The 143,457-nt window shown below is 46.2% G+C and overlaps 1 protein-coding gene and 1 long non-coding RNA gene across 2 annotated transcripts; one reads left to right on the forward strand and one right to left on the reverse strand.

The window, feature by feature from the left end:
• Positions 1–1,151: 1,151 nt before the first annotated feature.
• Positions 1,152–16,297, forward strand: LOC138848432 (uncharacterized). Its single transcript, XR_011386195.1, has 2 exons — positions 1,152–1,793; positions 3,179–16,297. It is a non-coding gene; the product is annotated as an uncharacterized lncRNA (long non-coding RNA).
• On the reverse strand, positions 15,397–84,300 carry TAPT1 (transmembrane anterior posterior transformation 1). The gene is made up of 14 exons (XM_051830318.2): positions 83,342–84,300; positions 67,895–68,025; positions 52,764–52,882; positions 40,271–40,433; positions 37,834–37,969; positions 36,292–36,389; positions 35,704–35,773; positions 29,987–30,067; positions 27,169–27,278; positions 25,393–25,452; positions 24,951–25,019; positions 22,571–22,647; positions 19,760–19,920; positions 15,397–17,541 (listed from the first exon to the last, which is right to left on the reverse strand). The coding sequence occupies exons 1-14, from the start codon at positions 84,186–84,188 to the stop codon at positions 17,312–17,314; spliced, it is 2,352 nt and encodes a 783-aa protein (XP_051686278.2). The 5' UTR covers positions 84,189–84,300; the 3' UTR covers positions 15,397–17,311.
• Between the last annotated feature and the right edge of the window lie 59,157 nt (positions 84,301–143,457).

Raw genomic sequence — 143,457 nt, forward strand, 5'->3', positions numbered from 1 at the left:
CACCCTAAACCTGCACCTGAGTGTTTATAACAACTTTATTCATGATGGCCAAAACCTAGGAGCAACCAAGATATCGTTCAGTAGCTGAACGGGCAAATAAACTGTGGTGCCTCCAGAATATGGAATATTGTTCAGTGCTAATAAAGTAAGCTACCAAGCTACGAAAAGACAGGGAGGAACCTTAAATGCATATTACTGCGGGAAAGAAGCCTGTTTGAAAAGGCTGCATATGCTACAAGTCCAACTTTGAAAAGGCTGCAACTCTACAATTCTCAAAAGGAAAAACTTTACAGTGACAATTAAAAGGTCAGTGATTGCCAGGAATGAGTGACAAGAGAGGAATGACTGTGTGAAGCACACACGATTCTTAGGGCAGTGAAACTAGTCCATGTGGTACTATATTGGTGGGTGCACATCTTTACGCATTTGTCAAAACCCAAAGGTTGTACAACACCAAAGTGATCATAATATAAACTATGGACTTGGGGTGATGGCAGCGTTTTCAATGTAGCTTCGTCAAGAGTAATATATAAGATAATGGGGGCAGGCTGTGCACGCATGGTTGCAGGGGGTGGATGGAACTTTCCAGACTTTATACTCAATGATGACATGAGCCTAAAAATGGCCTACAAGATAAAACCTAGTTTTAAGTAGATCACAAAAATTAAAAAAAAAATCACTTGGAATCTGACCATGCACACACATACATGATCACTCAATGTGACCAGTGTTCCTGGATCTTTGTAAGCACCTGAGTCCGGTCTTCCCTAAGGAAACGTGTTCCATCTGTCATGTGTCTTGGACTTGACCCTTGAGGAATGAAACCCTGGGCAGGCTGAGGCTTCCCCGTGGAGTTGTGGCTCTGCTCTGACTCCTCCAGCCACAGCGAGAGCTGACCACGGCGCTTCTCCCTCATCCTGCCCCAACCTGGAGTTTCTTTTTTCTGGTCCTGATGCTGCCGCCCTGCAGTCTACCACAGGGGAGCAGTCTTCGGCATCCTGTAAGCGGGCTTCAGGGTCACCTCTACTATGTGCTGTGGGATGTGAGGGCTTCATGTGGCCTTCCCGGACCTCAGAGCCCTCGGTGATGAACCTGAGACAAGACTCTTGTCCCTGTGAGGATTAGGACAGTAGACGGCAAGTACTCAGTGTGGGCCACGCGTAGACATGGTGCCCACACCATGTGGAGGGGCCTTTGGACAGGACATTTGTGACCCCCCACTTCTCCACTGCTCTTTTCTGTTTTGGGGAGCAGACTGTGATCCAACTGGTCAACATGGCTCTTGACACTGTGGGAAGGCTGCAGAGGGAGCAGACGGGAGCAGATTGCTTGGGTTTGACTCCTGCCTCTCTACTTACCATGTTACTGTGAACGTGCCGCTTCCGTGTAAGTTCAGAGTCTCGTCTATGAAGAGCTGGGTATTATGATTGTGCCTAGGCCAAAAGGTCTATGTGCAGGGTGCCTGACCTAAGGCACCTACAGTACATTAGTCAAATCAGAACACGGAAAAAACAGACCATGAACACAAACTAGCTTTGTCTGTTTTAACCTCACAGGCTGACCTGAACACCCAATGAGATCATAGAAGCGCAAGGACTTGGTGAGCCAGAAGTGGCTATTTAAAAACAGAAGTCTGCTGTTGTCAACAGAGGGACAGCGTCCCCTGGAGGAAGAAACCAGCTTCGGGAGCTGCCTTTGTGAGGCTTAGCTGAGTTCATGGATACTTAGAAGACTCTGATCCCCACTGGGTCACTACTTCCGAGATGAGACACCGCCTCCGTGTTTCAAATGGGGTCAGCGACTTAGGAGGATTATTTTTGTGACCTAATTCAATAGTTGACTGTAATAGGATTTTTTGCGAAGTAGAGGAATGACAGAGATGATTACTGCTATTTCAACTTACAGCAGCAGTAAGGTGCTAACCCAGGGGGTATGGTAGCATGAACTCGAAGCAGTAGCTTGGAGACCTGTACCCGGAGGAATCTTAGGAGTGTGTGAAATGTGACCTAGGGCAAGATCTTGCCAAGTCTGGTTCTGGAAAATGAAGCTAATTAAATTTATTTTATCTGTTAAATAAGAGAATCAGTGAGAACAGATTCCAGAGAGGATTTGGCCCTACCACACTGCAAGGGTCTATCATCCTATCTTGGTCATTTCTCTCAGCTCTCAGCAGTCTAGGGGAGCCCTACCTTACCAGAGAATGGAGGTCTTGTTCCGTTGCTCATTAGTTATCTACCACTGTTTTCCAACAAGGATCCTAGGTAACATGCAAGAATGTAGGTTATACCACATCATTGCAATACCCACCTCAAGGAGTTGAAAATGGTGGCACAAGGCAGCATCAGTGAACCCCTGGGGTCCTCCCAACCTTGTGTGCTGAGCCAATGAATGGAAGATAACAAGTGGGGGTTTTCTTTAACTAAGAACTCCTTCAGGCCTTAAAGAGTACAGACTTTCACAGCATCCAGATAACTTGTTAGACAATCCCTCCCTTGCAAGCACAGTCAAGTCAACAAGGGGCTCTGATCTCTTTTTATCACTAACCACCCCTTTGTGACAAAGGACGCTCATACCAATCTGGCAGGTGCCAGTGCTAGGACTTTCATTAAAATAATCCTCAGGATGTGACTTGATCAAAGATTTGGGGCAGTCTGCCTCCAAGGCACTAGAAGATAACCACTGCTAATGAAAAAGATGGCTAATTTCTGAACCCAAGAGAGATTGAGAAAGTCCTCTTTGGTGGGGATGGGGGTGGGGGGGTGGGGAGAGTGGTGGCTTATGTGTCCAACTTTGGCAGGATGGAGAGCATCTACACCCAGTTGCTGTGTCCTCAGCCTATTGGGGCCACAGGGGTGGAGGGAAATGAGAAAATGCTTCTTGCTGTTTCCCAGAGCTTGAGTTCAATTTGGTGTATGGTGTTATGGCTTGGATAATAGCTTGGATGTTTCCTAAAGACCCACGGGTTAAAGGATTGGTCTCTAAAGTCTTATGTCAATGGATAATGGATTGTCAATGGTTGATGAATTAAGCATGAAGGCTAGACCCAATTATGACACCTGGGAGGTGAGCCCCGAGGCAGGTCCTTAGGTCATTGAGGGCATGCCCTCACAAATTAGCTCACACTAGAACGTTGATTATATAAGCTGAGTTGGGCCTGGTTACTCTCTCTTCTTCCTAGTCTACCTCATGTTCAAAATTCTGTTAACACTCCATCACCAACAGCCTCTACTCTCATAAGACGTCAGACTCATTGTGTCATCCAGCCTTGGACTGTGAACCTCCAAAATTGGGAGCCAAAATAAACTTTCTTGCATAAGTAGTTTCTTCAGGTATTTTATTTGTAGTTATGAAAAGTTGAACAATGCAAAAAATTTGGGTTGTTAACTATATCTGAAAGTTTATAGGAGCTTTTGGAATTGGGAATGGGGAAAGGTTCAGAGAACCAGGCTACAGACCGGACTGTTATAAACAGAACACTATTCTGTTCTGTTCTGTTCTATTCTATTCTGGTGATTGGTGAAGGCTTAGAAGACCAGAATGTTGACAGGATGGTAAACAGTGAAGACCTATGATGATGAGGTTGATTAAAATGAGGGTCCTGTTGGGAGCTTAACTAAAGACCACACTTGATAAGCCATTGTGAAGGGCTTGGATGTATTGGGTTCATGTTCTGAGACTTTGTGGAAGGCTGAACTTGAAGATGGTGGGCCAGCTTGTTTGCCAAGAGACATCAAGGCAACAAAGCATTCAAGCTACCAGATGGGAGTTATGGGTTGGATATGAGCCTTTGGAAATCAGGATAGGTTTTTATGGTTTGGATAATAATTCAGGTGTCCCCCAAGGTCTTATGTGTTAAAGGCTTGATCCCCAGAGTCTTACGTTAATTGATATTTATTAATGCTTATGGATAATGGATTAATGTTACTGGTTGGTGGGTTAAGGTGGAAACTCAAACCAATTACGATGTCTAGGAGGGGAGCCCAGAGGGAGGTCTTTAGGTCATTGGAGACTTGCCCTTGGAATGTAGTTCTCACAAGAAGGTTGGTTCTATATAAGCTGAGTGGGGCCTAGCTTCCCTCTCCTTCCTGGCTGACCTCCACACACTCCATCATTGCCAACACCCCCCCCCCATCAGAGCCAGATGGATGGGGCTGCCCAATCTGCGACTGTGAACCTCCAAAACTGTAAGCTGAAACAAACTGCTGACCTTCCTCAGTAGCTTCTCTCGGGTATTTGTTTAAGTAATGAAAAGCTGGTAAATACAAATGTGCTATACGCTGGCTCGCATGATGTGGGTTGCACCGAAAATGACTCATGGTGTGCATGACACAGTTGTCTGAAGTCATTTGAGGAAACATCTGGGTTTTGAGTTGGGACAGAGCCTTGGGGGTCACTGGCGATGATCATGTTCTTGAAAAGACATTAGGAAGTTTATCCAGCAGGAGAAGGCAAAGTGCTGAAAAACAGAACTATGCAAGGGCCTGATGAAGAGTCTGTGATGCAACAGCCTGTGGTGAGAGAAAGGAGCCCCGGGAAGAAGGGGTGCAGAGGTCCTGAGATCTTCTGTCCCGGGCTAACTCTCCCCGAAGGGGTCGCTTGCAGCCCAGCAGCAGGCAGTGCCCAGCAGTGTTTCTAGCCCCTCCTCCTTCCAGATGCCCAGAGCCGGGCTGAACCGGCCCTGGGTGCTCAGACACTTGCCCATTTCACTCTCACTGCTCCCCTGTACACAAACTGCCCATCTTTAAAGGTCTGATGTTGGCGCCACTCTGTGCCTATTCAACGCCCACCTCCCTTAGATTGTCTGCTCAGGGCCAGGAAGCCACAGGCAGGCAACTCACCAGGCTCAGTCTAAGTCAACATTTCTCAAACTATAGGACACAACTCATCACCAGGATGTCAAAGGGATTTAGTGTGGTCTCAGCAAATTTTAAAAAGACAAACCGAAAAATATTCAAATAAATCAGAGTAAAGTTTAGTATTGCTTTGTCAAAATTCACTTTTTGGTTAAATATGTGTGGGTACAAATATGGGTACAGTGGGTTTCAGTGTAAAATGTACTTCTTGCTCTGGGTTGTAGTCAACAACCTTGAACCACGTTAACCTTGGTCAGTCAGGGGCTCTTTTGTCCTCATTTTGCAGCCCTGCGGACAGCTGGGTGTGGCCACAGGACCTACTTCCAGCCTCTGCGGCCAATGCTTCTGGCTGTGGGTAAAAGGGGCCTGGGAAGATTTTCCCTCTTTGATTAAAGAGCAGACATGGCAGGCACAGGTCATCTGCTTCTTGCCTGCTTTCTCTCTTTAACATAGTTTGTGATGCTTGGAGTGCAGTTGCCACTTTGGGGCCAAAGGGAAAAATGGACTTGACCATATCCCAACACTAACCAGTGCTGTCCAATGACCACCTCCTGGCTCTTGCTATGTGAGATGGACAGACAGCCACTCTCACAGCTGCTGCAGTTGGGTTTCCTGTCACTGTGGCTGAATCTTGTCTAGCCAGGGGAAGTGCAGTTCAAATATTTTCTTTTCCACAAAGCTTAGCATAGGCTCCCCTCATCTCACACTTGCTAGCACTGTTCTCTGTATGCCCAGTGGTTCCTAGTATTCTTATTCTGTACTAGTGGTCTTTAGAAAGCTCATGGAAACGCACATTAAGAAGCAAGGCATGGTTCTCAAAATTTTTTGCAGCATAATAAGTTATTTAAACGTTATCTTTTAAATTTGTTTTCTTGGTTATTTATTGCATTTGAGAGACAGAGAGAGCTAGAGACAAAGAGTCCCATCCAGTGTTCACTCACCTAAATGCCTGCAACAGCTGGGGCTGGGCCAGCTTGAAGCCTGGAGCCTGGAACTCAGTCTAAGTCTCCCACACAGGTAGTAGAGACCCAACCGCTTGAGACATCACTTGCTGCCTCCAGGGTGTGTATTAGCAGCAATCTGGAATCCGAATAGAACTGGAATTCAAACCCAGACACCTGAAATGGGCTGAGCTCATCACAGAGGAATCAAATGCCCACCCCTAAACTTATGTTTTAATTCCACTTTTCCATGAGTTTTTTATTTATTTATTTATTTGAAAGGCAGAGAGATAGAGGGAGAGCTTTTCTACCTGCTGGATCACTCCCCAAATGGGACAGGCTGAAGCCAGCAGCCTGGAACTCCATCTGGTTCTCCCATGTGGGTGGCAGGGACCCAAGCACTTGGGCCATCTTCCACTGCTTTCCCAGGCACTTTAGCAGGGAGCTGGATTGGAAGAAGAGCAGCTGTACTCAAAATGACGCCCACAGGGATGCTGGCATTGCAGGTAGCAGCTTAACTTCCTTTGCCATAACGCTGGCTGGTCCCAAAGAGCTTTTTTTTTTTTTTTTTTTTTTTTTTTTTAAAGAAAGCTTTATTTTCATTTTTTTGAAAAGGTGACAGGGAGAGGGGGAGTGCTTCTATCTGCTGGTTCACTTTCCAAATGCCTGCAACAGCTGGGCCAAACCAAAGCCAGGACCCCAGGACTTCATCTTGGTCTCTCCTGTGAGTGGCAGAAACCCAAGTTTGTGGGCCATCATCCCCCCAGGGTGTGCATTAGCAGGAAGCTGAATCAGAAGTGGAGGCAGAGGACTGGTGCTGTGATGTGCTGGGTAAGGCTACCTACCACCTGCGGCACTGGCATCCTGCATTGGCACCAGTTCAAGTCCTGGCTGCTCCACTTCCAATCCAGTTCCCTGCTAATGCACCTGGGAAAGCAGTGGCAGATGGCCCAAGTGCTTGGGCCCTTGCCCCCATGTGAGAGACCTGGAAAAAGCTTCTGGCTCCTGGCTTTGGTCTGACTCAGCCCCAACCCTTGTGGCTATTTGGGGAGTGAATCAGGGGATGGAAGATGTCTCTCTCCCTCTAACTCTGCCTTTCAAATAAAATAAACAATCCTTAAAAAAAAAAAAGACATGGAGGCAGGACTTGATCCCAGGCACTCTGATATGGAATGCAGGCGTCCCAAGTGGCAACTTTACTCACTTTGCCACACGGCCACGCTCTGTGAGCTTTTGTAGTACCCCCAGGGACACACTTGATTCACCTACATCACTGCCCTTGGTAATGCAGGTAAATGCTGGGTAAATTTGACAAAATGGCCAAAACTTGTGGCCAGTTACTCCCTGACCTGGGAAGTGGGAAGAAAGGCAGCCTCTCTCGCTGACATGCTGCACACCCGTCCTCTCCCTCCCACATGCAGCCACCTGCCACGGCTCTATCACACTGGAGGCTGAGAGAGCCCCAGGGGCTGGATCATCTGGCCTTGGGGGAGACAGGATGCCTCTTCTCAGACCCAGGTCTTCCTGACTCCAAAGCCCACATTCACTGCCCTCTGCCAGGAAAAGAGGCTGTTTTTGAGATAAGGATACTGAGCTTCCCACCATCTGGGCTGCTCCTTAGAAAACAGATGTCTGAAATCTCTGCATGGAACATGAATTACAGGACAAAGTCCCTCAGCTCCGCACACTCAGCGTCTCTCGGGAAGAGAGTCCGAGGATGGTCCACAGGACCCTCGGGGTAGAAGGCACCAGGGGGTCAGCTAACCTTTGTGTTCAGGGAAGCTACAATGCCATTTCTTACTGCACCTCTTCTAAAACATCTGCCCACAGAAAGTCTTGCTTCTTTGCGTTTTTTGGCCTGACTCCTAAGACAGAAGAATGCAGGAGATGCCTCAAAGGCCCCGAGTCTAGCACTTCTGCAACTGGCCAGAGAGCTTATTAAATGGAAGAGCAAGGAAAGAGCAAGGAGGGTGTATGCTACCCTAGAATGCCGGCATGGGGCGCCTCGAGGTGAACTGATTTGTGAATGTGTCCAAGCATCTTCTCTTTGTAGAAGCAGACACAGCAGAAGGGGAGGCTTCCAACACATCACAGAGGGGCTGCTCTGGGATCCAATTCTTCCGAGTCCCAACCCAGAGCCCTTGTGTGTGATTTGCTATGTTTCTATCCCTGGCAGCCTTGTCACATAGCTATGCCACATCAGTGATGTTTCACGAATCTCCTTTTGGGCTGCTTACCAAAGGCCTGCACGTGTTGAACGTGCCAGCGTTTCCTCTCGTCCCTCCTGTTGCTGTTTGCGAATCCCAAGAGGGAAAATTGATTTCCGAGTCCTTCTAAGGGCTTTCCCTAATTTGGGTGGGGTGAGGAATTCTAACCTCTTTTTACAGATTCATTTGGATCACCTAAAAGACTGATTGAAGCTTGATTCACTAATTTTTTTAAATCATCAGGAAAAATATTGAAATTAAGAGAAAAATGAATATAAGCATGTCACTCAAAAAATATCTAATATATTAAAATATTTAATCATACTCCTAAAACTAGGTACCCTTTTTTTTTTAAAAAATTACTTATTTATTTGAAAAGCAGTGACAGAGATAGAGGGAGAGAAACAGAAAGAGAGAGACCAACCATCCAGTGGTTCATGCCCCAAATAGCCACAACAACCAGGTCTGGGCCAGGCCGAAGTCAGCGAGCAGCTAGCAATTCCATCTGGATCTCCCACAGGAGTGTCAGGGGCCCAGCTGTTTGGGCCATCCTCCACTGCTTTCCTAGGTGCATCAGCAAGGAGCTAGATTTGAAGTGGAGCATCATACTGGCATTCCACTATGGGATGCCAGTGTCTGCGGCAAGTGGTGGCTTAACCGCTGTGCCACATCGCTGGCCTCTGGTAACCTTTTATAAACTCCTGTAAGGTAACCAGAACTGGAGGACCCTCATCCCATCCAGGGCAGATGGGGGCATGGGGTTCTGGGCACACTCAGACATCGGGGGCCCCTGGAAGACTTTGGCCAGGAAATGCCAGTTGTAGAACTGCATGTAAAGTACATAACCAGACCAATGCCCACCATAGAGGAGCTGAGCAGAGATGTCGTGTTGTGGCCATACATGGGAGTCTACGTTGCCAGTGAAAATAGTTCAGATTATTGACGTGGAAAAATGCTCACTTCACGTACAGGAGCTGCTAGAAGCCAGCGTGCATGGTAGTCTTATTGAAACACGCTTACATGTGGGTTCCAATATCTTCATACGTATTCTCAGAAACACTAGTAGCAGCTTTTTAAATGTCTGGTATTTGCCATTGTTTGAGCTGGGACAGAGTCACTCGCCCGTGATGCATGAGGACACAGCACGAGGCACATTCTGCTTCTCAACTGGATATGCCGACCTATATTATACACGAACACTTGGAAAACCAGGGTCTTGGTTTTGTGGTTGGCACCTGGATGCCACCACCCCGACCGTGCCAACCCTTCAGGGTTGATCAGAAGTCAAGGGGAGATTATTTGAAAAGTGCCAGGTGTCACATAAATCCACACTGTTGTGCTCCAACACTGTCACGGTGCTTCAGGGAGAAAAACAGTGACTCAGCACTATACGCAGGGTAACCAGAACAATCCATTCTAATCCTGTTCTACAAATAGCACGCGGCAAAGGCAGTCCATGGAGAATTAGACTCCTTTGAAATTCTGGAAAATGTGAGCCCAAAAGAAGGCAGAAGCAATGGAAAAGCTATTAACTGTGCTTGCTGTTGTTAAAACAATTTAAGAAAAGTCATGTCGCTGTTGCTAAGAGCTCTGTGCAGGTGTGCAGACTGCACAGCGGTTACGGACGCACGCTCTGGGCTCAGATGGACCAGGGCTGAAATTCTGACCTTGTCACGCCCCAGCTGAGTGACTCTGTTGGGAAAAGAGCCTCCCGAGCCTCGGTTTCCACATCTGTAAAATGGGGACTTTGCTTATGGAACGTGTGGGTCTCCTGAGCGGGGTTCTCCTCCAAGGGCAGGTCAGGTTCAGAGGGCGTCTCGACCACCGTTTCAGGGAAGCACCAGGTCCTTACTACACTGCTGATTACCTCTTAGCACAGCCCAGGCTCGGAAATACCCCGCCGTTCACACCTCTGTCATCCATGTTCTCTCCATGGGAGTGTCGGCGTCCAGACGGGCCCTGCCTGCTTCTATTCCTAGTCCTGGAGTGGAGAATGCTCAGGGAAGAGAGAGCGATTGCCCCACCTGCTGAATTGGTGTGAAATCGCATCCCTCAGTGGACAGAGTGCACTTTCCCTTCCTCTGCTCTTGGGCGACCAAAGCTCTCAGTATCTGATTTCTGCACAGCTCATCTGAAAGGCCCTCCCGCCAGGGGATGGGGATTGAGTCCTGACGGGCAGCAGAGGCAGCAGCAGGGTTTGAGGAAGAACTAGACCCTGATCCTGGGGCCACCTGCAATGCCGGCATCCCATATGGGCACCAAGTCTGCTCCACTTCTGACCCAGCGCCCTGCAAATGCACCTGGAGACACAGCAGAGGATGGCCCAAGTACTTGGATCCCTGCCTCCCATGTGGGAGTCCTGAAGCTCCAAAGCCCTGCTTTGGCCTGGCCCGGCCCTGACATCACCACTTGGGTGGGGATTGAACCAGCAAATGGAAGATCTCTCTGTCTCCCTCCCCTGCCCCGGTCACTTTGCCTTTCAAATAAAATAAATCTTTAAGAAAAATGTATAAATAGAAGCCCCTGGTCCTAACCTGCTCTGCCTCTGTGGAGCTGCTTGGCCTTGAGCGAGTGACAGCAATGAAATGTAGATTTTAGAGGACAAGTAGGCATCTGATACAGAACTTCTGGTCCCCCAATCCAAGCTTAGTCTCACTGATCTTTGCCTTGGGTAGCGAAGACAGCGTCAAGTGCTTGGACTCACCCAGATCCCTAAGGGAGGACTCCAGGCCAGGGTTCTCATCTTGACCAGGCACCAGACTCACCTACAGCCCTGTTCTGAGAAACAGGTGGGCCCCCTGCTGACAGGTTGACTCCGCAGGTGTGGCCAGGGCCCGGGAATCTGCACTTCTAACCTGTCTCCAGGAGGTGTGATGCGGCTCTTCTGGATACCACGCTGAAGACCACGGCTGCGCGCGGAGGCAGCAGGCAGGGACACACTGCACTTGTCACTCACACGCTGACCTGGGAGGCTCGGCTGCCACGCTGAGGGCGTCTCTGACCTGGGAGGCTCGGCTGCCACGCTGAGGGCGTCTCTGACCGCTTTACACTGTCGGCGGTCCTTGCTGGGCTTCTCCCCGCCCAGCTTACCAACGTCTTCTCTGCAAGGTCAGCACCAGCAGGGTCTGCGTTCCATGCCCAGCCTCAGCTCCCGACTCCGGCTGTGACGGCTCTGGTAATTGGGCTCCTCCTACCTCCTGCAGGAGGTCTGGATTGAATGCCTGGCTCCCAGCTCGGGCTCTGGCCCCAGCCCTGGCTGCTGCAGCCTTCTAAGATGCAAACCAGCTGATGTGAACTTTCTCTTTCTCCAGTTAAGACAGCTTTTCTGCTTATAAACAGGAACTACTACTTCTGCTACTTCAGAAATAGGTTAGATGTGAGAACATGGGGCACGAGTTTTGCACAGTGCTTTCACACTAAAACAACCACAGCCATGAGCTAATAATCCTAAGGCCCCTGGTCTGACTTCTGGAATACTGATCTGATCATAGCACTTGAGAGCTTGCAAAGCAGCTTTTTCCATGTACCTGCTTCGACAGTTACACCAAGCCAACTCACAATTCCACTCCAGCCCCTGCCTCCCCTGCAAGACCCAGTCCAGGACTCCTGCTTGGCAAGGTGGTACAGCTCTCGGAACTCCAGCCCTGCCTCTGCCTGCAGTTTCCAACGGACGCTCCCCTCCTATTCTCTGCATGATGCTTGCACTTAATTGGCACCAGTACACACTTGGGACTTTGTGCTGCAACCACACTACATACATAGTCTTTCCTCCCGGTTCACACCTGCCTTTCCCTTCTTACTCATTTAAATCCTACCTTTTCCCCAGGCATCCCAAGTGCACACCCTCCACTATGGTTTCCATGTTTTATTTGCCCAATGAGTCTTTCATTTTTTAAAGATTTTTTAAATTAGTATTCCCGGCACCTTGGCATAGTGGGTAAAGCTGCTGCTTGCAGCCCTGGCATCTCATAAGGATGTCAGTTCGAGGTCCAGCTGCTCCACTTCCAATTCAGTTTCCTGCTGATGGGCCTGGGAAAGTGGCAGATGATGGTCCAAGTGCTTGGATCCTGGCACCCATGTGGGAGACACAGAAGCAGCTCCTAGCTCTTGGCTTCTGATCTGCCCAGCTCCGGCTGTTGCGGCCATTTGGGGAGTGAACCAGTGGATGGAAGATGATCTCTGTCTGTTTCTCCCTCTCTGTAACTCTGCCTTTCAAATAAGTGAATGAATCTGTTAAAAAAAAGATTCATTTACTTATTTTAAAAGCAGTTATAGAGAGAGGTAGACAGAGAGATATTCTAGCCTCTGGTCCACTCCCCAGGTGACTACAATGGCCAGGGCTGGGCCAGGTCGAAGCCAGGATCCAGGAGTGCCTTCCGGGTCTCCCCCATGAGTGGCAGGGGCCAAAATACTTGGGCCATCTTCTGCTGCTTTCCCAAGCACATCAGCAGGGAGCTAGATTGGAAGTGGAGCAGCCGGGACACAAACCGGCACTCACATGGGGTGCTGGCGTCACAGGTGGTGGTTTCATCTACTAAGCCACAGCACCAAGCCGCCAATAAATCCCGATTGGCCACCTCCACGTGCCAGGAAGTGTACAAGGTTTGAGGGCTGTAGCAGCGAGAGTGGCAGAACCTGGGTATGTTCTGCGCCACCAGTGCCCATGCCGATGGTGGCACGCACCACACCCGGCTGTGCGCAGCGACTGCCGTTACTGTTAAATCACGTCTCATAGCGTATTTCTACATTTTCCTTTTTGCTCATCTCACTTGCCTGGCTAAGCCTGACACTGTATGAGCAGCTACTTATGTTCTTATGTCAAATGTATCTAAAATGAAAGAACATGCTTATTGAAAATAACTGGTGTTTCCAAGCTAAATACCCACTTTGACAGCTGCTCACCCTGCAAGAGCTTATGTGTTCAGCAGTTCTTGAACTAATCCCTTAAACAGATTCTCCTTGATTTCCCCACAGGCCGAAAGCAGTCGCAGGTGAAGAGCTAACTATGGGGGTTCTTCACAAAGTTCGTGGGGAATGGAGTTAGGAGGGAAGCTTGCTTTGGTACAGAAAAGAGTTTTTCTCACAATGGGCATTTTCCATGAACTGCTGACACCCACCCTTCTTTTTCATTATTTTTTAATTTATTTTTTTGACAGGCAGAGTGGACAGTGAGAGAAAGAGAGAGAAAGGACTTCCTTTTTTGCCGTTGGTTCACCCTCCAATGGCCACTGCAGCTGGCGCACCGCGCTGATCTGAAGCCAGGAGCCAGGTGCTTATCCTGGTCTCCCATGCGGGTGCAGGGCCCAAGGACTTGGGCCATCCTCCACTGTCTTCCCTGGCCAGAGCAGAGAGCTGGCCTGGAAGAGGGGCAACCAGGACAGAATCCGGTGCCCCGACCGGGACTAGAATCCGGTGTGCCGGCGCCGCAAGGCGGAGGATTAGCCTATTGAGCCATGGCGCCAGCCTCATTACTTTAAATATCAAACAACCTCCAATACAACTCTACTGTCTTACGTGAAAATGTGTCTTTTGCCAACTTGCCAAGGTTTGCTCTCCCCTTGGTGAAATTTCAAACAGCAGAATCTGGTTTTGCTCAGCAACTTTCAGATAACTCAACCCCATCAGAGTGCTAACTTCTTAGTAATGTCCCCTCTCCATGTTCCCCATTCCTCCCTCATCACAGGAAACCAGTGCCAAGGCTGCCGGCACTCCCTGAACTCTTACCCAGGGACGGTCCCATCCCCTGCACGGCACCTTGGACTCACACGTTCTTACTACTCTCAATTAACTCCTTTTGCTGCCACTCCTCCTCACTCTCCCACTGCACACACTTTCCCCAGAGATAAGGCCCAGGAGACATCTGTTTGACAAAGTATGTGAACAAATAAGGCGTGGCCATTGATAAGCTGGTTTAAAGTCTAAGGTCGGCCCAGGGCGCGGGGAGTCCTCTTCAAAGAGGGAGCAGAGTAACTAACCTTTATCTTTCCTTACAAACCACGGTAGATAGCAGCTATGAGCATCCAAAGACAGCGGCTTCAGAAGCGCTTGTTTTAGAGCTGGGCCTCAGCCCTCGCTCGCGCCACGCATGTCAGGATCTCTCACCAGCCCCTTTCAGACTCCCTCGTGGGCTTACCGGCATCACCTTCCAGAGTCGGTGGCTCAGAGCAAAGGCATTTCATGGGTTTATTTCCCGCCCAGGTTCAGTCTAGGCTGCTTTCCAAGTTCACTGGTGACTCTGCTCTGTAGAGGTACGTGGGGACCTGGGTTCCATCTCTTCAGGCGCTCTGTGCCTCTCTCTATGACTGTGCCAAGGTCACCACCTGGGCTGGCTTCCAGCTGGTGGGAAGCGAACAGACAAGGTGAATGCCATCTACCACCTGTCTTGGGCGTCTTGATACAATTATGGGGAACACCCCTTTGATTTCTATGTAACAAACAGTAAGAGGGCCTGGGCAAGGCAGTCCCTGTGCAGTGGTTCCACACCCAGCTACAGCCCTTGGCTCCCAGGACACCACAGCATTGCATGAATAGCCTAGTACAAATCTTATTTCCGTTTTCTAGAGGTGCTGTAAAACTGCTCTCAATTACTCCAATCGAAACCAGTCCAATAGGACAAAAAATCAGATTTACATACAAATGTTAAAGAACTATGCCTGTACTTATTTTAAAATGGAAACAAACCTGGGCGGTCAGTGGGTCCCCGGGAACTTGTGGTCAGCAGACGTGAGGCACGGCCTTGTCACCTCAGCCTTCCAGGAAGGGCAGGGGCTTGGACTGCAGCTTGGCTGAGCCTCCAGCAGAGCGGTTCCTGACACAAGTCTTTGTTGAAAAGTAAACGGAATGGAGGCACTTCTAAACATGGCGCCTTCCAACTGTTTTATGAATTCCTCTCTTGCTCTGCTGCATTACCCGGAGTGGAGGGTAAAGTCTAAGGAGCTAATGAGAGCAAGTGTGACCTGCGGCAATGAATGCGCCGAAACCCTAGTCCTGGTCCACAGGCAGTGTGGACAAGCTCAAATGACACGGGGAATGCACACCTTGATTCCAAAGGGAAGGAAGAGGGTCTAACAGGCACCGGGGCGTGCCTTGGATTTTTTCTTTTTAAACCACAACACTGCCTTGTACTTCACCCCCAGACGTGAAAAGCACACTGTATGACATTCAAAACACCTGCAAAATGCAACCACCTTCATTTGCTGATGTTAAGTGATCTATGACCAAGGCCCAGCCTATATGTTTCAAAGAGATAATTAAGCATTCACCACCATCTAGGACAAAGGGAAAATTCAAGTGAGAGGGTCTATCGGCTGTAAACGAGATGTAAACTCACCAGAGAGTGCGAAATGCATTCCACCAAGTACAGCACTAGGCACTGTTCAAATAAATTCAATGACCTTTTTAAAAAAGATTACAAAATTGAATTTATTGAGTTTCACACAAGATGCACTTATAAAATTAGTACTGAATGCCATTATAACAGAAGTGAACATCATCCCGATCTCCCAACAGCATTTGCAAAGGAAAGGGAACCCTCCCCAATGACCGCACGCTAACGGCATCACTCGGGGCTGGAAGTGGCCCGGACACTGTGCTCCTGCCCTCACCAGCCGCCTCGTCTGGCAGAGCTTTCCCCAACCACTCCCACTCACCACGGACTGCTCTGGTGAAAGGCAGATGGAGAACAGAACAATAATTTACGAATGGGGCCCCCCGGAAACATAGGCAAAGCAATTAAAGTTTCCATTTTTAACTTAAAAAATACTTTGTGGCTTCACAAAGGCATGTCGGTACGATTTCCTCAATGCCAATCTTCAGGTCTCTTGATTAATGAAACGCTAAACTCGCTTTTCTAGGTCAAATGAACAAGCCAAACATGGAAGCTTGCTTTCACAGGAAGTGGTGAAACCCCTATAGTTTGCCTCCCGTGCCTGGACACCAGTGCGAGAACTGAACTTCAACATGGCAAAGGAAGTGACAGTTACGAGAACCATCTTCTGAACAGCTGGAATTATAAGATGTTTATACAAACATGGGAAGGACGGTCAAGGTAGAGCGGGGTGCAGAGTAACCCTTCCTGCGATGCCTGCGAGGCGAGCCACAGGCAGGTAACCGGGCGGAAATGGACACCTGGATCTTGCACAAAACCAAAAAGCACCTTTGGTTGCTGTTCCCAACATCCACACACAAACGGCTCCGCACGTCCTGCCAGCCAGCCACATGCCCCAAACAGCTCATCTCCGTGCACACAGCTGCTCCCCGACACGGGCCTCCCGGCCCAGCCCAGGCAGGCCTAGCACTCACAGCCCATCTCGGAGCCTGGCCAGGGGCACCCACAGGGCACCCAGACAGGACGGGTGCCTTTTGAAAGCCCGGTAGAGAGGCTGTTGCCCATCGCACTTGGGAGATTTGTTTTACAACTCTGAGAAAAATCCAGTTAAAATCGACAGCTTTGAATTTTGCACACCAACAAATTTTTAACCTATCCAACACCAGATTCCTGCAGGTGTAATCATTTCTGAAACAAGCGGTTTTAAAATGAAACCAGTTAACTGCACCACAAAGTTAACAAGGCTCTGCACTCTCAGTACAAAAAGTGCTTCTGTCGTCAGGAAATCTCTGTCCCATCCACTCAGTTACACGACACACATCTCCTATTTAGTCTGAAAGAATAAACTGAAAAAGTATGGAACAATTCCTTACTAAGGCATAACCTTCATTTTCATTTTTTTCTTTTAAATAAATGAACTGCCTTAGGGTTCATTTTTGTTTTCTATAAAATGCTACTATGTCTTATTTAAGGTAGCCTTTTATTCTGATTAATTCAGATATGTCTTCGAGGATTATTCTGGTGGTAAGAACGTGTATCTTATGTTTAATAATTTTTTTAATGCTTTGGCAGATGAAGTACAGTTTGGAAACTGTTTGTGAAAACAGTGAGACTGGAAAGGTAAAAGCTTCACAGTTTCCAGGTTTTTCGTTATACTGGAGAGGCCTGGAGGCAAAATGCAACATTCTGGAAGGTCAGACTGACAAAGCCAAAGAGCCTGCGACGCTGCTTCGGCCTCTCGGGCCCAGAAGTGCTGCTGCGTGGCCGAGCAGGCTGGGTCTCCTGGAGCGCAGGCCAGGTGCGCCGCGGCTCCCTGATCCGGCCCGCGGCCAGACCACGTCACCGGAGGAGACTAAGATCTGCTTGCCAGCAATAACTTAAGTTTTTAAATAAATATTTAAGTGCCGTCTCAGCCTGTGTCCGAGCCGGCGGCTCAGCGTCCGCGGCCCCGGGCCCGGCACCGTGAGCACAGGCAGCCGCAGTTCAGTCGATGCGGTTTCCACAGATCGTGAACCTGTCGATCTCTAGCAGATCTTTCTTTGAGGATCTGTGTTTCAACTCGGAATTGTCCTGCGTTATGTCCTTCTCATCACCGTCCGGCGTTGTCAGAAACTGATCGGAACTGCTGGTCACTAGCAGTGGTATGATGTCTTCCTTCGGCCGCGCAGGCTGGCTGCTGACCGAGGCAGTCAGGTTCTCCTCCGTGGAAAGGCCTGTGGGAAACAGATGCACCGCGTTAGAAGATGGTCCCGGTCCTCACTGACTGGGATGCCGGAGAAAGGGTCCCCTGTCCTCTCTTACATAGCCCAAACAGCAACCAAACAGAATGCGTACACGTAGCCACGACTGGCAGGGAGCCTTCAGGGCTCCACCTCTCCGCTGGTTCAGCCACAGCGGCACCACACTCAGTTTTGGAAAGCCCGGGACTCGTATGTTACGGCCTCTGCCTACACAACCTAGTCCTCCCATGCCTGTTGTCAGACCTGAAAGACCGACCTCGGCTCCTCCACTCAAGTCCGTGGGCAGCCTGCTCCGGGACATCCCACCTCTTACGTGCAGTCACATTAGCATCATCCCTCCAGGAGAAGAAATTGGAGGTGAAAACCAACCAGCTCTCCGAAGTTTCTTTCAGGACACAGGGATCCTGGACCGGGCCCTGGGAACAGCCAGGCTGAGGCCTGGAGCTACAACCTCAGTGAATACATTCACTCCTGGAAGAACAGCTACCCTGATGCAAAGTGATGTCCTGTAAACTGTACTTGTTCAGAATCTGACGCACCAGATGCTGCCCTGAGAGTCCACTCCTCTATTCACCTCACTGTAATCCTCGCATGGTCTCCTGGCCTGCGAGATGTCCTCCGCAGACACTGGTCATGAAGGCTCTGTCACATGACCTGTGATTTGACGGCCATGGACTGCAGAATGTGTGTTAAGGGGTTGTGCTCTCATGAGTGGGGGCCCTCCCAACCCGTCACTAATTTCTTAGCAATCTTAATTTTTTGAAAGAACAGAGAACATACAGACCCACCATGAGCCAGTCAGTTTGCCTGACCACGTGCAATCTGCATACCACCAGCAGTGCTTACACACTGCTCCTCATGATGAAAAAGTCACTTTCAAGTGACTACACGCGCTATTTTACTTTAGCCCCTTGTAAGGCACATGTGAGGGGCACGGCCCTCCCGTCAGACCAGACTCTGCTGTGGCCGAGGCTCCTGCGTGCCCCTCTCCCCTGCAAGCCCTGCACTCACAGCGACACCGAGCTGCCGCAGCTCCGGCCAGCCCCGTCCCCGGAGGGTCCCTCCAATGCTCTTCACCGGCCTTCCTTCTCCTCCTCCAAAGTTGCATTTAGGCACGGTCACGTACAGGAGCGGTGCTCTGCTGCCCCTCACAGACCCTGCGCTGGCTCCCCTGTTGGTGTGCAAGGCCCTGAAGGGCATCACTGGTACTGCCTGGCACACAGCTGTTCTGTTAATTTAAAAACAGACCACTTCAACTAGAAGGAACTGCCATCTCACGGCAAAAATTAAGTCAGTGGCTCAGTTCCTCCTCCAAACCGTCCACGCAACCATCCTTAACTCCTCTACCTAACGCGCTCCTCAGTAAGCCCTCCAGTCAGATCTTCTAGATCTCCCCCTGCCTGCCTCGCCACTGCCCCGTGCCCTGAGCAGGCAGCCTCCTGGCCCGTGCCTCTGGACTCACTCTTCTGGAATTTTCCACCAAGCTGGGGAGCGATACTTAGCTGTGTCCACAACTGGTCTGTTGCAGCCACGCAGCAGTCAGGTCCCCCGGGCAGCTGCAGGCCCTGGTGCGCAGGAGCCCCCCAAGGCCCACAGAGCCCTGTCCAACCCTTTCCCCGGGACTGGGTCACCTCAGCCACAGCTGTTGCTGCTCTCCACCCAACAAACTGCTTCCTGCCTTGGGGTCTCTGCCTGGGGCGCTTGTCCAGAGGTTGGCCTCCTGGGAAGGCTGGCCACCCTGCGCCCTCAGGCCCTTTGCCAGCATCCCTTCAGAGCGAGGTGTGTGTGTGTGTGTGTGTGTGTGTGTCCCCACTCCCCCAACTCGCTCTCCTAGCCTCCCGCAAGCCCGCCGTGGTTTCTCTAGTGCTCACAGCCACTGACCCAGGCATGCGTATTTCTCTTCCCTGCTCCCCGGAGCAGGCACGCTGCCTTCACCCTCTGTGGGATCTCCTGGCCCTGCTGTGTGACAGGTGCGCAGCATCCACTGAACAAGCACTGGACGCCATGTCATGTGCATCTGTGGTGAGATCTAAAAGTAGAACCACTACAGAACTCAGACAACCAAGTACAGCGAAACCAAACCTCCAAAGCACTCTAAATGCTGACTGAACAGGGATGTGCACTTGGCAGAGCTGAGACAATGCAGTCTTTCAACGTGATTCAGGGAAGTCGTGGAAAGAGCCGGACCTACCTGGGGAAGCTCTGCGTTTGCTCTGAGATTTGCTGGCCGGGTGGCTGGGCGTGCTGGCCGGGGGGCGGTTAAACAGCTTCTCTTCCATCCGGGCCTCCTTGACGTACTGGCACGCCTTCCCCAGGAGCACGATGCTGTTCAGGACTTTCAGGGATACCAGCCTAAAGCCAGAGACAGACAAGTAACTGGGTGGAATTCATCTTAACCACTGAGGGCCACCTACTGCCCTGGCTACGGCGCCGGAGGGGCAGGGTGGGAAGGGGCGGGCCAGGAGTCAGAGGGTCCAGGTTGGAGGTGTGTACAGTTGCCAGAGCTTCGGGACTTTCACCACAAGGCACAACTTCTGCTAAATCCCTTACTTCTCTTGAGAAAGAATTACAGCAGCTAGAAACTTTTCCTACTACTGAATAATTCAGCATTTATGCTTCCTACAAAGCAAACACACTCAGTATATACAGATGAACTAAAAGTAAAATAAAATAGCACAGAGGCACTGTGGCATCTAGTAGCTTTATCTTATCTCTTAGTCATCTGCATCTACTCTCACTTCTTCTCTACATAGAAATAAGGTCTACTTAGAGGGCAGAGAGGACTGGTAGGGGTAGGGGTAGGGGACAAGGCACAGACTCTGGGGTCCAGTGTCTACAGAGGCCTGTGTGGACCTGGGCAAGCCACTCAACCAGCGAGTCCAGGACGGAGGCCAGCAGGGCAAGGTGCTTTGGATGCTGCAGAGAGTGGAGCCAATCTGTGATTTTTACTGTCTTCATTCATGTAACAATATATCACACTAAATCACACTATATCACAGGTATTTCTCAAGCCAGTTAAAGTCACTCAGTGAAATTACTTTCAAAGATCTTAAGATATAAGAAGTCCTTTTGACTAGATTTTGACGGCCTCCTCACTGGACTGACCGCAGCTTCTCCAGCCTCCCCACGGCTGCAGCCCTGTGCAGCGTCCCCCAGCACGCGCTCAGAGAGCTGCTGGGCAGCGGCTGCTCCTCCGGGCAGCCCTTCTGCTGGCCTTTCTGCCCAGCGCCATCTCCTCACACCACCACGTTGTCCCTGACACAGAACACCACTGCTCACCCTGGAGCTGGCTGTCCATCTGTCCGCCACACAGGCACTTGTTCTCGTCAGCTTTTCAGCTGAGCCAGCAGCTGCTCTCTGAGGAGTGCTGACCAGACCAGGAAGCACAGCAGCCAGTGAGACTCCCATCCCAGCGGGACAGATGCACAGCATTCGATGCTAGGAGATCCAAGGGGTTCTATCTGTTCTTGGATGGGAGACCATCCGGGCTGGGTGGAGTCTGTGATAAAAGAGGCTTCCTGGGCACAGCGGTTTTCAGAATTCTAGGAGAGGACGACCTGAGTGTAACCCTGCCATGGGGAGTTAGAAAGATCAGCAGAGTGGGCCATGGACGGCTGGGGGGGACCGCCCAGTTGGAGAAGTAGTGCCTGAACGGTAACTGATACAGACGCACAGCCCCTTGGGTGAGTCACGCACAAGCAACTACAGCCACACAAGACGTCCAGGTGTAGTAGTTCTGCTTGCTGATTCATGTCAACAGCAGAACACTAGGATGATCAGCTTGTTACCACCGGAACAACCACAGCAGTATCAGCTGGTAAGTGTGGCTCCATGTCAGCATTTCAAGGGGTGAGAAGGGAATTTGTACTGGAAAAGGAGGGTCTTGTGTTTTCCCAACGTCAAAAGCCTGAAGAGTGACCTTACTCTAGTAAAGCACTTATGTTTCCTCAAATGGAAAACGGGAACTGGCCGCGAGCTGATGGGGATTCTGGCCTGCTGCGGGTGTCACTGCATGGCCGCATCACCGAAGCACAGCCTGCAGGGGAGGGCCCGGGCTGAGCATGCCAGAGCGGAGGGCGGAGAGTCGCTGTCTCCTCACCGCTGATGAGGGGCTGCGCCACAGCTGCTGGGGCACAAGCTTGCTGAGCACCGGCCACGTCGGGGCCACGTGGGGGCCACGTGTTGGGCTCCGAGCAGAAAACACACTCAACACACGAGCTGCAGAATCACAGGTGTCTCTGGAAACCAGGCCTCGTGCAGGTGACTGCACTGCGACGTGATTACTGCGAAGCCTGTTCTCGCCCCACTGCTGCCTCTGGAGGAGATCTGACCCCTCTGCTACACGCCTCACACCCTGCGTCAGTCAGATCCTCTACGGCCAGGCTGGGCTACGTCCCCCTGCATCCACGAGCTGAAGAAGCCAGCAACGGCAGCCCCACCTCCCACTGCTGCTTTCTTCACACCACTTAGTCCCAGGCCCGACTGCTTTGGCTGTGTTTACTGTGGCCTCCCGCAGCCAGAGCGTAAGCTGCATGAGGCCGACACGGCTGCAGGTAAGGGCCGCCAGCCACTGGCAGAGAAACTCCACTTCTGCATTGGCTTTCGGCTGACATGACGTAGGCCCAGAGTGCATGAAGTAATTCAACGTGGCAAACAAACTAGAAGATCAAAACGTTTTTAATCCTGGAAAAATGGCCGACTGCAATGGCAGTCTTGTCTTCACAAAAGAAAGTATGACTAAAACCTGGTTTTTAACAAAAAAAGAGAGGGCTTTACAAAAGCCTTAAGAGAGTAAAATAAGAGCTAAAGTACTATTACTACCAGTACCACCAAAAAGCAGTGTATCTAACTACGATACGATTACACTCAGAAGCACACACTGGGAAGGCAACGCCAGCACTGAGTGGGAGTCGTACGATTTGGGTGCTATTAGCTTCCCTTATACCGTGCATTTATACTTTACTGGATAAACAAAAGTATACTCAAGAATGGTTCACCTTACCCAAAATAGAAGAGTATGACACAGGCATAAGACAGGATTCCTTGCACTTTAACTGAGCTCGTGACAACTCTGATGAGCTGGCCAGAAACAAACCAAAACACACAACCACAATTATTAGTTAATATTTAAATAAAAGACTTCACCATACTAATGTTAACACTTCAGGCACCCATCTATGGGCTGTCTAAATATGAGACAGCAGTTCTAGTCTTACTGATTCCTGTCAAAATCTGCCCACTGCTGACACTTGTGTGGGAGCTTTGGGTTTGTTGGGGACAAATCCAGGAAGCCTGTGGTTAATACAACAGGTCAACTGTTGCTGATTCTGATGTCAAACTCTGTATTTAGTACATGAATGACACATCTACTTGTACCTAATACATATGTAAATTAGCTAATGTTTAAAATGAAAAATTATTGTAGAAAGCACAAATGAATTAATCCTAACATTTTAAAGGACCCCCAATACCTTGTAGGAAGCACAGAAAAAAAGAAAACTTTAAGAGGTTTATACTAGGAACTGGCATTGTGGCATAGTAGCCTAAGCCTCCGCCTGCAGCACCAGCATCCCATTTGGGCGCCGCTTCATGTCCTGGCTGCTCCTCTTCCAATCCAGCTCTCTGCTATGGCCTGGGAAAGCAGTGGAGGATGGCCCAAGTCTTCGGGCCCCTGCATCCATGTGGGACACTGGGAGGAAGCTCCTGGTTCTTGGCTTTGGATCAGCCAAGCTCTGGCCATTGCAGCCATTTGGGGAGTGAACCAGTGGATGGAAGACCTTTCTCTCTGTCTCTTTCTCTCTCTCTGTAACTCTGCCTCTCAAATAAATAAAAACTTTTTTTTTTAAAGAGGCTTATACTCTTTAGAAAAACTGAACACTACTGAAAAACTAATTACTTAAAGGTCAGAAAACCCCTGTCTCCTCTGCATAGTTATGGTTAAGAGATCTTTTTTTAAACTTATCTCACAGAAGTGTAGGAGTAGCAGCTGTATACTTGGAAGTCTGCTAAAGGCACCAGTGAGATCGGCCGAGGGAAAACGTTTGCCCGCTGCAGGTGCAGCTATGCTCACAGCCTGGGGTCACGAGGGACAGCCAGGAGGCAACGAAGCTGCAGGACGAGACTGGCCGTGGCTAGTAACATCGAGCTATCAGCTGAAGAGTCTATCAAAGCGTCTTGTGAGAGACTTTAAAAGACATTTTGGGAGGAAGCAAGCTAATATACAGTGGCAAGGCCAACAACTTCTTTATGTTTTTCTCAGCTGATCTGCACAAGACTGCTCTTATGGGAGAACATTTTTGGCAAAAAGATAGCTGCATTTGTTCTAATATGAGAATAGGTAGTGAAGAAGGAACCTGTCAAATACAGGTGCAGCCAGTAAATCTGAATTAACAATATTACATCTGATGTGGCCAGGAGCTATCTGCAAGGCTGCTCTGAGAAGTTCATTAAAATATTCAAAGTTGATAATTTTTCTTTTGGTTCATTTAATTTTTTTTTATAATTTATTTTTGAACGGCATAGATCTTCCATTTATTGGCTCATTCCCCAAATGGCTGGGCCAGGCAAAAGCCGGGAAGTCCATCTGACCTCCCACGTGGGTGACAGGGACACATGTAGTTGTGCTGCCGTCTGCCACCTTCCCAGGCACATTGGCAGGAAGCTGGATGGGAAGCAGAGCAGCTGGGACTCGAGTCTGCACTCTGAAACCGGCTGCAGGCACGGCAAGTGGCAGATTAGCCTGCTGTACTATAATGCTGGTCCCCAGTGCTGTTTTTATTTTTAAAAAATACATGATATTCTGTAAGGATAATAGAATTTTTCACTGTAAAAACTTTCTGAAAAGTAGTAATTGCAGTTTACAGACTATGTCTCTATTGGGGCAATCATAATTTATTAAACCTATTTAAAGTTTTTCCACATTTCTGCTACTGTAACTGCCACTGCAATGCTTAGCCTTGCCCGTAGGATCCCCTTAGGACAAATTCCTGTAACTGGAATTACTGCAGTACAGCAGCAGTAACAGTGCTGTCAGACAGCCCTCTGGAAATGCTGAATCGCCTTCCCTGCCAGCACTGTTTGTTACAGTGGCTATGCCGGTGCCCACCACCAGCTATGGCCATGAGAAAACAATCTTTGCCAAATGAATAAGCCAAGGAAGTATGCTCATTATCATGACAACCACGTACACAGTTCCTTAATGTCATGTGTCCACGGGATGGCTTGAAATTCAAAAGAATCATGCTACAATCAGAAAACAAAATTTCTCCTATTAATTTTATATCAAGTCCTGTTGTAATAAATTCACTGACAATCCATTTAATAATATTCTATAACCTTGGCTATCTCATTATAAAAAAAAAAAGAATAAAGATTGGACTTACCAAGACAGCCAGAGGGAGAGGAATAAAGCCCATCCTCCGTGCTACCGAGTCGCTGTAGTCAGTGTACGCCTGGAAGAGAGGAGAGGAGAGGAATCAGACTCCTGGGACATCACCCTGCATTTAACAGATACTGTTACTCAGCCCCAGCAAATGTTCTAAACTGGTGAGGCTGAGTGAAAAGTAGAAAACATGACTTCCATTATGTAATTTAGTTAAACAATGCGGAAGTCTGTTTATGAGAATTTTTATATACAAGGTTGCTTAATTTCTAATGCTACAAAAAAAACACACTATTTAATGTATTATTATTCGTAGCTTGTAAACATGTGGTGTTGAGAATCCAGATAAGCAGAAGTCCACGTAGTTTTCCATAACCACTATTCCTTGCTAAACCAACCACTGTTCAGGTAATTTCAGACCACGCCTTTAATAATACGCTCACATTTTTCTGTCGGCTGCTAACAAGGTCAAACGCAAGGCTGGCTCTATATTCACTGTAGACCTACAGGCAGAGAACAAAGAAACATTGAGTTACACAGTGCAGAAAGTGTGGAAAGACGGACTCCACAGATATCTAACAACTAACGTTTGAACATTAACCACGGACAAGTGTTAGCAATCAAGCAGAAATCTGGATGCGGCTTCTTTATTGTTCTCCTGCAGTAAGGGCGGAACACAGCCTCGGTTTCCCTGAACTGTTCTATCAATAGACTTTTTAAAGGTTTCTCTTCAAAGAGGAATAAACATTCAAGGATTATGAGCCCAAGAGTTTAGAATCTGGGGAGGGCTGGCTATTTTACAGGGCTAGTTTGAAAAGCTAATGGAACAACGTAATTAAGAGACAACGTGCACTTTCCATGCCATTTCTGAAGTCCTCTCATATACAATCACTCTGATATTCAAAAGTAAATGAACAGTTTAAAAATTACAATTATTACTGCATACTTAACCATCTTAGAAACATGAATGCTAATAAATAAGATATAAACTGATCTAAGGAACATAGTTACAAGGACACTTAAAATTGCCATTTTCTCTAACAACTGCACTGAATACCTGAATCAAGGCTATTAATTATCACTTCAGATGTTGTAAAACAATCCCCCACAAATGAAATCATTCTGTATTGAGGAAACTGAGAGAGAAAATGATGAAATTACTTTGTCAATGCTTTATCATCAAGCTGTCACAGCTGGAACTGTATTCCATTTTAAATCTTTGTTTTTTAAAATAAAATAATGTGCACCAGAGTAATCCGTTTACTAAACTCACAGCCCAGTAATATAGAAACCTGTTGACTACCAGTCATCTTGGGACTGACAGAAATTAGGAACGCACCAGGAAATTCCTGTTTTACAGACGCTCCTTGATCTAGGAGGGCCCGTGGTTAGCTGAAAATATCTCCAGTTCAAAATGCACTTCCTAGCCCCAATCTATCAAACATCCTAGTTAGCACACAGCACAGGGCAGAGTGTGGCTCCCTCCTATTGTGACGGCGGGGCTGGCTGGCGGCTGCAGCTCAGACACTGCCCAGCTCCATGAGGGGACTGCACTGTCCAAGAAAAACTCAAAATTCCAAGTTCAAAGTATAGTTTCTACTGAATGCCTATCACCCTCATACCACTGGAAAACCAACAACCATCCATCTGCATATACACTGAGCCATAGCTACATGTTTCTGGACATTCTATGGAATATGTAGTGACATTATAAAACAAATCACCCAAAGTTTCATTAACATTTTTGCCAGAAAAATGTGACTCTTAACTTCTAGAACTTATCAGAAAACTATTTATAATCACAGAAAAGAAAATCAATGTTTAAATATAAAATATCTTAAAACTGAGCCAGAGAGAAAAGTACTGATGTTCTCAGTTTTTAAATATCATATAGAAACAACACAATGCAAGACACTTTAGGTGAACAGATTATGATAGAATTAGCAGTTTACAATGATTTTTGAGTTAGTGACACTCTGAGCTCAAGTACTAGCCAATGTATATTTTCATTCTGAAGCATGGAACTAGGGCTTTTTAATACTCAGTAAGTATTTTCAGTAGTGCAAAAATTTTCAGAAACTTAAAATGACAATTCTAACTTTAAAGTAGCAGTAATCTTGTATTATCTTCATAAAGGCAGTAAACCCAAACTTAACATTCTACAACTTTATAACATTAAGGTGAACTCTAAGCATTGAATTGTTTATTGAAATACATACATCTGCAGTAATGTCATTGAACTTGGTGATAAAGGCATGTTTTACAATATCCACAGCAATTTCTGATGCAATCACCATACAAACATCTGGAAATAACACCCAGAGATGATCTATAAAGAATGGGGGAAAAAAAGGAGATAGTTAGATCTTTTAATATGAACAGAGCCTGTATCACAGAAATCTTAAAATCTCCACAGGACAAAACTCTTAGTATTCCGTAAACAATGAAAGAGGCAGAACTAGCAATGAATTAACAATAACTTCAGTAAAAAAGTCACTCAAACTAAAGGATAATTCATCCACAAGTATCTTCCCAGCACTTCCAAAGTGTCAAGTGCAACTTTACACGTGGGCCACAGTGGTGGCCACGGCCCGTTTCCCTGGCATCTCGTCAGTGGAGGGGGCAGGTCAAGCAGTCCCTTAGGAAAGCTTTCTCGTTCCACGGCTGCACAGGTGACAGTAAGTAGTGAGATCAACTAAGCACCCCTTTCCCCCTTTTATCACTACAGCATAAAGATATTGATTCACCATCCATTTCCCTATCACACAGGTGCAAAATAATCAGTAACCGTGCTCACCCTCACAATATTGATTAAAATGGCAATTCAGTACCAAGTACCTGAGATATCCCCAGAGACAATCTCCTAAGACCGTGAAGAAGGTGCAGGAGGGGAACAGAAAAGAAAAACATGACCAGAAATGCTGACAAGGACCTCTGGCAACTCAGGCTTCCACTCCTGGGGAGAGCGGGACAACACAGCTGGCACTGTGAGTCCTTCTGTGAGTTAGCCTCAGGTTGAGGTTTTGGACATCATGGGACCCCTTTCAGCAGTAACCCTGCCATTAACTGCCATGTGACCTTGGGCTAGTTCCTCCTCCATGGAAATAAGGGTGATAAGCACGGCTATACTCTGAGGATCAGATGCCGTAATGGTCATAGCAATGTGCCTGCAATACTAAATGGCTCGTATTAATGATCCTGAGAACTTGGGGCAAGTTTCCATAAATGGCATTTGGTTTTTTAAAACAGGAAATTGAAAAAAACTACAAAAAGTGAAAAAATGATGATTTCAACAAAGCAAGCTTCTTTTGCCACATGGTCTACCATAGTAGTGATAAAAGAGCCTTCAAATAGTTTGTTGAAAGTCACAGTACAAACAAGAATGTGACTTCAGACACCCAGTTGTCAGGAGGCTTAGGGTTGATTGCAATTTGGTGTAGCAGCCCTGCTGTGGGACTGCTGACTCCATGTGAACTCTGTGGGAACTGGTCACACATGCCCACTTCACTGTACATGGACATCCTGTTAGCTGACTTAGTTCTAAACAAAGGTATCCCTGTGGATCAACAGAATCCAGGCGTGCGTGTGGAGAGAGGCGCTTTCCTGCCACGAGTCAGGGGGCCTTGGGATCTATTCAGATGGGAACTCAAGCCACAGTAAATATGCTAAACTTGATCTCATGGTTTCTGTACTAAACTAACTTCTAGAAATTTATTTCCAAGATCATATGTCTTATTTTATATTTGTTTCTGATTTTTCATAGATATCTGAAAACAAGCAATGAATTAAAAAAATTAAAAGTAAATTATTATATGCCTATATGATATTGGGGGTATTAAAATGCAAAACACATTTTGTCCAAGGTTGTATAAAAATGTCAGACGTGGGGCAGTGCAGAGCAGTAAAGCTATCACTCGGGGCATCTGCAGTCCAAGTCTGAGTGCCTGGGTTCACAGCTTGCCTCTGCTTCCAACACAGCCTCCGCTATTGTGCATTGTGTATCCTGGGAAGCAGCAGCTGACGGCTCAAGGACCCAAGTTCTGCCACCCATGTGGGAGACATGGATGGAGTTCCAAGCTCCTGATCTATCTTTCTCTCTGCCTTTAAAATGAAGAAAAATAAACACACAAAACTTTTTATTTAAAAAATATAATTACTTTCAATTCAAAACAAGCCAGACATGAAGAAAAAAACCCTTGAAATTATTTAATGTGTCTGACCAGGCGATCACTTCCCACCAGGTCACTGCAGCGTTGTAACTGCTCATTTCTCCTATTAACCTGAGTCCTACACACGCCTTAGCTCTTTTGCATTTGCCACAGTGTGAAGCCTCGTTCCCGGCACAGGGAGCATGCTGACTGTCCGCTAAATGGATGATGAAATTTCAGCCTTGACACCTTCATCAGTCTGGACTCAGAGATGCATGTAAGGAATACACTGTAATGCTTCACTCTGTATTCCTTAATTTATCCCTATTCAAATACTAATTCACAGTGAAAAGGCAAAGATAAATGCTAGGGAAGATACACTAGGAGGGGCAAATATTCTAGTCACCGTCTACAGTGAGAACCATGTGACTGGACTCAGGTTGTCACAGCGCACTGCTCTGTAAAACACGCAGAGGGCTGGGCGGCAGTGCGCTCACCACCACGCGGGCAGCTCCAGACACTCTGAGCCTCATGGGAAATGACAGGAAACACATGAGGGACTTCAAAACGGTCACGGGAAATGCAACTGAAAGTGAAGTTATTTTGGTGCAAAAAAAAACCTGAAAGTCATGCATACAGAATCTTCAAAAGTTGGTTATAAAAGAAATGGACCTATTGATTTTTTTGGCCTCAAAATACATCTACTTTTTATTTCCATTTTTTCTTGGACACTGCATGTTAATGCTCAATCCATTCCACTCACTCAGCTATTTCCAATACTGAACAGTGGGGCAGCTAGGGTCTTCCTAAGACTTCTGCAATACTCATTTTATCCCATATGAAATAATGACTTAGCTTGAGTACAACTGCAAGATACTGTATTTGTTACCTGGATTCCAAGAAAACTGTTCCATGTTTCTTAAACACACTATTAGCAAAAGCACATAATTTGTGAATCGTTCCTTAATATCTGAAAAAAAAATTCCACATGTAAGTATCACAGTGCCTCAGTAATGTGATAACAGTGCATATCTAGTTCTTTCAGTCAGAACATGGTGACATTATTTGTATATATGAATAAACGTCTGTGAAATGCGGTGTGCCTTTGTACCAGGGGGCTGGCTGGTTGCAGGACGCTCTGAGGAAACCAAAACCCAGATGTTCAAGTGCTTATACAAAAGGGCATAGTGGTTACAGATAACCTGTGCACAATCTACTATATGCCTTACATGATCTCCACATTACTTGCAATAACTAATACAGAGTAAACTATTTAAATCATTGTTAGATTGTATTGCTTTGAAAAGTCACTCTAGGGGCTGGCGCTGTAGCACAGTGGGTTAGGGCTGCCACTTGCAGTGCTGACATCCCATGTAGGTGCCAGCTTGAGTCCTGGCTGCTCTACTTCCGATCCAGCTCTTTGCTGTGGCCCAAGAAAGCAGCAGAAGATGGCCCAAGTCCTTGGACCCCTGAACCCGCGAGGGAGAAGTCTCCTGGCTCTGGATCGGCTCATCTCTGGCCATTGTGGCCATCTGGTGACTGAACCAGTGGATGGAAGACCTCTCTCTCTCTCTCTCTCTGCCTTCCAAATAAATAAATAATTTTTTTTTAAAAAAGGTCACTCTAATGTCCAGTCTTCCATAGTCACCCACTACGAGGTACTGAACCTCATGCTCTGTATTTGGCAGCTCAACTTCTGTGGGATGAGCATTAAGAGAAGCTTAATATAACTATAATATAATATAATTATAAGCTTATAACGGATGCATGAGCACCCTGCAGACTGCTCTTTGTAGCACAGCTGCTACAGAAGCCACGGGAGGCAACAGGCTCACATTCGCGCCCACAGCAGCTCCAGGAGCTAAGTACCAGCTGCCGTATTACAAGATAGCCTGGGATAGCTGTTTTTCTTACTTGAGAAAAGTTTTAAAAGCCACCTTAGTTTAATCTCTTATAAAACTTAGAGGGTACAATGCAAATCATCTTATACTATAATATGAACTATTTTACCTACAACAAAAAGTAAAAAAAAAAAAAACCTGTTGATTACTAACCATTTTGTGTCAAAATAAAATCCTCAATTTCTTGTGACACATACCTAATCAATATGCATCTTTTTGTTTTCTTTTTTTTTTTAGATTTATTTATTTATATGAAAGGCACAGTGGCAGACAGGGAGAGGGAGAGAGAGAGATGACAGATTGATATTCCATCTGTTGGCTCATTTCCTAAATGCCTACAACAGCTGGGTCTGAGCCAGGCCAAAGCCAGGAGCAAGAAACAAGAACTCTATCCTGGTCTCCCACTTGGGTGGCAGAGGCCCAGGCACTCAGGCCAACTCCTGCTGCCTTCCCAGGCACATTAGCGGAAAGCTGGATGGGACACAGATGCAGACCGTAGCAGACTTAAACCAGCACTCTGTATTGGATGCTGGTTTCACAGTGGCCTGTTTAACCTGCTGCACCATACACTGTCTGCGGAGTATTCTTAAAACTCACATATTGAATCCCTAATATTTCTAAAAAGAGGGTGTAATCTGGAGGACCTGTATATAAAATGAAAAAAATGGAAATTAATTATATTCACCTTGCTGGTTATAAGGTCAAAAACCTCTCTCTTCCTTACAATTTTAAGGTTCTTGTTACTCAAGCAGAAAGCCCTTAAAACCCAAGCTCTCCACGTGTAGCTTAAAGCTCCAGAAGAGCACCTATTCCAGGGCAGGTTGTTAATGTAAATCAGCAACAAAACAATGCTTTCTCGAACACATGAAATTCTTACAGTTGAGTCAGTATGTTCTATGGTTAACTAATGAAGCTGACAAAACTCCACAATTTGGCCTCTTCCTTCCCCTTCTCTCGTATTTCAAATTCACAGTGCTTGGAAGGAAACATTAACACGCTGAGACCAGAAGAACTGCCTCTTGGAGCTTGGGGATCTAAAGGGAATCACCAGCCCACAGAGTTGTCCAGACTTCACTGTTGAAACTTTTCGTTTGTTCCTTTTGATCCTTGTCTAGGTTTCAAATTCCCTATGGCTATGAACATTTGCTTGTTTTAATATATGCATATGCCATTATTCTTTCCTGTCTATCACAGAGACAAAACAGAGTGGATTAAGTACAGTTTGATGAGCTGTGATGCATGACCCATGTCACCACTTCCCTAAATACAATGTGGAAGAGCTTCATCACCCAGCAAGATCCTCAATCTCCACACCCAACAAGCAGCCACTCTTCTTTCTGTCAACATAAATTAATTCTGTCAGATCAGAATCATCTGTTCTAGCTTTTTTTTTGTTCAACATAACACTTTTGAGATCTACATGTTGGAATATATCAGTAACGTTTATGAGGGTTCTTCAAAAAATCCATAAAGATATTTATTATGAAAAGGTTATGCACGAATTTGCAGAAGTTTCTGCATAAAAACAAGCTTGCTTTTTAATTCCATTTTCCAACAACTTTTTGAAGTACCCTTGTATAAATTCTCAGGGCTGAGCTACAGGGTAGGTGAATATTTAACCATAGCTGGTTGCCAGTTTTTCAGAGCAATTTTCACACTCTGTAAGGCACTCATTTTGTGCCTGCACTAGTGCCAGGTCCTCACTAACAAATCTAGCACTGTTAGGTTACAGGAGCAGCCCTACGGTGAGTGGGCAGTAGTCTCACGTGGACATTTCCTCGAATGATGCTGAACACTTTTTGGGGTTATTGGCCATTTATCTATCTTCTTTTCTAAAATATCTGTTCAAGTTCTTTTCCTATTTTAACACTAGATTGTCTTTTCATTAATGATGGATGGAATTGCTTATGTGTAATATAAATCTAAAAATACTTTATCAGATAAATGCATTAAGTCTTTTCTCTTAGGATTGTGGCTTACCTGTTCATTTTCCTTAATTTTTTAAATGAACATGTTTTTAGTTTTTAATTTTGAAGAAATAAATTTTTCTTTATGGTTAGTGCTTTTCATGTGGTCCCTGAAAATGTCTGCCTAGACCAAGATTGTGAATATATTCTCCTACATTTGGTTCTAGAAGTTTTATCATCAAAGCATTTATATTTAACACTATGGGCCACTTAGAATTATTATTTTGGCAGGGAAGGGGAGGTCAAAGTTCTATATTAAAAACAAAAAACAAAAAACCCTTATCCAGATGTTCAAGCACTATTTGCTGAAGTCTCCTCATTGAATATTAATGTTTTAGAAAACACAATTGCTGGGGGATGGTGCTGTGGCACAGTAGGCTAAACCCCAGCTTGTGGCACTGGTAGCCCATATGGGTGCTGGTTCTAGTCCTGGCTGCTCCTCTTCTGATCCAGCTCTCTGCTTTTGGCCTGGGAAAGCAGTGGAGGATGGCCTAAGGCTTGGGCTCCTTTATCCACGGGGAAGACCGAAGAAGCTCCTAGCTCCTAGCTCCTGGCTCCTCGCTTCATATCGGCTCAGCTCCAGCCACTGGGCAGTGAACCAGTGGATGGAAGACCTTTCTCCCTGTCTCCCCCTCTCTTTGTAACTCTACCTCTCAAATAAAATCTTAAAAAAAAGCAAATACAATTGCTTTTGATAAATATATATTATAACTAATTGTTCAAAAAACTTCCTTTAACTTTATGTAGCGAACTGTGATAGATATAAGCTGCATCATGTGCTTCGGCATCATGATAAATTTTAAGAGTATAAAAGGGCCCCAGACTCTGAAGTGGGACAAGTGTTTGAGAGAGCTGCATGTGCTCTTTTTTTTTTTTTTTTTTTTTTTTTTGGACAGGCAGAGTGGACAGTGAGAGAGAGAGACAGAGAGAAAGGTCTTCCTTTGCCGTTGGTTCACCCTCCAATGGCCGCCGCGGCTGGCGCGCTGCGGCCGGCGCACCGCGCTGATCCGATGGCAGGAGCCAGGAGCCAGGTGCTTTTCCTGGTCTCCCATGGGGTGCAGGGCCCAAGCACCTGGGCCATCCTCCACTGCACTCCCTGGCCACAGCAGAGGGCTGGCCTGGAAGAGGGGCAACCGGGACAGAATCCGGCGCCCCGACCGGGACTAGAACCCGGTGTGCCGGCGCCGCTAGGCGGAGGATGCATGTGCTCTTAACTGAGCTCAACTCCTACTGCCTGTCCAGGACCCCTCACAACCCACCCACTCCAGGACATTGTTAAGTCAGGTTCCCTCAAAAGTCCCCTCTGTCCCACATCTGCCTGAATCGCCTTTTTCATTAGTTCAGTATCAACACAGTGGAAAAGACAGATCATGTCTCCGTCTTTTGATAACAGTTCTGTATCTGAGGACTCCCTGGAAGGGGCTCAAAGCCCCTCTTGTGAGCTCTGTGGATCCCACTCTGAGAGTCCCCTCTGCTGTACTGCTGTGATTCTCTTACTAGGTAAGACAAAGACGGCTCCAGGGATAAATGCTGCGCCTTCACACGTCTTTGGACTGGAAGGCAGGCCGGAGGTATAAAGAAAACATCCTGTGTGCTTTGGTCTGGAACATGGTTTGTGAGTCCCACACATGGCTTTGATTCTCAGAGTCTTTGTCAATGGATTTAGCAGGGAACTGAACGCAGTTAGGGGTCGGAAGGTGGGGACTTAGTGATTACAGGCTGTTGGTGGTCTTCTCAGTGATGGCAGCTTGGTTGCTTTGTAAGAAGAGAAAACACCTGGTGGAGGGTACACTAGCTTCCTGGCTTGGTAAGTGCTCCTTGCTCTGCACATACCCAACATTCACAACCCCTATCAGACACCAGACTAACAACACTGCCAAATCTTGGACTGTGAACCTCCAAACCTGTGAGTCCCAATGAAGTCCTTCCTTCCTAAATAGCTCCTCTTGGGTATTTGTTATGCAGTAATCAAAAGCTGAGTGATTCTAAGGTCGACAGTCATATTTCTCCTCTTAGCAGCTATGAGAGTGACTGCAGGACCATCAGATTACTTTCTGGGTTTCAGATTCTACTTCTATAAAATGCAGAGAAATATCTGGATTCTGCTTTAGAGAAATATCTGGATTAGTGAAAAGCTTCTAAAACTACAGTATAGTAAGACACATTTAAGGCCGGCGCTGTGGCTCACTAGGCTAATCCTCCGCCTTGCGGCGCCAGCACACCGGGTTCTAGTCTCGGTCGGGGCGCCGGATTCTGTCCCGGTTGCCCCTCTTCCAGGCCAGCTCTCTGCTGTGGCCCGGGAGTGCAGTGGAGGATGGCCCAGGTACTTGGGCCCTGCACCCCATGGGAGACCAGGATAAGTACCTGGCTCCTGCCATCGGATCAGCGCGGTGCGCCGGCCGCAGCGCGCCAGCCGCGGCGGCCATTGGAGGGTGAACCAACAGCAAAGGAAGACCTTTCTCTCTGTCTCTCTCTCTCACTGTCCACTCTGCCTGTCCAAAAAAAAAAAAAAAAAAAAAAAAAAAGACACATTTAAACTTTCATTTTATTATCTTAACCATTCTGAAATTATAACAACCAAAGATAACAAGGGAACCTCACAAAGATGTTGATAGTGTTAAAGAAAGCACAGCTAAAGTCAAAAAAACTATGGCACACAGGAAATGTGAATGAGCATTTCAGAATGCACCGTAAAATAATACTACAAAGAACTACAAGTAGAATCTAATTGTACATACCACTATTTGACATCTGGAAGAGATTGTTCTTTTCAAACTTCTTGAAAACACTTCCTTTAATTTCAACAAACTGAAAGGATAAATAGAAATACCATCTTTACTACTATATCAATGCTATATCAGTTTTTTAACATTTATTTATTTATTTGAAAAGAATAGTGGCATACAGAAAGCGAGACTTCAAGCCACTGGGTCACTCCCCAAAAAGTTACAATGACCAGGGCTGTTCCATGCCAAAACCATGAGCCCAAAACTCCACCTAGGTCTCCTGCATGGATGGCAGGGGCCCAAGCACTTGGGCCATCTTCTGCAGCTTTCCTGGGTGCATAGGCAGGGAGCTGTATTGGAAGTAGAGCAGCTAGGACCCAAATCCGTGCCCTGATATGGGATGCCAGCATTGCAGGTGCCAGCCTAGCTCACTGTGCCAAAATATCAGCCCCCATGGTATCAGTTTAGAAAATGGACTTGCTACATACAAAACTTTCTGGATAACAAATAACACATAGAATGAATAACTGCATCTCATCCAAAATATTGCTGCTAAAATATCTGTACAAATTAAAATATAAAATAAAATCTCATACTTACATTATTAGACATCATGATGGTAAGCAGGGACTTGTTGTGTGAGTTAAAAGCGACATTGAGAGTTGTTGCTTGAACCATTATGAGAATTGCATGCAAAACTAACAGCATGTCAAGGAAAAAACTTGTTTTTACATTAACAGAAAATTCCATAAAGTTCTGAAAGTCAATATGGAGAAAAAAGAACCACAGTTCCTAAACAAAGTCTTAGTAAACATTTTATTATCAGCAAAATTTCCCTATAAGTGTTAACTGATGTTTGACAAACTGAAACAAACAAAAGTAGAAATGAACCTCTGTGTATCCATTTACTTAGACCCTGAGTCCCTAGGAACAGGTCAGCTTGCTGTTTCTGTATCTCTGGCTCTAGGCACAGTGCTTGGTAAACAGGCTCCCTGCAAAAGTTTATTAAATAAATGGAATAAATTATGGTTAACACTGAAGGAAGAGGCTTAGAAATATATGATTTTCTCTGGTTTTTCAGGAGATGTGGGACGTTAAGACAACAAGAAATGTTTGGTGATCAAGGTTCTTCATAGGTCATGCAGAATTATATACAGAGGACATACGGAATAGTTAATCCATATTTTAGAATGGTAACTGTTTTACTCCATTAAAACTGGACTGAGTTTACTCTGATAGATACCTTCTCATTTAGTGCCTTAACTTCCCAAGTATTAAACACAATTTGTTTCAAGTGTCCCTCTTTGAGGCAGTATGAGAAAAATACAGAAAATTCCTTCACTATGACACATTCCAATGAATGAGTCCTGACTCCACATGGATTTGTGTGTAAATACCAAGGGACTTCATTAAGTTAATTTTGGTAAAAAAGTTGAAATCCATATGTATTTTTTCATAGTACACATTTTCCATGAACTTTTTAAAAAGATTCCATGTATACATGTATGGTATACAGACATATGTCCACACTGTTTATACAGTAAAGTATCTACTCTCCAAAAGAAAAGCGTTTAAGCCAAGGTCATAGACATAGACACAGACACATAGACACACACACACACACACACACACACACACACACACAGCTCCCACCCTCCCTCCAGCCCTCTGGTCAAGTTCTCCTAACCAAACTCAGATCTTGAAACTTTGAGATGAATTCTATACATTTTAACTCCAAGATTATAACAAACAATTCATAGATTTAAAGATAATTTCAAGAAAAAAATCTAATATAAGTACGAAAACCTTGTATGTAACTACAAACGGACCTACCTAGTTACCTAGCTCTCTATAAGGGTTATATAGACCTATAAATGTCAACTATGCATAAATACACTATCTTTTCATTATAAAATCCTTCCATACAATCACTTTCTAACAGTTCAAAGGGTTGTGCAATAGTTCAAATAGTTCTATTTTCCAATAGTTCAAAGGGTTGCACACACACGAGGTTCTTTAATTTGCAATTACTATTACAGTCAATTTCACAACAGAAAACGTATTTCACATTAATCTTTAGGACTAAGTACAATAAAGACCACACCCTGCGTGCTAGAATTCCCAGTAAGTCTGAAAGGATACAGACATAGAGAACGGCCATGAAAAAGTGAGGAATCACCCCAATATGGGCTCTTTTCCTTTCTTTGGGCTCTGTCGCTGTCCAGTAGAGAGCATCTAATATGTCTTGTCCGAATGATGAAAACAGGCGATCAGCCACCTAAAAGACAGACATTACCGGAAGGTGCTCCTCAGTCTCAGCACCCCACTTCAGTGTTAGTGAGATTCCAGACGCACCTCAGCGTCGTCTGATTTTCAAATCCTAGCAGAAGGTCAGCGGGAGGAGAGCGGGGGCCTTGGTTTACTTAGTCACTCACACTGCTTTCTTGTCCGGCACACAGTGAATGTTCAAGTACTTGCGGAATCTGAACCAGACGCTGTCTAATCAGCTATGCTTGTGACAGGGACAGTGTTGTGCTGGGGGCAGAAACAGCAGGGGGCAGGCACATAAATACTGTGGGTCCCGTGGTTCCAGCTATTTGTGTTTAAGCTCAGAACTCAAATCCAAGATCCTCAGGAGAAATTCGTCATCGGGCCCACTCTCCTCACCGTCATCTTTCTAAGCAACTGCTGCACTCTGTCTACGGTTTAATATGGAGTACAGCAAGCAGAGCGACTTCCTGAAGACACGTTCAGTGAGCAGATAAAGAGGCGTATGACAGAGACAAGCAGGGCACCGCATCCCTCAGGAGTCACTGACGTGGAACGCCGCACCCCAGGACTTCCCCAGCCCAGCTCGGCTCCTGTGGCTCCCAGGGTCCACGACTGCATCACTGCGCTTTTCCATCAGTGTTTATACTTCCTACCATCTCCCTGTTGATTGTCTCTCACGTGTAGACCACACACTCCGTGAGAACAGGCTTGCTGCCCTCTGAATCTTCAGGGTCTGCGGCAGGGCTTGGCAGGCAGGAAGTACAATTCAGTATTTGCTGAATGAGTAACAACTAGCATTTGGGGAGCTCTGACCTACCACATGGCCGCCCCGTGTTAATAACCCTTCTGTGTACTGTCTCATGTCCTCCTCACATCTGCCCCACACCTTACAATGAGAAATTGAGACTCAGAGATACTCAGCAAGCAGTGAGCATGTCCGGAATAGCCAGGTCATGACAGAAGAAGCCAGGATTGGATCAGTGGTAGTTTGTTTTAGACTGGAGTTGGGACACTCTCGGCTACTATGCTTACCCCCACACTATCAATCAGTCTACAAAGTGAAGCAGTCTTTACACCACTTTAATCAGCTGTTCATGGACCCTTTTCCTTGGCCACTCAGGAGGCACACACATGAAGAGGGCAGAGACGCCTTGTCCCCTAAGAGAGAAAGGCAGTAAAAGAGACTGGCAGGGCACTGGCATAAGCAACCCTACCAACTGCAGGAGCCGAGAGGGGACAAGGTCTCAGCTCATCCTCCTCTGGGAGGGGGCACACAGCAGGCTGCCTTGCTTCACAAGCTTCATTCCCATCAGCCCTTGGCAACCCACTTGGCAGAGCAAACCAGGTGCAAGGGTGGCGAGTACATGTGGGAGGCTGGGTGTGGATCTTGATTTTAGGCATAACCAGAATGGCCAGAGCTCTGTGGCTTCTCCAAGAGATGGAAAGGCCTCATCTCCCACGGCAGCACAGCCTCAGCATCCAGGCCTGCAGTCCCCACCTCACCCCAATCTGCTTACTGTCTAGCAAATCTCTGCAGAAGATTTTCTGCAGCAAAGCCAAGACAGAGCTTGCGTGTGTTCCTAGAAAACAGTACAGGGAAACATAATTTGAATTTCCTAGTTTACTAAATAACTTAGAGTAGCTTACTATTTAAGAAAGTTATTAAGATTCTGCCTGTAAAGCAAAAACACTTCCTGGTAAAGTGAATGGGTAACTGCTCAATTTATTTTTTGTATAAATGCCGGCTTTCCTATGCTGACTGCTTTAAAGTGAGATATACTGTAATAAAATTAAGCACTTAAAGAAATTGGAAAACTTTATGTAAAAATTTCAAAGCAATCTAAAATGAATATCAGTTATAGCAAACATAACATTTACTTCATAATCTTTACAGTTCCTGTAAGAAAAGTACAAATGGGTTCCCAATAAATTTACAAAACGTGTTTCCTAAGCATCTGGCAGCTTACGTCTGCAAAGCTGCCAGGGCAGCAGCCATGTTTCCTGAATACTTGAGGAGCACTGGGCCCTGAGGACCTGCCGGCCCTAGGGTGTCCCAGGATCCTGGCAGCCCAGGCCCAGTAGGGGGTAGACTCTTCAGCTCCACTCCGATCCACTAAATCAGAATCTGCACTGTGACAGGAGTCTCAAGTGACTGCACACATGAAAGTTCAGAAGCCCCATCCCTCGCCAGTCGACCAACATTCTCGACTCTAGGTACCTTCCGTGTCAGAAGACTTGAAGCCACAAGCCGTGGCCGACACAAGCAGTGGGCTGGACTGGTCACGTGGGTGCTGGTGCCCCTCCTTACCTCAAGCATGTTGTAGATGATGTAGAGCTTGATGACAGACTGGCCTCTTATCAGGTGGTACATCATGGAGTAGTCAACATAGTGCATCATGAAATAGCACAGTACCAGAATGACACCCTTCAAAATGTCACAGACTTGGGCAGGCTGGAGCAAACGTCTGTCCCTAAAATATACAAGAAGTGATAAATCTAAGTTTCACACTACATGATCTCAAAATAAACAATCTTTACTGACCATACTTTGGCCTACAAGAATCAGGCTGGCCTTTTAAAAACTTCAAACTAAGGGGGTCAGACACCCACCTCTCTGAGTGCCTGGGCTCAAGTCTGGCTCTGCTCCTGATCCCAGCTTCCTGCTAACGTGTACCCTGGAAGGAAGCAGGTGATGGCTCAAGTAGTTGGGTCCCTGCCACCCACATGAGAGACCCTAGAGTCCCTGCTTTTGGCTTTGGGAGGGCCTAGCCCTGGTTGTTTTGGTCATGTGGGGAGTGAACCAGCAGATGGGAGACCTCCATCTTTTTCTCTCTGCCTTTCAAATAAATAAAAAAACCTAAACTCTGACTTGGCTACTGTCTATTAAGATTATTCATTAAAAATAAATTAACTTAAAAAACCAAACTACAATCTAGGAAAGTTACACTAAATGACTACTCAACAGTGTAAAATACTCTGCCCAAATATAGTAAAGACATCAAATCAGAATTTTCATTAGAAGTTAGCAATCTTTCTTTTTTTGTTTTTGTTTTTGTTTTTTTTTTTTTTTTTGACAGGCAGAGTGGACAGTGAGAGAGAGAGACAGAGAGAAAGGTCTTCCTTTGCCGTTGGTTCACCCTCCAATGGCCGCCGCGGCTGGCGCGCTGCGGCCGGCGCACCGCGCTGATCCGATGGCAGGAGCCAGGAGCCAGGTGCTTTTCCTGGTCTCCCATGGGGTGCAGGGCCCAAGCACCTGGGCCATCCTCCACTGCACTCCCTGGCCACAGCAGAGAGCTGGCCTGGAAGAGGGGCAACCAGGACAGAATCCGGCGCCCCGACTGGGACTAGAACCCGGTGTGCCGGCGCCGCTAGGCGGAGGATTAGCCTAGTGAGCCGCGGCGCCGGCCCAATCTTTTTTTTTTTTTAAGGATTTATTTATTTGAAAGACTGAGTAACAGAAGGAGGGAGGGAGATCTTCTATCTGTTCGTTCACCCCCCAAAATGGCAACAACATTTTGTTGTCCCAGGTCTGGGACTAGCCAAAGCCAGAGCCAGGAACTCCATTCCTGGTCTCCCAAATGGGTGACAGGGCCCAAGTATTCAGATCATCTTCTGCTGTCTTCCCAGGTGCATCAGCAGGAAGCTGGATGGGAAGTGGAACAGCTGGACCCACGGATGCTGATGCGGGATGCCAGCGTTAGGAGCCACACTGGTCTCCACAGAAGCTGGCAACCTTCACAAGCAAGGGCACAGCGCAGGCATCTGCTGACCACGGAGCTCCAGGAGCAGCTTCCAGGCGCACGACACAAGCTGTAACTTAATCACAAAGCCCTTTCCACATGTTAGTATTTAGTATCCACGCACATCATTCTGCACCTTCTACTTCTTACTTAACAGTGTAAGTGATCTGTCCACACTGGTTATTATAAGGAGCCCATACTATGCCAGGGTAGTGTGTCACCACGTGGACATGCCACGATTTATTTAACACACCGTCCACAGACTTCCAGTCTTCGTAGCTGACAACCAGGGTGTAATGCACACATCACCTCTCCAATCTGGATGAGCATCTGTGGGGTAAATTCCTAAAACTAGAGTTTCCTAAAACTGTAAATTTCCTAAAATTATATTTGCCTGGCATTTGGATAGAAATGCCGACGTGTCCACTGCAGGGATTTTATTCCCATATTTGCAACATTGTGAGAAAACCTGTAGCCCATATGCATCAAAACAATGTTTGATCGACGTTCAAGTCTTTGCCAATCTCACGGCATCTAGTGTCATTTAAATGTTCATTTCTCTTTAGGAGATGGCACACCTTTTTAAAAATATACTTTAGAGTTATTTGTATTTCCTGTGAATTCTCTCCTCATATCTCTTTTGTTCAGGTTTGCAGAACAGCTTTTATATTATAGAAGTTAGTCCTCTGTGACATGAATTGAGGTAATTTTTGATAATTAATAAGAGAGGAATGATCATTTCTTACATCTGAGGTCAGAGCGTAACAGGTTAAACCTAATTGTGAAAAGAAACAAAATTTAATAAGACAACAAAAGAACACATTGGAAATTCATGGTTTTGCTCACTGTATGTAAAATTACAGTGAACAGGGAAGGTCGAGGCTAACTCCTCAACACAGAACGCTCAGACCCCTCTTCTGGCAGCTTTGATGTGTAACGCAATGAATAAAAGGCCTGAGGGTTTCCTTTAATAGCTGCAGCTTTCTGTGTCTCCACTAACCGGGAAATATCCCGAGCATCAGTCTAAGGGCAGGCTCACCTGCTCACTGGCCACTGGCTTCCTGGACCATCTCATTTGTCTTCCTCGCCTACCAATCTGCGGAGCTCTGTCCTAAGCCTTGCCCATGTTCAGATAAGGGGCTCTTTCCTGCCAACAAGGAATCCGTAAGTCTGTCATCTGACACTTTATGAGATGACCAAAGCCAATTCTGCAAGCAGCTGTTATGGAACCTCGCTCTTGTTTTCTACAATGCAAACCAGAGTTAGGTATGGATTTAGCTGATCTGTTTATGGACAGAACATGGGATACTGCAAAAGTCCTGAAGAGCAAATCCTATGAGGTCCGTGCCCAGGACAGGCTGGAAGCAGATGGGGAGACAAAGGGCTGGACCAAGAGATCCAAGTGGGAGGCAGGTCAGAAAAGGGCCAGGTCTTGAGATGGGAACAGAGAACCGAATGCATGAAGTCAGGACTTTGGGCAAAAGAGCAAGGCAAATGGATCAACTCTGCTGTTGACTCTGTGACCTGACTTCTCCAGTGCTGTTTCTTGCTCCACGGACTTGGTTCTCTTCTGGTGGAACCCAGAGCACTCTGTCTACCACACGCCACCCCAGATCACGGATGTCTGCCAAAGGCTACTGATCAGCAAGGTAATTTCTTTTTTTGTTGTTTGTTTTTTTTTTTTTAAAGATGGATTTACTTTACTTGAAAGGCAGACATATGGAGAGAGAGAGAGAAAGAGAGAGAGAGAGAGAGAGAGATCTCCTATCCACTGGTTCACTCCCCAAATGAGTAAGGAGCTGGATCAGAAGCAGAGCAGCCAGGACTTGAACCGGTGTCCAAACAGGATGCTGGCACTGCAGGTAGAGGCTTAACCTTCTATGCCACAACACTGGGCCCTGTCAAAGTAATTTCTGTCCCTCATGTCATCTGTCAAGCATTGGATCTTGATCTTTTAAACACAATTCTAATTCAAACATCAAGAAGAGTATGTACTTTGAATGTTCTTGAGCTCCTGGCTTGCGTGTGGACATCTCTGCTGGGATGGTGGGAAGCAACTGTGGGGCTTCGGCAAGGAGTCTGAACAATGTCGCCTGCAGGCCCTGCACCGTTCAGCTGTGCTGAAAACCACCCACCCCTAGGCACTGGCCTTTATGCCCATACTTAAGAATTGAAGATCACAGCCGGTGCCGCGGCTCACTAGGCTAATCCTCCGCCTTGCGGCGCTGGCACACCAGGTTCTAGTCCCGGTCGGGGCGCCAGATTCTGTCCCGGTTGCCCCTCTTCCAGGCCAGCTCTCTGCTGTGGCCAGGGAGTGCAGTGGAGGATGGCCCAAGTGCTTGGGCCCTGCACCCCATGGGAGACCAGGATAAGTACCTGGCTCCTGCCATCGGATCAGCGCGGTACGCCGGCCGCGGCAGCCATTGGAGGGTGAACCAACAGCAAAGGAAGACCTTTCTCTCTGTCTCTCTCTGTCTCTCTCTCTCACTGTCCACTCTGCCTGTCAAAAAATAAATAAATAAATAAAGAACTGAAGATCACGTTCTATGAAAATGCTAAGGACTAAAAGTAGGGTAGTATTAACCTGCATTAATTACAAAATGATTTTGACAACTAATTATAGTAGAAAACTATATATAAAGCCTTTGGTATTAGATTGCCGTTTACTTAGTTCAATAATCATAATCAAAGTAATTTTAGTTAAGAGAAAAGGACTCTTTTGGTTAGTGTCCAATTACACTTCTCTATAAACATATTCACAACAAAGGAATGATGTGTTGGCATATGTATGGAACATTATATTTAATCTAGGAATCATTAGAAACTAGATCTACCAAACATTAGAAATGTAGATCAATATATACCATATAATATATAATACCATACTATTTGAACTAAGGTTAAAACAGAAAAATTAAGAGTTAAAGATTTAGGGCTGGTGTTATGGCACAGCAGGTAGAGCTGCTGCCTGTGATGCCAGCATCCCACATGGGTGCTGGTTCATGTCCCTGCTACTCTACTTCCAACCCATTAACCCTGCTATTGGCCTGGGAAAGGTAACAGAAGATGGTCCAAGTGTTTGGGCCCCTATTACCCACTTGGGAGACCCAGATGAAGCTCCTGCTTTCAGCTTGGCCCAGCACTAGCCATTGTGGCCATCATGGGAGTGAACCATTGGATGGAAGATCTCTGTCTCTCCCTCTGTAACTCTTTCAAACAAGCATCTTTAAAAAAAGAGTTCATGATTTAATTTAGTTTTATTTTAGCTAGAATTACAACAGGTTGTAAAAACAAAGAAAAACTGTAAAAGTACCTTAGGTGGGTAAAAGTACCTAGCATTGTGATGTAGCGGGTTAAGCCGCTGCCTACAACACAGGCATCCCATATGGGTACCAGTTTGAACCCCAGCTGCTCCACTTCCAATCCAGCTCCCTGATAATATGCCTGGGAAAGCAGTGGAAGATGGCCCAAGTCCTTGGGCTCTTATATCCATTCAGGAAACCTGCATGAAGCTCCTGGCTTCTGCTCGGCCCAGTCCTGGCCATTGCAGCCATTTAGGGAGTGAACCAGCAGACGGAAAATCTCACTCTGTGTCTCCTCTCTGTAATTCTGCCCTTCAAATAAATGAATAAGCTATAAAAAATGCCTTATTGTTAAAACGCAGTTACTTTGTGCAGCCACTCTCCTAGGCACTTCTATATGATTCACTTTGGTGCTCACTAATCCTTGAGGGATGTCCCATCACCCCTCAGTTCCACAGATTTGGCAGGAAGTAGTCAAGTGCACGCCTGAGGCTGCACAGTGAGTTTGTTACTCCATGGGGGAGCTGGGAGCAGAAGGTCACACCCTTACGGCCGCCTACATTCTAAACTGGGGTGGGCATTTGAAGCAGCTGTGAAGATGGTGCTTGGGCCACCTACATCCCACACAGGAGTTCAAGGCCAGGCTCTGCTCTCCTTCCCAGCTTCCTGCTAATGCACACCCTGGGAGGCAGCAGGTGACAGCTCAACCACAGAGATCCCTTCGACCCATGGGGAGACCTGGATTGAGTTCCTGGCTCCTGGCTTTGGCCTGACCCAGCCCAAGCTGTTAGAGCATTTGGGGAGTGACCTAGTGGATAGGAGATTTGTGCCTGTTTTTCTCTTTGATTCTCTTTCAAATAAATAATAATAAAAATTTTTTTAAACTTCTAAACTTACAAACTTCTAAATGTTGTACCTTTTATCTTTCAGTAAAATTTAACACTTTATAATTTATCACTTGGAAAATTATTGTGCTACAAAACAAATGTTCCTTCCACTTGATTCTTTTATTTCTAAACAGCAGGCAAAAAATGCAGGCCTCTATGTGCCCTGCTGGACCCATGGTGCCTGGACACTCCCTGTTCTGGTGAAATCCCCACTGAAAATATCCCTACTACAGAGTGCTCCTATACAGGGTGATGCTCCTACCGAGATGAATGCAAATCTTAAAAATCAAGGAATGTTACTAAAATAAAGACAAGACTCTTGTTTTCAAATAAATGTTCCTGGTAATAGAAATGCATGGTTGTAATAAAATATGGTTTCCCAGGTGGTATCTTACAAGACATCTGTACATATTATTTATAGTTTACGAGAAGATCTAACCTCACAAATTAGTTTACTTGGTTATAACAACTTGGACCAATCACAGTACTTGTTCTTTCTCGCCAGGGTATTTTTAGATGACGATCTGATAAGCATTTCAAATTACTTAAGAAGCTTATCCATGATCCTGCCAATCAGCCTTGAATTGGCTTTTGAGCAATACTTTTAGGCTGAGTTCTTTGCTGTAAATGACTGTGAAGTGGCAGTCACTGGCAATTCATTTTGCAAATGCTGCCAATCCCCTATGTAAGCACATAAACAAGTGAACCATGCTGTGTGTCATCACAAGGCTAACATATTAAAAAAGATACTCAACAGAACTTGAGCATTTTCAGTTAAGACATTCAACAGAATTTGCATTTTTTTAGCATAAGTCATTCTCATAGAAACCAAATTCTACATCTTTCTAAACTTTATCTTTAATTCTTATAACTGCTTCCATTGTATTTTTACCAACTGTAAACTTAGATCACACAATTTACCAACATGTCTCCAGTTGTTTGGAAGGGCTTATATGGATTTATAGGAACAGAATTACAATGCAAAGATGATCCAGTAGGCATTTTCTTCCTCTTCTTTAGCAGAAGATAATATGAATATTATTAAAGTAAAAACTGGGAATAGAAAGGAAGACCAAGAAGGAAGAAGCAGCAGTAAAAAGAACAAGAGAAATGGAAGAATCACTGCATAATTAATTTCAAATCAGTGTTGACACATGCCAAGGTATCACCATGAGTTATTACACTATAAGAATCATAGACTGAGTCTTTCTGTCTCTCAACATGTTAGTAACTGTGGTATAATTCAAAGAGAAGAAATATAATCACTACTGACACTCCACATTTAAAAGTGTGAAATACTTCAGGGGTGGGTGTTTGGCACAGTGGTCAAGATGCTACTTGGGACCCCTGCCTCAGCTTCAGTCCAGGCTCTTGATCCTGTTTCCAGCTTCCCAGTGATGGCACCTTGGAAGGCAGCAGGTGCCAGCTCAAGCATTTGGGTCCCTGGAGCCCACCTGGGAGCGTTATTGGCTCCTGGCTTTTGCCTGGCCCAACCTTGGCCATCACAGGCATTTGGGGAGTGAACTAGTAGATGGGAGATCTCTTCTGTCTGTATCTCTCCCTGTGTGTGTCTCTCTACTTTTCAAATACATTTTTAAAAATTTAAGCAAAATATTTAATATGGTCCATATTTTCAAAAGAGAAGTTTCTTTACAATTTAAAGTAAATTAGAATAAAGTAGTGAGATCAATATTTTCCTTAATCTTACGTGTGACTGACATACAGTAGAAAAAAAATAACTCTTAAACTGAATGGTTAAAATACTTCTTTGAAACTACACTATGAAAAATGCAACTAGCTTTATAAAACTATGTTCAGTCTTTGGAAAAAGTGCAAGATAAAAACTACTCATATGGAAGCCTCCAAACTCAGCCAACTGCTGTCGTACTGGGGATATGGAGTACAATGTCAATCAAGTCTGCACCAACACGAGCAATTAAAGATCATTCAATAGAGTGATTTCCACGTTAGGTGATGTCATGGTCAAACCCCTTACAAATAAACGCGGACAAGGCTTTAAGATTAATAAGGGCATTATTAAGAAAAAAGACAGGGAAGCACATGTTCTCCAGTGTGTTTCCACCCCTAAGTGGGCCTATCTGCCTATGCTGTTTACCTCTGCATCATACTTAGTACTTGCTTGTGAAGTCAATTTGGCCAAGAGTAGAGAAGGAAAAATCAGGGTTTACTCACCACAAGGAGTCCCTGTGCCACCACATTCCATTCTATAAAGGAAGTGAAAGTGCTCCTCCCTTCGGTCTGATTTACGAAAGAGAAAGAAAGAGAGAAGTTGTAATGATGCTACGCTGCTTAGAGCGTCATGGTGAGGAAACGGGACAATTCCTGATGTTACGAGGACGTTCTACTAAAACAAAGCTATTGCTCTCAACAAATAAGCCACATAGATCAGCAGGCATCTGTGTTTCCCCAGACAGAAATACTAAGAGCTCTCCTTCCATGTTCTGTAGTGGTGGCATTAATCACTTAGGCCAAAATCAAGGCTTAACTTTGTCTCAAAAGGGGAAAAAACATAATACTCAAGTATATGTGGGCAGAACGATCTTAAAAGAGGGAAGACATATGAAGAAAACCCAAAAGGTTACGAAACTCTCAGGCATTCTTCTGGAGACGACTCACCTATGGAGCAAACTCTCAAAGGAAAGAGACACTCTTGCTTCTTAAACCAAGGAAAAAGAGTCCATGAAGCCTCAGATAAGAGTTATGCCCAAAACTGGGGTTAGGGATCAGGAAATTTGTTTGCGTGTATTTTACTTGCTCTAAAAGCAAAAGAAAAATACTCTCACATTTATTACTTAAACCTATTCAACTCACTGATTACTGTCTAAGCTGTTTCAGTAAGGTGTTTTCAACAGTAACTATCAGTTTCTGTCACCAGACTATATATTTTTCTCTACCATCTCCCATAAACTCTAACTTACATGTGACTGAGAATTCTAAAGCACAAAGTGGTCCCAATTTTTAGCAGGCATTTTCATGAGAAAATGCCAGGTAAATTAAAAGACTCATATAGTCAGTGATTTTTTAAATTTATTCTCCGAGTAAATCTGGAAAAAATGATATTTGATACCTTATTAGAATATAGCAGTGTAATTTTCTGAAAAACAAAATCCTATCATTCTAAGAAACACAGATTCCTCCTATGAGTCACAACTTAATTCTCAATTATTAAAAAGATTATCCTAATTTAGGAAATTTTTCTAAAATGACATTACCCTATGTGGGAAAGAGGGAAAAATAAATAACTGAATCTGATTTTAAGGAATCTAGATGCATGTACTCGTTTATTTTTTTGTCCACAACACAACATTTGGGGGAAGGTTTTTCAAGAGTGTAAACTCATCAGAAAGAGACTCACTGAGGACAGAGGCACACGTCTCATGGAAGCAGAGCACTCTTGCTAACACCACTGCAGACTTAAGGCCATCACCCAACAGCTCCACTCTAACGGGTCACAGGCCGGAAGAACGCTCCGCCGGCTGAGCAAGGGTGGCGGAGGCTGCAGATTCATCCAGGTCCTAAGCCCTGGAGAAGGGAGCTTACCAGGTTGTTGGTACTGGCAAAAAACCAATGCCAACGCCAAAGCCAAAACTATTGGTAAGTTTGCAGCAGATCTAGAAATAGGCTCAAAGCCTAAATTCTGAAGCAGAACACCCCAGGGTCTACCTGCTTTAACAGCTCTCTCGCAAACGCTGTAGCAGACAGCACTCTGTAAGCAGAGGAGCAAACCACCAACCTCAAACACCTAGTGAAAGCGCTCACATCACTGTCACTGGTGCAGACTAGAGACTGTGAATACCAGAGTGCTTACGAAGGCAGCACCCTGACTAGTGTGACAAATACACTTTCCCTTCCTTTTGGGGAATAATTTCAAAGAACTGAGAGATGAGGAAGAGAGTGTTTTTTAATGAAACAAAGACTGACAGTGAGAGAAAAGAAAATATTAGTTAAAAATAACTTTTTGCTGGTCTCCTTAATTTCTTCTTCTCCCTTTGAAAACAATAAAGTCAGACTGAAGGAAAGAACACTTCTTGTTGGCTGAAGAAGATGGAACATGATACAAGCTGTAGGCAAGACAGATCCAATCATCTTTAAGGAAGTGAGAGCACTGGGAGCAAAGTTACAGGAATGCAGAATCTGGCTATTTCTTAATAAATATTTTGTAAAAATAAAATGGATGTTTATCATCCTAAAACACTGGAAAGGTCTTAGACTTAATACCAGCTTTAACATAACTTTCCACATGAGTTCAAGTTGTGTGACTTTAAAAATACTGCCAAAAGAGACACTGCTTTCAAAACTCGTCAAAGAAAATAAAAATTGACACCCACATTATCATGAGGACAAATGCCTCAGCTCTGATGGCGCCCACTCAAGCTATGAGGACAGCAAGGCAGCGCTTGGTATCCTGTGTAACCTGGCCTGCCCTCCATGGAGCATCGGACGTGGCTGAGGCCCCACTATACAATTTTAACTGCACTTCTTGCTTCATGTAGTGTATAAATATTTATCAGTGATATTCTCAGGATAACAAATTGTACAAGTAGTGGAGTCTTAAATATATAGTCACAGGCTGCCCTCTAGTGTCCACTTAGTTATAAAACCTTGCAAACAGAAAGCACTTCATTTTTAAATGTTATTCAGATTAGTTTAAATTGAAAAGTATTTCAAACTAACTAAAAAGAAATCATTGTTTTGTACTAAGACATTTTGAAATGTTTGAAAAAGGCTGGGTCTAAGGACTATCAAGTGCTCACAGGGAAGCAAATGAGAACACAGGGCAGAAGGCGGCCCAGGCCCCTGCAGCTCCTCCTCCTCTCCAGGACGCACACTGGCAGGCCACCTAGTGCTGCTGAGGAGCCCAGCCTCCCCACAGGCAGAGTAGCCTGTAGAAGGCCCAGCAACATGGGTCTTTAAATAAGACCCAAGCAAAGAGACCCTCAGGGACACTGGTGAATCACTGCGGCCAGTCAGCGGGTGTCATCCATGTGCTACACACAGCCAAGAAGGAAGAGAGTCCCTGGGCTCTGTGTCCTGTCAGTGCTTCGTCTCCTCACGCCAAGTGAACACAGAACACGGCTGTCTTCAAAAGCCATTCCATGGAGGCACTGCTCATCCAAGAATAGTCAGAGAGCCGTCCAGCTCCTGATGCAGATGCGCCAGTCCCTAATGGTGTAAGTTATTTCACATCAGGGAGCTTCATCTCATTTTGTCTCGCATTCCATGTGTCCATTCTCATTACGCAGTCACACATGAAGACTTACATTTAGTAATATTTCACTACGTTGTATTTCGGCCTTCTGAGGAGGTAACTAAGATGCCACACCTTTCCTGAGTTCTCAATGAAAGAAGAGCATCCCTAGGGGAGGTTTGTTAATAAGGCACTGCATGACAAAGGTCTTTTTAAAGATTTGCTAACATGAATAAGACCTTTCTAAACATTTTCCTAAAGGAATAAAGACAGACTTGAAATGTCTTAATGCAAATCAATCAGATCGTCCATCTGACTAGCCTGTAATTAATAAAATATGTAACATATCACTCTCATTCTATAAGACGAGTGAGGTTACAGGATGTCAACCATAACTGTTTTACTCCATGCAATCTTGCAAAGAACATTTATTCCTTTTTCACTATAATCATCATGATCAGTAAATTATTTTACTATACAGTGAAAGGATTTCTTCCTTAAAAAAACTGAGTAAGGCTCCTTTTTGGACTACATGGGTTACTAGATATTAAATATATGCTCATTTAGTACTTTAGAAGAAATCATTTCATGACTTTGTCTTTAGAAAACATCAACAGGTAATTCTGAATGTGAACCAAGAATTGTCTAACTCAATTGTAATGGTTAAATGATCTTATTAATTATATGCCATGGAATATTCACTATAGTTAAAAGAAATTTTATGAATTATTGTCCATTTCAGCAATGTTTAACTTTTTCAGAATGAAATGTATTTAGAAGTGGCTCATTCAGAAATGCAGCTTGAATGGCTATGTTAAGAATGAATTAATGTCATAAAGGGTGACGACACCGAGTGGGAGACAGGCTGACCTTAGAAAGGAGCATCCTTCTAACCTTACGTCCAGCTTGGCGTTGTCCCCGTACTCGCCCTAGTTTAGCAGAGGAGAAAGGGAAGGAAGCAGCTCTCTGTCCCGATGCACTAAAAACAGGCCTGTGCTGAGTGAGTTCTCACAGCCCAGTGCTGGTGATGAAAGAGCTCTCAACATCCCCTTTCTGCTGATGAGGAAACGTGCGGAGAAGTCAGGGCGCCACCCACACCTCCCCAGCTCAGCTGAGCTGGCCGTGCTGAGTGTGCCACTGTCACTTGACAGAGGGAGTCCCAGCTGCTGGCGGCAAGGAAGGCTCCGCAGCCACTACGACAGTGCCTCTCAAATGAAACGGGAGAGGGACCCTGATCAAAGCTCTGTGGGGGATGTTGGTACCACCCACCTCCCACCTCGCCAGCCTGGAGCCCCACCCTCCTCTGCAGATGACTGCTGGGAGGCCCAGGGACTCGGAGAGAAGAAAGGCCCCATGAGCTCAAGGCTGAGGAGGTCTGTGACTCTCAGCCCTCGCCCTTTCTTCTCTGTGACAGCCTCCTGCATTGATGTCGTGTTACTAGCGGAAGCAAAGTCCTGGTTCTACACTATTCTAGAAGAAAAATGTACACAAAAAACTATATTCTATAAATACAAACCATCCATTAAAAAGAGAAACAGAATTTATGTCTTGTGGGCCAGAATGTGAAGGAAACTGTGTATACTATCTTTAATTTGCAAAATACAAGCAGTATAAAGAATGAAATAACCGAAGCATTTAAAATCGTGAATGGTCGTAAACGTACCTCAAGCCGTAGCAAGGCAGAGCGAGCAGCCTGCAGAGCGCCAGGCAGACGCGCAGTGGCAGCAGGGTGAGCACATACAGGAAGGCATCCAGGCACAGGAAGATCCCAAACACCATGAGCTGTGTGTGCAGGAGAGGAGAAGAAAAGGGAAAACGGCCTTTCAATAATTAAGCGTGAAATTTCAAGCAATCAGAGAATTTCTGAATTTTATGGGAATTCTAACTTAGCTCTGAAAATAAGTAACAGTTCTACGTTTGTATTTCAACCATACTTTAATGAAAACTCGTTTTCAAAGAGCAAGCTTGCACCTCTTCCAGGGTCTCTGGTTTACCACCTACCGTCAAATACTCCAACGACAAGCCGCGGTTGGCCACAGCTGTGACCCATCTGATGTGGCTTTCCGGAGACTTCCTCAAACTTTAAACATGTTATAAAAAAAAAACCCTTTCAGTTAGAACCTTTTACCTCTAGCCTTCCTCCTTGTAATTTTGCTATTTCCTGTTTACCAGGGTGCTTCGATGATGGGAAAGCCTGGAATCTACTGAGTTATATACTGTGTAAATTAAAAGCTTATAAACCTATGACTCATTTTAACACAACCTCACGTCCACTGAAAACTGCCCTACTCTTAGCTCCGGCCTCTGTCTCCCCATTCCTGTGTACCTGCCATGCCCTTTCTCTCCTGTAACACTGCATCTTTTTGCCTGTTAAATTTGGAACTGTATTTCATAGGAAGGTGGAGTGTTTTGATGCCTTGGATAAGTAGCCACGCCCAGGAAACCAAACACTGCTATTGTAAGAGAGATTTCTTTCTGTGTGTCTGACACACAAGCACTGGGAGACAATGTCGTCGTCACAACATTCCAAGTCCAAAACTCGCATGCTACAGGCTGCACTGTATCCCCCAATCAAATCCATATGCTGTGGTTTTAATTAATTTCAGTCCCGCAGACTGTGACTGTATTTGAATATAGTATCTTTAAAGATGATTTAAATTAAAATGGGGTCATTAGGTGGCCCTAATGCAGCGTGCCTGCGACCGATCACTGCAAGACAGGAAATGTGGACAGAGACACAGAGGAAAGCTGACTTGCAGACACAGAAGGCAGCCCCCAGAAGCCGCGGGGAAAGGCTTTGGAAGACTGAAAACGCCCCCGCTAACTCCCTGGTGCGGCTTCCAGCTTGGCGGGGCCTCCCTGCTGCCTCAACGGCCCCAGGTGAGAGGCTGGCTGCAGCGCCCTAGCGAACTCATTCACACATCTTTCAATAAAAGCACACATTTTATTAATCAGAAGTATAGTCCATATATATACCACAATTCTTTTTTAGAAAACTTTTATTTAATAAATATAAATTTTGAAAGTGCAACTTTTGGATTATAGCAGTTTTCCTCCAATAACCTTCCTCCCACCCACAAACCGTCCCACCTCCTGCTCCCTCTCCCATCCCACTCTTCATTAAGATTCATTTTCAATTATCTTTATATACAGAAGATCAACTTAGTATATACTAAGTAAAGATTTGAACAAATTGCACCCACACAGACACACAAAGTATAAAGTACTGTTTGAACACTAGTTTTACCGTTAATTCGCATAGTACAACACATTAAGGACAGAGATGAGTAAGTGCACGTGACTCCTGTTGTTGATTTAACAATTGACACTCTTATTTATGATGTCAGTAATCATTCGAGGCTCTTGTCATGAGCTGCCAAGGCTATGGAAGCCTCTTGAGTTCACAAACTCTGACCTTATTTAGACAAGGCCATAACCAAAGTGGAAGTTCTCTCCTCCATTCAGAGAAAGGTAACCTCCTACTTTGATGGCCCATTCTTTCTCTGGGATCTCATTCCCAGAGATCTTTCATTTAGGTAATTTTCTGCCACATGCTTTCCAGGCCTGAGAAACTCTCATGGGCTTTTTAGCCAGACCAGAATGACTTAAGGGCTGATTCTGAGGCCAGAGTGCTGTTTAGGGCATTTACCATTCTATGAGTCTGCTGTATATCCCACTTGCCACGTTGGGTTGTTCTCTCTTTTTTAATTCTATCAATTATTATTAGCAGACACTAGTCTTATTTATGTGATCCATTTGACACTTAATCCTATCTTTATGATCAATTATGAACTTAAACTGATTGGTTTAACTACTAAGATGGCATTGGTACATGCCAACTTAATGGGATTTGGATTCCCTTAGCATGTTTCTAGCTCTACCATTAGGGGTAAGTCCAAGTGAGTGTGTATATGCCACAATTCTTATTTCAAATATACAGAACCTTGTAGTCTGCTTTGTTTTCAACAATTAAGACCCATCATGAATGAGTATGTAATGTAAATTACTAAGTCATATGCTACAGACAATACATAACTTTCTTATTTTTAAAAAATATATTTATTTAAAAGGCAGAGTTGGTGGGGGGGAGTGAGAGACAGACCTTCTATCTACTGGTTCACTCCCCAAATGGCTGGTGCTGGGCCAGGCTGAAGCCAGGAGTCAGGAGCTTGGAGCTTCTTCTAGGTCTCTTATGTGGGTGCAGGGGCTAAGCACTTGGGCTGTCCTCTGCTGTTTTTCCAGGCACATTAGCAAGGAGCTAGATCAGTAGTAGAGCAGTCAGGTCTCGAACCAGTACCCATATGGGATGCTGGCTTCACAAGATGTGGCTTTTTTTTTGGTCTTCCTATTCTGTTGGTTCACCCCCCAATGGCTGCTGCGGCCAGCGCGCTGCGGCTGGCGCACTGCACTGATCCGAAGCCAGGAGCCAGGTGCTTCTCCTGATCTCTCATTCGGTGCAGGGCCCATGGACTTGGGTCATCCTCCACTGCACTCCCGGGCCACAGCAGAGAGCTGGACTGGAAGAGGAGCAACCGGGACAGAATCTGGCGTCCTGACCTGGACTAGAACCAGGTGTGCCCGCACCACAGGCGGAGGGAGGATTAGCCTAGTGAGCCGCGGCGCCGGCCTAAGAGGTGGCTTTTTGTGTTATGCCATAACATGGGCTCCAGTGTGTAACTTAAAGTCTTCTCTCCACTACAGTCAGAGTCAGTTATCCTGTTTCTACTGTCAGTTGGTCTCGGTTTTGCACCTGTTTTCTTGTTTTATAAACAAAGGAGTGTGGTTGAATACAGAGCCAGCTCCACCTCGATTAATGGTCCTTACTCATCGCTCTGTCACTCACAGGCCTTTTCCACTGCTGGTGGATGGCTGGCTGAGAACCGAGGATAGAATCAGGCGGACCTGGCAGTGCTGGTGCACGTATAAGGACATGGGAGCTAGGCAGCAGTGTGTGACGGTCTTTCTCACGAGCTTACACTGGGGATTAAGGCACTACTCACTCAGCCAGCACCTATGAAGCTACCAATACGGGCCAAGAAACATGCTCAGCCCAGCGGCCACCAAGACAAACAGGACACTGGGTGTGGTTCCTGTCCTCCGTGAGCTTATTCACAGGTCACAGAGCAGGGCAGAGTGAGCAGGGATCAGGCAGGAGGCGCTGCCCATCTCTGCGATGAGTGCTTTGGCCACACAGAGCGCATGGGCTGGACAGAGAGGGGCAGGGCACAGCAGGGATGTTTTCCAGAAGGTCAAAGCTTGAGCAGGACTTCAGAGCTGCAAAGTGACAATGAGAACTAGAACTTTCTCTTAGCACAAAAGATACGAAGTTCCGTTCCTCTGACTTACAGGAATCTGTGTTACATTTCAGTCCCTTATCTGAAATACTGGAACCACAGGTGTTTTGGATTTCAGATTTTTTTGGATTTCGGAATATCTGTATATACATGGTGACATGTTTTGGGACAGAACCCAAGTTTAAAAACAAAATATATTTGTTTCATATATACCTTATATACACAGCCTGAGGGTAATTTATACAATATTTTTTATAATTTCCTACTTGTGGCAGCATCTGGCACTCAAACAGCGTTGGAGTTTAGACTCTTCTGGATTTCAGATTTTCAGACTGGATCAGACAGGACAGTGCACGTACCTGCCCCTCATTTAATTTCCATGGTGAGCAGTACCCTGGAGGACTGTGCACAGGTCGTGCCCTTTGCCTGCAGCGTCCCAGACATGAAGCGAGGTGCTTACTACCGAATCTGCTTCACAAGTCTCTGCACTACTTATCACCCTGCTTGACACACCAGGAAACCACAGCTGAACGCTTGCCCCAGGACATGGGTCAGAGCAAGAACTGTCTTCAGACCCTGCTCTGTCTGACCCCAGGCCCTACATTTTCCCTTGGAAGAAGTCTCAGCAAAGCTAAAAGCTCTTGCTCACTGTTTGTACAAGCACAGGGGTTAAGGCAGTTTTCTTCCCACCAGCTGGTCTTGCCAATTTGCCTAGTATCGTAATAACAGGCATTCAATGAGTCAAACTTACAAAAGTCATAAAATTTTCACATATTTAGATTTGCTACTGGCTTTGAAAACATATCAGTGAGAATAAAAATCTTTGAGTACCTATTATTAATGAAAATAACCTATACTTACACACCCTCTGTTAATTTGTATGGCATGTGACAAAACAGATTAATACTATTTCCTTTTTATTTGGACCAAATAACCATAAAGTATCCCGGCATTCTAAGTAACGGCTAGCAAAAGTTGCTCCATACACACACAAGGTGTGACTAAAAGTCATGAAATCAGTGCTGTGTATATGCCACCGTTTCCTTTCTGAGAAACACAGAAATCTCCTGCCTTCCTCTAAATGTCATCTGAAATTTCAAATACAACGTTGTGGCTAAAACGAAAGCGGCCCAGTGATTCTGAAATACGCCTCTTTCAGTAGCAGTGACATGTCCCGTTAGCTGACGGCCACATACCTTGTGACTCAGATCCTTGTCACGCTGTCTTCCGCAGCCCCATTCCTTCCTCATCCACTGGTGCTGCCTCTGAAGTCATACCCATTTGCCTTACCTGGTTTATAGACTGTGGCATCTTAACTAGCTGTCTCTCACTTCCACTGGGAAGGCCTTACAATGACTAAGTCATCTCCTTGGACTGGCACACATACAAAACAGCAAGCAGAAAACCACAAAAAGGCAAAGAACCCGAACACAGTGAACACACTTCAATGAGAACTCACCCGCTGCAGCTCTGGGGGGCTACCTCTTGGCCATTCTGGGGCAGATGCACTTTCCCAGGGCTGGACGTGACACCACACGAGGCCCAGCCCATTCTGTGATTTGCTCCCCAGCTCTCCCTTCATCAGGCACTTGGGGAGGCAGAGACTGTGACAGCTGCACAAAAGGTGCATCCACTGCTTTAAGGAGGTCTAAGCTTTGCACAGGGGCTGCCTGCCAAGGATGAGGATTCAGACCTCAGTCTGTTTCTACTGTAGTCACCACACAGACGTGTAGGCACACTCAAAGACACAAAGAAAAACTGCAAAAATAACACCTATACTCTATGAAACACAGGCCGAAATCTTCCCGCCAACGCTGCAATGACCCACCCGCAGGTGGTAAGTCCCAGTCTGAGAGTCAGGTCCCTGGACAGGGAGCCAGGTTGAAGTTCTGCCCCCTTCCTGGGCGGCTGCCACAGGCAGTGAAGACCAAACTGGCCAGGGGGGGAGGAGGGCATGTGAAGAGCACCCTGGACAGATCTTCCCAACAAATGAATTACACACACTGAGTTACAAATTCCAGATATTCAATTTTAAAAATATTCTCTAAAAATTTATTCTCAGATCAGAGATTTTATCAAAATGCACATGAAAAACATAATTAATCTTCTGTTTAGTTAACGGAACAGTTCTCTCAATTCCTCTTCAGAATATTAACTCCAGATGAAAACAAAGAACAGAAATGTTCATCAGCCTCTTGGTCCTCTTGGACTGTGTCCGGAGGGTCTGAGAAGCCTTCCACAGGCTTGGGTGATGTAGGCAGAACTGGCCAGCTGCCCTGTGTGGGGCCTGCACGCCTGGCCTCATCCATCTTCACCTTCTCTCTGGTAGGCAAGCAGCACCAGCCCTGCGTCCCAGTGCGACTTAGCGGCTCACTCATGTTCCCAGCTCAGGGGCAGGGGCAGGGCCAGGGCCAGGGCTACAGTCTGCAGAAAACCCCAGCGCTATTTCCACTAATGACACCTGTCACTCAGCCCTCCACTCTCAGTCTCACCACTGGATTTGCTGTTAGAGATGTTTTTTAAAAGTTTTTAACATCAGCTTTTCACAAATTGAACTTCAGTGTTAAGAAAATTACAAAATGGAAATGATGCTGTGACCTTGTACATCAACATTATCTAGTTATGAAAATCTGGGGCCGGCGCTGTGGCGCAGTGGGTTAACACCTGGCCTGAAATGCCGGCATCCCACATGGGTGCCAGTTCTAGTCTCACCTGCTCCTCTTCCAATCCAGCTCTCTGCTATGGCCTGTGAAAACAGTAGAAGATGGCCCAATTCCTTGGGCCCCTGCACCCACATGGGAGACCCAGAAGAAGCTCCTGGCTCCTGACTTCGGATTGGCTCAGCTCTGGCCATTGTAGCCATCTGGGGAGTGAAATAGCATATGGAAGACTTCTCTCTCTGTCTCTACCTCTCTCTGTAACTCTGTCTTTCAAATAAATAAATTAATTAAAAATAAAAGAAAATATACAGTTTGCTTTTTTTCTTAAAAAAAGATTTAGTTATTTATTTGAGAGGCAGAGTTACAAAGAGACAAAGGGAGAGAGGTCTTCCATCTGCTGGGTCACTCATCTAAATGGCTGCAACATCCAGAGCTGGGCCAATCCAAAGCCAGGAGCTTCTTCCAGGTCTCCTACGTGGGTACAGGGGCCCAAGCACTTGGGCCATCTTCTACTGCTTTCCCAGGCCATCATCAGGGAGCTGGATCAGAAGTGGAGCAGCCAGGACTCAAACTGGTGCCCACATGGGATGCTAGCACTGCAGGCAGAGGCCTAACCTACTAAGCCACAGTGCTAGCCACTACCATTTGCTTTTGACTACATTTATCTTATCATTTATCTATTGCCATTGCTCTTATCCATTTGAAAAATGCATTAAAAGAAATATATGAAAATTTCAGGGTCTCTCTGGGGCACGCAATAGTGTTTCTTAATATTTTTTAAAAAACCCGTTTCTTTTTTGACAAAAACCTTGGACCTTCTTAAATGCCACTGGAAATTTCAAAATAAATACACATTGTAGCTAAAATGAAAAGCAGTCAGAGCCTGGAGATGCAGGCCTCTGGACTGCACACACTGTCTGCTCGAGCGCTGAATGCTGTCTCCTCCACCACCACCAAATACCCGTGCTTGTTGGGGATCACGTGTCGGCAGTGGAGAACCCAGAGCTCCCCTTCCACAGAGCTGCAGGTGTACTCCTGCAAGAGCAAGAGCAAGCCAGATCTTGCTCAGTGTGACACTGGGGGAATCAAGGCCCATTAGGAAAAAGCCCTCCTATCCTATCCCAAGGAACCCACAGCCCCGTGAGCTGCGCACACTCAATGCAGCGAGTATTAGACAAAGGAGGTGCTCAGCACACGCTGGTGAAGAGGTGTGTGTGTGTGTGTGTGTGTGTGTGTGCAGCAAGAGTCAACAAAGATCTCCCCCAGGAGACAACATGCACATGCGATTTTGCCAGGCACAGGGAAGAGGAAGAGAAGCCGAGAGCACGCACAGGTGCACTGGGAGGCTAGGAGACCACCATCATGTAAGAGGGACAACATGAGCTTTCAGTTTACTGCCACAGAGCTCAGGTTTTTATCCTGGTCCAGAAGTTCTCCACAAAGCCACATGCAGGGACCCACTGTCAGAACTGCAAGGGGGGTTGGCTATCAATAAGAAAGTCTACAAAGGACTGAAAACAGTTACTGTAGATTCAAGATCATGCCATATAAAATCATTTTTATTCACCTGAATCCAAAAATTCATGCCCCCAGAGAGTCTACACTCCAGGAAATGGCCAAAAAAGGGACTACCATGAGCCAGGTTCTTTCACGATAGACAAAGTTCTGTCACATAGATCACCAGGGAAAACAAAGCAATTTTGACAAATGGCTCCATAATAATTACATTCTACACCTGACATACATTTACCACAAGGGATATTCATAAAAGTAAATAAAAAAATCCTCTGATTTCATCTGGGGAAAGACTACAAACACGGAAGGACCTTGAGCTCTTCCTGCGTCTCTCCAACCCCTAGGGAATACCGCTATCTTCCACGCACTCGACTCCCTGGAACTTACTTCACCCTCACAACAGCCCCTGAAGCAGCCACTATCACTCGATGTTCTGCACGATACCCACACGGCTGTGCGGCTCCTGCCAAGAAGCTGGAATGATGGACGGGTGGGTGTGCCCTGGGGCTCCTGGCAGGGTGGGTGTCACTCAAGGACACGGGCCCCAGCAGCTGCTGCAGTGGATAAAAGGGACTGCTGCAGGCTCAGACCTGTGACTGCCAGTGCGATCTGCATGTTCCAGTGGACGGTGGGCCGAGGACAGCTAAGAAAGACACTCTGAGGCACAGACTTGCAATGTTACAAAGGTTGACAAGGACAATGCAGGGATGCAGGAGAGAAATGTAAGCTGTTTCCAAGGCTCACATGACAGAAACAAGCTACTGATGAAAAAAGACATGCACAGCCTCACAGTGCCAAGTTTTCAAACTATCTTTTGATAGATCAGGGAGGCTGGTGCAGCAGGTTAGGTCATTGTTCGGGACACCTACCTCCCTTACTGGAATGCTGGTTGGAGTCCCAGGTACTCTGCTTCCAATCAGCTGGCTCCTGATACACCTGGAAGGCAGTGACTGGTGGCTTAAGTACTTGAGTTCCCACATGGGAGACTGGGATGGAGTTCCAGGCTCCCGCTGTTGCGGCCATTTGGGAGAGTGAACCAGCAGATGGAAGATACTACTTGCTCTCTTTCTAACTCTACATTTCAAATAAATAAAATAAATCTTACAAAACAAAACAAAACAAAACAAAAAAGATGGGGGCCGGCACTGTGGTGTGACAGGTTAAAGCCACCACCTGCAGTGCCTGCATCCCATATGGGTACCAGTTTGAATTCCAGCTGCTCCAGTTCTGATCCAGCTCTCTGCTATGGCCTGGGAAAGCAGTAAAAGATGATCCAAGTCCTTGGGCCCCTACACCGGTGTGGGAAACCTGGAAGAAGCTCCCGGCTTTAGATTGGCCCAGCTCTGGCTGGTGCAGCCATCTGGGGAGTGAACCAATAGATGGAAGACCTCTCTCTGCCTCTGCCTCTCTGTAACTCTTTCAAAGGTAGAGTAGAGTTACAGACAGTGAGAGGGAGAGACAGAGAGAAAGGTCTTCCATCCACTGGTTCACTCCTCAAATGACTTCAATGCATGGAGCTGCATCAATCCGAAGCCAGGAGCCAGGAGCTTCTTCTGGGTCTCCCACGCGGGTACAGGGGCCCAAGCGCTTGGGCCATCCTCTACTGCTTTCCTAGGTCATATCAAAGAGCTGGATTGGAAGAGGAGCAGCCAGGACTAGAACTGGCACTCATACGGGATGTGGTGCCATAGGCGGAGAATTAATCTATTGCACCACAGCACCAGCCCCAATAAATAGATTTTTACCAAAAAAAAAAAAAAAAAAAAAAAGATTTATGGGAACAGCATTGTGGCGTTAACAGGTGAAGTGGCAGCCTATGACACTGGCATCCCATATGGACAGCAATTTGTGTTCCAGCTGTTCCCCTTCCAAACTAGCTCCCTACTACCAATGGCCTGGGAAAAGCAGCAGCAGATTGCCCAGTGCTTGGGCCCTGCCACTCACATGGGAGACTCAAATGAAGCTCCTGGCTTAGGCCTAGCTCAGCTCTAACCATTGCAGCCAGCTCGGGAGTGAACCAGCAGACGGAAAATCTTTTTCTCTCTGTCTCTCCTTTTCTCTCTGTAACTCTTTCAAACAAATAAATCAATCTTTAAAAAAAAGACATAAAAATTTGCTGCACTCTTCAGTTTTATTTAAGACCAACTGGTTGAATTCAATTTTTAGAAAAATGTATTTATTAGCTGTAAGTTACAAAAGCATGTAAACATAATGGGAAAAGCCACCACCGCAATGCAGGCATCCCAGATGGGTGCTGATTCACATCTTAGCTGCTTCAGGCCCGACTGCTCCAACTCCTTGTTATTGGCCTGGGAAAAGCAGTGGAAGATGGCCCAAGTGTTTGGGCTCCTGCCACCTACGTGGGGGACCCACATGAAACTCCTGGCTTCAGCCTGGCCTAATCCTGGCCACTGCAGCCAACTGGGGAGTAAATCAGCAGATCAAGATTCTCTCTCTGACTTTCAAATAAATAAATAAAATCTTTAAAAAAAAGAAAGAAAAAGAACACTCTGCACCATCCTGTCCTGGTCCCACTTGCAGCTGGGGACAGATGTAACCCAGTGCAGCCAATAAAGACAGAAATGGGAAGTATTCTGGGAAAGCTGTCGATTCCTTGTAAAAGGGACAGAAAGGTGGCACTGCCCAGCCCACTCCTTCCAATCAGAATGTAGGCAGCAGGCCTGAGACTGCAGCTGTCATCTATTAAAAGGCAGCAGGCAAGAGAACCAAAAGCCAATTTTCCAAGGACGGAAAAACAGAAAGCTAAGGGGCCTGGTACATGCTGGCTTCATTCATTTACAGAACAACCAAGACCTCCTTCCTCTAGATTTGCCTTAAAAAAAAAAAATAAATAAAAAACTTCCTATCTGTTTAATCCACGATTAGCTAGGTTTTCTGCAACAAACAGCTAAAGGCACTCCTAACAAATTCATCCTTAAGACTCTCCTCTCAAAGCCTAGATCCTAAACTCTTCAACATGACCTGGGCCCAGTCTTTCTTTCCATAGGGTACAGGTGTTTTCTTGTCCATACCTAACAATTTCCCACCTCTGGATCTCTGAGCACACCCACTGCACCCTGGGTACATGCACACACTGGCAGTGACTGAACAGAATCTCTCATTCTCTTCACCAGCCCTTTCCTGGTCCTCTTCCTCAGGCCTGTCTTCCATGCAAACTTTTCCCTTTCTAAACTCATTTTTTTTAAAGACTTATTTTTATTTATTTGAAAGAGTTACAGAGAGAGGTAGAGACACAGAGAGAGGTCTTCCTTCCACTGGTTCACTCCCCAAATGGCCACAAGAGCTAGAGCTGAGCAGATCCGGAGCCAGGAGCTTCTTCTAGGTCTCCCATACCAGTGCAGGGGCCTAAGGATTTGGGCCATCTTCTACTGCTTTCCCAGGCCGTTAGCAGAGCTGGATCAGAAGAGGAGCAGCCGGGACTAGAACTGACGCCCATATGGGATGCCGGCTCTTTGGGCTGGGGCTTTAACTCACTGTGCCACAGCGTCAGCCCCTCTAAATTCATTTTATTGACACCATTTAATGGTCCTTATCACTTTGTATGTTCTATTACAATTACTCATGCATCTGACATCTCTTACTTAGCTAAGATCTGAATCGTAATTAAGCTAACCTCTGTACTCTCACACTACAGAAGTGCCTGGAATATACTGAGTGCTCAAAACACAGATGGAGCAAATTAGCAAATAAGTGAGTTAGTGGTCTTTTCTCTCTTCATTAGCATTTACATTTATGAAGGAATTTTAGAAAACACTATGATGAGCAGTCCTTTCCAATTTGCTGCAGCTGGCAATTTATACGGATAAAAAAAGGAGTCCCTGGACATAAGACAACTGTGTCTTTGCAGATGCTGCAGCATTGGGGCTGGCGCTGTGGCGCAGCAGGTTAATCCTCCACCTGCAGTGCCGGCATCCCATATGGGCGCCGGTTCTAGTCCCGGCTGCTCCTCTTCCAATCCAGCTCTCTGCTGTGGCCTGGGAAAGCAGTAGAAGATGGCCCAAGTCCCTGGGCCCCTGCACCCACATGGGAGACCCAGAAGAAGCACCTGGATCCTGGCTTCAGATCGCCACAGCTCCGGCTGTTGTGGCCATCTGGGGAGTGAACCAACAGACGGAAGAGCTTTCTGTCTGTTTCTCCCCCTCACTGTCTGACTCTACCTCTCAAATAAATAATAATAATAATAATAATAATAATAAATGATGCTGCAGTGTTCCATGGGGTCGCCATGCTGCACAAATGCTAGCTCATGCTCCCAACACCACAGGGGCTAACGGTGAGATCTGTCCCCAAGTCCACACAGGCCTGCCACAAAACGGAAGGTGCGAGAAATGGAACCTTAACAAGCCATGTATCTCAGAGGTGGTTGAGGGGATTAAATAGGAACACATTTAAAGTGCTCAGGTCAGTGCGTAGCCCCCAGATCTCATCTGACACATGCTGTTTCAGTATTCACACAGAAAATGGACACGGTGGTGGGACATAACTGGCCGAGTTAAAACAGGGCGTGCAGTGGGAAACGTCTGCCCAGGAAGCTCCTCTCTAGGAAAGCAGTGACCCCCGCCCAGAGTTCCCCGACAGCCTGTGCCCTAATCATAGGCTCCGTCAGTGCTCTGAGGCCAGACTCCAGAGGGCAGGAAAATGACAGGGTGCGTTAGCTCTGCACCAGCACGAAAGAGGTAAGTGTTATTCCGTGAAAGCCTGGCTAAAGAAGCAGGCAGACGGCACAAAAACAGCTTTCCCTAGAGGCTCTTTCTGATTGCAGTCGGCAGCCCAAGCAGGCTGGGAGTCAAGGAAGTCCTGTTTAATGGCGAGCAGAGCAGGAAGGTGAGAAGTATGCTGTGAGAGAAAGCGGGGAATCGGGCTTCTCCTCAGCCCTGCTGGGCACGGCGCATCGGCGGGAGAGGCAGTCACTGCAGCACAACCCAGACCAGAACCTTCCAAAACCCCCTCCCCTGTTAAAGACTTAAAAACACTTGAAGAGGCTTTAGCAGGCAATTAGGATACAGATGAGAAGATGAGATGGCTCAGATTCAAAGCCAGGCATCCATTCAACACTCCACTTCCAATCCAGCTCTCGGCTATGGCCTGGGAAAGCAGTGGAAGATGGCCAAGAGCTTGGGTCCTGCTCCTGCATGGGAGACTCAGAAGAAGCTTCTGGCTCCTGGCTCTGGATAGGCCCAGCTCTGGTTGCTGTGGCCATTTGGGGAATGAACCAACAGATACAAGATTCTCTCTCTGCCTCCCCTTCTCTTTAACTCACTTTCAAATAAACAAATAAATCTAAAAAAAAAAGCTTTACGTGAAACCACACATGTATAGAGTAAAGGCCTTAAAGATACCAGAGTAAATTCTTGCTGTTATGAGATATTTATACCTGGTGTTAACCCAAAACCCAACTCTGCTTTCCTCTGTTTCACTTGGTCTTAGAAGTTAAGAAGAAATCACTCTAAACTAAAAAATAAGACATCCTTTTGTCCATTTAAGCTATACTGCTTCTTGAAGCATTGATCTAAGAGACTAAATCAACATTTCCTAAATAGGCCTATGGCCAACAGCCTGTTTCATGGAAAACAGTGTGAATTCAACGTTTCTGACATCACCCATTTTACATTCATATGAATGGAACCAAAGTTTCCCGGAACACTGTTTACTCCTAATGCAGGCAACGCCCCTTGATGCTCTTCTATCCTGATGGGAACTTACTGTTTGGATTATTTGACCCATCAGTGGTCTTGCCGTGGACCAGTTTTAAAACACTGGTTCCCACTTCAGTCTTCTTAACATCCGTGGGCATTTTCCCCAGAAGACAATTTATACTCACAACAACAAACAAGCGAGGCTGACGAGCTTGGTAAGGCTGCTCCCCAGCAAGGCTGCCTGTCATCTGAAAGCCTTCCAGTGGGTGGTGCCACTGCTCCTCAGCTTTGCCCAGCGCAGGCCGGGGGCGGGGGTGTCAGGCAGGCAGCGCCCTACTCTGAAGCAGCCCCCGGTCACGCTCATACCATCTGGCTGTGGGTTGCAGGTGAATCCCCGTCCTCTGCCAGGGAAAACGGGAGTCTAGAAGGGCTCAGACAGGGTGGAGGCTCAGGCCAGAGGCAAAAGCTGCACGTTTTGGCTCTGCCCTACTATGTAACAAACAGCCCCGCTAACTGCCTCTGCCCTAAGTCCTTACGCGTATCACTGTGAGGAGACAGGGAGCTCTGAGAAGCAACCTAGAAGGTTCTTAAGACCCAAGAGTTGGTTTTATCCTATTTTTTTTTTTTTTCAAGCAGAAAAACCACCCCCATCTCAAACAAACTCTTAGATAAATCCTGATGTATAAAATAGAGCCATTGTCCCCCCCAGGGCAGGAGAGCTACAGGAACACAGTTGTCCTGGGGACACCAGTCATCCCTAGCAAGGCAGCAAGAATTACGGAGTACACTTGATGCTTCTCATCGAAGACAATCAACCATTGGCCACCTGTCCTGTTTCCCAGCACGGCTGGTTGCCCAGGTTTTCAGAGCTCACCCTCATACAGAGCTCCCGCGATTCCAGCCAGCCACACTCCATCAGGACCGACGTAAAGCAACAGCTCCGAAACTGCCACGTGGCTCCGCTGCTACCCAACTGATGGATGCGTGATCAGAAACAGAAGACCACAGGCAAGCCAACAGATCCTGCCTTCTCACGGCTCTCCACACCCCCGGTTATGGTGCACTGAGAGAGCAAACCAAGCAGACCGTCCCGACAGCCACGGCCTGCCAGGCTTGGTTTTGAGAGCTGAGACACAGTCAAGAGAACGAGGTCTGCAAAGAGTCGGTGCTGCTGTCATACACGGTGCTCATCTATAACGTGACGCTTTCTGTGATGAGAGCTAAAGAAATCATCTTTTTCTTTGAGAGGATGTCATTTATGTTTTTAAATATGTGGGCTTTCTGAGAAACTGCAACCTTCAAAAAAGGGCGAAATGAAATCATTTATCATGCTTCAAGGGAAACACAGCTGAAAAGAACTGAAAGAACACAAAAGCAGAGCTCACTTCCTGGGAAGAAGTGACGGGGAAGCGGCGCACAGGGAAACAAAAGCAGTAAAGCTAACATCTTTATAAAACCTGCACACATACTCACACGAGTTCTTACACTGAGTACGTAATTTCTTAAAGCCTCTTCACTTAAGGGATTTCCTACTCCTTCAATACATTTAATCACTTATCACACTATTTCCAGTATTTCAAAAACTCAACTCACCATGTGTTTTTTTTTCATAATTAACACTGACACAACTTTCAAAATGATGTCTGATAATGAAAAAAAAAATAGTACCTTTTCCAATTCTCTCGGTATTCGCATGCAAGTGTACACTCTTTCTCTTCGTTCTGTGTACTTGGCCTCATTATGTTCAAGGAAGTACCCTCTTGTTAGTTCAGCACTGAGGAACCTCAACAATGAAAGTTCTACAGAAAAAGAAAACGACACAAAACAAAAAGAACAGTATTTATCAAGGAACTCACATGCTAGCTGGGGCTGAGGTAAAACCCACATAAAACAAAAAGGGAACAAAACAAAGCAATCTATGATCCTGCGGCTGGAACAGAACAGCTTCTCACCAACGGGCGGCCAACACTGTGTGGCTTTGAGGGACACAAACTAAAAACGTGCAGGAATGTGGAAGGGAACGGCTGCAAGAGTTAGAGTGGTGAGAAAAGTCTTTGAGAGCCCGTTCCTGGGTCTTACAGTGACCCAGGGCCTGGACTGATGAGGACGGAGAAGAGAGGAGCTGTCCTGAATGTGTCCGATGCACGTGACGGTTGAAAGGGGGCCGAAGCACCTCGCAGGCGTTGCTGGGAGGCCAGGGCAGGGTGGTGCAGCTGCGTTTTTTTGGGCTCAGCCCAAGAGGTGCTGCAGGAGCGTCTCCACAGTGCCACTGCGCGTGTGAAGGCTCCCAGGGTCACGACAGTCACGACCGCAGTGCCAACAGACCTCTCTGCAAGAGCTTGAAAGCCTTGCTCCTTGGATCCTTCCATCCGCCTGCAGCCCCTTTGCTCCTTGGAAGCAAGTTTGCCCACAGCTGTCTTCCTCAGATGAGGAGAGCAAGGCCGAAGGAGGCTAAACACGACCCCTTCCACCACAGGGAGAAGCCAGTCTGCGGAGGCTTGTTCCCAACCCTTCCCACAGGTCAGCCTGCCTGATGAGAGCTATCACCTGCCCAGGGACCCCTCAGCACTCTGTACTACACCTCCCTATGTTTGTCCTGGGGCCAAACTCTCGCAGAACTCAGGATTCCAAAGGTTTAGAATTGTTTTGCTGGCCCTGAGCTGGCCGTGTGAGCTCTCTACCAAAGGTGGTAAAGGTGGTGTTGAAGTCCCCTCCCAGGAGTTAACAGAGAGGGAAGGCTGACTCACTGTGTCCATCTACTTAGGGGTGGTGTCTTCTGCGAGTGCTAGGATCTGAAGCCTGCACACAGGGGAAAGAGTTTTCAGCAAAAATACTCTTCAAAAGCCCTTGGAAGACTTACAAGCAGACTTAACCATGCGTCTAAATCCGCTTCCTTCTTCCAGCACTGGCACAGCGCACAGCCCTCGTTCTTTAAGCATCGTGTCAAAACTGGCTTGTTTGCTTTTGTCTAGGCTTTACATTATATATGCGTGCGCGCGCGCACACACACACACACACACACACAGCTTTCGATAATCCGTTTGGAGGGTCAGTGACACACTGAGATAGCTGGGGTCGGAACAGCAGGGAAAGCAGACTCCCGCCAGCCCCAGCGCAGCAGGTGGAAGCAGCAAGCGCACCGGTGTCACCCTTCCCTTTGCCGTTCAGCACACTGACAGCTGCAGTCCTGTGCGTGAAAGGAACACAAGCTGTGACCTCCACTGCGTCTGTTAACAGAAGTTCTGATCTGAGGGCCTCCGTATAACCAAATCCAGGTAGAGTAAAACTCTCGGTTTATCTTCTGAAACGTTCTAGACTGGCTAGACAAAGAACAAGATCCACGCTTTGAGGAGGAGAAAAGCAAGCCTGTGAGCTGTGAACAAGAACCTCCAAGATCAGTGAAGCTTCAGAATCTGGGCTCATGCTCTCAGCTTCCAACTAGAAAGAAAGGTGTACTCTGACTGGTCAGCGTCCACAAGCATCAGCTGTTTCATGTAGAAACTGAGACGCAACAGGACATTCAGGAAAGAGGAAGCTTCCCAGTACACGACTTCCCACTGACCCGGTGAACTCCCAGTCTGGAACTAACGGTCACTTCATTATCATCTTTGAGTGGCAGCTGCCCCTGCGGCTTCCCCGTCACCTCTCCCTGCCAGCCCAAACCCTGACCACCGACCGCGGCACTTCTCTCTCGAATGGCCACCTTCTCTGACCTAACTCTCTTTGGTGCTGTCCCCTCCTCTACATGACCCCCATGCATTACCACGTTTGGTACTCTATCCACTACATCTAACAAAATGCTAGTTACAGAAAAACATCAGCCTTCCTTTAACACTGGTATTCTCTGATGTGTCTTTGGTCAACATTTGTTTCCTGGGTGCACTCTCCTCGGACAGTCTAAAGCTAAAATCATCATCTAAACCCTAAAGTCCCTGCGTCTTCATGTCTGAATACTAAGCCATATTCCAGCTGCTTCCTGGGCAACTTCACCTGGGTATTTCAGAGACATCTTGTCACCCGGAAAACCAAACCCAGGATCTTCCCCATGAATTCTGTTGCTCTCCTGCAGTCCTGACTTTAGTTGGGACATCACCAGCCTAGTTATGCTAGAAGCCCAGGGTCAGTGGTGATAATCTCCTCTCACCAAGCCCTGTGGATCCTTCTCTGAAACATTTACAAACGTTTTCTTCTTCCTTTACTCCACCCACGTTCGGTCCTCATGATTTCTCGCCAGGCTATTCCAACAGCCGGACCATGTGCTCTTCTTGCGATCTTCCTTCCCTTCAATCCCACCCTGACCTGCAGTCAGCATGCTCACATCCATGATGCGCTCAGCTGAGACCCTGAAACCCTGCAGTGGCCCCCTCACCTCAGCCCCGTGCTGGCGCTGCAGGATCCCCACGACCTGGCTCAAGTCTGTCTTCTCAGGCATCTCCACGCCTGCCACCCTGCTCCTCGGCCCAAGGGTTTCCTTCTGGTCTCAGATGCTACCCTCTATGAAGACTTCCCCAGGTCTCCCAGGAGCACCCTCCCGTTCCCCCACTCTGCTCCCACAGCTCCGCACTTGCTTCTCGGCAGCAATGACGCTCATTTTCTTATCTGCTTTACATTCACCTTTGCGTACTTAGGGCCCAGCACATAGTAGGTGCTCAACAAATGCTTGCTAAAAGAATATATGGACCAGAGAAGAGAAAACAATCAGAGACAAGAACATGGCAAGACATAGAACAAAAACAAAAACAAAATCAGAAAGCAAAAGATGATGGGAAATGAGTGGAATAAGGAAAGGGAGATGAGTGGAATGAGAAAAAATTATAAAGATGTAATAAGACAGAGCAGCCAGTTACAGTCTCCTTGGGAGGCAGGTGGCAAAAACAACCAGAACTGCTAAGGAGAACTGCAAAAGGCAAACTGGGTGACTTGTTCCTTCTGATATTAATTTCTGGTATTTTCCCATTTTCTTTTAACACTGAATCGCTTCATGTAATCTACACAAATACAAAAAGTGAAATTAACCAAAATGTTCAATGTTAGTGGCACTGCTTAAAAATTACATATATCAATAAGAAACAAAAACCTGGATCAGAAGTGACCAAAGAAGAGAATATAGCAGGTTCTCCAAAAGAGAAGAGAATTCAAGACTGGCATGGTTCTGAGAATGAAGGAGTCAGCAGGGAAGAGTGAAAAGCCACTAGTGCCTCACTCAGTGCCAGCCATGGAGGACACAGGAGCCTCGACTCCCAGTGTGGAGCCGGGAAAGGGTGACCCGACAGGGCCTGAACCTCAACTCCCAAGAACAGGGTGCCAAGATGTAGTCACAGCCACGGAGTGCTTGTGCTCTAGGTTGGGGAGAGTCTCCCTGCCCACAGTAAGTGCAAAGGCAGGGCCTGTGCAGCCCACAGGGTGTCATCTGGGTTAAAGAGATACAGAGACAGGTTATCACACAGTAAGAGTTAATCTAAAAAAGCAAATCAAATTAAAAAGTACAGGAAGGGGCCAGGCTGTGGCATAGCAGGTAAAGCCACTGCCAGCTGCTCCACTTTTGGTCGAGCTCTCTTCTGTGGCCTGGGAAAGCAGTAGAAGGTGGCCTGGGAAAGCAGTAGAAGATGGCCCGAATCCTTGGGCCCCTGCACCTGTGTGGGAGATCTGGAAGACATTCCTGGCTCCGGGCTTTGGACTGGCACAGCTCCAGCCATTTCCATCTGGGGAATGAACCAGCAGATGCAAGGTTCTCTCTTCTCTTCCTCCTTCTCCGTCTCCCTCTCCCCTCTTTCTCTCTCTCTGCCTCTGCCTCTAACTCTGCCTTTCAAATAAAATAAATAAATCTTTAAAAATAAAAAGCATAGAAAGCCACATCCCTGTTTATTTAGAAAATTATGCTTCACAGTGGTGTCTTCTCCAGAGACAGCAGAGGCCAGTTTCACCGCAGTAACAGTTTTGTTTTGTTATGACCCACAAGAAGAGTATGGGGTGTCGGGTTAGCTATCGGAAAAGGGATTCCAGCACCAGCTCTCACACGTAAACCCTGTGACACTGGTCAAATCACAGCTCTCAATTTCACAGAAGACAAAACTGAAGTTCTGTTTGGTGTGTGAAGATTTTAGTTATCTATCTGAGAGGCAGAGTTACAGAGAGAGGGAGAGACAGAGAGAAAGGTCTTCCAGCTGCTGGTTCACTCCCTAAATGGCTGCAATGGCCAGAGCTGGGCCGATCTGAAGCAAGGAGCCAGGAGCCTCTTCCAGGTCTTCCACATGGGTGCAAGGGCTCAAACACTTGGGCCATCTTCCACTGCTTTCCCAGGCCATTAGCAGAGAGCTGGATTGGAAGGGGAGCAGCCAGGACTAGAACTGTGCCTATATGGGACACCAGCACCCACTATGCCACAGCACCGGTCCCAGGAAACGGAAGCTTGTAGATTTATAACACCTGTGACCTGCTTACCTTCCAAACAGCGTCACTGAGGACTAAGAGGGTATTTGTATAAAAGCTTACAAAAGCTGCAAAGCAGGACACAATGTCGTAAACGACTTACTATTAATTTTGTAAGTTCTCTAGTTCTAAAAGTTCTGGTTTGGTGGTTACCTGATGTTTATTGATGCTGTTTCTACAATCCTGGTTCTATGGTTACAAAGTTATATGACAAATACAGTTAACAGAATATATAATCTAAGTAACTAATTTTCAGTAAACAAGTTATCATGTGACAGAAATATATTAAAGTGTTTTAACTCTATTATAAATACAAAATGTGTCAGAATTTGATCTCTAGAAATTCAAGAATTTTAGGTATAAACACCAATTTAGATTCCACAATGGAGAGTTTTAAAAACCAAATGACAAAAACAACATAAGATCTCACAACTATGAAGCAGTTTGTATTTTATGCCCATTTTGCAGTCGAAGAAACCAAGGTACAGAGAGGCTATGTCCGTTCCCAAGGTCAAAGAGAAAGCAAGCAGTAGTGCCCAAATTCAAAGTTAAGCAGCTTCCTGCTAAAGCTGTGCTTTTCGCCACTGGACTAGTTTGCCTATCATTATCTCAAGTGCTTTCATAAACAGCCCAGTGTATTCTTTCTGGAAAACTAGAATCCTATCCTCCATGCTCTTACAGCACCATAGCTGGACTTCCATGAAACTACACTGGTAGCAGTCAGCTCCCTTACAAGACCATGAACTTTTTAAGAGCAGGTACATATCAAGGTATGATATGTTTGCATATCAAACATGATATGCAAAGTTTCTAGCACACAATATCTCCATATTCCCAATGTCTACCACCTAGTGAGTTTCCTTTTCCAAAGATTTATTTTACTTATTTGAAAGGCAGAGTCAGAGAGAGAGAGAGAGAGAATCAATCTTCCATTTGATAGTTCACTCCTCAAATGGCAATGGTCAGGGATGCGTCAGACTAAAGGCAGGTCCCAGATACTCCATCCACATGGCTGCAGGGGTCCAAGTACTTGGGCCAACTTCTGCAACTTTCCCAGGCACATCAGCAGGAAGCTGGATCAGAAGGAGAGCAGCCAAGTCTCAAACCGGCATTCCAATATGGGATGCTGGCATCAGAGGATGGTTTTAAAAGCTACCTTAGGGGGTGTTTAATCTAGCAGATAAACACCTGCTAGTCTACCTGGGTACACCTGGAAGACTCCAGTTCCCGACAATGCAGACCCTGGGAAGCAGTGGTGACAGCTCAACTAATCAAGATCCTGCAAGTGGGACAGAGTTCCTGGCTCCCAGTTGGCCTCAGCCCAGCCCTGGCCTTGTGGGCATTTGGAGAATTAAACCAGCAGATCTGAGTTCGTTCTCTGTAAAGTTACATTAAAGCAATGCTTACATAAATACTCCAAGCCTTGCAGCGTTACATACCTGGAAAGCTTTATTCTACCTTCTTCTCACCCACCCTGGAGAAGCAGCCCTACTCACCCTTACCTTTCAGATCCTTGTGCTCTATGACATGCAGTGGTGAGGTCTTGTGTGTACTACTTCATATAATCCTCAATCATCAGGAGAATTAAAAAACCCATGAAATGGCATTTGCATTTCACAAAGGAAGAATCTGAGGCTCATAGAGGTTGACATCCTTGTCAAAGTCACTGAAAAGTTACGAGTGATCTGGGACTAGAATCTGCACTTTTGAACTACAAACCCAGCATGCTCTTTCCCTATATCTATCCAACATGCGAAGTGAGAGCAAACGACCTAGCCCCAACCTGGCATAGAGTTCCAGGCTCCTGGCTTTGGCCTGACCCAGTCCTGGGCACTGTAACCATTTGTGGAGTGAACCAGCAGATGAAGATCTCCGTTTCTCTTTCTGTAACTCTACCTTTCAAATAAATAAATAAATCTTAAACACATACACACAAGCCTCCTTTTCCCAAACAAAATACAAACACATATTTTCTTTTTTCTTTTTTTTTTTTTATTTGACAGAGTTAGGCAGTGAGAGAGAGAGACAGATAGAGAGAAAGGTCTTCCTTCCGTTGGTTCAGTCCTCAGATGGCCACCATGGCCGGTGCTGCGCCAATCCGAAGTCAGGAGCCAGGTGCTTCCTCCTGGTCTCCCATGGGGTGCAGGGCCCAAGCACTTGGGCCATCCTCCACTGCACTCCCGGGCCACAGCAGAGAGCTGGACTGGAACAGGAGCAACCGGAACTAGAACCCGGCACCCATATGGGATGTTGACGCCACAGGTGGAGGATTAACCAAGTGAGCCACAGCACCGGCCCCCAAATGCATATTTTCTGGATAATGACTTTTTTAGAGGTCAATGAATTTCAGTTTATGCCGATCTTACCAAGAAGAAATGTCATTCAGTATGTCTTTAAAAATTTATGTACATTACTATATAGTTAGAACATAAGTAAGTGCTTCTATATCATGAGAACTAAATTTTGCCAATTGTGAAGATTTAATATAAGGAAAATACTGATCATAAATCTGGATCGATTTCTTTAGCATATTTTCAATCGATATTCATCTCCTATCACAGAACTGCTCTCTGATGTACTGCCTTAACTTGAGGGAAAATGTAGTATTATTTGCTTCTCCTTTGTCCCTAAAAGAAGAAATGGTATGTTGAATTATCTTCTGAGAGAGCTTATTTTAGAAATAACAACCTAGGATGAAAAGTATTAAATACAACTATAAATACATTTGTGATTACTCATTAGAAGTAATGAGTAATCATAAATATATTTGTATGTTCAGTAATATGTCTAAATATATCTTTCTTAAAATAGGATTGAGCATTTAAAAATGTAGAAAGTAATACTGGCCAACACTTAGGAAAAATCTTTTATGTTGTTTCAAATTCCTTAAGCAACATAAAACTTTAATCAGCTTTACTAAGGCTACAATAAATATGAAATATAAATTTACTATACAAATATAGAGGCACATTCTTGTACAACTAGGACTCAGGTTTTTAGGGAATCAATATACAAGCAATTTTACACTCCTAAGTCAAAATACAAGTAGGGGAACCATTTTATACAGTATATTGAAGTTTTTTTTTTTTTTTTTTTTTTTTTTTTTTTTTTTTTTTTTAACAGGCAGAGTGGACAGTGAGAGAGAGAGACAGAGAGAAAGGTCTTCCTTTGCCGTTGGTTCACCCTCCAATGGCCGCCGCGGCCGGCACGCTGCGGCCGGCGCACCGCGCTGATCCGATGGCAGGAGCCAGGAGCCAGGTGCTTTTCCTGGTCTCCCATGGGGTGCAGGGCCCAAGCACCTGGGCCATCCTCCACTGCACTCCCTGGCCACAGCAGAGAGCTGGCCTGGAAGAGGGGCAACCGGGACAGAATCCGGCGCCCCGACCGGGACTAGAACCCGGTGTGCCGGCGCCGCTAGGCGGAGGATTAGCCTAGTGAGCCGCGGCGCCGGCCCAGTATATTGAAGTTTTTAAAGCCTTCAAAAAAATTGTGTACAGAGTTCCATTTGGGGAAGTAAAAGGTAGGTAATTCACAAATCTACAGGTGGAAAATGGGTACAAAAGGGCAGTGACTTTTCCCAAGGTAACGGGGCTAAAAAGTAAAGGATTGGGGTGGTGTTGTGGCACAGCAGCTTAAGGCACTGTTGGTCTGAGGTCCTACTGCTCTGCTTCTGATCTGGCTTCCTGCCGATGCGCCTGGGAAACCAGCAGAGGCTTGGGCCCCTGCCACCCATGTGGGAGCCCAAGACGAAGTTCCTGGCTCCTGGCTTTGGTCTGGTCATCATAGGCATTTGGCGAATGAACCAGCAGATGGAAGATCTGTCTGTCTGTACCCATCCCCCGACACTCTGCCTTTCAAATAAACTTTTTTTTTTTTTGACAGGCAGAGTGGACAGTGAGAGAGAGACAGAGAGAAAGGTCTTCCTTTTGCCTTTGGTTCACCCTCCAGTGGCCGCTGCAGCCGGCGCACTGTGCCGATCCGATGGCAGGAGCCAGGTGCTTCTCCTGGTCTCCCATGGGGTGCAGGGCCCAAGGACTTGGGCCACCCTCCACTGTACTCCCGGGCCATAGCAGAGAGCTGGCCTGGAAGAGGGGCAATCGGGACAGAATCCAGCGCCCCGACAGGGACTAGAACCCGGTGTGCCGGTGCCGCTAGGCAGAGGATTAGCCTATTGAGCCGCAGAGCCGGCAAACAAACATTTTTTTAAACAAATAAAAGATTACAAAGAACAGGGAGAGGTCACGATGCCCATGCTCTATAACAGAGTGCCTGACTTCAATTCCAATTCAGATCTTGGGAGGCAGTGCTGATGGCTCCAGTAATTGTGTTCCTGCCATCCATGTGGGAGATGGAGACTGAGTTCCTGGCTCCCCGACCCCAGCTCCGCCTGTTACAGGCATCTGGGGCATGCACCAGCAGATGAGCGCTGTCAGTCTTTTATCTCTCTCTCTCAAATAATATATTTTTAAATATTTTATTTATTTATTTGAGAGAGTCACAGACAGAGGGAGAGATGGCGGCGGGGTGGAGAGAGAGAGAGAGATTCCCATCCGCTGGTTCACTCCCCAAATGGCCCATGCAAAACCAGGAGCTAAGAGCTGCTTTTGGGTCTCTGACGCTGGTGCAGGGTCCAAATCTTGGACCACCTTCTACTGCTTTCTCAGGCCACAGCAAAGAGCTGGATTGGAAGTGGAGCAGCCAGGACTCAAATTGGTGTCCAAATGGGATACCAGTGCTGCAGGTGGAGGCTTAGCCTACTATGTCACAGTGCTGGCCCCAATCTCCCAAATAAGATTTTTTAAAACAATTTTTAAAGATGAGAACAGAATTATCACTTGATGGACTGTCAGTGCCATATAGTCTTTCTAGAGACTTCTGTTATAAGCATTTCCAAAACTGGAGTACAAATGAGCTGCTAGCCTGAATTTAAACATTTTAAGAAGCCAAGATATTAAACAGATCAAAGAGCAAAATAAGTAACTGTTCAGTATTTAGCGACAAGCGTACAGGGCTGGAACTGTGATGTAGAAGTTAAGCTTCTGCCTGTAGCGCCAGCATCCCATGTGGGCGTCAGTTTGAGTCCTGGCTGCTCCATTTCCAATCCAGCTCCCTGCTAATGGGCCTGGGAAAGCAGTGGAAGATGGTCCCAGTGCTTGGGCCCCTGCATCTACACGGGAGACCTGGAAGAAGCTGCTGGCTTCAGAGAGGCCTAGCTCTGGCCATTGTGGCCATTTGAGGAGTGAAAGATGGAAGATCTCTGTCCTCTATCTATATCTCTCCCTCCCTCCCTCCCTCCCTCTCTCTCTCTCTCTCTCTCTCTCTCTAGCTCTGACTTTCAAATATATAAATCTTAAAAAAAAAAAAAACTTAAAAGAGTACTTTAAAAGTCTGTGGACAAATGGAATTAAAAGAGGAATTAGGGGTAGGCACTGAGACACAGTATCAGAGTGCTAGTTCAAGTCCCAGCTGTACCACTTCCAATCCAGTTTCCTGCTAGTGAGCCTGGGAAGGAAGGGATGACAGCTCAGGTGCTTCGGCCACTGCCACCCACACCAGAGACCTGAATGGAGTCCCTGGCTCCTGGGTTTGGCATCTGGAGAGTTACCCAACAGAAGGAAGATCTCTGTCATTCTGTCTTTTAAATATATGAAAATAAACAGTCTTTATTCTTAAAAATGAAAAAAAAAGAGGTAAGTAAATTTGGGGACAAAACAAATCTTGAAATCCTACGCAATTCTTTCATAATACATATTTCTGATTAACTTTTTTTAAAGATTTATTTATTTATTTGAAAGTCAGAGTTACATAGAAAAAAAGAGGCAGAGAGAGAGAGAGGTCTTCCATCTGCTGGTTCACTCCCCAATTGGCTGCAATGGCTGGAACTGCGCTGATCTGAAGCCAGGAGCCAGGAGCCTCTTCCGGGTCTCCCACACGGTGCAGGGGCCCAAGAAACTTGGGCCATCTTCTGTTTTCCCAGGCCACTGCAGACAGCTGGATCAGAAGTAGAGAAGCTGGGATTTATTGGCGCCCATATGGAATGCCAGCACTGCAGGTGGCGGCTTTACCCACTATGCCACAGCACTGGACCCTCTGATAAACTTTTTTAAGATTCACTTATTTGAAAGCCAGAGCATTGGAGAGGAAGAAGAAGAGACAGAGACAGAGACACAGAAAGAGAGATTTTCCATCTGCTGGTTCACTCCCCACTTGCCCACAACAGCTAGGGCTGTGCCAGGCCAAAGCCAGGAGCCAGGAGCTCCACCCAGGTCTCCTATGTGGGTGGCAGGAGCTCAAGTATTGAGCCGTCTTCCACTGACTTCCCAGGCAATTAGCAGGACACTGGATCAGAAGTAGTATAGCTGGGAATGGAACCAGCACTCTTAGTAGGGGTGTTGGCATCTCAAATGGTCATTTAATCCTCTGTGCCACAATGCTGGCCCCTCCCATGAGCTTTTTGAAGACCCTTCACATATATATATATATACTAATCAAGTAAAGCAAGCAAGAATTTTAAAAGTAGAGCAACAGTCTGTCAGATGAGAAGGAGCTAATTTTGCTTTACCACCTCAGGATCAATCTTTAATAATCTATCAAGAGAGCTTGGGGCCAGAGAAGTAACTGTGATATATTCTATGGAAGGTGATGACTGAGTAAAGGAAAACACATTTTAAAAAAAGAGTATTTGTAAGAAGGATGTAACAGGGGCCAGCGCTGTGGTGTAGTAGGTTAAGCATCTGCTTGCAGCGCCAGCAACCCATATGGTCGCTGGTTCAAGTCCTGGCTGCTGCTCTTCTGATCCCGCTCCCTGCTAATGTGCTGGGAAAGCAGTGGAAGGTGGCCCAAGTGCTTGGGCCCCTGCACCTGCCTGGGAGATCCAGAGAAGCTCCTCGCCCGTGGTTTCGGATCGGCTCAGCTCTAGCCGTTGCAACCATCTGGGGAGTAAATGAACATATGGAAAACCTCTCTCTCTCTCTCTCTCTGTAACTCTGCCTCTCATGTAAATAAATAAATCTTTAAACAGAAAAAAAAAAAAAAAAAGAAGAAGAATGTAACAAATTTCCAATTACACAAATACTAGGACATACAGAATAGGACTAGTTAAAATCTTTGCCCGGAGGCTGGCGCTGCGGCAAAACAGGTAAAGCTGCTGCCTGTAGGGCCAGCATCCCACATGGTCCCAGTTTGAGTCCTGGCTGCTCCATTTCCGATCCAGCTCTCTGCTATGGCCTGGGAAAGCAGCAGCAGATGGCCCAAGTCCTGCGGTCACTGCACCTGTATGGGAGACCCAGAAGAAGCTCCTGGCTCCTGGCTTCAGATCGGCATAGCTCCAGCCATTGCGGCCAACTAGGGGAGTGAACCAGCAGATGGAAGGCCTCTCTCTCTCTCTCTCCCTCTCCTTCTCTCTCTTTGTAACTCTTTCAAATAAAATATCTTTAAAAAAAAAAATCTTTGCTTCACTCAAAATCTTCTGTGAGAACGGTTAAAATGGTGATCAGGTGGCTTGCATGGGTTTCATCATCCTTCCTGCCCTTGTTCAGTCTCTCATGGAGGTAAAGCAAGTGGCCTAACAACAGGTAAAGGCAGAGAAGAGAGGCAAAAGGATGAGTAACAGGTTTAAGCTCTAGGACTCCAGAATTCATTAAAAAAGGGGAAAAATACAGTCACCATTAGACACAATACTCTTCACCTTGACCTTACTTCGGCTCTTGGTTCACATGCAATACCTACCCCTAGGCACCTCCAACGCCTGCATTAGCCAGGTTTTGTTTCATCCTCAGCCACAGGTGTCGGACTTAGTTTACCCAAGCCTTCACTGTGACCAGAACTAACCTCAGATTCCAAACTCTTTGGTAGTGGTGTTATGAAACAGAGCCAAGTGGATTGGGCAAGCAATCTCAGACTCTTCAAAGCAATTTAACAACCGAGCCAAGCCAAGCACACAGATTGCCTAATTCTTAGTTCAAAGTTGACCTGCTGGACCTAGAGCCCTGAGTGGGAATATGGCTGCACAGAAAGCCCTCCACCTGGGGCTTGTGCAGGTGTGTCAAAAAGGGGAACAAGCACAGAAACACAGTGACATGGAGCATTGATGATCCAGTCTTATGCCAAAAAGGACAACAGAAATTGCAAGCATTTTAAGAGTAGGAAAAAAAGAGGTGAATCTACAGCTACTGATAACCACTGTACCCAGGGTTCAAGGCCAGGGAGCACACAGGGAACAGTGGAATACACAATGTCCATCCTGAAAGAAAGAAAATGGGAATGATGAGTAGAATATTCATCCTTTTCTAACCACGTCAAGTGCAGGCACTTGTACTCGGGGCAAGTTTCAGCCCACTGCTGCACACCAGCCAGTCGGGAAGGAAGTTCTGAGAACTATGTGATAAAAGAGTTCGAAAGAAACAAAGATACTGTGATGTAGCTACACGTGTATGGTATACGCAGCTGTACACATTCAAGCTAATATATGCATATATTTCAGAGGGAAAACGAGGATAAACACATAGTCTGTACAGTCATGTAGGAACTGTAGGCTGTCAGGGCGGACCAGCACATGTGTTATTTATAGGAGCCCTCAATTCTGTGGGAGAAATGATAAAGGGGACTATGGAATTAACTGATAGTCAGGTCACTAAGATTATGACTGTCAAAAAAGAAAGACAAAGTGGCCCTAACCTGTGCACAGGGGGAACTAGAGCTCCCGGGCAGGGCTGCTACGGCATCAGAGGTACTACCTGGACAGGAACACCGGACAGCAACCCTTATGCCAGTATTGCAAGACTAGTTCGAGGCAGGTAGAAATTTCGCTGTGACATTAGGTGGTGCCACCCTACAGCCCTCAGGGCCAGGCCTACCCTTAGCATATAGCTTTTAAATTCTAGAAAAAAAGGCAAGGAGGAAAGTTTACGAAGCAATGGGAGGCAGCAGTGGAAAAACAGCCCAAATAATTCTAACTTCTGGTTGGGGGAGCTTCCGCCGAAGGCTTCAGAGCTACAGGTGCGCTGACAGGGCCAAGAGCTCTGAGACCTATGGGCAGAGTCACCTTTCGGGAGAGAAGGCTGGGTGGAGCAACACCACCACAAGGTTCCCGGGATGCTCACTGGGGTCCTGACCCCAAGGCCTGTGAGAAGTGGCCAAACAAGGATGACCACTGCCATCTCTTCACACAAAACTGACATAACAGGGGACACTAGGATGACCCCAACAGTTACAGCTGGAAGAGTCTTCCCGCAGCCATGGGTTAAAAGTTCCGTTTTAACCTCGCTAAGTGAAGCATACTCGGAGAACCATGCTGGTGAAGAATGGGCACAAGTCCAGGTATCCATACCCATCCCGGGCCAGCCAGGGAAGGAGAGCTGGATCTGACTCCCAGAGCTCATCAAAGACTCTCAACAACAAAAAGGCTTTAAAAATGTTGGCTTTTCTGAAATTCAGACATATTTTTAAGAAATGATAGTGAAACCTGGCCACATCTGTTTCTATGTGCACTAGAGTGCTTTCAATACACAATGCAAGCAAACAGGCAGCGAGGGACTTAATACTTTGTCTTAACTTACAGCCTGCCAATTCAGAAAGTAAATACTCTTGCAAACAGTGACAATGAAACCAAATAAAGGGAACTCTTAAGTGGCTGAAAGAAAAAGACTGAACAAGGAACAGCTGGTACTTAATATTTCAAAGATATGCACCTCTTCAAAAATCTAACTGGCACCCAGGTTTGTGAATTAGCAAAACAATTAAGGTCTGATGTGATTAGCCATTGTCTTTAAAAATACTCCTAGCATTTCAACACCCAAGTCCAATCAAAGAAGCAGTAAGCCTTAGCAGTTAAACATTTATTAGCATGAACTGCAGGAAAGCTAATACAGCCCCTATGCGGAGCACAAGAAGCAATTTTTCATTGTAAGAAATGTAATGTAGCTGCTGTTCAAAACTTAGAATTACGGAAAAATGAAAACACCATCACCAGCGTATTCAACGAGCCATACGCGTCAAAATCTTACAGAACTGAATTCTAAATAATTCTTTAAACCACAGTAAGAGCCCCCAACTGCCAGGAGTCGCAATACCGTTAAGAATATGCTTAAAATCGGGGACTGATTCAGTAGGATTCGGAAGCGGTAGCTATTTTTTCCATGTGGCACTTTCAGTTCAGGCAAAGTTCACGCGTAAGATTCTAAAAGAGCGCTGAATATTCCTGTTCTGGGCAGAACTACACTGAACTTCATGGTCATCGCCACGCAGTCAGCTGCGTCTGGGAGGAATCTATTTGGAGGGCAAGTTAACAGGTTTCTAAGGCTCAAGTTCTCTTATAATACAGCGCACACACACGCACACACACGCACACACGCAGAAGTCACCTTGGCAGGAACACTATCAGGAAATCGGCCGTGCGCTCCTCACTGCTGCGCTCGCCAGGACGTGGGGGACGCCTGTCCACCAAGTGACCGGACCCGGGACACAACTTCCCCGGCGGCACCCCTCGCCCGGCGCTGGCCCCAGGGGCCGCGGAATCGCGCGCGGCGGCCGCCCGGGGAGCTGTCAGCGGCCGCGGAGCCTCCGGAGCCTTCGGGCGCCCACGGCCCCGGCGGCGGCCGCGCTGCCCGCGGGCGGAGTCCCCGGCGGCCCCTGTCAGCCCCTCGGCGCCCTCGCCGCGGCCTAGAGCCGCCCGCCCGCCCGCCTCACCTGCGCGGCCGCGGCGCCTCTCCCGCCGCGGGTCGCTCTCGTAGAAGCCCAGCGTCTCCGTGTGCTGAGGCGCCGGCGGGGGCCCGTGGCCGCCGCTGCCGCCCGGCTGCTCCGCCTCGCCGCGGCGGTCTCGCTCCGGGCCGTCCGCGCCGCCGCCACCGCCACCGCCACCGCCGCCGCCTTCTCCCGGGGCGGCAGCGTCGCCGACGCCCGCCATGTTCCGAGCACAACAAATTGTCCCCGCCGCCTCCCTCCAGCCTCCGGCCCGGCCTCCGCCTCCGGCCGGCCCCCTCCCCGCCTCGCCCCGCCCCTCGCCGGAGCCCGGGCCGCCGCCGCCGCCGCCGCCGCCGCCGCCATCCGCAGTCCGCCGGCCGGCGCGCGCCATTGGCGTCAGAGGCGCGTGCGAGGCCGCGGCCGCCGCCGCCGCCGCCACGGCCGCCGCCATCTTCTTCCTGCCCTCGCCGTGCCGAGAGGTGGCTTCCCTCGCCGCGGAGGTCTCGGCTGGCCGGGGCGCGCTGCCGGGCTCCATGAAGTCGGAGCGCGCTGCCGGGGAGAGCGAGCGCCTCCGGGGCTCCGGTCGCAGTCCCGGCGGCATCGGGCTTGGCGCGGCGGTGGCCGCGGAGCCTCGGGGTGGCGGTGGCTGCATCGCCCGCTGCCCGCCGTCTGCGAGCTGTTCAGCCGCCGGCCCGGGGTCCCTTTTGCAGGCTCGGTGTCCGGAGTGCGCCGGCGCCGCCGCCGGGCCGGCCTTGGCAGTCCTGGCGCCGCGGCCGGGGCCCGGCTCCAGCTGCGCGACTCCCGCGAGCGCCGGCCCCGCGTGTGCGCTCTCTTGGCTCCATTTCTTCTGCATATTGATGGTCCTGTGTCACATTCCCTGGCCTCTGGGTGTCCGTTCGACAGTTTCCCAAGTACTTGGGCAAGAAAGAGCTCAGGGGAGCTTCCCAACAGGTGGGGGCGCCGAGGGAAGCGGCTGGCCTGGGGACAGCGCGCGGGTCAGGACGCTTTAAGCGTTTAAGCGCCCTTGGACATTGCAGACTGTCTGTCGGGATTAGGGTTAGGAGGCCGCCACAGTGTCTGCCCTTCGACACTGGGGCGACTGCTTCACATGGGGCTGGACCTGCCCTTCGAGCATGGCATTGAGACCACCTGCTGCCGGGGTCGTGGAAGGGACCCGCAGCCCGTGTGATTGCTGCCTCTCCAGTGAGGGGGACAGTGACACTTGGATTTCCCGCCTGCCAGCTTTGCAAATTACCTGTGTCCTTGCAGTCTTTTGATTAGTAAAAGCAGAAACAGATCTCCGCCAACGTTCAGCAGTCGGTCCTTAGAACTACACTACAAAGCCAGAGTCAAGCCTGATGGGGCAAAATTCATCAGAGAGAACTGAAGGTTCTCTGGTCCCTTGCAAGTTGCCTGATTGCAAACTCAGGGCAAGTTTACCGTAGAGTGACCGTGGGGGACAGCTTGACAGAGCTCCGGGGGTAGGGGTCGGGGTGGGTTGGGGGGGAGGGGGAGGTAGGTGAGGGAGAGAGAGACACTGGAATAGGTCAACAGGTGGGAACTTGATTGCAGTGACGACCCTCCATGGAAGTCTGTTTTGGCCCTATGTGGCCAAAACTGAGCCTGACAACACCAATCAAAGACAAATGCCCTGGTGAAATCTTTGTATTCATTTGCTAGGAAGATCAAAGGGTAGCGAAATTTTCATGGTCTCTAAGGTTCCTTGCAGCTCAGATTCTGTTGTTCTGTGATCTTTCATAGTGTAGAATGCCCATTCTGTTACGTACTGAATGTCAAGAAGGAAGGGGTTTTTGTTTATACCAGTTCCCATTAACTGTCACCACGTTTATTGGCTTATTGCCACTGCCTTTAACTCAGGAGCTGGAAAGGAAAGGAATCCTATTTTTTTTTTTTATGTTTATTGATTTGTTTTCATCTACTAGAAAGGCAGAATGACAGAGAGACCGAGAGAACTTCCGTCTGCTAGTTCACTCCCCAAATGTCTGCAGCAGCCAGGACTGGTGTGGACTGAAGCAAGAGCAAGGAAACCCACCTGGGTGTCCCATGTGGGCGGCAGGGACCGGAGCACTGGGCCATCACTGCTGCCTCCCAGGAGCACCAGCAGGAAGCCAGATGAGAAGTGGAGTAGCTGGGACTAAGATTGGCACTTTTGTATGTGTAGGGGGGTGCAGGCATCCCAGTTCGGGGCTTAGCCTTCTGTGCCACAGTGCCTGCCCTCCAAACTTTATTTCTTAAGGCAGTTACTTGCAGGCATGGATTTCTGTCATCTTGTACGTCAGGGGAAGACATTGTGTTCCAAAGGCTGAGCTCAGCCTTTTGAGCAGGGATGAGAAGGAGGGGTAGCCCTTTTGAGGCTGGCCACTGCAGGTGTAGTGGCAAGCAACAGAAGCAAAGTGGAAATGTCCACAAGTTGAGGAATTGGAAACTTCTCTGGCAACTGGGTCTTTCCACCCGAGCTATGCTATTTTATCTGACGTATTTTGAAACTGCAGTTTCAGACAAACCCATGTTGAAGTCAACATACTAAGATGCATTTTCAAAACATATAATTTCTTTAATACAATTCTTCCCTTATATAAGAATTGATAATTAGATCATTAGTGTGGGGAGCAACTCGGACTAGACTAAGTTACTGGAATTAAGAGTTATTCTATGTATCTGCTCTCCCACAATATGGCGCTGGGAGAGAAGAAAACAGCTTCTACACAGCTGCCTCCAGTTCAGCCAATAAACTGTAGGACTTGCTCCTGATTGGAGGAGAGCAGCGTGCTCGGCGTGTGGGCAGCCGAGTTGGGATTGGTGGAGGAGGACTATAAAGGAGGAGAGAGACGGCATGCACCAGGAACATCTAAGGGGAACACCTAAGGGGAACACCTGTGCAGCCCCCGAGAGAGCCGGCCGGCGGTGTGCCGCTCCCCTGCGGAAGTGGGGAAAGTGGCCAGGGGGAACCGCCCTTCCACGGAGGTGGAAGGGACAGTAGCCAAGCCGGGAAGAACCAGCAGCAAACCCGGGGAGGGCCGAGCAGACGAAAGAACAGCGCAGGGTCCTGTGTCATTCCTCCACGAAGAGGGGGAGCGACAATTAGATAGCATTATATATGGAAAGTTCTTTTCTTTGAATTAATTTGAACCTATTGCAACTTAGAATTCAAGAAAGCAAGCAGGGGGCTGGCATTTGGCATGGCAGTTAAGCTGCCTGAGTCTCACATTGAGTGCCTGGGTTCGCTATTTGCCTCTAGCTCTTGCCTCCAGTTTCCTGCTAATGCAGACCTTGGGAGGCAGCAGTGATGACTCAGATAATTGGGGTCTTGCCACCCTATGTTGTGTTCCTGAACTGAGTTCCTGGCTTCTGCCTTGGCCTGGCCCAGCCCATCATTGTGGGCATCTGGGGAGTGAAGCAGTAGATGGATGCTCTCTGTCTGAATGATTCTACTAAGAATCCAGGAAAGATTATTTTCGCGTATGTATTCTGGGGGCCAGCATTGTGGCATAGTGGGTTAAGCCACTTCTGCAACTCAGGCGTCCCGTATGGGTGCTGGTTTGAGTTCTGGCTACTCCTGCTTTCAACCCAGCTCCCTGCTTATGGCCTGGGAAAAGCAGCAGAACATGGTCCAAGTGTTTGGGCCCCTGCACCCACTTGGTAGACCTGGAGGAAGCTCCTGGCTCCTGGCTTCAGCCTGGCCCAGATGTGGCTGTTGGCAGCCATTTGGGGAGTGAACCAGTGGATGGAAGAGTGCTCTGTGTCCATCCCCTACCTCCACCCTGATGTCTTTAACTCTGCCTTTCAAATAAACAAAATCTTTAAAAATATATGTATTGTAAAATCTCAAAATACTAAGACACAAATAATATTAACGCAAGTAATTTACACAGCACGGAAAGAGCCAGCAGTCTCTGAGAAAGAAAAATGGCTAAAATATAATATTCGTTATAGCAATTGTAAAAAGAAAGATGCAGGGATAAAGTACCACCTAGAACACAAATTATTTAAAAAACCTAGCAATCCTCTCCATTAAAGAGACATCAAATCACATCCTGAGTTTCGAGATAAAGCTAGGATTTAGATGATGAGTCCCAATAATTCAATTTAAATGTTAATTCCACAAATAACCAGGTGGTGTGCCATAGGATGGCATTGTCAGTGGGGACTTGTGAGAGAAGTGCTCCACTGGTGGGGAACAATCTTAGATTGGATGTGAGTTCAGAAATAAGGAGCCGAATATATGTGTGGCTACTGCATTTTGAAAATTGCAAAACACAAAATATTGTTAAAAAAGGAATGGAAATTTGGCAAGTGCAATGCAGAATTTTCAAATGTAAATCGCCTAATATCCTATTTCAGTGAAGATTTAACAATTGTGATTTTGTGAGCCCCAGAGAACTATGTCAATGAAGCCTACAAACTCTCATTGCTCGATGTCCAGTCCAAACCATAGCTGTCTACACTTCCATGCAGTAACAAGCGTTTTGAAATGAGGGATGCTTTTCTCTTTCTGCAGGGGCATTTCTTCCCAGGAACAGCACCGCACAATACAAAGAATGTTGGGCCTGCCTTGAGAAAGATTCTGTCTTGGGCACGTGTTTAGCTGTGTGACCCTGGGAAGACAGCCACTCGGACCCTCAGTGTCTTTGGTTAGTGGGAACAATATCTCTTCCATAGCAGGAACTGAAAACTACCATTTCCCTGTTTCTTTTTCCTTGAGGGTAACTTTGCTTCTTTTCCTTGAATTTTTACTTTTTAGCTAAGAAGTTTATTTCTTCATAGACCCTCTAATATATTGCGCCTCAATTGTTTAAAGTGAGTTCCATACACTTTTCCCAAGTGACAAAGGCATCAACTACTTCGATGACTTGAAAGGACCCTGATCGTGAGAAGGCTTGGGTTCTCATGGACACAGATGATCTCACTGGCTGCTTCCGTTTTCTTCTTCTTCTTCTTTTTTTTTTTTTTAAGTTTTTTTTTTTTAATTTATTTATTTGAAGGGCAGAGTTACAGAGAGGCAGAGGCAGAAAGAGAGAGAGAGCTTCCATCTGCTGATTCACTCCCCAGATGGCCGCAACAGCCAGAGCTGCACCGATCCAAAGCCAGGAGCCAGGAGCTTCTTCCAGGTCTCCCACGCAGGTGTAGGGGCCCAAGGACTTGGGCCATCTTCTACTGCTTTCCCAGGCCATAGTGGAGAGCTGGATCGGAAGTGGAGCAGCTGGGACTCAAACGGGCACCCACAGGGGATGTTGGCACAGAAGGCAGCGGCTTTACCCGCTATGCCCCGCGCTGGCCCCTTCCTTTTTCTAACTGTAGAGAATCAGATTATCTGACTCTGATGCTTCTGCTAGCTCCAAAATTTTGGCCTAAAACCCATGCAGACCCCTTTTTAGAGTCTTGGTTAAAAATAGCTAGATTGGCCCACACTGTCAAGATCCGTGGAAAAGCATGAAATCTTTCACTAGCAAGTCACTTTGTAATTGGGTCTAAAATGTGGACGTAGAGAATTCAGAGGCACAAGTGTAGCGGATCGCATCACAGGTGCATGGGTCTTTACATTCTGGGCGTCAGTTCTTAATTTGATTACATGCGGGGGCACTGATGGGTTCTCACTGACCTCTGTATCTAAGTCTGTGCTTCCCACCCCAGGCCTCAGGATTTCTGCATGTGAGTAGGCTTCCCATATCGATCCCATGCACACCGAAGTCCAAGAACACTGTTCTAAGGTGACATTTAACCGCGTCTGAAATGGTATTGGAGGTGACTACTGTAGTGCAGCTCGTTTTGGTAGTGCAGCTCCGAGCACTGCATAGCATAGAGTCTTAATCATATCTGTATTTCTCAGTTGAAAATGTATTTCAGCAGTACATCACTTCTGTTTCCTGAACCACAAGTGCCACGTGTCTGATTCACAAACTAGTCCTGAATTTAATTCATTCACCATTTTCTCTTCAAAGAAAAAAATAAGAGCTGAAGTATTTTAAAGATCTGAACAGCATTGCAAGTGATGTTCTAAAGAAATAAAATACACTGCTGGGTCCTGATCAAGCCTTTGCAGTAAATTCACGACTTTATTGAGTCTCTGGGTTTCTGTAATAATATTTTCTACCTTTGGCAATCACTTTTGGACTGATAACTCATTATGTTTTGTTCTCTCTGGGCTTTATTCCATGGATTTCTAAAGGACATCAGCTTGGCTTGTTTCTGGAAGAGGTAACACAAATCGAATCACATCCTTTTGGTTCTAATGTACCTGTCACAACTTAACTAAAACTGTCTTGAGTAAAATCTTATTTCTAAAAGCATTTCTCTGGCATGAGAATATATGACTGTGCTCATTGTAAATAGGATTGATTTAAAACTATATTTAAAAGAATGTTTTATAAAAGACATCTGTTCTAAGAACCTAAGAGTAGGTTTTGTTTATGTAATAAAAGCGAATAAACCATAAGTCCATACTCTTTACTGGCTAAAAGAACCTTCTGTTTGTGATCCCATATAAGGTTTATTTTGTATTGGATTTTAAGTTTCAGGAAAGTTCCAAAATACTGATGAAAGGGACCTTAGTGATAACTTAGCAGGCTTTCCATTATGGTTTCTCTATCTTTAGAGAACCTAGTTCATTTCTCATCATGATTTAAAAACAAACAAAATGCTGTGATCAGAAGTGTTTTAATTATTGAATTCAGTTCATTAGTAAGAACCTATTTGCAGAATAAATCGGACCTTCCAGTAGATTTATTGACATCTGTCAGGAACCCTTCTTCCTAATCCCAGCTGGCAAAGAAATCAGAAATCAGGGAGCAGAGCAGATTTTGTCGACTAGCCAGTTCCTTTGCCAGCCACTTTGGATCCTGCCTTTCAGAATTGTTTTAGTTTCCTGTTTTCATCATTCTCCAGTGGAAAGTTATCTATGGCTTCTTTTGGTCATTTGCCAAATACTAGTTGGTAATCAGAAGACTTTTATGTGACATTTATGAAAAATACTTACTTTTTTCTAGTGTTTCTAGTTGAACTCACCAATTGAAATGACTGCATAATTTTTTTTTCTTTCTGTGCCCTTTAAGTTATTTTGGGCTGTGGCCCTGTGTTTGTAATTAGCTTTCACTGTGCTCATTAATCAGCGTTTCCCTTCTAATAGTCTTGCTATTTCCTTATCCTTGTTTCTGAGATACTGAAAAGTGAATGTATCCTTTGGATCAAACAAAGATTGATTATTAGTCCATTTTCTCTTCTTATGCAAACACAAGTATTTATCTCACTTTTGGCTTGAATATTAAAATTATTGCAAATGCATAATAAATTTTTGGGTTCTCAAAATAATCCTCTACTCACAGTTTTACTTTCCATGGTTTAAAAATGTATCTGATTTCCAAGTCTTAGATTTTCAAATTGTTCTTTCATATGTATCTATTCTATTCCTCTCTTCAGTTCTAACCTTGTGTTTATATGGAAAATGTTCCCATTGTTTTTGACATTTTTCAATTTAGTATCAAATTCAAATAATGAGCAGATTTTACCTGCTTATATTCCATGTGGATGCCTAATAAATACTACAACTTAGAGGTATGGTTTCATGAAGGAGAACAAGGCTGTGACTAATGTTTCAAAACAGCAATAAAAAGGAAACAAGTACTGTGGCTTTTAACAGGCATTATTTTCGTGGGACAGTTTTATGCTCCTAATTATGCTTTGCCTAGCTGATAGCAACGTGAATTCAAGCTCCCCTGAGCATATACCCACTGGTGACAGATAAATCTAGGGTTAAATTTTTGGCATGCATAATTCACATATAAATATTTGATTGCTAAGAAAGCTGAGGTTAACTCAGACTCCAATCATTATTTATTATCTTCTAACTTTCACTGTGACCTTTCATCCCTGTACTTACTATGTAATAACACCAATTGCATAAGGAAAAGTTCATTTCTAGTGCTGTAAACCATTTACTTATTTTTAAGATTTATTTATTTATTTGAAAGAGTGACAGGAGAGAGAGAGAGAGCTGGGGCTGGACCAGGCTGAAACCAAGAGCCAGAAACTCCATCTGGGTTTCCCGAGTGCTTGTACCATTGTCTGCTGCCTCTCGAGTGCATTATCAGGAAGTTGTAGTAGAAGCATGAACTCCAACCTTGCACTAGGGTATGGGTTATCCTCATTCCAAACCTCAGCCTAACCCACCACAACACAACGCTGACTCCTGTGAAACATTTTTAAATATTTAATTTTAATATTTGTTATAGTGCTAGTATTTATGATCTGGCGTGGTTGACCAGATGATCTTTTCTGACCAATAAGTTTCATGCAATTTGATTTTATTTTTACAAGCTTGGTTAACCCTTACGTAGTGTCTAGTTTAATATAAACTATAAGATAATCTCATATTAAGGAATCAAAGTATAAAACTAAGTTGATTCCTTAGATTTGGACAACTTAATGTCCACTTCAAGTTTGCCCTTTTGTCCCCACTCACATTTCAATAATATTCCCTACAGAGTCTAAATGGTGTGATCAGTTGGTATTTTATGGGTCATGTTCTGCTTTATGGAGCCTATGACTGGCTTCTCTCTTGGCAAGCAAGCAATTTTCTTTGTATTAGGAGTCTTTTCTTTTCTTTTATTTTCTTTTTTTTTTTTTTTTTTTTAGAGATTTTACCCATTTACCTGAGAGGTAGAATTACAGACAGTGAGAGGGAGAGATAGAGAGAAAGGCCTTCCATCCAATGGTTCACTCCCCAAATGGCCGCAATGGCTGGAGCTGCACTGATCCAAATCCAGGAGCCAGGAGCTTCTTCCAGGTCTCCCACACGGGTGCAGGGGCCCAAGGACTTGGGCCATCCTCCACTGCCTTCCCAGACCACAGCAGAGAGCTGGATTGGAAGAGGAGCAGCCGGGACTAGAACTCGGCGCCTACATCGGATGCCGGCGCTGCAGGCAGAGAATTAACCTACTGTGCCACGGCGCTGGCCCCTGGAGTGTTTTCAAAAAATAACTTATCAAGCAAGGGTTTTTTTCTCCCAAGTACAGTATGTATTTTTTTAAACTAAATTTTCAAGTTGGCAACATTCATTCACCTTACAGAGATCTGTATAAACATGCAGGTGGATTCACCCATGCAAGCATTGGTTTTTAGTTAACAGATGGGTTTCTCAAAACAATCTATTCTTTTACTTCTGTGCCGAAGTGGGTAAAACGTTTGCTTGGCACTAGACAATAGAATATTATCTAGAAAGGTCCTTTAGAGAGGAATCCAAGGATAATTATATATGCTGTGAACTTGGAGTCAGGACTGGGCTGGGAGGCCTGCCCCTTACTGGTCATGAGACCTCGGAGGCACTCTGGGCCTTAGTTTTCTGACCCATGTGGCAGAGGGCAAACCTCTGTTATCTTGAAGTAGTTTTTCAGCTCTAGAATTATGAGGCTTTTAAGTACCTGGGGTTATTTTTGGAGGGCATTAAATGTTGACTTGGCAATCTGGGATAATATGACTTTTCTTCTGATGAACTTCCAGTACCTTATTCTAAACCATAATGTTTTTCTTAAATTGCTTACCTTCAATCAACAGATTAGTGCTTCTTTTTCAGAAAACATTTTTTAAATCCTCTTCTTTGTGCTGGGGACTCTACAAAGCCCCAGAGTAACACAGGTCAATGAGACATGTTTCCTGTCCACAAGCAGTCACATGGCAGTGTAGGAAGTACCACAATAGAGGCATGAATGAAGTGCCTCTAGAGTTCAAAGGAGAATTCATTAATTCTGCTTTGGAGGATCCTGCTTAGAAGGAAGTGGCATTTGACGAATTCTGGAAAAATGTGTTTGCCAGATGGACAATAGCGCTGCAGAAGGCAGCTGAAAATCTTAGAGGAGGGAGTTGCAACATGTGCAGAGTGAGAGGTAAGGATGATGCCAGCATTTGAGTAGAACTTCAAGACTGATTTTGGGGCCAGTGCTGTGACGTAGCAGATGAAGCCGCCGCCTGCAGTGCGGGCATCCCATATGGGTGCCAGTTCGAGTCCCAGCTGCTCCACTATTGATGGAGCTATCTTTTGTGGCCTGAGAAAGCAGTAGAAGATGACCCAAGTTCTTGGGCCCCTGCACCTGATGGGAGACCCTGAAGAAGCTCCTGGCTCCTGGCTTCAGATCGGCTCAGCTTCAGCTGTTGTGGTCAATTGGGGAGTGAACCAGAGGATGGAAGCGCTCTCTCTCTCTCTCTCTCTCTCTCTCTCTGCTTCTCCTTCTCTGTGTAACTCTTTCAAGTAAATACATAAATCTTTAAAAAAAAAAAGACATTTTGTGGGCTAAATCAAAGGAAACAGCATTGACTGGGTAGAAGAATAGGAAAGAATGGTCTGGAAGTAGAATGAGGAATTAGAGGCTAAAATGTTGCCAACGCTACCTCTCAACCTTCTTCATAAATGGAAAAATAATTTATAGTGTTTTTTGAGCTAACATATATTGAGATTTTCTTGCATATCTACCCATAATTGTTGGGTACGACAAACAGAACATTAATCTCTGTTTTTTGAGTATGTACTGTGTATTAAGTCTTATTCTTCATGTCCAAGTCCACTGTCTAGTTAAGAAATTTTACCAGCAGCTTTTTTTTTTTGAAGTTAGCATCACATTTGCAGAACAAAGTTTTTGTTTTCTATCTGTGTTGTTTTTCTATGAGACAATGAGACATGCAGAGAGGGGATTAACTTTTCTTGAAAGGGATTCACAAATGCATTTTAATAATAGATGGTGTGGGGAGCAATCCGGACTAGACTGAGTTACTGGAATTAAGACTTATTCTATGCATCTGCTCTCCCACAATATGGCGCTGGGAGAGAAGTAAACAGCTTCTGCACAGCTGCCTCCAGTTCAACCAATAAACTGTAGGACTTGCTCCTGATTGAAGGAGAGCAGCGTACTCGGCGTGTGGGCAGCCAAGTTGGGATTGGCGGAGGAGGACTATAAAGGAGGAGAGAGACGGCATCCACCAGGAACATCTAAGGGGAACATCTATCTGAGGGAACACCTGTGCAGCCCCCGAGAGAGCCGGCCGGCGGTGTGCCGCTCCCCTGCGGAAGTGGGGAAAGTGGCCAGGGGGAACCGCCCTTCCACGGAGGTGGAAGGGACAGTAGCCAACCCGGGAAGAACCAGCAGCAAACCCGGGGAGGGCCGAGCAGACAAAAGAACAGCGCAGGGTCCTGTGTCGTTCCTCCACGAAGAGGGGGAGCGACAGATGGTATGCTCTTCATGTACATAATATCACATTTAACCTCAAAATCCCAAATCAAACCATTTCAGCTTGTTAAAAGAGTTCAAGGGAATAACTTGAAAGTTTTGGATTACTTTGAATCAAGAACCAATTAAATATCAGAAAGATACATAATTTATTAAACTTTGTCTCCGAGCCTCAGCTTTCTCCTTGGACAACTGTACAGCGGGGCAAAAACTGTGCGTCAACTTGGAGCCAGAGTTTCTGTTTTGAGCCATCTAATTTGGACACTTATTATTCTAATGTAAGCGTTTTTGCTTTTATTTTGGCAATCTGCATGCAATCTTCATTAGCACTTGGCACACAGAAGAATATGTTGATGAAGCCCAAGACATGAAGAAATCCGTTCACCATGGCCTGCCCGAGGACTCTGGCCGCATCCAAGGAAGACGCTGTCTGCGTAATGCTCAGTGCTTCTGAGAACTCATCTTTGCTGGCATATATACTCTGGTTCATTTAATCATTTTGGTGTCTTGAAATGTCAAAATATTGGCACTAGCAGCTTCGTCATCTATAGTACACTCAGAATATTAATTTCTGAAGCTTGTTCTGATGTATAACGGAACATAACTGATTTTAGGCATCTGCTAGGATTCCCCTCCAACCTTGCTGATCAAGCTCTGAGCTACTGTTCATACCATGGCTCTAGCAGCCCTCACAGCCTCCTCAATCTCCCTTGCCCTCACGAAATACGCCCACTGTATGTGGCCATGCAGTTACACCTGCAAACTACATTGGTTTATAATTATTTTCGATTGCATTCCTCTCCCCTGTTGACTCTCAATGCCATATCTGTAGGAACTGTGTCCCCGTATCTGCATTCTGGTTACATCCAATTGAAAGGCACTACCTGGTGGAATGGTTTAACTGTATAGTTACATTGACCTGAGTTAAATGCCATGACTTTTCTCTGGTGACGAGGGCCAGTTATTTAAGTTCTTTGAATTTTTAAAAATAATCATCATAATACCTTCTATGCAGGATGGAAAGAATAAAATAGTTCTATTCATCAGTTCAACAAATATATAGAGAGGTCCTTTTACCTACCTGTAATTACAAGCATAACTGTCCTTTCTGCTAAGACTATAAAGGTCCATAAGACATGACTTCACTCTGAGAATGTTATAACTTAGTGGAAGAGATAGATCCGGAAAGAGACAACCACAGTGTAATTCTCAATGGGTGGATAGAATTCATTAACACAGGGGTTATATGGGTTAAGGTGAAGGCAGTGGGATTTGAGGTAGAAGGAGAAGTGTGTACAGTGCACTCTGGGCCTGAGAGAGGGTAAAAAGTCCATGACAAAGAGGGGGGCAGCCTAGGGCCATGACTGGTGGGACTATACGGAAGATCTAAGTATCACGAGGAGCCTTGTAAGACTGTGAAGAGTAGAGGATCAGATGTCATTGTGGGACGGTCTCTTCCCTTTGCAGTGTGGGCAGTGGGTTGGGAGAGCCAAGGGAATCAGATCAGTGAAGAGGCTGTAGCCAAGAGTAACCACGGTGTAAGCAGCAGGAGCTGGGGAGGGAACAGGACCAAGAGAACCATCAAGAGGGACTGAGAAGCCAGACAAGGCAGGAGGGGTCAGACTGGACATGGGCAAACAGGTGGTGAGGGCGGCCGGACAGATTGCAGGGGAAATGCACAGAATTTCACCTTGGGCTGATGGTGCCCCCTGGCTGAGCCAGGGAATGGAAGAGAAGCACCTAGGGTATTGGGGGGGGGGGTGCTAGGGTTTGAATGTCCTCTCCCAAACTCATGTTGAAATGTAACTGCCACTATAATGTTACTAAGAAGTGAGATGGAAAATGAGGGTCCTGTCCTCAGGAATGCATTATTGCTGTTATCATGGGAGTGGGTTAGATCCTGAGAGAGCGTGGCCATTCTCTCCCCCCCCTTCCTCCCTCATTTGCACGTGCACATGTGTGCGCTCTCACCATGTGACACCTTCCACCAGTATGAAGGTCCCCATCTTGGGCTTCCAGCCCCCAGAACCATGAGGCTGTGGCTTTCTGTTATAGCCGTGGGGAGCAGGAAGTGAGTCCGGTTTGGAGGTGGTGGGCGTGGAGGCACCCATGTGGAGTACAGGGCATTAGCACTTCAGCATGTTGAGCTCCTGTCTGCTGTTTTGACCTTGCTGGGTCTTTTTGGTCTTGAATAGGAGCATTTCATCAGGATGATATCAACAATGATGGATTTTGCGGCAAAGATTTATTCTAGCGTGAACTCCATTGAGCCAATTTAATTTCTTGATTCATTTTCTTTATGGCACATTTACATTTTTTCCAATTGTTTCCAGCATTTTACCAGCATTATTTCCATCAGGAGAAAACCTTTCTCATATACATTTTAAGATGAAGACTTGATTTATCAACTACTTGTTTTTCCCTTTGTTATTTTATGGGTTATAGCTTTTTCCATGGTGAGTTTCCTTTGAGTAACGCTATACTTACCATGTCAAGTCTACTATGTTGGGGAGGGTGGTGCTATGGTGTAGTGGGTAAAGCCGCTGCCTGTGGTGCTGGCATCCCCTATGAGTTCTGGTTTGAGACCTGGATACTCCACTTCCGATCCAGCTCCCTGCAAATGGGCCTGGGAAAGCAGTAGGAGATGGCCAAAGTCCTTGGGCCCCTGAATCCATGTGGGAGACCTGGAAGAAGCCCCTAGCTCCTGTCTTCAGCCTAGCCCAGCGGGCTGTTCTGGCCATCTAGGGAGTGAACCAGCAGATGGAAGATCTCTCTGTCTCTCCCCCCCTTTCTCTATAATTCTACCTCTCAAACAAATAAATACATCTTCAAAAAAAACAAAAGACCTCCCAGTCCCTTTCAGCACATGAGATCTGGAGAGCATCCTGCCTGTGGCCTGAATCCCTGTATCCTGCGGTTCCTCAGCCGCCATGTACCCAACAAGGTATCACCATCCTCCATCTGTCCCAGCAAATTCAGCCCCTGCTATGGTTTCCCAGTGAATCCTCCAGTTTCTCACTGGTGCCTGCACAGTGCTTTTTTTTGAACTGCCATGACTTTCTTAGTAATCAATGAAGTCCCTAGTCAAGAGGATCTTATCTCCTGCCCTTAATCTCTTGGCACTGTCACCTGCTCAACCCTCGGATACTACTGCTTGGAGAAAGTCTCTCACTGTCCAGCTGTGAGGTGGGGCTTTCCCCACCTGTTGAATGCCAACACCCACAGGTCCCATCAAACCAAACCAGACTCTGCTGTGACCGTGCTCCTCCTGTCTGTCCTGAGATGGCACACATTACAGCAAAGCTGGGGTGCCTCTCAGAGAGGGGGCTTGTGGTCGACACACATAGCCCTGGTCTCGAGCCCTCGAGGGCTCACCTGACATCCACCACGCTCTCCAGCATGTCCTGGAGACAGGCTCCCTGGGAGACAAGGAAGGCTAAAACATGAGGAGACAGAGCCCCAGCCCTCAGGGACACCCAGGCCAGCAGGTGAGTGAGTTGTTGCCGCAACACTGTGTGAAAGGTGGGCAAAGTGAAGAACCAGAGAATTCAGGTAAACAGAGGCAGGCAGATGGTCTCGGTTTTTTTTTTCCGTAGAATCAGTAGCAATCTTGCCAGGTCAACTGAGCCTATGAAATGCCCTCTTCTTATCCTCATGTCATTGCACCATCTGCCAGTACACACAACTCCAAAGGTTAACTTTGTTTTATGAGGCTGGGCAGGTTGCAAGCCTGCGGTTTACCTTAAAGAAAACTTGTCTGCTTATGTCACTGCCAAGATCAGCCTCCAGATCTCCAGGACATTGAAGACAGGGCACTGTGTCCCAATCCCTTTATATTTTTAGCTAGCATTCCTTTCCACCCTGTTTTTTTTTTTGCCTGCAGGACAAAGTGCAGGAGAGTTGCATTGGCTACTCTTGAGTCCAGGGTGTTTGCTTGACCTCTGTGGGACTGAATTCTGGGCATATGACTAAAATAAAGGGAGGCTGAGCAGTCGCAGTCTGCGGTTTTCCCGACATGTTCTCCAAGCCCCTGTGCTTGCTCACTGGGCTGTTTCTTGATTCCTCTGATGTCTGTTGTCTATGAGTTCCACAGTGGCGCCCTGAGGGCATAGGCACCATGGTGGAGAGAGGTGGGCAGGGGTCTGGGAGAGGCGGGGGCAAGCCAGAGACACGTCTGTCTCGGTTCCCTTGCATTGAGGCTCTGTGTCCCTTTGAGCAGGAGGTTGTGAAAGAACAGAGTTACTGGGCCTGAATCTCACCCCGCAGACTGAAGTGTGCAATGGATCCTAACACGCAAATGATCCACAAATATCAACCAGGTTGACTTGGAACCGTGTGCTTCTGGATAAAGAAAAGGGCGAGAATCTTGCACTCCTGCTCTGTGCTCTCTGTCTCCTTCTGCGGCCCATGGTTCTGCCATCTTGTCCGGTGCCAAAGAGTGGGCGGGGCATTCCTAGTCGTGGTTCGAAGTCTCCAGCCCCGCCCCGGCAGGTCCCTGTGGGCACAGCCCTTTCCTATGCCCGTTTTCCCTCTGCCTTTGTTTCTCTCCCGGCTTGTTGCCTGATACACAGACTGTAGCCTCTGTGTGGAGGGTATGAGTGGGCTCCTCTCTTGAGGAAAGCTGGACACACCAGGTGGCCTTGCTCCTCTGCCTCTCCCTTCCCAAGGGCAGGACGGGGAGGAGCAGTACAGGTTACACAGACAGGTGGTTATGTTCCACTTCCCACATCCTCTCCTGAGGCAGTGAGCACACAGGTGCCCGCGTGCTGCGTGCTCGAATGGGGGACAGGGAGCCGGGCAAGGAGGGACCCTGGTCAGTGTCTGCAGGTGGACTCCTGTCACGTGAGCGTGAGCAAGTAAAGAGGGTCACCCCGAAATGACTAGAACTATCAGGACAAATATTTCCAAGATGTTTTAAAAAGATCTAGAACCTTTCTAAGTTATTTTAAAAACCAGCGCTGGCTAATGAAAAGGTTCCTCACACGCTTGAGGCAGAAGGCTCTGAAGCCTGGAGGAGGCACGGGTTGGGGGTGCAGGGGTGCTCTGGGCAGCTGCTCACGCCCTGGTCTCTCGGCACTCGCTCCAAGTTACTCTTCTTGCACACATGGCCTCCCTGTTCTCTCCTCCGTTCTCTGTCCTTCCCCTGTCATTGTCCTTCACTCCTGCCCTTGCTCATCTTTGGAAAGCTGTTCAGAGGTGGCGTAGGCAGGCGTAGGCCACCCTACTGTGGGGGCTTAGTCAGAGGCCCATGCACCACGGGCATGCCTGCGTTTGACTTCTCCCTGCGCATTTGCTGGGGTAAAAATGCCACCTTTTAGTTGCTGCATGAGATGATTCCATTGCTTTTTCAAATTCAATTTCATGGGGCTGGCATTGTGGTGCAGCTGGTTAAGCCTCTGCCTGTGACGCTGATCTGAGTCCTGGCTGTTTCTCTTCCAATCCAGCTGTCTCCTAATGTGCCCCGGGGGAAAGCACTGGATGGTGGCCCAAGTGCCTGGGCCCCTGCCACCACGTGGGAAACCCGGATGGAGTTCCTGGCTCCTGGTTTCAGCTGCAGTCATGTGTGGAGTGAACCACCAGCTAGAAGTTCTTTTTTTCTCTCTGTCTCTCCCCCTCTCTCCCTGCCACTCTGTCTTTCAAATAACTAGATACAATCTTTAAAACATTTAATTTTACTTTTGACTCTGATAACATTGTGATTCTTTTTTTTAAGATTTATTTATTTATTAGATAAGCAGAGTTACAGAGAGGCAGACACACACACACACACACAGAGAGAGAGAGAGAGAAAGAGAGAGAGGTGTCTTCCATCTGCTGGTTCACTCCTCAGATGGCCGCAACGGCTGGAGCTGTGCCAATCTGAAGCCAGCTTCTTCCAGATCTCCCACGTGGGTACAGGGACCCAAGGACTTGGGCCATCTTCCACTGCTTTCCCAGGCCATAGCAGAGAGCTGGGTCAGATGTGGAGCAGCCAGAACTCAAACCAGCGCCCATATGGGATGCCAGAACTGCAGATGGCAGCCTTCCCTGCTGTGTCACAGTGCTGATCCCAGCGTTGTGTGATTCTAAAGTCAAAATTATATAATTATGCCCAGGATCTTCTTGCTTTCTGCCTTGTGCCCTGAATTCTGCCCATCTCAGCTGTCTGTACATAACTAATTTGATTCCACTTTATTCTTCCAGTGTTCTTGGAAAACAAAAACTGTATGAGTATATAGTTATGTGTGCATTATATACATATGGGTCTATGTGTAAGGGTTCTTCCAGTATTTCTTTTTTGCAAATATGTGCATAAAAAGGTTGCATACTGATCACCTTGATTTGCACCTGCTTTTCACATTAACATTTTATTGTAGAGAGCACTCTTTATTGGTGTTTTGTCATTTTCTCGTTCTTCCCCTAGGCTGAGTAGAAAGGACCGTGGGAACCTATCATAGTTTATGAGTCCAGTCAGTGGTATTTGGACCTACTGTTACACATAATGACACAAGGAACAATCTTCCGCATTTGTCAATGATGCAAGATCCCCAGCACCATGAGGAGAGCATTTTTGTTATTATAAGATAAGCATCGCTTAACCCAAAGTGCTTAGAATCAGAGGTGTTTCAGATTTCAGATGTTCAGATTTTGGAATATTTACATCTATATAATGGGTTATCGTCAGGATGGGACCTGTGTCTAATAATTAAATTAATTTATGTTTCACATGCACATTATACTAAAGCCTGATGATAATATTACACAATATTTTTAGCAGACCTGAGTTTTGACTGCAAACCATTGCAAGAAATCTAGCATGAAATTTTTGGTCCATGGCATTGTGTTGGTGCTCAAAATGTTTTGGGTTTTGTAGATTTTTAATTTCAGATTTTTAGATTAGAATGCTGAACCTGTTAATAGGTGTATTAGACTTGAGGAACATTGATTGAAAACGGCCATATGGATACTGTTTAAAAGAATCACATCTGTAACTACCAGTCATAACTATGGATTCATGCCTACAGGGGTAAAGAATCTGATACATTGTTACAGCTGTGTCCAGTCAACAAGACAGTCTGGTGTCAACCCACTTGAGGACAGACATCTGTGGAACACAGGACAGACAAATAGACAATGTCGAGGTGTAGAGGATGTGAGTGAGTGAGGGAGGAAGGTCAGGCTGAGAGGAAGAGGAACATTGCTGCACAATTCACCAGGAACCTCTTCTGATCTCTGCCAGCTTAGCACGCCCCTGCCTAATATTTTCTCCCCTTACACTGCTGCTCCAACTCTTACAAACTCGAATCCTCTTCCACTGGTGCACTGAAACTGGAAGCTTCAGGTTGCCCTGAAAGTGCCTTGTATTTTCTCCTCCATTCTCTAGCACAGGCATCACGGCCCTAGGATCCATCCTCGCTGTTTCCCGGGGAGACTTCAGAACAGGGGAGCAGGAACACCAGCAGGCGCAAGCGCGATGCTTCCTGGCTCTGGTCCAGTGCCCTGTCTTTATCAGCTCTGACTCCCTGGGCAATGCACTTAGCCTCCCATGCCTCAGTCTCCTCCTGTCATGTGAGATGCCTAGGACTTCTGTCATTTTCAGAGTAGGGATCAAGTGCAAGGACACGTGTGAAGTGCTGGGAACAGTCCCGGGCAGGTAATAGGCACCCAGTGAGCACTTGATGTCTTTTGAAAGCCTCCTGACTGGTTTGCCTGCCTTCTCGTGTCTCTGACTGTCTCTCATGTGCAGGTGGGCTGATTATTCTTCCTAACAACGTGCACAAATAGAGCACTTCCTGCTGGAAGGATCTCCGTGGCCCTGTGCACCATCACAGGTAGGTTCCAGGCTCTCCTGCAGCTTCATCTCCTGCCACACCCTGCAGGTCGTCTGTGCCCACCTGCTCCTGGCTCTGCCATCTGCGTGCACTGTTCTGTACCGTGAGGACTTGGTGCCTGGGAGCCACCCTTCTCCTTTGCTCCTTGGTGATCGGCTTCTCATCCCTGCAGGCACAGAGCAGATGTCCTGCGCTCAGTGATCGCTTTGATGATCTTGCCCTCCTCATTGCCAAGTAATGATGGTTTGTTCCCTCCTCTGCAGCCCCACGGCAACTAGCGCCTCCCTCAAACTCCTGCACTTGCCACGGAGCAGCCAGAGTGGGTGGGTACCGCGCGTCACCTGTGCCCCACAGATGGGGAGGCTGTGCCCTTCCTGCTCCCGTGGACTTCATCGTGCCCACACCCCCTCATGCCCTTGCCTCAGGGCACCACACGTCTCTCCTGGTATCTCTTTTCACAGTCCCTAAAGGAATTGAGTGAATGTTCTTTATCTAAAAGGATGATTGAGAAAGGAAGTAAAGGAAAGGAGTTTGGGGAGAGTTGAATGATCTGGTTCTTAGGCTTTGGGTCTCTTTCAACAGCTTTCAGAAACTCAAGTGTCAAACCCTGAGAGGCTCCTGCCCCAAGAGGTTGCTGTCCCGTTCTTTTTCACTCATGTCTCTCGCTGGGAGGTAGTTCAGAGAGGTCAGAACAAAAGCTACTGGTGGATGAAAATGCAGGTGATGTCCTCTTGGTCTCCCGGGCTCTGCTCAGAGAAGAGGGCTGTATCCTCCGCTCACTGATTCTGATGCCTGTTCTTTCAGCAGCATAGCACTGATACTCAGATCCTAAAGGTCGCTGTTCTGGGTTGAGTTGTTATTATTTTTTTAGTACACTATTAGGTAGATTTTTGTAGTATTTTATTTCTTGGTCAGACATTTAAAAAAAGATTTATTTATTTATTTGCAAGGCAGTTACTGGGGTAGGAATGAGAGAGAGAAAGAGAGAGAGAGAGAGAGAGAGATCCATCTGCAGGTTCACTCCGCAACAGCCAGGTCTAGGCCAGCTCAGCCAGGAGCCTGGAACTCTATCTGGGTCTCCCCCAGGGGTGGCAGGGGCCCAATCACTTGGACCAACTTCTGCTGCCTTCCCAGGCTCATTAGCAGGGAACTGGATCAGAGCAGAGCAGCTGGGACGTGAACCACACCAGTGCTCTGAGATGGCATGCTGGCATTGCAGGCAACCACATAACCCGGTGCCACCATGCCGGCCCCCTGAGTTGTTGAGTTACTTCTCTCCTTCAGGAAAATCTGCTAAATCCATCTGTGTTGGGAACGGTCCGCTGGAAGCAGAGCCCGAGGCAAGGATTGCTGTGAAGAGATTTACTGGTGGAGTGCTCTCGGGAGAAGGGGAGTGAGAGAAGAATAGGGTGGGGGAAGAGAGTGGAGCACGGGTGTGGTTGGGCCTGAGCTCACGGGCAGTTCTCTGGGCCGTGAATTGCATTCCAGCATCGGTCTCCTCTTTGGAGCAGGGCTCTGGTTTTTAAACTCTCATTGGCCCCTGTCTTCTCTGAAGGGCGTGGTGGAAGCAGAATCTCTGGGCCAAGGCAATTCTCTGAGGAAGGCAGCACCAGCAGCACCTGCTACGTCAACAGTCCTAGAGCAAGCAAGGGGACAAAAAGGGCAGCTCAGAGAATGGGCTGACCACGCAAAACACCCTCACTGGGGGATTTCGAAAATACTGACATGAGAATGGAAGAAGTGTGTCATGTGGATTTTGCATGTGTGAGTTTGTGTTGGGGGTAGGTGGTTACAGTTTCCCAATGGATATAATATAAGGGCCCAGGCAATCTTACTGGGCTGTCTAAGGGATGATGACTTCAGATGACATGAGAACTTGAGAAAACTGAAACAGCAGACATTTGTTTTCTGAAAATAGGGTCTACTTCGCAGGCCATAGCCAGACTATGTCCATGGCTTGGCCCAGCACCAGTTAATTATGGTGATACTTAATTTATTTATTCAGAACTTCTACCCTGGTTTTGACTAAGTGAACCATATAAGCAAGGTGATTGCAAAAGGGGAGCGGATCCTGCCAAGCCCTTTATCTATGGAGCTCTTCATTCTCAAAGAACTAAGGCAAAAGGGGCTAAGCATTGTGCTATAAGGTTCTCAGTGTTTGGAAAAAGAACTACCGTGTTAAGAAGGACCCAGAGCTTTTTTAAAAACTTCCCAAATCTTACAAAACTCCACACAAAACCTGATTTTCCTTGTGCCTGGTGGGGCTTCCCAACGTGAGTCCTTGGTCTTCTGGAGATTCTAGAGTTGCTTAATGTCCCTGAATACATTTCTTTTTCTTTTCTTTTCTTTTCTTTTTTTTTTTTTTTTTTTTTTTTTTTTTTTTTTTTTTTTGACAGGCAGAGTGCACAGTGAGAGAGAGAGACAGAGAGAAAGGTCTTCCTTTTGCTGTTGGTTCACCCTCCAATGGCCGCCATGGCTGGCGCACTGCGGCCTGCGCACTGCGCTGATCCGAAGGCAGGAGCCAGGTGCTTTTCCTGGTCTCCCATGGGGTGCAGGGCCCAAGCACTTGGGCCATCCTCCACTGCACTCTCTGGCCACAGCAGAGAGCTGGCCTGGAAGAGGGGCAACTGGGACAGAATCCGGCGCCCCAACCGGGACTAGAACCCGGGGTGCCAGCACCTCAGGGGGAGGATTAGCCTAGTGAGCCGCGGTGCCGGCCCCTAAATACATTTCATGTCTGCTTTAACTTGGACTGTTAAGAGCAGATGACTGGCCTGCGCTGTGGCTCACTAGGCTAATCTGCCACCTGTGGCGATGGCACCCTGGGGTTCTAGTCCTGGTTGGGGTGCCAGATTCTGTCCCAGTTGCTCCTCTTTCAGTCTAGCTCTCTGCTGTGGCCCGGGAGTGCAGTGGAGGATGGCCTAGGTCCTTGGGCACCTGCACCCGCATGGGAGACCAGGAGGAAGCACCTGTCTCCTGGCTTCAGATCGGCGCAGCGTGCTGGCTGCAACGCACCAGTTATAGCGGCCACTTGTGGGGTGAACCAATGGAAAAAGGAAGACCTTTCTCTCTGTCTCTCTCACATGTCTAACTCTGCCTGTCAAAAAAAAAAAAAAAAAAAAAAAAAAAAAAAAAAAAAAAAAAAAGCAGATGACCTCAGACAGATGGAGGACTTGAAGACATACATGTGGCCAGCTTTTGTATTTTCTCATATTTAAGGATCGTCACAAAACCCTCAGTTTGCTAGTCGGCTGGATGCCTGTTGAACCTGCAAGTATTTTTATTACTGTTGGTGGATCCAGCATTATACTACTGAAGATTTCTCTAGCTTGTGCTGCAATGGAAAGGCAGCATTTTCTGGCTTCCAGAAGTAGTGAAAGGGCTCGAATAAGCCAAATTTAGACAATTTGTCCTCCAAAATGTCCATAGATCCTAAGCAGTATAGGTATTTGTGTGTGCATGCGTGTGCAATTGAAGTCTATAGATGCAGGTGCTGTTTCAACACTTCTGAAATGGTCGCTGACAAATCCGTATTTATAAACTTCTTCCCTTTTTTGTAGAAGACTAATGCAGGGGGAAATAATAACCAGTTAATTGAGGAGGTTCGTTCATTTGGGCTCCAGTTAAAGTCAGAGAAGACTCTGATCTTAGTGACCTTGATCTCAGGAAATTATTTGTTAGTTCACCTGCAAAATAGCACTAACATTAAGCAGAGATATAAAGCTTTAAGGTAGATGTGGATGTTTAGAGTGAGTTGAATGCTACATAAATTCAATTATTTGTGTGTAACAGTGTGCCTGATGAGGAGAGATTTTATTTAGAAGTGATCATAGCAAGTCCTAGTGGAGCAGCATCCTTTATAATAAAGAACTGAGGCGTGTCTTGTGTTTGAAAAATGGTGTGTACAATTAACTTTTTTTAATCCTGTGGTTCAGCAAAGTCTTCAGAAGTTTGAGGGGGGAGTAGCTATAGTTGTGTAAGGATCCTGAGAGTCTTTGGAAGAGGAAGAAGGGAGGCATTAGCCCCTCTGCCAAATGTGAAAACCAAGAAAGCCTGCCGCATGGAGAGTGTGATCCTGCCCAGGGAGAAATAGCAGCAGAGGACCCAAATGGACAAGGCGTCTGACAGTGCTCTGGACTGCACAGCAGCCCTGGGCACTGTGGGTGTGAGTTCAGAAGACGCTCAGGGTGGAGCCAGCATGCTGCCATAGAGGACTGAGTTCTCCCAGGATGCTGGAAGGCCGCTGAAGGACTTTAAGCAAGGCAATGGCTTGGTTTTCACATTAGAGAACACATTTTTGGTGACCAGTAGCGTAGATAAAAAAATAACTAGAATAAGGCTTAGGGGTTGTTGCCTGGTCTGTAGAAGAGGACAAGAGGCCTGGAATGAATCAGAGATGAAGGAGAAGAATCAAGTATAGGAGGTAAAGTTGTCCTAACTTGACAATTGGCTGGGGGAGAGTAGTGGTTAATTTGTTTTATATTTGTGCTGTTTATTACTATTATAAATAGCAGAGATTAGACTGTGTGGCCAATTAGTTTTTTCTTGATTCCACTTGTTTCAGCTGCTGGTCTCTAAAAAGAAAATTATGAAGATGGAGCTTTGATTAGCTTCAGTTACTTTCATCATGACTGGGGTTATCATTCCCGGTTTATTGAGTGGAATCATTGTTTTAATTTGCATAAGTGGCTTTTGGATATGCAAAGATCAATTTCATTAAAAGCTAGATATCAATTGATATAGGAGAACAGTCTTCTGGATATGGCTTGACACAAAAAAGAACAAACATCTGAGGCAAGAGTTTGCCAACATTTCCATCGAGCTAATTCTGGCAAAGAACGGTGTCACGAGGACATAAAGAGAGGAAGAAGAAATACAGGTGATCTGAGCCAAATGGTGCCTCTAAAGATTGGAAGAATAGAGGCAGATCTTTTGTTTTGTTTTGTTTTAAACCAAGTTGTTTAGAAAGATTAGAAAATCAACACTTTATATGTTGTAATACAACGATCACTTAAAACAATGAAATGGTGTCTATGGTAAAGATGAAACCATTTCCCACTACAGCCTCCTACTTGCCAGAACTTTGGGGGATAACCATTGTTAACAGATTGGCTATTGGCAGGGTGGGGATGGTGGAGTGGTTGGGGGTAGGGTTTCTTACAGTCAAGGGAGTTCTTAAAGAGATTCTATTCATGGTACAGAATCTATTATGGCACATGCTGGTCGAGGCAATCTTTCACGGTTTTCTTTATCCAATAACAACTACTTGATGGTTCAGTTCATAGCTTGCTAGTTGGCTGAATGCTAGAATTGTTGCTGCCAAGAGATGCCATCACACTGGGACAACAGAGAGAGGGAAAGAGAGAGACACAACAGAAAACAGGGATAAAACGTCAGATCAAGGTTGCGTACATACGTCAGATGCCAGGCAAGAAAATGGATGGATTGAGAATGAAGGCTTGGAAGTACACTTCTCTGCTTTCCTGCTTTCTCGGGCCAACCCTGGTCACTGGAATGCCTTGCTGCTGACTTTTATCTTCTGCCTTCGCCTAAGTGAATTTCCCAAAGAGCACTAAGGGACCATTTGGTTGTGACTTTTCTTTTTTTTAAAGATTTTATTTATTTATTTGAGAGGTAGAGTTACAGACAGTGAAAGGGAGAGACAGAGAGAAAGGTCTTCCCTCTGCTGGTCCACTCCCCACATGGCTGCAAAGGCTAGAGCTGTGCCAATCAAAGCCAAGAGCCAGGAGCCAAGAGCCTCCTCCAGGTCTCCCATGCAGGTGCAGGGGCACAAGCACTTGAGCCGTCTTCTACTACTTTCCCAGGCCATAGCAGAGAGCTGGGTTGGAAGAGGAGCAGCCGAGACTTGAACTGGCACCCATGTGGGATGTTGGTGCGCAGGTGGAGGATTAACCTCCTGCACCACAGCGCCAACCCCTGGTCGTGACATGTAATGACCCCTCCATTTCACCCTCCTTTACCTCTCTCAGGTCTGACGTTGCAGAATTGCTCTCCCCTTGGCTGTGGTGACAGCATGCTGTTCTACTTAAATGTCCCTGACAGTCTTTCCCTGAGTTCCATCCTTGCTCCTCCTCTTCTGGTCTTCTAATGGTCAACGTTGCCTCCAATTTTTGTGTCTCACTCCTCTTCTCTCTGCATTTTCCATTTCTTGTCTATTTAGCTCACTTCAAGGGCTTCAGTGGTGATCTCCATGACAGAGACTCTGAAATACTACGGATACAGATGTTAGTAAAAGTGTAATTGTCCCCTGAGCATCTCTGGAGTTCTGATCTTTCATTTCCTGTTACCTTCTAGAGATGTCCCATTTGTATATGGAACTCAGGATTTGTAAAACTAAACTTGACTTCTTCCCTATCAAGTTCTTTAATATGAACTAGAGATCCTCTTGCTGTGTCCCCTCCCTTGTCTCACAAGCAACCTCTTTTGCAGCCTTACCTAAATAACAGCAGTTGGATGAACGGCTGTTGCATGCTTTTGTTGTACTGAAACTATGGTCTCCTCATCTGAAATACTCCTCTCCTTGGGGCTGGATACTCTCTCTCCACCAGCCCTTCAACCTTCAAAACTTTTCTGGACTATCATGTTCTTCAGGAAGGCTTCCTCGAACTCCCGGACCCAGTGCCCCTCTGTGGATTTCTAGAACTCCCCACCACCCTGGAAACTTCTGTTACGGAATTTTTGTTTGTTTGTTTGTTTTTAATATATTTGACAGGTAGAGTTAGACAGTGAGAGAGAAAGAGAGAAAGGTCTTCCTTCCGTTGGTTCACTCTCCAAATGGTCGCCACAGCTGGCACTGCGTCAATCTGAAGCACTTGGGCCATCTTCCACTGCTTTCCCGGGCCACAGCAGAGAGCTGGACTGGAAGAGGAGCAACCAGGACCAGAACCCGGCGCCTATATGGGATGCCGGCACTGCAGGTGGAGGATTAACCTAGTGAGCCACGGCGCCGGCCCCCTCTGTTATGGAATTCATCACACAGTCGGTCAAGCGTGTATTTGTGTGACGGTATTCCCATCTGAACTGTGAGTCCTTTGAAGGGAAGGTCAATGTTGCTGATCTTGGTGCTGTCAAAATCTAGAAAAATGATTAGCAGAGATTTAACAAGCCTGAATAAGTATATGAACTGCTTCTCTCTTTGGCTTGTCTATTTCCGATGGTGAAGCCATCTCAAATGTATACCTCTAACACTGACTTCTTCCCCTAACCCCAAGGCTACAGCCTTCTATGCAACACTTCCACTTAATGTTCAACATTGCCAAACACAGGTTGACAGGCTCTAAGCAAAGATCTTGTTCCTTTGCCCACTCTCACCCAACTCAGTAAGGAAACCACCATTTACCCCACAGCTTAGGGCACACATTGTGGAAGCATTTTTAGTTTCCCTTTTTCTTCCATTCGTCTTCAAATCCAATTAAAAAAAATCCTACGAGCTGTACCTTACCACGTGTCTGAACCTGGCCCTTCTCCACCTTTTGGAATAACTCCACAATAGTCCCAGCACCACGGGCCTTGCCTGGACTCCTGTGGAGCCTTCCCTTTACAAACGATTCCTATACAGAAGGCCAGGGCTCCTTACCCTGACTTATAAGACCCTTCAGGATTTAGCCTTAGCTGCCTTTCTGAGCTCATGTTCTGCCCCCACCTTGGGCTCTCCACTGCCCATGCAGCTTCCTTCCTTGCTGCTTTCTGAACACCAATGGGCACCCTCTCCATAGCTTTCCCCTGCTCTTCTCTTCCACAGCTTCCTGTGAGTCACTACCTCCTTCCTCTGGTCTCTGCTCAGCAGTCACTTCCAGGGGAGGGCTCCTCTGACCACGTCCTCTGAAACGGCCCATCCAGGATCCTTTATTCTCTTAGCCTCACTTATTTTTTCCTTTACCCTCCAATAGCTTATATTTTTAGAGATGTCTTGATCCTTTCTTCCTATTAGTGTACAAGTCCCCTAAGAATGAGGTCTATTATGTTCTTTGCTGCAGCCTCAGCACCTGGAACAGTTCCCAGTGTATATATAGTAAGAGCTCAATAAATTAGAAAAATATAAAATTGTGGAAAATTGAATTAAAAGGTACATTTATTTTGGAGCAAAAAAATTTTTTTAAGAAATGCCTTTTTAAAAAGAGATTTATTTATTTATTTGAAAGGCAGAGTTACAGAGAGGCAGAGGCAGAGAGAGAGTTCTTCCATCCACTTGTTCACTCCCTGGATGGCTGCAGCAGCCAGAGTTGTGCTGATCCAAAGCTGGAAATCAGGAGATTCCTCTGGGTCTCCCAAATGGGTGCAGGGGCCCAAGGACTTGGGCCATCTTCTACTGCTTCCCCAGGCCATAGCAGAGAGCTGGGTCAGAAGAGGAGCAGCTGGGTCTTGAACCGGCTCCCATATGGGATGCCAGCACTGCAGGCAGTGGCTTTACCTGCTATGGCATAGCACCTTCCCCGCCTAATCATTTTGAAATACAAGTCTACTACTGATGAGTGAATGAAAGATTCTGGTTACTGAAGTCTCTGAGTCACCTTTGACTTCCCACTTGCGTTCCTCCTTGTGTATAGTCACCAAGTCCATTAGAGTAGCCCTTGTGTTTATTCAATTACCATTTATTGACTGCAAACTGTCTCCATTGTGTTTATCACTTCCCCCAAGCACTGTATCAAATGAGGTAATTAATATGTCACAAACTTTGTAAACTCTAAAGCACTACCCAAATGTCATCTGCCTTCCAGTCCCGCTGTGATGACACTAATTAATGTATCTTCCGCTTCCAACTCATACAGGAGCTAGCTAACTAATCTTCCTGCTTCCAAACTCTCCCCTGATAAATATTCTGCTGCCCACTTAATCTTCTTAAAGCATTGCCATAATTGTGCGCCTCCCTACTCAAAAACTCTGACTGCCTTCCAATTCTTGACTAAATAATATACAAATTCCTTGGGTTAGAACCAAGACCCTCCCCAACCTGGCTCCAGGCTGTGCCTTCACTGTCTCCCACTGTTTTTGCATCAAAACCTTTGATTTTTCAAGTCACAGTGGCCCACTCAGCATTCCTGGACACACTTTCTTCTTCCTTTCTGTACTTTGCTCACACTTTTCTGTGAGTGGGACATTTCCTGCACACTTTCTGTTTAGGACAACCACACCTTGAAGACTCAGAGCAAATGAGCACCCACAGGTGCCGCCTCTCCTGGGGTTTCCCACTTCTAGATGATCTTTCCTGTCTATTTTTCCAGCACTTCATACTTCCTACAGAGGCAATACTCACGCATCCCACCCCATCCTTCCTCCTTTCCTTAGACGGGGAAAGATGCAAGTGACATTTCTAGCATTGGTCCCTTCTTTTACTTTGCTGGTTTGGAAGGAGGGAAAGCCATAACTTTGTTCAAGTTTCCCTAATATTTTGTCCCTATCTACAAGGAGTCTGTTTGTCTATGAGATCTGGCTGTAAACAATCTGTATGCACTCATGACTTCCACCTCTCTCTTGGAGAGGTATGAGGACAGGTGCAAATCTCTCTGAACATGGAGGCTGCCTATCTGACATGGTCATGGGGAGAATAGTGGGAGGCTTGCATTTTCTATGGGATAAGCCACATTCCCCAACCTACCCTTTCTAATTATAAGGCTGATGTTTTGATCTTCGTGCATCTGACTCTGATTCATAGTTCATTTTGAGCTCTGAAGAGCAGGAGTGGTTAATTCTCACCCTTCTTTAAACTCAGACATCACCCAAATGACCCTTTTAGCAATCTTCTTAATACAGATTTTTATGTCTTATTTGTATTTGTGATTCAATATCATAAACATATGAAAAGAAGAGGCAAAATTCTACTTCTCTACTGTTATTTATTCTAAATTATTTAGGCTTCAGGATCATGGGCCAGTTTGTATTTTTATGGAAGGCATTGTGGGCTAATTAATTTGACACTAAAAAATTAAAGATAAAATATATATGATGGGGCCGGCGCCGTGGCTCAATAGGCTAATCTTCCGCCTTGTGGTGCCGGCACACCGGGTTCTAGTCCCGGTCGGGGCACCGGATTCTGTCCCGGTTGCCCCTCTTCCAGGCCAGCTCTCTGCTATGGCCAGGGAGGGCAGTGGAGGATGGCCCAAGTCCTTGGGCCCTGCACCCCATGGGAGACCAGGAAAAGCACCTGGCTCCTGCCTTCGGATCAGCGCCATGTGCCGGCTGCAGCACACCGGCCGCGGTGGCCATTGGAGGGTGAACCAACGGCAAAAGGAAGACCTTTCTCTCTGTCTCTCTCTCTCACTGTCCACTCTGCCTGTCTATATATATATATATATATATATATATATATGATGGGAAATGGGGCATGTCTTGCTTCTGGGAATTTTGACTGACGCCCAAGTTGGCTGCAATGCATGACAAATTGCCTACATTACCGAGAATGCACTGGATGCATTTTTGCAGGACTGACTAATGACCAGTAGAACTTTTGTCACCTCTTCAACCACCCACAACTACATAAGGAGGGTGCACTGAAGGCAATTGCTAGTAAGAACATCATGGCTTGGTTCAATTCCCGTCTGGAGGACGAAAAGAGGGTTTGTCCCCTTATGCCAAATGAGAGACATTCTCAAAGTGAGGCCAGAGGATCATGTGTGCCAGGAGGGGCTGTTGGCATTTCACTCTGGGGGACTGGTGTCTTCCTCTTGCCTGGAGAATTTGGAGGTTTCAGGCAGCCTGGAGGTGCATGCGAGGCCTGGTGAGGACACAGGACAGCAGGAACCAGCCAGGACTTCCCGAGTTTGATGGGGCAAGCATGTCTGAATGGACCCCATGGAAGGTACGCAGGCACTCGTTGTCTGAAAACAGTCATACTCAGAGTGAATGTGAAGGCCATTGTAAGAGACAATATAAACTGGTTATGGACTACTTCGCAGGTACTGGTGTACATTTTCTATTTTGTTAAACCTCACAATCAACCTAAAAGGCAGTAGTTCCACCCTTATTTTACAGTTGAGAAAATGGAGGCAGGAAGAGGTTATTTGATCAAGGTCTTAGTCTTTGCAAGGTTCATAACTTGTACTTAAAGGAGCTGATCCTTATATATATTAGCTTGGTTTTAATACCTTCTACCTGTTGTTGATATCCAAATTGACTGCTTCTATCTCTCATCTCTTTCTCTCCTGGACTCAAGACTTGTATATCCTACTTTATGCTGCCATGGTAATGGAAACTAATATACAGAACATAGAAGTTCTTGGTTGCAACCTTCTCCTACCTCACTCCTCTTGTGTCATTTGCTTAAGTGAATCTTCTCCCTCACCAGCCCTTATCCAATACAGCCAGCTCCTGTAGAAACCAAATCCCTCAATTTCTCTCCATTTCTACTGCTGCCTTTTTAAGCCAAGCCACTAACACTCTCTGCCTTTTTAATTAATTAATTAATTTGAAAGGCAGAGTTACACAGAAACACAGACACACACACACACACACACACACACAGAGAGAGAGAGAGAGAGGGCTTCCATCTGTTGGTTCACTCTCCAAATGGCTCCAATGGTAGGGGCTGGACCAAGCTGAAGCCAGGAGCCAACATGGGTCTCCCATGTGGGTGGCAGGGTCCCTGGCACTTGGGCCATCTTCCATTGCTTTCTTGGGTGAATGAGCAGGAAGTTGGAGAGAAACTGGAACAGCTGGGTCCTACATGGATTGTCAGCGTTGCAGGCACAGCTTAAGCTGCTGTGCAACAATGCCGGCCCCACCCTCTGCTTTTACTCTTCCCTCTTAGCCCACTCCCCACAGTAGGGGGAAATTCTTTCCATTCCTCTTCTTTGGCCTCCTTTCCCTTGCTGTGTACCACGAAGCCCTGTGAGGCACGACTTCTCTCTCCCCTCTGCCTTTCACCATTGCCCACGGGCCTTCCATTCCTCAGGAGCCCTGGCATTTGCATCTGCTCCTCTCTCTCTGTTACATGGCTGCATAACCCCAATTCTGTGGCCCCCAACTTGAAGGCCACTTTCTCATCAGTACTTCCTGTGATTCCATCTTTCACAGGTGTATTTTCAGCACAGCTCTTCATATACTTGGTAATTAGTTTTTGATGTGTTTATTGGATACCCCCAACTAGAATCCAAGCTCTCTGAGGAGGTGACTTTGCGTGTCTTCTTGTTCATCACTATTCCCAGAACCTAGACTATAACAGGTGTATAACAGATAATTAGCCACTCTGTTAAAAAAAATGAATGAGTGTTTCAGTTGGAGTTTGTTGCACAAAGAATAAAGAAAGCTCCAAGTACCAGATGCCATGCACTGGGTATGATGAATCTTGAACCTGGTGGGAGCAGAATATATGTTGTGGGAGTTAGAGCACAGACTTAACACACTTAGAACAGTTGTATCTTTTGGAGACATTTGAAAAGCTGATACATATTTCTGTATTCAAATAATAGTTATAGTTTTCTTATGATGTAGGTACATGATGTGTGGCTAGCAAAACAATGAAATAGTCATAGTCCCTGTCCTCCAAGCTTAATGCCTAGCATTTTCCACTGCACAAGAGTAGGAAAAACAGGGAGAGAGGCAGGATGAGAGCAAGTCCCTGTCTGCTCTATAAAATCTCTAGACAGCAGAAGTCTCTGTCTTTAAATCTTGAACAAAATCATTAAGAGAAACACAGTAAGGGACCCTTTAGGATAGCAAAACACTTGTCCTTTAAAGGTAAGAATTACCAAGGAGAAACTGGGGCATAACTTCTAGAAGCCAGTGGATTTGGGGTATGAATTCGTCACTATTCTAATTTTAGTGGAAAAGAGGCAATGCTAACACTAACACTGAAAGCCAGAGCTCAAGTAGCTTTATCCATTTAGAAATTACAATAGCCCAATTATTCAGAATTCCTGCCAATATGAGCTTCTGCTTCAAGAGAGCAAGGAGCAAGGGCGAAAGCAGTGGAAAAGTCAGAACTGGAAAGCCTAGAGGAGAAACCTTACTCTTTTCCTTGGTTGTGAGGATGTGGCTAAACCTTTTCCAGTCCCAGTTGACTTATCTATCTATTTGAGATGAACAAAGCATTTATTTCATAACATTATTGTTGATTAAAATGCTCGGCATGGTATCTGTTATCCAACATACAGAACATTAGCTCAAATCAATGTGAGTATTAGTCGGAAGGGTTATAGTGTCACAAGGTTGTCGTGAGGAACAGATGATAAGTGCTATGGCTTGAATGGTGGTGACTGATCCAAAATTCATATTGAAACTTAATCCCCAATGACAGCGTTAGGGGGTGTGGCTTGGTGGTGATGAAGTCACAAGGCTCCACCCTCACGAATGAGATCAGCATCCTTCTGTGGTGGCTCTTGCCATTTGTCCTGTCTTCCAACACAGCATTTGTCCCCTCCAGAGCATGCAGCAACAAAGTGCTACTCTGGAAGCAGAGAGAGGTCCTCAACAGATACCAGCCCTGCTAGGACCACAAGAAAGAAGCTTCTGTGGTGTATTAATTCCCCAGTCTTGTGGTATTTTGTTATAGCAACACAAATGGATGAAGACACAAAGTGTGTGTGTGTAAACAATAATCCCAGTGCTTGGAACATGGTAGGGCTCAATAAATAGTTGCTGAACAGGCTAATGCATTGGACAAATTACAAAGTATAGATTGCTATAAAAATGCTTCTGCTTCTTATTTTATCATTTATTTTCAATAAAAGTAGATTGAGTCACTAAAGGACTATATTTTTTTTAAAAAAGACACTAAAATGCTCCCTTCCAGCCACATGTGAGATTTAGAACATGTAGCAATCAGTAGGGCATAGATGCTAACAGAGCCGATGGACACTAGCAGGATTTCCAGGGTAGGTTTCCAAAATAAATTCATATGTTTAATTTCATTTTTCCATGAGCTTTTCTGAAGTACTCTCATATACTATTCTCCAATCCATTTCTGACCTTAAACACACAAACGAGGGTTACTTGGCTTGCAAGTAAACAACCAGGACAAAGAGGAGACCCTGGCACTCAGCGTGAGGAGAAGGGTGCTAGTATTGTATCACAGATCTATAAAAGGTGGGCTGTTTTTGGAAATATGTGGGTGAGATGCCAGTTACATCAGCCTTAGCCGCTACTGCTCTTAGGCATTCAGTATTAGTCATTTTTATTTCCAGAAAAATCCTCATTATTCTCACGGGATAGGATGTTGAATTCCAAATCTACATTGACAGTGATCTTCATAATTGGCAAGTTGTGAATCCTGCATTATGAATTAATGAATTAATCATAAATTCAAGCCATGTATCTGAAGACCAAGGGGAAAATGGCAGAATAAACAAGCTCTTGGTCACTAGTTATGCTTATAAATGCTACTAATGAGTTGAGACTTAACAGTCCTTTGTGTAGTTGTTTTAAGATCTCTGTTGATATCCTGGATATCACAAAATTTTGGTGACCTCTATTGGGGTTTAGAATTGGGAAATTACAGTGAGTGAGGAGAAATGGAGAAGGAATGGTGTTTATGTGGGTCATTTTCCAAGTGAAGGAAACTTGAAAAGGCTGTAGGAGCTGATTAGCCTCAATGGCTTCTGTGACCCATCAACTGTTTAATTATGTAAAATCACTTTTTATAAGGTGCACGTCTTAGTCTGTTGTGTGCTGCTTTAACGGAATGTCTGAAACTAGGCAATTTGTAATGAATAGCAACTTACTGACTCAGTTCTGATGGCTGGGAAGGCCAAGATCAAGTGGTCAGCTTCTGACAGGGGCCATCGTGCTGCATCTTCACGTGGAGGGTCAGCGCACAGGAGAGTGAACCTTCTCCTCCAAGCCCTTTCCAAAATTGGCATTAATTTATCCATGAGGGCATGGCCTTTGTGACCTATATACCTCTTATTTAGTGCAGCCTCCTAACACTGTTGCACTGAGGAAAAAGTTTCCAACCCATGAGTTCTGGGGGACAGAGTCAAACCATTGCAGTGTATTAGAGAATTAGAACAAACAGGATTGTACATCTGTATCTATATTTGTCTGTGTCTCTTTGTCTATGCCTATGCCTATGCCTACATCTACATTACATATGTCTATTGTACCTATCATATCTATCATTTTTCTAACTATCAATCTTTCTGTTGTCTGTCTGTCTGTCTGTCTATCTATCTATCTATCTATCTATCATCTATCTTTACTTTGAGGAATTGGCTTACATATCTCTGTAGGCTTGCAAGTCTAAAAATCTGTTGGTATATATAGGCCAGCAGCTTGGTGATCCATGAAAGAGTTGAGTTGCAGTTCAAGTTCAAGGGCCATCTCTTGGCAGAATCCCCTCTGTGACCCTCAGTGAAAGTCGGTCTTTGTTCTAATCCACACTTCAACAGTTTGGATAAGGCTCGACCACACTATGGTGGGCAATCTGTTTACCTAAAGTCCAATCTACAAAAAAGCTCGTCAAAATCCATCCACAGAAACATCCAGAATAATATTTGCAAAATATCTGGGCATTGTGGCCCAGCCAAAGGGACACATAAAATTAAGTATCACGTAAGATGACGTGGAGAGCTATTATTTTTTTCCCTTATTTATCTCTGTCCTAGAGAAAGCTGCCAAGGTGGCCAAAGGACTGCTCCTAGAGGAACGGTTGGTGGTGGAGATTGGGAAAGGAGACTTTGACAAATGGATTCACACAGACACAGTAACACCTCCTGGCTCTTACCACCCCGTGCTGACGAATGTAATACACAAGGTTATAAGAGCACTTCAGAAAGTTCATGGAAAAATAGAATCAAAGGATGTTTGGGGCTGGTGCTGTGGTGTAGCAGATTAAACTACTGCCTGCAGTGCCAGCACCTCATATAAGTGCCCGTTTGAGTCCTCGCTGCTCCACTTCTGATCCAGCTCCCTACTAGTGGCCTGGGAAAGCAGCAGCAGTTGACCCAAGTGTTTGGGCCTCTGTCACCCACATGGGAGATCCAGATGAATCTCCAGGCTTCAGCCTGGCTCAGGCCTGATCTTGTTGGCTATTTGGGGAGTGAACCAGCAGATGGAAGATTCTCTCTTTTTCTCTCTCTTTCCCTTTCTCTCTGTAATTCTTTCAAATAAATTTTTTTGAGATTTAAAAAGCAAGGTTTATTAGAGTCAGAGACCTCCAGCCAAAGTGGCAATGGAGGGGGACATTTTTTTACTTTTTTATTTTTTTTAAAAAGATGATTGTTTTGGTGCAAAAATTTTTGAAATCCCTGCATATTTTCATAATACACACTTTCTATGAACTTTCTGAAGACTGTGCATGTGTGTGTTTTCTGCAATTTCAAAACACTCAAATGCCTACATGGGAAAGAGAGAGCAGAAGCGAGACTTTTAGAGGAGACGCATTCTGACTCCAGACAGCTTGGCACCATCATCGATGGATGACTTCTGAGAAGACCCGGCTCCACTCTTTGTGGTGAGCTGGTCTCCAGGTCACTCATGGTGGCTGTCACTGCCTTTCCTTGTGTCCCTCACCCCTTAGGCCCACCCTGTCCCCTTTGTCTCCTGTCCTGCGGAGACAAAAGGCCTCCAATGCTGTAACACCTTCTGCAAACACTGCCATCGGTCCCCTTGTCTCCCTACGTCAGTGAACAGAGTTCCCAGATTTCTGTCTGTGTGTGCTTGACCCTGTTCTTTCCACCTTCGCCAGGATTGTGTTTATTGTGTGAAAATATATCTCCTTAGAAACAAAAAAGTCATGGTCTTTTGATTTTTATGACGATTAAGCTTTCTGGTCCCAGCATATGTTCCCATAGGCTGATGGTTGACAGGACTTTTGTGTAAGCTGGCTGAGATATGGACAAACACGTTTACTACATAGGTGTGCTTGGACTGCCGCAGCCGGGAGGGTGGCAGAGAGAAAAGTGTATGTACAGAGATACAGAGCAGTGGATGGCCGTGCGAACAACGGAGGTGGAGGGCCTGAAAAGTCTTTGCTATTCGTACTGAATTCTTAATGCATTCTGACTTGGAAAGCATGAGGCATGGCAACCAGAATCGTGCATCGTGCAGGTTGTAGACAACAGTTACATGAATGCAATTACTAGGTTTTGTCTCTATATCCTCCCTACCCCCATTGCTGGGTGCACCAACCTGGGTATCGGTATAATTTGCATTAAGTAATCCCCACTCCCGGGTTAATGCACACAATGCATTCCCCAGCACAATCAAGACTAGCTTGAGTCCACCACTCCCGCAGGTTCTCTCCTGGCCCTCTGCATTCTATGTTTGCTGCTCCCATTCTTGGTGGGGTTTCTCCTAGCACAGATTCATTTCCAGAAGTACACAGTGGTGTGGACTCTATACTGTGGTACAGTGTGTACTCTCGTATCTGGCTTCTTTTCCTCAACAGAGCGTTTTTGAGATTCATCCATGTTGTTGCGTGAGTCAGTGGTTTGTACCTTTTTGTTCTTGAGATTTACTCCACTGTGTAAACAAATTTTACATTTCTCTGCATTGTATGCACATAATAAACAAACTGTTTACCATTATCTGGGTCTCGGAGCACCACACATGTGGGTTGATTTCAATGCTCAACTATTGAGAACAAAGCTGCACATGACGTACATTGTTATTGGGTGCGCACTAAGGAGTGGAGTGGTGGGTATGTGATTAACTTTATTGCCAAACAGTTTTCTACCAGCATTGTCCTTCTCAACTTTCCAGTTGTATTGTCACCCTATTTAATTTTATCCAGTCTAATAGATGTGGAGCTGTGGTTCACTTGGGTTTTAAATTTCCATTATACTAATGACTAATGATGTTTATGCCTTTTCATGTGTTTATTGGTTACTCATACAGCTTTTTTTTTTTTTTTTTGCTGACTTGGTTGTTACTTCTTTTTTAAATTACTTTTTTACTTTATTTTTTTCATGTTAATCTGATAGTAAAACAAAATAGATTCCATGTAGTGCACAGATAGAATTCTAAGAATATGATGATACCCCTTTCCTCCCTCCTTCTGCAGTTGGTATCTCTGCCCACTTGTTAGGTGTGTGTTTATACTCTTATTACTGAGTTCTAAGAATTCTTTATGCATTCAGAAAGTAAGTACTTTCTTAGATATGCATATTGTTAATATTCCCCCCTCCCCATTCATGGCTTGTTTTTGTGTTTTCTTACTACTCTCTTTTGAAGAGGACCCATTTTTGAGTTAGATAAAATCAGATTTATCAATTTTTTTATGGTAAGTTGTTTTGTGTTCTGCCTAAAAAAATCTGTCAGTCTCCAAGATTTTGAAGGTTTTCTTTTGTGCTCTCTTCTAGAAACTGTTTTGCACCTTATAGAAATTTGTGGTGGGCCGGCACCGTGGCTCACTTGGCTAATCCTCCGCCTGCGGTGCCAACATCCCATATGGGTGCCAGTTCTAGTTCCGGTTGCTTCTTTTCCAGTCCAGCTCTCTGCTGTGGCCTGGAAGGGCAGTGGAGGATGGCCCAAGTGCTTGGGCCCTGCACCCGCATGGGAGACTAGGAAGAAGCATACATGTCTTTGCACCACTATCACAGTACTTGGTGATTGCAGCTTTAGAGTGAGTTTTGAAGCCAAGTAGTGTAAATCACTGAACTTTATTCTTTTTTTTTTTCAAAATAGGCAAATCTATGTCATTTGAATTTGCAAATTCATAGTAGAATCAGACTGCTAACCTTGATAGAAATGCCTGTTGCAATTTTGATTGGGTGGACTAGACATCTTAATAATATTGAGTCTTTCAGTCTATCATGTGATAGATAATTTATGTCTTCTTTAGCATCTCATTTTAAAAGCAAACTTGTTAGACTCTGAATATGAGCAATTTTTAACACACACACACACACACACACAGTTTATGCCAACCAAAACATATCCATGCCCTGAACTTGTATACATAGCCAGTTTGCTATTTATGGTCTTCAATTTTTTCAGTTGCATTGGCTGTGTAACCCCTAGAGCTAAAATCTTGGTTTTATTTTCTAGAGCATTAACTGCCAAATGAAACCCTGACTGTATTAGTCAGAGTTCTCTAGAGATACAGAATTGATAGGATAAGTATATAATTATATGAAGGAGAATTTATTAAGGGTTTGGCTCATGCAATTGTGGCAGCTGAGAATTCCCACAGCAGGTCACGCGCAGGCTGGAGAGCTGTGGATGGTGGTAGCATGGCTCAGTCCAAGTCTAAGTGCAAGCCCAAGTCTAGGTCCAAGGCAAGAAGTAAGGCCAAAGATGAGAAGCCTGAGGGGGAGTGCAGGTGTCGTTCAAAGGCCAGGGAGTGACAATCGAGCCAGGAATGTAGTGTGTCCCTGCTCTCTCCCCATAAAAGCCCCAAACCATCTTCCCACTTAGTTTCTCTGACCCCCAGCCCTTTGGTGATGGCTGCCCACATGGTCCACGTTGGAGGCCAGGTCTTCCCACCTAGCGCACCCATATTCACATGCACCTCTCATTTGGAAACACCCTCAGAGACACACGCAACACAAAGTTTTTCCAGGTTCCTAGGTATTTCGTAACCCAGGCAATTAACACCATCAAATGAACCATCACACTGACCTTGCCAACTTACATGTGACCTAGAGAAAGGCTTAATTATAACTGGTTTTTGGTAGCTATTAAAACCTCTCTTTACTTAGAGGTGAGTTTATTTCCTTAGTTAAATGCTAATGAAGGAAAATGTCTCCGAGAATCCAATCCTGCTGTCATTTATACTTTAGTCTCAAGGATTTTTACTTAAAATAGAATGTGTGAATGTGTCAGCTCCTAATAGATCTGCTGATCTTTAAAGATAAGCTGGAAAAACACTAAAACTCTTTAGATCGGTGTAGAATCTTGGTTTGGCTGACATTTGCTGCTAAAGCAGCCTTTCAATTTTATAATTCATAACTGTGATATCATTATTTGTTATTCCATGCTGCCATCTAGTGAAATTCATAGGCCTCACAATAAGGAGGGAAGAGAACTGTGCTGATTTTAGGCTTCTGCTTTTCATATCTCAACTTTGGTAAGCATTATAATGGTCCCAAACAATCTAACACCTTACGGTGAAAGCAACGGTATAGGGAGGATTAGCTAGAAGACAGAAAGTCTCCGTGAAACTTGTGTTTCATAAAATAGTGAAACTTGCAGCGGTGTAACTGCTACTGCTCATTAGTCCCTCTTCATCTATCGATGGTGAATGATAATTATTATTAGGGCTGAACTAGGAATCACAACTGCAGAGGAGAGATTACAAATACTTGCTAGAGAGTGACATCAACAATGAACACTATGTGACCAATAATGTGGAAATAGTTCATTAAAACCTACAGAAAAACACAAAGTACTGAAAATAATTTAAGAGGATATAAAGAATCTGAATTAGGGCCAAAAATACACATTCACACATCTTTACTCATTCAACTAGATCTGACAATTTTCTTTTTTGACAAGGATGTCCATTTGAAAAAAATGTATTAATAGAAAAGGCAGAGTTCCAGAGAGAAAGAGAGACAGAGAGATACTTTCCATCCACTGCTTCACTCCCCATGTGGCTGTAACAGCTGGCTGGGCCAGCTCAAAGCCCAGGAGCCTGGAACTCATCCAAGTCTCCCATATCAGTAGCAGGGGCTCAAGCGCTCAGGCACATTTACAGGGAGCTGAATCAGAAACAGAACAGCTAGAAATCCAGCTGGCACTCTGATATGAGATGTGCCCCAGCACCAGCGTTTCAAGAGTATCAAACAGTGAAGGAAGAATTCCCTAGTTTATGTGAACTGTCCCAGTGATGAAGACAGACAGGAAACTCCGAGAGATGAAAAGATAGACTCATCTTCCTTAAAGTATCTCTTTCTTTATTTTTTTAAGATTTATTTATTTATTTGAAAGTCAGAATTACACACAGAGAGCCCGAGAGGCAGAGAGAAAGAGAGGTCTCCCATCCGCTGTTTTACTCCCCAGTTGGCTGCAATGGCCAGAGCTTCACTGATTTGAAGCCAGGACCCAGGAGCTTCTTCCGGGTCTCCCACATGGGTGCAGGGGCCCAAGGACTTGGGCCATCTTCTACTGCTTTTCCAGGCCACAGCAGAGAGCTGGATCCGAAGTGGAGCAGCTGGGACTAGAACTGGCACCCATATGGGATGCCGGCACTGCAGGTGGCAGCTTTATCCACTATGCCACAGCGTTGGCCCCCAAAAACATTTATTTATTAAAAATTCAAAATAAAATAGTAATACTTACAATCAGCAATTTATATTTGTGACAAGATTTAATAGTAAAGGAAGGAGAAAGTATAAAAAGTGGGAAAATAATAAATATCAAATTGCTACTTGGTACTAGCTTGAATTCAGATTTTAATTCTTTTTTTTTTACTTTTTTTTTATTTAGTAAATGTAAATTTCCAAAGTAAAGTTAATGGATTACAATGGCTATCCCCCCCCCATAACTTCCCTCCCACTCGCACCCCTCCCATCTCCCGCTCCCTCTCCCATTCCATTCACATCAAGATTCATTTTCAATTTTCTTTATATACAGAAGATTGATTTAGTACATATTAAGTAAAGATTTCATCAGTTTGCATCCACACAGAAACACAAAGTGTAAAATACTGTTTCAGTACTAGTTATAGCATTACTTCACATTGGACAACACATTAAGGACAGATCCCACATGAGAAGTAAGTATACAGTGACTCCTGTTGTTGACTTAACAATTTGACACTCTTGTTTATAGCATCAGTAATCTCCCTAGGCTCTAGTCATGAGTTGCCAAGGCTATGGAAGGAAGCCTTTTGAGTTCGCCGACTTCGATCTTATTTCGACAGGGTCATAGTCAAAGTGGAAGTTCTCTCCTCCTTTCAGAGAAAGGTACCTCCTTCTTTGATGGCCTCGTTCTTTCCACTGGGATCTCACTCACAGAAATCTTTCATTTAGGTCTTCTTCTTTTTTTTTTCCCAGAGTGTCTTGGCTTTCCATGCCTAAAATACTCTCATGGGCTCTTCAGCCATATCTGAATGCCTTAAGGGCTGATTCTGAGGCCAGAGTGCTGTTTAGGACATCTGCCATTCTATGAGTCTGCTGTGTATCCCGCTTCCCATGATGGATCGTTCTCTCCCTTTTTGATTCTGTCAGTTAGTATTAGCAGACACTAGTCTTGTTTGTGTGATCCCTTTGACTCTAAGACCTCTCAGTGTGATCAATTGTGAACAGAAATTGATCACTTGGACTAGTGAGATGGTATTGGTACATGCCACCTTCATGGGATTGTATTGGAATCCCCTGGCTCGTTTCTAACTCCACCATTTGGGGCAAGTCAGCTTGAGCATGTCCCAAATTGCACATCTCTTCCCTCTCTTATTCCCACTTTTATGTTTAACAGGGATCACTTTTCTTTTTTTTCTCTTTTTTTTAAACTTTTATTTAATGAATATAAAAGTCCAAAGTACAGCTTATGGATTACAATGGCTTCCCACCCCCCATAATACTCTCATGGGCATTTCAGCCAGATCCGCATGCCTTAAGGGCTGATTCTGAGGCCAGAGTGCTGTTTAGGACATCTGCCTTTCTATGAGTCTGCTGTGTATCTTGCTTCCCATGTTGGATCTTTCTCTCCCTTTTTGATTCTGTCAGTTAGTATTTGCAGACACTAGTCTTGTTTATGTGATCCCTTTGGCTCTTAGTCCTATCATTATGATCAATTGTGAACAGAAATTGATCACCTGGACTAGTGAGATGGTATTGGTACATGCCACCTTGATGGGATTGAATTGGAATCCCCTGGTATGTTTCTAACTCTACCGTTTGGGGCAAGTCAGCTTGAGCATGTCCAAAATTGCACATCTCTTCCCTCTCTTATTCCCACTCTTACATTTAACAGCAATCACTTTTCAGTTAAGTTTCAACACTTAAGAATAACTGTGTATTGATTACAGTATTCAACCAAAAGTATTAAGTAGAACAAACCAAAGAAATACTAAGAGGGATAATGTATTAACTTGTTCATCAACAGTCAGGGCAAGGGCTGATCAAGTCACCGTTTCTCATAGTGTTCATTTCACTTTAACAGGTTTCCTTTTTGGTGCTCGGTTAGTTGTCACCAATCAGGGAGAACACATGATATTTGTCCCTTTGGGACTGGCTTATTTCACTCAGCATAATGTTTTCCAAAATCCTTTTTTTTTCCTTTTTTAAATTTTTTTTGTTTGTTTTCCAAATTCCTAACAGGGATCACTTTTCAGTTAAAATTTAAACACCTAAGAATAATTGTGTGTTAATTACAGAGTTCAACCAATAGTACTAGAACAAAAAAATACTAACATGGATAAAGTATTACATTGTACATCAACAGTCAGGACAAGAGCTGATCAAGCCACTGTTTCTCATAGTGTCCATTTTACTTCAACAGGTTTCCCCTTTGGTCCTCAGTTAGTTGACACTGATCAGGGAGAGCATATGATATTTGTCCCTTTGGGACTGGCTTAATTCACTCAGAATAATGTTTTCCAGATTCCTCCATCTTGTTGCAAATGACTGGATTTCATTGTTTTTGACTGCTGTATAGTATTCTATAGAGTACATGTCCCATAATTTCTTTATCCAGTCTACTGTTGATGGGCATTTGGATTGGTTCCAGGTCTTAGCTATTGTGAATTGAGCTGCAATAAACATTAAGGTGCAGAACACTTTTTTGTTTGCCAATTTAATTTCCTTTGGGTAAATTCCAAGGAGTGGGATGGCTGGGTTGTATGGTAGGGTTATATTCAGGTTTTTGAGGAATCTCTGGACTGACTTCCATAGTGGCTTAACCAGTTTGCATTCCCACCAACAGTGGGTTAGTGTCCATTTTTCCCCACATCCTCTCCAGCATCTATTGTTGGTAGATTTCTGAATGTGAGCCATTCTAACCTGAAAACCAGACCCAAATCTAGTAGGAGAAGAGGAATAATTAAAATCAGAGAAGAAATCAACAGGATTGAATCCAAAAAAAGTTACAAAAAATCAGCCAAACGAGGAGCTGGTTTTTTGAAAAAATAACAAAATTGACACCCCATTGGCCCAACTAACTAAAAAAAGAAGAGAAAAGACCCAAATCAATAAAATCAGAGATGAAAAAGGAAACGTAACATCAGACACCGCAGAAATAACAAGAATCATCAGAACTTACTACAAGGATTTGTATGCCAGCAAAGAGGGAAACCTATCAGAAAATGATAGATTCCTGGACACATGCAACCTACCTAAATTGAACCAGGAAGACATCGAAAACCTAAACAGACCCATAACTGAGACAGAAATTGAAACAGTAATAAAGGCCCTCCCAACAAAGAAAAGCCCAGGACCAGATGGATTCACTGCTGAATTCTACCAGACATTTCAAGAAGAACTAACTCCAATTCTTCTCAAACTATTCAGAACAATTGAAAAAGAGGGAATCCTCCCAAATTCTTTTTAGGAAGCCAGCATCACCTTAATTCCTAAGCCGGAAAAAGATGCAGCATTGAAAGAGAATTACAGACCAATAGCCCTGATGAACATAGATGCAAAAACCCTCAATAAAATTCTAGCCAATAGAATGCAACAACACATCAGAAAGATCATCCACCCAGACCAAGTGGGATTTATCCCTGGTATGCAGGGATGGTTCAATGTTCGCAAAACAATCAATGTGATACACCACATTAACAGACTGCAGAAGAAAAACCATATGATTATCTCAATAGATGCAGAGAAAGCATTTGATAAAATACAACACCCTTTCAAGATTTTAATTCTTTTAGTTTTTCCTTTTTGCATTTCTGCAGTTTTGTTTTTGATTTTTAAAAATTGCTTTAAAATACAAGACCCCCACAGGCAGACAAACCAAACCAATATTGCAAAGATGTGACCACTGAGTCTAGACTGTTTTATGTTCTTCTTCTCCTCTTGCTTTTTTTGGGAAAATTTTTATTCATAACTTTTATTAATTTATAATCATAATTTATTTCCTCCCTTCCCCCTCCCTCCCTCCCTCCCTGGGATGGAGAGATGGACAGAGAGAGACAAAGTTCATTTTCATCTGTTGGTTTACTCCCCAAATGCCTGTAGTAGCTGGGGCTGGTCTGGGGCTGAAACCAGGAGCTGAAAACTCAATCCAGGCCTCCATGCGGGGCTCCCACATGGGTACCAACTCTGCTGCCACCCAGGGAAAGTAGTCAGTAGCTGGACCTGGCTATTAAACTCAGGTACTCCAATATCAGAGGGCTCAACACCTGCCCCTATTCATACCCTTTCAAAATCCTGAGTTTATCTCCTCTATCACTTTACTCTCACGGAAGATGAACCTTTTATTTATGCATCAGACAGCATGACTTTCCCCCTAAGTGTCAGTCATTGTGCTAGCTCCGTCCTCTCCACCTGCTCAAATCTACTCATTCTTCAAGATTCAACTCCAATCTCAAATTTTATCAGAACTGAAGTAGATCACCGGTGAGTACGACACATCATTTTCTTCCCATGAACTTGTGAGTACTTGGTGTTGGGTTTCAGCACTTTAGGCCTTGAAGAGACAGAGCGATGACCAGTTGAGGCACATTAGACTACATCTTTGGAGGGACAGAATAGGTGGTTAAAGAGAGTGGGGGTTCAGCCTGCCTGGACAGAGGGCAGTGTTTGAAGTCAGGCTTCATCCCACTTGGGCTGTGGGTAGAGGCCTTGTTGGGGGGGTCTTGGTGGATGTCCCGAGCATCACCCGGACCCTGACGAGGTGGATGGGGGATGTGATAAGGGCTCCTGGTAAAGTTCACAGGAATTCTCTTGGCAGTTTGGAATGTCCCGGGAGAGGGGCTTTGCCAGGCAATAAATATTCCACTGGCCTTTGGATGATCCATCTGCACCCAGTTTCAGAGGGTTTGGGGTTAACTGTGGGTGCCCCAGTGGCCTAACAGGTCCTAACAGTTGGAGGGGAGAGGGAGACAAGACAAAAGTTTAAGATATTACAGTAAAAAAGGAAGTAAAACCCTCTGTAAAAGAAATACAAACAATACTTGAGGCCTGGCAGAGTTTTCATTTTTGTGCATTTCTGTATTGCTCCCTTTAAGTGTTTTTTGTACTATTTAAAAATGCAAAACCCCAAAAAGCAGGGAGTAGAAAACCAAGACAACCAAATCAAAGTGTAGCATGAGGATTTGGTGATGAGGAGACATAGGGAAAGACTGGGCCTTGGTCTTGTTTAGATGGGACTTTTAAGCTGAATGCAATGGAAATGACCTGAAGACCACGTTGGAGTCCGGAGCCCTGATTACCACTGAACACAGTGAAATCTATTTTCTGCAGCGCTCACTCAACACTTCCGCATGTTCTAACTCCATGTTTTCACTCCATAAATAGATCAGGAAAACAATTAGAAAAGAGATCATGACTGTCATCTTGTTTCTGCTTAGCCTGAGACTCACAGGATGGAAGGAAAATGACAGGTTCACGCGCCGCCAAGGCTCAATTTTCTCTTCTTCCAACCTTGCATTAGTCTCTTGCCCAGCCCCAGCCTACCTGTGGGTGGAGGGAGGGGTGGCAGTGCTCACCCCGGAGAGAGGTGATGGATCCAGACATCTATAAGTGCCTGGAGCTCTGTTGTCTGCTTAGCTGTTTAGTACCTTTTGGTAAGATGGGGTTGCCTGCCCAGTGCTAAAACTGTGGGGGGACGCCCACAGGAAGCTGTTACCTCCGAGACCCACGGGGCTCTGCCTCCTCTGTGCTGCAGGTGCCTCCGCGGAGCCTCTGACTGGGGGTCACTGACCCAGAGGGCCCTGTCATCGGGTCTCCTCCACTCTTTTCCACCCCTGTTTCAGGCTCTGCTTCCGCGAAGCCTGTGCCTCCCAGGGGACAGCCCCAGCCAAGGCCCTATTTCTCAACAGCCTGGCATCCCATCTGTTCCTGTGTCTCTTCTCATTCAGCGAGCAACACCTGGGACCCTTGGCCCCTACTGTTCTCCCTAGGGGCTGCATCTCAACAGCTCTCACCTAAGTCCAGCTACCCCGGAAGCCGATCGCAACACTGGTGCTCACTGTTGGTGTTCACTGTTGGACTTGGTGACTTGGACCTCCTTTTGGGATCAGAACATGAACTCGGCAAGCTCAGCAACTACTCAGCTACCAGTTTCTCTGCATGACACGTGCAATGAAGCAGACCTGTGCGTGATTAGAGTCACTATCATACCTCACCTGGACATCTGTAGGCACTAGCAAGCCCTGGGAGGAAGATCCGTGGAGTTTTTGATTTTCTGCTCTTATTGGCAGCTGGGAACTTAAGCATCTCCTCAGGGTACTGATGGTGGCCTTGTCTTCCAATCTTGAATGCTGTAGAGGGTTGGACCTTAGCAAAGCACCGGATGGCAGTCGAGGAGTGAGAGGTGGGTGGGTGATATGCCCCACAGCTTCTGCTTCTGGGAACAGGGGGCAGTTCACATGCACCAGAGGCTCTTGTACATGGGCAGACTTGCCACCTCTGGAGAGCCCGTCCCGGCCCTGGTGAATGACCAAGGCCTCCTAGGAGAAGCGAGATGGGAGGGGGAGGGGCAGGACTATCTCCTGGGACTGCGGCTTCCTTGGCAGGCTTCTGCAAGCCTGTTGGGGCCACTGAGGAGATGCAGGCTGTTGAGCTCGGGACTGTCCTGCCAGGCCAGCACGTGGGGCTGCTCCACAGGACTTGGGGCCCAGGGTACGAAAGAGCCATAGTTCCTCACCGCTGTGTTTCCTAGCAATGCTGATTTTTTGGCAAGGTGTGGGTGTCCAGAAGGAGGAATGGCCACACACCTCTACATACCTGAGTTGTTATTTTCTTGTGGTGTTCCAGCTAAAAGCCTTTTGAGCTGGAATAGAGGCAATCAGCCTAGGGAAGACGTGCTCTTGCTAGAGGGTGGGGGACTTTTTTCTTTCAAGAGCCATTTGGATATTTATAACGTCATTCAAGGGCCATGCAAAATTACCAACTTAACAATTAGCCTGGAAGGGGCTGGCGCCACGGTGTAGCTGGTAAAGCTGCTGCCTGCAGTGCCAGCATCCAATATGGCTGCTGGTCGAATCCCAGCTGCTCCACTTCTGATCCAGCTCTCTGCTATGGCCTGGGAAAGCAGCAGAAGATAACCTAAGTCCTTGGGCCCCTGCTTCCATGTGGGAGACCCGGAAGAAGCCCCAGGCTCCTGGCTTCTGATCGGCCCAGCTCCAACCATTGTGGCCATCTGGGGAGTGAACCAGCGGATGGAAGACCTCTCTCTGTGCCTCTGCCTCTCTGTAACTCAGCCTTTCAAATAAATAAATAAAACTTTTAAAAAAATTTGCCTGCTAGAGATCTAATGAATTGCTTTTTTGTTTTTAATAGAGAACTTGGCTGGCGCCGTGGCTCAATAGGCTAATCCTCCACCTGCGGCGCCAGCACCCCGGGTTCTAGTCCCGGTTGGGTCACCGGATTCTGTCCCGGTTGCTCCTTTTCCAGTCCAGCTCTCTGCTGTGGCCCGGAGTGCAGTGGAGGATGGCCCAGGTCTTTGGACCTGCATGGGAGACCAGGATAAGCACCTGGCTCCTGGCTTCGGATCAACGCGATGCGCCAGCCGCAGCGGCCGTTGTGGGGTGAACCAACGGCAAAGGAAGACCTCTGTCTCTCTCACTGTGCACTCTGCCTGTCAAAAAAAAAAAAAAAAAAAAAAAAAAAAAAAAAAAAAAAGAGAGAGAGAGAGAGAACCTAACACTTTATTTGTTAAAAGCAGGTAACACCGAAGTACTATGTGGTATCCATAATTTGTTGCAAAAATAATTACTGACTTTTTCAAAACGGAAGCTGAATCAAGGGTTACCACCATTGTTTTCAAACCAATATACAGATTTTCGCTGGAGGTCAGGCCTATTAATTACGTGAGTTCACCGTGCTGTGCTGATTTAGTATTACTATGGGGGTCTCTGGAAAGGCACGCCTGGGTTACTATCTTGATTATAGATGACAGAGCCACAGACCCAGCGCCCACATCTTCCGATGCTCACCAGCGAACTGTGTCCCTGAGAAAGGAAATTGGTCTCTATGTGCCTCGGAGGAGGTTCCAGTTCAGCGCCGTGGCACCCAGACAAGCAAACGGCTCTCCCTAGTCTCACCCGCTTCGAGAGGGAATTAGGAACCACGCTCCCCTCAAGTGAAGGCAACAGGTGAAATCTTCCAGCTGTTACTAAAGAAAGGGAATGTATACGGGCAAAGGAAACTCACCATTCGGTGAAGGAAAATGATTCAAAATTACATTCAAAGGTGCTGATGGCCAAAAGAGGGGTCACAGAAATCGCAGCTGTGAGGACCGCCGGGCATGCGGTGGGGGTGGGGGATGATGGAGGATAGGGGCTAGGGGGTGGGGGCAGCCCCTGCCCCGCCTCCTTCCCTTCCCGCTGATGACTTCATGTGTGTGTGTCGGGCAGGTGCTGCTGGCCCCTCCTCACATTTCAGAAAAGAACGAGAAAATTAAAGCGAGTTTTTGTGCTAATGAAGTCTGCTGTTACAGAACCTAAGAGCCAACCCCAGCATGTCTATAAGGCAAGATTTTTGTCATGGGGCGGGGGCGGATGGGAGGCACTGAAGGCTGGTTCAATCAAGTTCAGGGCAGAACAGTCTCAAAAAATAAAGCAGGGGCCGATGCTGTGACATAGCGGGTTAAGCCACTGCTTGCAGTGCTGGAATCCCCTGTGGGCGCTGGTTTGAGTCCCAGCTGCTCCACTACCAATCCAGCTCTCTGTTGTGGCCTAGGAAAGCAGTAGAAGATGGCCCAAGTCCTTGGGCCCCTGCACCCGTGTGGAGACTGGAAGAAACTCCTGGAACCCGGCTTCAGATCAGTGCAGCTCCACCCTGTTGAACTCAAAATGTCCGATTCCCACCAATTAAGACCACCAGGAGCTGAGGCTGATGCAAGCGCAAGAATTTTATTTCAAATTCGAGTTTGGTCTGACGTCCGCACCAGGTGCAGCTGGGCTGTATCGGCGGCCCCTAGAGTAAGGTCGTTAGGGTTTTTATACAGTTGAACAAACAAGTTCGGCTATACAGCATTTGATAGGCTCATGTTTTAAATTTATATTTGTCGTTCTATGATTGGCTAAAGTAGAGGGTCAGAGCCGTTAGGGTGTTTGTGCTAAACTGCAGGGTTTCGGGATGTTATCAATCACCTTAACTGCCTGATAAGACACCTGGAATTTTAGATATTTCCCTGCTATTTGCTAATTGACTGTTGCTAGGGGACTTTATCACAAGGGGAGCTTTTTATTTTCTTTTAGGAGATTTTGGCTTAGAGTTCAGGGCCCGGTCAGGCCCGAGTTACAAGATGGAGGCCTAGTCAAAAATATCTGTGCCTTCATCCAGGCTCAAGTCTCTCACACACATTGTGGCCAACTGGAGAGTGAACCAGCGGATGGAAGACTCTCTGCCTCTCCCTCTCTCTGATTCTGCCTTTCAAATAAATAAATAAATCTTAAAAAAAAATAAGGCAACCTGTGGCTTCTCTGTTTGAGGCCACCTCGCAGAAAGGCCCCCCAAGGCAGAAAAGGAGGCGGCCAGTGGGGAATCAACTGGACACTCAGATGGGAAACAGTCACAGGAGAACCCTAGAACCAGCGCTCAAGGTCAGTGTCTCCGCTTGTCTCCTGCATGACTACAAGCAGCAGTTTCTGGGATTTGGAGGTGTGTGACTTTTGAGATATTTTCCTGCCAAAAGAAGACACGCATTTCACACACACACACACACACACACACACACACACACACACCCCGAGATCACGGGAGGAGCGCCTGTGCTGGGAAGGGCTGGGCGAGAGTCAGGTCGTCCCGCAGCCCATGGCTCCCTCCTCGGCAGGCTGAGTCCTACAAGGTGCTTGTAGGCGCCCATGTGCGCCTTGCAGTTGGGGCAGTAGTGGTCCCCATCCTGCAGGGCATCCACGCACAAGGGATGAGGCAGCAACCCGCGATGCGCCCCAGCAGGCACAGGCTCCCACATGAGAGCCAGGTGCACATCCCGGCGTTGTAGGACAGCCGTGTCACGATCATCTTGTTGTAGGATGGACAGCACTTCTGAACCGGGTGATCGAAAAAGGAGATTCCACTGGCGTTGGGGATGGGCGTCGGTTGGGTGTAGTAGGAAGCGGAGTTCACATCCTTCCCATCCGGGCCTGTCATGAGCCCCGTGACTGGCCCCTGCACAGGCGTGGGGGGTGTGGGGTAGTAACTGTTGATGGCCACCATCTCTTCATAGGAGGGCAGCGTGGTGGGCACAGAGGAGGCCCCACAGCTCCCTGGTAAGGTCCTGGCACCCATATTTTGCCTCTGTCTGCACACCTGCTGAGCTGAGAGGTCTGAGGTTGAATGCATTTTAAGTCCCTCCTGCAGTTGCCTTGGCAAGGCCAGACCCAGTGACTTTTCGAGCCTCAAGTGGCCCAGGGGCCAGATGGACCTGACCCCTGCAAAGTTCAAGAGGAGAAATTCTAAAACAAACAAGCAATCCTCCAGTAAGGGCAATATCTTGGGTGCATTTGTAGAGCAGTTGGACTGGTTTAGATGCTACATTGTAACCTATCTCTTTCCACATCTTGGCTGACAAGGGCCAGTTGCTGATGTGGTGAATTGCCTGTTGCTAGTGAATAACACTGTTCAAATAAGAATTTCAGAAGCCAGCTGTAAGAAGGTGACTTGAATGGCAGACATCACACCTGGCTGTGGAGAAAACAGGCATCAACTGCCAACAGCCGAGCTGCAGTAGCGAGTTGCCTCCACCTGGCTGACACCCTGGATTTCTCTGATGGACTATCATCAGGACAAAGCCGGAAAATCTGCTTCATCATTTGACTGGGCTCATTTTTTTCTAACCTTCACCTGCAGCTACCCCTTCTGTTTAAAAATCCCTTTTGCTGACTTACTGGAGGGAAGGAGCACAGTTCGGATCCAGAGATCTCTCCTTCCTCAAGACTGCCGGCTTCTTGAAGCAAACCCTTCTCTCTTACCAGCTCTCGTCTCTGGTGAATCGGCTGTCTGGCAGAGAGCAGCAGGGAGAGTATTTTGACCGGGAACAACATGACTCCTTGTACACAGATGTCAAATAAGTGGACTGATTCCTTTTTAAAATCTTGTTTGTGTTCTGCGTTGGCTATTATTCAGACTTCTTCATTGCATTTTACCTGCTTCCAGAGGCTTGCTGGTGTCAGGCTCTGCTCTATGAATTCCCCAAGTACAACTCATTCATTCCCAAGGCAATCTCGGGAGAAATGGATTCTTCTCCCTTTTACTGCTAAGCGACTTCCCCAAGGTCATACAGATTTTCAGTGGGAGAAGCAAGGCTCAAACATGGCTTGGGAGCTTGGTTCTCACCCACTACCTCCACGGCATCTGATTGTGTTGTCTACTCACATGATATTTTCAAATTTAAAATGACCACAAACCATCTCCAGATGCAGCCCCTTGCACCAGCTAAGCTTGACCCCCCCACCCCACCCCGGTGCTGTGTCGGTCTGGCTTAGGTTCCTTAGGAGGGGTGATTGGTTAGGATTTCCTTTTGCAAAGTCACAGAAATGAACTTGGGCTCAGATGCTGTTAATAGGGGACTTCGTTAGGAGGATGTTGTATGGAACAGGAGGACAACTGGAGAGCCTGGCTTAGGAACTGGATGGGAGGAGCCATGAGCAGAATCGGGGCCTGCTGCTCCAGTATCCGGGCCACTGCTGCAGGAGCAATGAACTCCGCAGGAGCGTGGATGAGAACGACCGAGGCAAGGTCCCACATCCTCCTCCTCCTCCTCCTGGCTATGGAGTGGTGGGAGGAAGCCTCTGGCGGACGGAGCCCCTGGGTAGTAGCGGACTTTGCAACATTCAATGGAGGGACCCACATTTCACTGCTGAGATGGCTCAGACTGGGGACAGGGAAGTGTGAGTGCGGAGAAGGAATTGACTTGGAAACCACTGAAGTAGACCCTGTAGGTGGGGATGCAAGATTTATACTTGGGTTAGGGAGGAAGAGAATGGGGAGAGAAAATGGGACTTAAGAGGATGACTTACCAGCCGTTTTCCTTTTATTCTCACCCCTCCCTTTTTTTTTTAAAGAAAAGATTTAATTATTTGAAAGGGTTGAGTGACAGAGACAGAAAGGAAAAGGCAGAACATTCCAGCTGCTGGTTCACTCCCCAAATGGCCGCAATGGCTGGGGCTGCACCAGGCTGACACCTGGAGCCAGAAATTCCATCCAGGGCACCCATGTGGGTAGCTGGGGGTCAAGCACTTGGGCCATCCTAACTGCCTTCCCAGGCATGTTAGCTGGTTGGGAAACAGAGCAGCCAAGACTCAAACCTGCACCTGCTATGGGATGCTGGCTTCACAAGTCGCAGCTTCACCTGCTACACCACAGCGCCAGCCCCACAACCACCATCTCTTCCCTGAAGATATTTGGGCTCTCTGGGAACTAAAGGTTGTCTATTTGTCTATCCTCGTCCTAAAGACCATTAATTACTGACCCCTCTTCAGAAATCCTATATCTCTTCTCAGTATCATTTGGTTTGCCAACATTTTCACTGCAAATCATTTTATTTATTTCAGAGACTGGACGAGTAGGGCTTGTCTTGGTAATATAAATGTAATTCCCGAAGTGCACCATTCCCCTTGATTACAAAGTCAAACCTAATATTAGTTGGGGTTTATTTTACCGTTAATATTATTTACTCTCTGAAAACAGACTAACCTCAATTAACGCTGTGGCTTGTCTGCTCTGTAATGACCAGATATCCCATCCTATTACATTATTGAAATCATTTGCATGGTAATTATGGTTTAGCTCTATGGTAATAGGAACTGTTTGCCTTCTGGTAATATTGAACAATGGTTGTTCATTAATCACGTGGAAACCCTTGCCAGACGGCAGCATTAAGGAAGTGTCCTAATACACCTCCCACTGGCCTCACGTCTCTAAACCAGCGTCGGTTTGTTCCATCATCTTCCCTCTCATGCTGTTTTAGTTTCTAAGCCACTCATGCGATAGAAAAATAATCTAAATTACAGATGTGATTGGTCTAGGCACATCTTATTTAAAAATTCAATAGTACACATGACCTATCTCATCCTCCTCACCTCTCCCATATTTTTCCCTCTTCCACCCTGATAAATGAAACCTGCACACAGGTAACAGAGGTTGCCCAAGTAATTGAGATGTGTGTGTGTGTGTGTGTGTGTGTGTGAAATCTACTTTAAATAAACCAAATGCAGCACAAAAAGAAATTTCTTTGCAGTAGACAAATAAGCCAACATTCAGGGACTTAGTCTTTACTGACTCTTAAAAAAATGTCTTTCAATCCCAAGTGCCGAGGCTGGAGTTTGATGCTGTGAATTGAGCTGCTGTCTGTGGTACTGGCATCCCGTATGAAAAGTGGCTCAAGTCCTGGCTGGTCTGCTCCTGATCCATCTTCCTGCTATTGCACCTAGGAAAGTAGCAAATGATGGCCTAAGTACGCGGGCCTCTGCCACCCAAGTGGGAGACTCAGATGGAATCCCTGCTTTCTGGCTTTGACCTGGCCTAGTCCTTGCTGTTGTGGTCATTTGGGGAGTGAACCAGTGGATGAAAATCTATTTCTCTTCTGTCTCTCTCTCTGCCTTTCAAATAAACAAAAGAAGTCTTTTTTTTTAAAGTAATTCCACATTCTGATACAATTAAATATTATTTAATCACTAACATTATTAATTTTTGCCCATTCTGGTCAAATCCATGTACACACACAACTGTGTGCCAAGCCAAATTTGGCAGTCTTGCTCTCGGATGCACTGGATCGGTGCCTGACACATGCAAGGCTTTCAGAAACAATTTGTTCTATTGTGGTAGGGGGTTATGCTGGGTGGTATTCCCTTCTCAGGGCTGGCACTATGGTGTAGCAGGTAAAGCCGCCACCTGCAGTGTGGGCATCCTATGTGGGCACTGGTTTAAGTCCCAGCTGCTCCACTTCTGATCCAGCTCTCTGCTATGGCCTGGGAGAGCAGTAGAAGATGGCCCAAGTCTTTGGGACCCTGGACCCTTGTGGGAGACCCGAAAGAAGCTCCTGGCTTCGGATCGGCGCAGCTCCAGCTCTTGCGGCCATTTGGAGAGTGAAACAGTGGAAGGAAGACCCCTCTTTCTCTCTGCCTCTGCCCCTCTGTAACTCTGCCTTTCAAATAAATAAATAAATATATTTTTAAATGATTCATTTATTTGAAAGTCTGAATACATAGAGAGGAAAAGACAAAGAACGAGGGATCTTTATCCACTGATTCCCTTTCCAAATGCCCACAGAATCCAAGGCTAGGCCAGGCCAAAGCCAGGAGCCAGGAACTCCACCCACATCTCTCACGTGGGTGGCAGGAACCTGAGTACCAGGGCCATTAGCCATTGTTTCCCAGGTGCATTAGCAGGAAGCTGGGTCGGAAGCAGAGGCGTGGCTTGAACCAGGTACTCTGAGAATTTCAGGGGTCCCAAGCAGCGGCTTAACCTGCTGTGCACATGCCTGCCCCTGAGTGGGTATTTTAGTGTGAGATCAGGGGTGACTGTGGATTTGGGCCCCTTGATGTGAACCCAACCTCTGGGATGCTTCAGAGTCTGACCATACCCTTTTGATGCATAATGGAGGAGGGCTGCTTTTGCAGTTGGACACTTCTGCTTCATTTTCCTGTCCGGTGGGGACAACTATTTGTATGAGAATAATTAAATGAGGGCACACTATGTACCACCTGTGGCAGACTCAGTTCTCCATATCCATCAGCTGCAATATTATTATTACTGGACATTTGAACTTCTCATCACCTCGTCCAGTTGGAGCCACAGGAATACCATGCCTGGTTCACTCCATCTTTGGCCACAGGAAAGCTTTGGCTAGCTGTCAGTTTTGGAAAGATGCAGTGGTCAGCTGGGCTGCGCTAACAGAGCTTCACGACAGACTGGGGGACTGCTGGATGGTGGGAATGTAACTGCTCCCCCTCTGGAGGCAGATTGCATTGCTGGCGAGGGCTGTTGCCGCCGCTGCTGCCTTTCCCTGTGTCCTCGCTTGGCCTTCCCTCTGCACGTGTATGGAGACAGAAATAGATGTGATGTCTTTTTCTCTTCTTATATGGATACCGGTCCTATCAGATTAGGGGTTCCTTCTTAAGACCACATTTAATTGTCGTTACTTCCCAAGGGCCCTGTCTGCAATTTTGTCACTCCGGGGGTCAGAGCTTCCACTTGGGCACCTGTTGTGGGGTGAGGGGATCAAATCAGCCCATCGCAAAAGGCCTGAATGAATTTCCAGGTGGGTTTCCTGCTTGTCAAAGCCCTTCCCCCACTTTTTTTTTTTTTTTAAAGATTTATTTATTTGTTTGAGAGGCAGAGTTAGAGAAAGAGAGACTGAGAGGTCTTCCATCCAGGGGTTCCTCCCTCAAATGGCTACAGTGGCAAGAGCTGGACTGGTCAGAAGCCAGGAGCTTTATCCAAGTCTCCTACATGGGTGCAGGGGTTCAAGCACTTGGGCCATCCCTTATTGCTTTTTCAGGCCATAAGCAGAGAGCTGGATTGGAAGAGGAGCAGCGGGGACTTGAACTGGTGTCCATATAGGATGCTGGCACTGCAGGCGGAGGCTTGATCTGCTATGCCACAGTGCCAGCGCCTGCAAAACCCTTCTAGGTGATACAGCTATCACATCAGAAAGGCTTGGCCTGGGCGTTCATGGAACCCCTTAAACTGCATGTGAACCTTTGTTTATGCACATTTTCAGTTCTGCCACCAGATTATAAAACAGCTCTGATCTCCAGGAGGGTAAGAGCCACTTACGTGCTGTCACAAACTTACTGAACAACCACATGGCTGCCCAGCTCACTTCAATTTGATAGCACCAGGCCTGGATGTCCCTCAGGGCCAGGCAAGGAATGTAAATGAGTGAAGCAGACAGGCTGTGGAGCGGAAGACCGTGATGGAGCCATCTGGGAACCGGAGAGTTCATGCCGCATCCCTGGGGAGAGGCCGCATCCAAGGACAGAGCCGCTGCTCCAACCCGGACCAGCGTCCCGTACAAAGGGCGGAACTCCGGATCATTATGTGAAAAATTCCGTAAGTAAGACACCACTCGAGCAAACGCAATGGTCCTGTGGTCAAACGTGACTCCTGGGCTTCCTAATTTCAATACCGATGTAAGCATGTTTCGAGGAATTTTGGAAGCAGGTGAGAACTCAAAGAAAAAAATCAAAGGCTGTGCTCTTATCAGGGAATCATTATGGGATCCCCTTGTCTGAATCTTCCTGCATCCCGGCCTCTGCGCGTGTTGGGACTGTAAGCTTGAAAATATTTTTTCATGATGCATAAATGAGTAAGTATCTCAAGTATCCAAGAACTCAAGGAGTTGCATTGATTCCTTATCATCAATTGGGTTTTCAAAAATTTTCTTTAAAGGGAGCTCACAAATAATGACAGCATAACCCGTACACTTGTATGGCAGTTCAGTTTATAAAGCACTTCTGGATAACGTGTCTCAGATGGGAGGGTGGTTCCTGCAAGAAATATGGGCACGATCTGTTGAGCACAATGGAATTAAGTGTTAGGATGAACACTTGGCTGAAACCTATAGAGTGGAGAGGAGGAAGATCCCTGGTTCTTTATGATGCCTCAAGCATACCATTGCACACAACGTGGCCTGCCCTATGGGGCTTCTGTCTATATTACCTTTGTGTTTAGAGCAATCTGAGTTAGGGCTCTGTTTGAGTCTGTGGTTGCACTCCTCCTGAGAAATGCAGCCGTCACATCACAGAGAACTTCCCTGGGCAAACTTTACCTGGGTGATGCACTAGAAGATGCAGGGAATGAATGTGGGGCAGGTTAAGAGCTTGGACTACCTCTAGGACACAGTTTATAGTTAATAATAGAAATGCGATTAAAATTATTATTTTCTGACTCCAACCTGGAGTTCCTTCCAGGACCACAGGGGTCAGCAACCTGTTATGTAAAATTTTATCTAAAATGTTACATAAAGTATTCAAGTTAATAAATATTTGGGTTTTTGGAGGCCACTGGTTTCTGTTGCAAATGTAGTATTCAGCTCTGCCATTGTAATAAAAGCAGCCATGTGACGTGTAAATGAGTGTGTTGCTGTACCCCAACGTGTCTTGAACAGGAAAGAGGAATTCTACTTTTTTTTAAGAGATTGATTTATTTATTTGAAAGGTGGAGTTACAGAGGGAGCAACAGCTGGGGCTGGGCCAGGCCAAAGCCAGGAGCCTGGAACTCCATCCAGATCTCTCACGTGGGTGCAAGGGCCCAAGTTCTTGGGCCATCTTCTGTTTTCCTAGGAGCCTTGGCAGGGAGCTGGATTAGTAGTGGAGCAGCTGGGACTCAAACTGTTTCCCATTTGGAATACTGGTGTTGCAGGCCACAGCTTAACCCACTGTGCCGCAATGCCAGCCCCCAGAATTCGCCTAAGTCGGTCTCCCTGTTTTCTCTGCCTTAGGATTCAGTAATTTTGAAATTATATTTATGCATTGCTGTTTAAGTGCTGGCAGTTAGGAATCTTGGATTCTTGTCCTGGATTTCTTGGAGATCTGTCTGGGTGATCTTGGATGAATCCTTCCATGTCTGAAGGCCTCAGTTCCTTTACCTGTAAACTGAATGAATTGCAAAAGACCTCACAGAGCCATTCCAACTCCCAATTATGCTTCTCAGGGGGACAATGTTAATTTATGAAGGAGGAGGAATGACTGGGTAGATGTGAATGAATGGGTCAGACTTTGGTTATTACAGTAGATAATGAGTGCACAAATATTAGTCACATGCACGAAGAAAAGAGTGAGCAGACAAAATACAAGTAAGTAAGTAAATGAACGTCACGTGCAGATGCTGGTGTCTCATAAGCCAAATGCTATCATTAATTCAATGACAGGGACATGGATTTAAAAATAAGCCTATTTTTAAGTGAAAGCCAGTGAAAAGGTCAAACTTGAATAGGGAGCAGCTAGTCTTCTAAGACATTAGCTCTACAACAATGCTTTGAGCACGTGTGGTCAGTGTAGTTGTTGAGACATCCTCCACTCAAGATCAAGGAGTGTAGCTCACTTGAAAATCCAAGCCACTGAAGTGTCACTGAATGTGGGAAAATTGCGAATTCTGCAGATGATAGGTTCATGCTCTGATTAGAACCCTTTTTAGTTGAAAAAATAGGAAGTCCTGTGGAAACTTGTGATAAGCACAAACTAGGTGGCCGCCTTCTCACCAGACTGCCTTTCCTTGCCTCTCACAGTCAGCAAGAGCATTGAGAGGCAATAGCTAAACAAGGGATGCACAACTTCCCATTTGTTAAGATGACTCTGGGGGCTGGCACTGTGGCACAGTAGGTTAAAGCCCCAGCCTGCAGGGCTGGCAGCCCATATGGGAGCCGGTTCTAATCCTGGCTGCTCCACTTCTGATCCAGCTCTCTGCTGTGGCCTGGGAAAGCAGTAGAAGATGGCACAAGTCCTTCTTGGGCCCTTGCGCCTGCATGGGAGACCTGGAAGAAGCTCCTGGCTTCGGATCAGCAGAGCTCTGGCTGTTTCAGTCATTTGGAATGAACTAGTGGATGGAAGACGTTTCTCTCTCTCTCTGACTCTACCTCTCTCTGTAACTGTGTCTTACAAATAAATAAATATATATATTTTTTTTACAGGCAGAGTGGACAGTGAGAGAGAGAGACAGAGAGAAAGGTCTTCCTTTGCCGTTGGTTCACCCTCCAATGGCCGCCGTGGCCGCGTGCTGTGGCTGGCGCACCGCGCTGATCTGATGGCAGGAGCCAGATGCTTCTCCTGGTCTCCCATGGGGTGCAGGGCCCAAGCACTTGGGCCATCCTCCACTGCACTACTGGGCCATAGCAGAGAGCTGGCCTGGAAGAGGGGCAACCAGGACAGAATCCGGCGCCCCGACCGGGACTAGAACCCGGTGTGCCGGCGCCACTAGGCGGAGGATTAGCCTGTTGAGCCGCGGCGCTGGCTACAAATAAATAAATATTTTTTAAAAGATGCCTCTGGTGGCAATCTGAAGGGTAACATGAAGGGAATTGTTGTGGGTGCGATCGTGTCCTCTGAAAGCATGTGAAATTCCTGGTTTTCTGGTGCCTGTGAGTGTGATCTTCTTTGGAAACAGTCTTTGCAGATGTAATCAAGTTGAGATGATGTCCTATTCAGCTGGGATCGGCCCTAACCCAAGATGACTGCTGTCCTCATAGAAAGAGAAGACAGAGACACAAACAGGGACACTGTGAAGGCACAGAAACAGCACAGAGGAGCAAAGGGAAAACTGCTTTGCGAAGAAGTGGGCAGGGCCTGGCAGGAAGCAGCCGCGGGCCCAGGAACACCTGGGGCTACAGAAGCTGGGAGAGGTCAGGAAGGCGTTTTCCCTGGGTGGTTCCCAGGCAGCACAGCCCTGCCAACACCTTGAGTTTAGACTGTGGCTCCCAGAACCGTGAGAAAATCAATTTCTATTGTTCAGTGCCACTGTGTTTGTGTGTGTTTATGGCAGCCCTGGCAGGCTGATCCAGGAAGTAGGAGAGGTGAGCAGAGCAAGGTTGCTCATGGGAAATAGTGTTGACTTGGACTAGGGGGTGTTTGTGGGGCTGGAGGGAGGTGAGGAGCAGTAACCAGCTTGATTGATGACTGGGCACGGGCAGGGAGATGAGGAAGCAACGATGACTCTCCTGCTTCTGACCTGAAGAACTGAATAGAATCGAGCCATTTCCCGAGAGGGGAAACATTGAAGGGGATGAAGTTTGGGGCAAAGATGGTGCTCTGAGACTGAGAACTTGCCTGAATGAAAGATTCATCGTACGGCCGTACATGCAAGTTTAAAGATCTGGACAGCCCACAGTCATGTTGGTTAGAAATACAGATGGAAGTTAAAACCATGCAAAGTGACGATGCCATTAATCTAAATGAATGTTCTGAGAGGAGATGAGCACTCTAAACATTTAAACAAATGGCAGAAGGATCTAGAAGAGTGAGCAAGAGAGGGAGAGGAACCAGAAGAGTATGGTATTACAGGAGCCATAGGAAGAGAGAGGTTCAAGAAGACAACTTTCGGCAGTGTCTAAAGCTGCCAAAAGATCAAGTAAGACAAGGAATTAAAAGTGCCTTGGGATGGGTGCCGTGTAGACCGTTGCCAACCTGGGC

This window comes from Oryctolagus cuniculus, chromosome 2 (genome assembly GCF_964237555.1).
Source record: "Oryctolagus cuniculus chromosome 2, mOryCun1.1, whole genome shotgun sequence".
NCBI classification, from domain to species: Eukaryota; Metazoa; Chordata; class Mammalia; order Lagomorpha; family Leporidae; genus Oryctolagus; species Oryctolagus cuniculus.

Bases quoted from the DNA above. Each gene is read 5' to 3' on its own strand.
- TAPT1 (XM_051830318.2), bottom strand. From the start codon at position 84,188: ATGCAGAAGAAATGGAGCCAAGAGAGCGCACACGCGGGGCCGGCGCTC. The intron at 30,068-35,703 runs GTATGTACAATT...TTTTTTTTTCAG, and splicing joins CTTCCAGATGTCAAATAGTG to ATATTAAGGAACGATTCACA. The intron at 27,279-29,986 runs GTAACAAATACA...CATTCTTTATAG, and splicing joins ACAGTTTTCTTGGAATCCAG to ATCATCTCTGGGTGTTATTT.